This window comes from Anolis sagrei, chromosome 4 (genome assembly GCF_037176765.1).
Source record: "Anolis sagrei isolate rAnoSag1 chromosome 4, rAnoSag1.mat, whole genome shotgun sequence".
In the NCBI taxonomy this organism is placed as follows: domain Eukaryota; kingdom Metazoa; phylum Chordata; class Lepidosauria; order Squamata; family Dactyloidae; genus Anolis; species Anolis sagrei.
Window position 1 is genome coordinate 43,522,392 of NC_090024.1, and position 144,179 is coordinate 43,666,570.

At 39.0% G+C, this 144,179-nt stretch overlaps 1 protein-coding gene across 15 annotated transcripts; it reads left to right on the plus strand.

Moving 5' to 3' along the window:
* Positions 1 to 6,909: 6,909 nt before the first annotated feature.
* Positions 6,910 to 115,096, plus strand: EYA1 (EYA transcriptional coactivator and phosphatase 1). Of its 15 annotated transcripts, none has more exons than XM_060775460.2 (19): positions 6,910 to 6,928; positions 14,444 to 14,493; positions 16,117 to 16,244; positions 17,839 to 17,901; positions 34,130 to 34,207; positions 35,517 to 35,586; positions 35,853 to 35,998; positions 39,192 to 39,329; positions 45,251 to 45,333; positions 45,737 to 45,923; positions 49,174 to 49,316; positions 50,679 to 50,762; positions 67,697 to 67,786; positions 99,156 to 99,214; positions 99,399 to 99,559; positions 99,738 to 99,852; positions 100,930 to 101,051; positions 102,064 to 102,164; positions 111,733 to 115,096. In XM_060775460.2, exons 3-19 carry the CDS (start codon positions 16,121 to 16,123, stop codon positions 111,811 to 111,813), a joined length of 1,845 nt encoding a protein of 614 aa, XP_060631443.2. In that variant the 5' UTR covers positions 6,910 to 6,928; positions 14,444 to 14,493; positions 16,117 to 16,120; the 3' UTR covers positions 111,814 to 115,096. The 15 variants fall into 15 exon arrangements, with proteins under 15 accessions (XP_060631443.2, XP_060631447.2, XP_060631445.2 ...); XM_060775464.2 differs by lacking the exon at positions 6,910 to 6,928 and adding an exon at positions 7,681 to 9,090 and having other exon boundaries at positions 35,856 to 35,998; positions 49,177 to 49,316; XM_060775462.2 differs by lacking the exon at positions 6,910 to 6,928 and adding an exon at positions 7,682 to 9,090 and having other exon boundaries at positions 49,177 to 49,316.
* The last annotated feature ends 29,083 nt before the right edge of the window (positions 115,097 to 144,179 follow it).

Genomic DNA, 144,179 nt, shown 5'->3' on the forward strand with positions numbered 1-144,179 from the left:
TCTGAATAAATAGCTTCTTGAAAATTTGATCCATAACTTGTCCTGCCTACAATTAAACCTATTTAAATCATTGGGACTTGTGTCAATTTTAAGTCCCACTGATTTTGATGGATCCACACTAAATATAGGTCTGGGCTAAGCTCAGTGGCCTGTAGTTTAAGCAGCACTATTGGGGAATAGTATAAAGAAAAACTATTAACAGATAAAGAGAACTTTTAACTATTTTGTAGATAAATGTGCTCAATTTTTTTATTTATCATATTAGAAGTGAATTAGAAGTACAGCTGTACCCTCCATTCACTTCTGATATGATAAATATCAGAATGTATTTAAAAAACACAAAGTTTAAAAAACTTGGCATTATACTAAATGCACTTTGACCAGTAGCTGGCCACTCAGAGTATATCTGGTGTTGCTATAAGAAGATTCTCCATTGTCCAAGTGGCAGGGCTCAGACTATATTGTAATAGGTGATCTGTGGTTTGCTTTTCTCCACACTCACATCTCATGGATTCCACTTTGTAGTCCCATTTCTTAAGGTTGGCTCTGTATCTCGTAGTGCAAGAGCATAGTCTGTTTAGCGCCTTCCAAGTCACCTAGTCTTCTGTGTGCCCAGGGGTATGTCTCTCATTGGTATCAGCCATGACTTGATATCCCAGGTTTTAGGCTGCCACTTTTGGACTCTCGCTTGCTGAGGTGTCCTCTGTAGATCTTAGAAAACTATTTCTTGATTTAAGGCATTGGTGTGCTGGATGATATCTGATCAGGGGATGGGCCAGAGATGTCATTGCCTTCATCCTTTCATGATTGGCTGCTACTTCCCAGTGAATGTCAGGTGGTGCAATACCAGCTAAACAGTATAATTTCTCCAGTGGTGTCGGACATAGACATCCTGTGATAATGCTTTAAAATGAAAAATAGGGGATGTCTTAATGTATTAAATAAAGAAGTTTTAGATCATTTATAATTTTATGGCAAATTACTGATGGAGCAAACATAATCATAGGAAAATCAAGCACTTTTCTTTGTGAGCAAATATATTAGGATACTAAAAGCCATCCACCCAAAGTTAAGTGCTTTAAAACCCATTAGACTTTTAATTGCAGTTTCGCATCTGCTTCTCTCTCTTTTCACTTATATCAAGAACTGAGAACACCTGATCTTAAAAAAAAAACCTTAGATCTTAAAACTACTTGATTTTGGTTATGCTACATCCATTGCTAGTTCCGTTTTATTTTTGCTAATAATGAAGCCTGTTTTTATTTTTCATTTCAAAGTATTTTAAAAGTCTAGCCAATGTTTCATAATCACATGCATGCAAATCTTTTATTGTTTTTGTAGGGCCCAATGAAGCAATAAAATAGAAGACAAGATCTGATTATTTGAGTAATTATAATTCAATCTGTCATTTTTTTGCACAATTAAATGTATTTGGAAAAGTACACCTATAATAATTATGATCTAGCCACAAAGCACAGTTATTGCCTGTGCTGAGTGCTTTATTAAAACTAATAACCAAATTACTGTCAACTCATATGGAAAATGATTTTTATATTAAATCCCCCCCTCTTCATATTGAGAATACATTAACATGTTAATATAAATCATTATAAGAAGTGTTTTGTAGAAAGACTATAATGTTACTGGTCTGTTTTCATCTTGGTCTTTTAGACAGTTAAGTGGTATGCACAGCTTGGTTTGTGAGTGTTAGACCTCAGTGGAACTATGCATAGGAATAAAGTTACATAAATGAATCTGTGTGTCCTGAACTGGATTTTATTATTCAATATTAAGTGACTTGTAGGGTAACTCAAACATTGTGTTTGAGAAAACTCATATTATAGCCAATAAAAGTTGTTTTACTTGATGGAAATGTAATGGCATGACACTGACAATGTCTACAGGCATCAAAAGTAAGGCTTTGATATCAGATCCTGTTATAGTGGACATATAATGGTACAACAGAGGACTTTTCAGCCTCAGAGCTCTAGTGCAGGTAGCATAAAAGTATACTCAAGAGAAGAGCTTACACATGTTGTCTCCATGAACCTTCTTCAAGTATAAGCAGAGTATCCGCTGTTAAGACCTACTTTTGTTGCAACTATAGAGGACCATCAAGAAAGATGTAAAACCAAAAGAAACATGAGAGCTACTAGAACTCTAGTGTGTCTGAGGATTCAAAGGAAGCCACAAACAGTGGCCATATACACGGTGTATGTGAAGATTCACTGTTTCCTGTATGAACCCACCTATCTGAAACTCTTTTGAAATCCCACACTACTGGAGGTAAACCTGAAAATAACTCTTGCCTGTTCCAGTGCTCCAGTTACAGAATGTTTTTCACAAGTCTCATCAGGTAACAAGCCTTATAACTTTATGGTGCCAGGGAAGACTTCTTTATTTGCACAGGGACCTATTATATTGCTTAATGATCATGGCAATATCCTATGGAATCCTGGGGTTTGTAGTTTGGTGAGCCACTGGAGCTCTCAAGCTGAAAAATTTATATAGCTCTCCCTGAAATCCAAATCCCAGTATTCATAAATCTGTACCATGGCAGTTAATGTGGAATCACAGTACACAATATGGATTAGCCCCAGGTTTCAGAGTGCTGTGAGGTTATAAGGTCCATTTTGAGCACTATGGAGTTATAGGTCCATTTAAATCTATAGACCAATCTCATACTATCTAACATAACCCAGTGGTTTCACTGGGTCTACTCCAAGCACACTTGGAGTTGACCCAATTCTGGGGTTTGTAGTTTAGGGAGGAGCCTTTAACAGACTCACTAAACTACAAACCCCAGAATTCTGCAGGAGGCAGAAACTGGATTTTAAATTTATTTATTTTTTTGCTAGTGTGATGAAGTGTAAGTCTGGAACCAATTAATACATGTTTATGCTGTTGTGGGCCCTTAATAGTTTTTCCTGACTCTAACTGTAGTCCCCCCCCCCCAATGGGTGCAAATCACTCTGAAAAACTCTTGACTGAAGATCAAGCCAACAAAGGAGTATGATTGATCAATCAAGTCATTAAGTAATGCAAAACTACTATTCTTTTATTTCTAGAAATTAGAAACAATTGTGGTGGAACAAACACTTTGCTACATTAGTTTGGAAAGGCGTGGAAAGGAAGATAGGAACACATTCTGCCTTCTGGATCAGTCAAGACTTCTCAGTTCGTGCCTCTCAGAAGAATTGCTTAAGCATGTCCTAAATTTTGCTTCCGTACATTGATCTTGTAAGCTGGGTTCCTTCAGTTTCAGATAAAACCTTAGAAAATTAAAAAATATATTGATTTATTATTGCTTCCATATAAATGGTAAATATGCAATATGAGGTTAGATTTTTAAAATTGTGTCAGAAGTGACTTGAGAATATACTGCAAGTTGCTTCCATGCCGTCTGCAAGGATGTTGCCCAGGGGACACCTAGATGTCTTACCATCCTGTGGGAGACTTCTCTCATGCCCCCACATGGAAAGCTGAGGCTGACAGACAGGAGCTCACCCCGTCTGGCAGATTGGAACCACCAACCTTTAGGTCTTCAGGTTAGCAGTTCAGCCAGCACAAGGGTTTAACCCATTGCACCAACATGGCTCCTTATGAGGTTGGATGCATGTGAGACAGAGTGGTGTAGTGGTTTGAGAGTTAGACTACAACTCTGGAGACTATGGTTTAAATCCCTGCTCTGCCGTGGAAACCCACTGGACAACCTTGGGCAAGTCATACTCTGTCAGCCTCACAGGAAAGAAAAGGCAAATTCCGTCTGAACAAATCTTGCCAAGGAAACCACATGAGCTGTCAGTCAGAAGCAATCTGAAAGCATACAACAACAATTCAATTACAACAACCACAACGTCGTGATTGTTACCCAACTGTGTCAAATAAGGACTATTTGTGGAGTGACCTACTACTTAAAGCACTACATTTGCCACAATACTTTTTAGGGTAGGACTACTGAAATAAAAAGCTTTTGATTTAATTTCCCCCTTTATACGGGCCCAATTTAGGTAAGTCATGCTGGCCACATGACCTTGGAGGTGTCTACGGACAACGCTGGCTCTTCAGCTTAGAAATGGAGATGAGCACCACACCCCAGAGTCAGACATGACTGGACTTAATGTCAGGGGACTACCTTTAGCTTTACCTAACTGATTTAATCCAAAAATATTAGTTATGAAGAATATTAAGTTTTGTAAAAGATTCAGGATGCAAAATAATGGACTTGTTCTCTTATTGCACAAGATCTGCTGGCAGTGCCCAGATCTATATTCCAGCTGTCTGGCAAGGATGTTAGACAGTGCCTTCTTTGTTGTGGTGCCTGTTGCGGCACTCCTTCCCTCCCTCCTAAAGAGCTGAGTTAGAAATCTTACTGAAGTTTTGTAGGAGTCAAGTAAAATCTTTAGTTTTAATTAGATCTGCATGAAAACTAAATATTTTATTGGGGTGTGTTTCACATAATGGTATCCTGGGAGGGGCACCCTTATTTATTTATTTATTTATTTATTTATTTATTTATTTAATATACTGTTCTTCTCAACCCCTAGGGGCACTAAAAGTGGTTCACAACAAATAGCAAAATTCAATGCCTCACAGTATAAAATGCATTACATAACTAAAATAGTTTATAGCAGTAGATTAAAACCAATCAACTATACAACCTTGGATGTAAACAAACATGACACAAGACTTACATTTTTATTTCAGATGTGGCATGGAGTGGCAATAAATGTGTGCTCACTAGGTATTGAAGTACTGCCAAATGCTCAGGAAAAGTTTGAATGCATTAATAATATTTTTTTAATTAATGAAAAAATGTGCTGTGAGGGATTTTACTGCAAGATTGTTGATTTAAAAATAAAACAACATAGAATAGTAACCCACTGGGATTTTAGTAGCCTTCTCTATAATTACATACCAAACTGAATGTATATGCATGGATATCAATTACATAAGTTTTAATGAGGAGAAAATTTGTTGAAGAAGATGCATTTTGGATCACAACCTAATAATACTGGGACTCACTGTCTGTCACCTTGATACAATGTGTGTATGTGTGTCTGAACTATGTCTCATTAATTTCAATGGAAGTTACTACCAAATAGTTATGAGCAGGAACTATGAATTGGGGTACATTGATTGACCATTCAGTGACAAAGAATGAAATGCATTAAGTATTGCTATTTTTAACACTCCTTCTGAAGAATGAACTGAACAATCAAATGAGATATAGTTTTGAGAAAGCTGAGCCACAGCTGAAGAAAGAAAGAGCAGATTCATAAGGATCCGATACCTGAAACTCCACCCACTCCCCAGTTAATAGTGAGTCTAATTCATCAATTGGAAATAACTGCATCAAAACAGTTATATTTGCACTGGAAAACATATTTCAGTAGCTACTGAAATTTTGCCAAATAATTACAAATAAATAGATCAGGAGTTTAACATTGCACAGATTATATTAATAACACATATCCTTTACGATTCTCATTGGTAAATCCTTTGATAAGAAAGGATTGTGAAAATATTCACATACGTATTTCTTGCAAATCTAAGGTACTCACGTTTTTCTGACTCATGCACATCTGTCTTGTGTACAAAAATAAACTACTTACCTGTTTGCTCACTATAATTATATACAAATATTTGTAAGTATTTGATTTTTTGTGTGTGCAGATTTATCCGATCGATCACAAACAAGTTGTGCACAGAATATCAAAATAAATGAATTTACTATACATATTAAGGACTTCGGTGTTTAATTAATAAAATGCTATTTTTCCTGGCAAAATTGTATTTTCATTGCAGAAATGCAGAATATTTAGTGTTGCCTTATTGTCTTGCCTTTCTATAAATTTTATTATCCACATGTATCTTTTGGGAGAAGAAACTAAGTTACATATACTATATAACTGTATAACTAAGTATATAGTATATAACTGTTATTAGGTTGTGATCCAAGTATATACATATACAGTAGAGTCTCGCTTATCCAACCTTTGCTCATCCAACATTCTGTATTATCCAACGCAGTCTGCCTCCCACCTGAATCCACAGCTGTTTCAATATATTGCAATGTTTTGGTGCTAAATTCATAAATACAATAATTACTACATAACTTTACAGTGTATTGAATTGCTTTTTCTGTCAATCTGTTTTAAAACATGATGTTTTGGTGCTTAATTTGTAAAATCATAACGTAATTTGACGTTTAATAGGCTTTCCCTTAATCTCTCCTTATGATCAACATTTTTGCTTATACAACATTCTGCCACTCCATTTATGTTGGATAAGCAAGACTCTACTGTACTATATAACTGTATAACTAAGTGTATACTTAGGTTGTGATCCAAGTATATACACATACTTATAACTGTATATCTGTCATTATAGAGTTTGTGAGGAAATTGTGTTGTTTTTAAAAACCTATCTTGATAAATATCTATGGCAGATTCTTTTAACAAATTTCATATATATATATATATATATATATGAAAAATCCACACCAAAGCAATTCCTCTTTTAGGCAGAATCAGTTTATTTTAGCACCATCTTGCCTAATATATCGTTAAGATATTGTAAATAATGTTATTTCTAGTGCTGTATAATGAAGCCTTATAAATGCACCTTGAGCGTGGTGTTTGAGAAACAGAAAGAAGGCAAATACCTCTGTTTATACTGGCTGGCTGGACAGATCCAATAGAAATATGTGGGTTTTGACCTTAACCTTCCATATATGGTATGTGTCAATCCCCTTCCATTCCCTTTCGCCTGCTAAGAAGAGTCCTAGGTGCATCCATTCAAGATTGAACAACTTCCTTCTAGGGTTTTATTTCTCACTATAATGTGCCAGTTGGATATTATTGAAGCTGCAAGATATTTTGCCTTTATACGAATGGCTTTGATTCACAATATCTATTGACTAAAGGTAAGACAACCCTTGATAAGTAGGAACAACATCGGAAAAATGTTTCAATGTGTGTACAAATGTTTGAGTTTAAACCCAGAGTGATCTAAGGTTTTGGGACTTGTCCTAGCAGTATTGGTGCTATTTTGCTTCCCTTGGGGATAGATACTCTTTGGTTTTTTGGGTCTGGGTTAATGTAGAAATGTCCCAGTGTGTGTTAAAATAGAATCACTGGTTTGGGATCTCAAGTCTCTCCTGACACCTAAAAAACTGATTTGGGTCTGCTGTGTTTGGCTGCTTTGAATTTCAGGACAACAATGATATGAAAATATGCCTGGGAAGGAATAATGAGCAAAGTATCCTTAAGATGTTGGTGTGTCTGTTTCCCAATCCCACTCAAGTCTGTGTCCACCAAGAGTAAATAAAGGAAAGCAGCCCAAAGAGAGGGCGCGCAATGAAAAGGCCATCAAGTGCGCGCCTGGAGGATGAATAAGGGCGAGATAGAATTACTTCCCCCCAAAGAGAAGGGAACCCAAGGCGAAGTGCGCTCCAATGATTCATTTTGCCCACCACCATTTGTATCTGTACATTATGAACTGTTGAAAGGTTTGTGGTTCTTGTGTCAGATTGCTTGATGCTGGCACAGGGCAGGGTTTAGGGCAGGTTAAATATTTCAGAGCTGGCGGGTTTTTCCCCCTCCGATTTGTATTTTTGTGTCTTTATTACACTGTCGAAGGAGTAGGGAGGGAGGGGTGGGGAATCCGTTACGCTTCCAATCAAGTCCAGACGCGATTCTTGCCCGGTTTTTGAAAGAGAGGAGGGTTTGGGCAATGGGCAGCAGCGGTGATTTCCCCCTCGAATAGGAGCCGACGCGCCTCCTCTCCTTTTTCCCTTCCCGAAGTCTTGCTCTCGGCCCGATCGGGTGGCGCAGGGAAGGCTTGCGCTTCCCCGTCTTCGGCTCTCCCGAAACGATCCCAAAAGTGTGCGGCAAAGGAGCGGCGCAAAGAGCAAAACACGAAAGCAAGCCCAGGGCAAAAGCCCGCCCGCTTGCCTCTCCGCCTCTTGACAGGCGGCATCCTTCCCCCGCAGCTGTTTGTCCGCATTCCGCGGGAGCTTTCCTTTGTAGCAAAGGTGGCCTCGCTTTCGAAAGGGCTGAGAGCGATGGTCAGGGAGAAGGAGGGAGGGAGGGAAGAGAGAGAGAGAAAGAGAGAGAGAAGAACCAAGAGACAGAAGAGAAGAGCGGTGGCTTGCGTTACAAATAAACAAAAGGGGGAAGAAGGCGGGAAGAGGGGGAGAGGGGGGAAGGAAAGAGAGAGAGGGAGAAAGCCTTGAGGCAAGATTGAGGCAAACCTACAAGACTGGGCAGAGAGAGAGAGAGAGAGAGAGAGAGAGAGAGAGAGAGAGAGAGAGAGAGAGAGAGAGAGAGAAGATTGGGCTCTTTCTTTATCTGCTCCGCCGGGTCTCCCGCGATAACCTCTCCGCCTGCCTTGGCTGAAGGGGGCAAAGGGGAGAGAGGGAGGAAGAGACCCCCAAAGTGAGCCTGGAGACCGGGGCGCAGGAGGGGGAGCCCCTTCCGAGTCCAAGGCTTCCAGAGGAAAGGTCCCCGGGAGGCAGGCGGGGGCAAGGTCTTCCTGAAGACCCCGTCCACCCGTGACTCCACTCCTCTCCTCTCTCCCTCGCCCTGGCTCCCCGCTTTTACGCGCTAAGGCACCTCTGGCAGGCTCCGAAGCCCCTCGGACTCCCCCTCCCTTCCTTCCTTCTCTCCCTTCTTCCCTCCCACATTTGGCCACAGAAGTCCCTCGGACTCCCTCCCTCTCTCTGTCCCTGAGGCCCCCACTGCCCTCCCCCGCCGCCACCCCCCCCCCCCCTTGGCGCACCCTTTGCTCCAAGCGGGGATTTTGCCCTCCAGCCTCAGCTCTGCGCATCTGGGCTCCTGCGAGCGCTGCTGGGAAAGGCAGGCAGTGAGAGCGTTGCCTGTGGTTTGTTTGGTTCTTTGCTTTTTCGCATTATTATTTTTAAAGCAGGCCACATTAGAGAGTTGTGTGCCCTCCCCCACGCCATCCCACGCAAACTCAGGAATTAAAAAAAAAACTATGTGAGCCACGTTGGTTGGTTGCTTGGTTGAAGCCAGAGAAAACGTGGAGTCCCTCACCACCCGGGTGGATGCCGCAAAGCCCTTCACTGTAAGTACCAAACCGGCTGCCTTAAACAAAAAAAGAAACTGCATGGATGTGACAACAGCTGGCCCGCCTTGCAAAACAGGGAGAGATTCAGCAATCCCTCCAGGCCTGTATTTGTATCTTTTCTTCCCTGTTTTGGCCTAACTGAAACATTTAAAGACGAAAGCACTGACATCAATGGCCTGTTTGCAAAACAAGTTTGTGTACTTTTCCAGGGAGCTGAGTAATATTCCACAGTGGTGTCTGAGGGAAAGGTTTCTCACCCCCAGAACTATTATTCTTATTATTTACTGTTAATTTGGGAGTTGTTTCGTTGTTCTCTATGGCTCCTTCCACACAGCTGAATACAATCCCACATTATCTGCTTTGACCTGGAATATGTGGCCGTGTGGACTCGGATAACCCAGTTCAAAGCAGATATTGTGGGATTTCCTGCCTTGATATTCTGGGTTATATGGCTGTGTGGAAGGGCCCAATGTTGCACTCTTCTACATCATTTCTTGAATTTAAACTGACTTCTTTGTGTTTGTTTTGATTTTCTGAAGCCTTGGTGGCTCACTGAAAACAAATAGCAATAAGTGTTTGTGTTTTTTTTCCCATGGATTTCTAAAGGCTTTGGCTGAGAGAAACCAGAATCAAAAAGAACATCTAATACCTTTAGAGGAAGGGGGTAAGGCAAAGATTTTGACAGGTCATTCTGAAACAGGAAATCCTGCTAAATATATTAAAATGCTAGGAAATCTCTGCTGAACCTTAAAGGAGGGCCTTATCAAAATGGCAAGATAAACAACTGCCTGACAATATTATGTAAGGTGAGGTTTGCTGGGAACTTAGCACTTGGAATTCTGGAACATGATGCCTTTTATTTACATCAGGTAAATAAATATATATATATTATTTCGTTACATTATGAATTTTAATTCTTATAAAAAGCATTAGGTTTTTTCATTTCTTGAAATTGTTCAGTAGATGTCCAATAAATGAAGACTCTGAAGTTAGTAAATACTGTTCAAAGCTTAGACTCAGAAGTTAGTAAATACTGTATTGTTACATTGTCCTCAAGCACACATTGATGCATATTTCGGAGAGAGAAAGTGCTCACTCAGGGTCACTTTTTAAACAGTATCATTTCTCTTGCAATGAAAGAAAAGCCAAAAGAGTAAATCTCAAGATAATTTTATAGATTGTAAGAATTGTCTAGTGGATAGGCATGCGTCTTTTCTTTTTGTTTGTTTCAAGCATACTTTTTTAAAATTCAAATTATAATATTCTTCAGTGATTTTTCCCTCCTAGAGGTGTCAAGAAAACCGAATTTCTAGGAACACAACGCTGACTTTGTGCAAAACAAAATTAATAAAATTGAGTGAGGTTGTTTTTTTCTTAATTGATTATTTTTCGCTTTAGGAAACTTCAATCCCCAGATTGTGACAGATTCGGAAAATAAGGCATTGTTTCACTTTAGTGATTGCAACCTCCTCCCAGGGCCCTTCCACACAGCCATATAACCCAGAATATCAAGGCGGAAAATCCCACAATTTCTGCTTTGAGCTGGAATATCTGAGTCCACATTGCCATGTATCCCAGTTCAAAGCAGATCATGTGGGATTTTATTCAGCTTGTGTGGAATGGGCCCCAGAGTGTCACTTGACTTTTATTTTACATTTCAGCTGCATGTCAAAATATTTCAAAACTGTTTCATAGGCAAATGATTCAACCTTGTGTTTGAAAGTGAGAGAGGGAGATCTGGCACTAATTAAATCCATTTTAATAACATTTGACACAATTTTAAATATTAATTTTGAAGTTCTTTTTAAATAGTTTTGTATTTAGACGTAGAACATATATTGGAGGCAACAGAATTTGGTAGTCCATAGAAATCATGAGTTTTGGTTTTCTCCAGTCTTTTCCTTCAAAATTTTTGAATTATATCAAAGAATCAAACTTTATTTATACTGAAACAGTCTGACTGTAAAAAAAAATGACAAATAAATTAAAAAATTGCCATTTCCTTTAAGGTTTTTGATTTTAGCAGAATTTCTGTGGCTAAAAAAATTTAACACACATATTAGATATATTTACTTTTAAATGTTTATTTCAACTAGAAGTATTTTGTTTTATTTGTAGCAATTTTAATGGGGGAAGTCTAGAAAACCAATAATGTAGATAGGTTCCTACAGATTGGTTCTTTGCTGTAGAGAATTCGAATCCTTTCCCATTTACAGTTTACTTTTCACAGAACATTATTAACTTCTTGACTTTATACATGGTTTTCTGTCAGATGCTTTTGATTTGTAATTTACCAAAGTATAATAAACACTCCAAATGGCCATGCGTTTTCGCCTCCATCTGAGCTCTGTGGTAGGCAAAATGTGATAAAATGTGTACCTTAAGTCTTGTTTGATGATCTCTCGAAGCGACTTTGCCTTCTGGAAATAATTTCTGGGGTTGAAGAGCATGGTATTAACAGATTTAATGTGGCTATTCAGTGGATTGGTGAAGTACTAGGTGAGGTTTAACAAAACGAGAGAGACAAATTGAATATCAACAAAGCCTTCATCTGTGAAAAATTATATATTTAATTAGGAAAAGGCAAACTTAATATTTGATGAATAATCAAAATTTTATATTCTTACTAATCCTCATTTTGGTGTTTCTTACCTAACATGGTAATAGTTTTTTTAATCCATTTTTTCATGACACTTAAGTGTTGAGGAGCTGTATATGTGATGTGTGTTCAAGTCCATCATTTGATTGTCCATTCAACAAGTGATTGTATGGTGGCAAAAAGGGGAAAGATCTTTAAAGGTTTCCCTTTGAAATATTTTGGTCTGATAGTCATCCAATTTCCCATTTTCAAATTTCCGTTTTTGGATCAATTCAAACTATTTCTGCAGCCTTCCACCATGTCAAATGGACCAAAGAGTCATAAAACTGTATTTTTAGTGCCATATACTTTTGAATAAGATTGTATTAGACTGAATGGATCAAAGTTGTAGATAATAAAGTAGTAACAAGTACAGTAGTTGTAGTAATGCTGAAGCACCACCCATTCATTTGTTGTTGTTGTTTGATAAACTAGGCATTGCAAATGCAGTTATGCACGGCGCTGCAATATTTTGCATCCTGGCTTAATCTGAAAGCATGAGTAGTGTAGCATTTTGCAAATTGTAACTAATTTCACCGACATCTGTGTCTAATTGTTGTCTGCATTTGCATTCTTGAGCATAGATTTATTTTTCCTGTACCACTCTGTGGATTCACTTGACCAGTCTGAGAAAGGATTAGTAGTTTTAAAGATATTTTGATTAAAGAATCATTTTTAAATGGCATAACACACAACACATGGTTTAAATAATCTTTAATAGGCAAAAGGCTGTAACTGAAGTATGACTAATGAAAGTGAGGGATTGGGATAGGAGCACCCACAGTTTATAGGATATTTTAAAAAGATATACAAGAAGCAGCAGCATGTGATCATATATATGTAAATATCTACTACTCTTTGGTTTTTTTAAAGATGAAGGTAGCGCTGTATTTTGTTATCCATTTACAAATCTGACTGATTCATGACATTAACAAATTACACTCTGTTACTTGCTATAAACTGGTAATAAAGGTGATGGTAAACATAAATACATCTTATTAGTAATTTAATTAAATGTTATTGTTTTTAAATTGCTCTCTAAAATGGAGCTCTTAAGTATGCTTTATTTCCACCTATAATTTACTCAAGGTGTAGCAGAGTAGCAGGAGAGAATATATCCTAAAGGCATTCTCCTGCAGTGTCTGAGGTTAAGAGTAAAAAGTTTCCATTTTACACTTGAGCCCTTTTTTCCCTCTTCCTTAAAAAAAATAAGGCCTAGGTTTTACAAACATGCATTTGATATTCCAGTTTGATTTGGCTTGTTATGGTCTATTAAAAAGAACACTCTGCAGCATTTTAAATACAGTTAGAGGGGGAGAAAGTTTCTGTTTTTCTATCTGTATTAGTGCATGCTTTTTGCCATTCTGTGTAACATTATATGTCATCTGGCTGCTTATAAGGAGTGGGCTACTCCTGCTAAAGTAGTAATTCTGTCTGTGATTAAAAATAACAAAAAACTACAGACACATAAGTGAGACTTGCCTGGGTGACTTTTATGGCACTTCGAATGCCTCATCTCGCTTGTCTTTGTTCTGTGATCATCTAAGAGAGGTCAGTTCTGGTTGGGTGGAATTCCAAATTCAGACATTTAGACAATGTGTGTCATAGCCGGGGAAGTTTTGTTTCTGCTTTCAAGCAAGCAGCCATCCTCACCTGGGCTTTATCACCTGCTGGCAGTTGTTAGTGGTTTTGGAGAGAACTCTAGTATCAAAGGCTATTCATTAAATAACAATCCAACTGAACATATTTTCTAGGAGAAAGCAGCAAAATCATGCAAGCATGGAAGGGCTTAGATGAAAAAAAAACTGACAGGAAATTCCCCTTGAAGTGTGCAGATACTGTGGTTATGAACAGTTATGCATTCTCAATAAATTTACCATTTATTGAGAATGTAAAAAAAGTTCCTCATGCTCATTTTGTGTATTTTTAAAGTATAAGCTTAGTATTTTGAAGATTCTTATAAAGTTGTTTTTCCATACCCAGTTGATATGAAGCATAAAAGTAGTGTGACTTACATTGAAGGGGGAAAGGAAAACTGGAGAAAGGCAGATATTTGGCCTAGTTAGATACACAGTAACATCTCTTATAGAATTATATCACAGCACTTAACTTTAAATCCTTCAGCAGTGGTTTGCTGTCTTTTAACATTGGCAGGAAGCTGAACTTACGTGACAGAATAGGGTGGGAGTAAGATGGAAACAAGCGTGATAAGGATAAGAGACTGTCAAGAGTTAAAGAGTGGGAGGGAGCTGTGTTTCAGCCAGTGATAAGAAAAGCTGAAAGATCTTTGGAGGATGCTGAGGAGTAATGTTAGAGCTTCTTTCCTTGGAGATGGTTGCTGCGCTCAGAACTGCCTTCCTCAGGCACCTCTTCCTAAACTACCGTACCTTTGCAAGGCTGCTTTGCATGTTGCCTGGAGGAGGGGTAATCCACTGTGCAGCTGTCATATAGGCGAGTGATGAATCACTATCCCGTCATTTGGCTGCCTTCCACATGACATGGGCAGGAGGGGGATAGACCTGCTGGAGGAAACAACAGTTGAGGCTTCAATTTAAAGACAATATGTCTTTCAGTGCAAGAGTACCCCCCTCCTTTTCTTTTGGTTAAAAGACAGCATTACCATCCTCAGGAAGATTTCTTTGTGTAGTTAGATTAAGACCTGACATGAATGTAGAATAACAGAAGGCTCCTATTTGTGTCCCTGCTTCGCAGGTGCAAAAACCCCAAACCAGTTCCGATGTTGCTGCTTCATCCATTTGCAGGTAAGGATAAGATCAAGCTGGCATTTCGGTTCAAAGAGTTTCTTAGAAACATGTTTTTATAAAAACTTGGTGTGGTGGGGCATAGGAGCAAGAGTTGTGTTTTTTTGTTGTTGCTAATTTTGATATAGAGAATAGTCTTGTTGTACTTTAAGAAGTAATTTCAATGTAAACTTTGAAAGGATTGACATATAGGTGGTTCTCTTAGGTACGAAAATCTTTAATGCTCCATTTATACACTTTCATGTATTCCCTCCTTTTAGGGATGATAGTAATATGATACATGTGGAATATAGATATTTCCAAGTAGAAATTTTAAGATCAAGCATTGATACCAAGTACATAGTTGATACAGGCAAGTAATATCACTGTGAAAATACATATTTAATTTTTCAAGATGTGCAGTGGAGCTTTCTCCATGTTTACTTTGTAACAATTTACACTGAAATTAGTGGAATTTACTCTGAATTAAACATGTACAACTTTGTTGACATAGTTCAGTTCCTACATCACTTTAAAACCCATAAAATCATCAAAATATATGGAAAGCAAGATTCATTAGCATTTTTAAAAAAGTTTTGCTTAGTTCAGCTCAAGTCTTCATTCCAAATGAATGAATCAAGTGCTATAAACTATTTATTTCTGTGAAAACCCCTCTCATTCTAGAGTAAGTGATTTGAGTTTTGCCTTTGGTTTTTTCTATGCATACATTCTGTTTATGACAAGCAAATCAAAGTGGAATATTATGAAATGATTATTATGAGGAAGAATCTTTATATTTGAGCTAAGCAGTGATAAAAGATAGAGCAGAGGGAGCTATGTGCCATCAAATATTGACAACTTTGCACTTATTCTCAGTTGTTCTTGTTTCATTTTCTTTAAGTGACAGTTCAAGTACTGCAAAGTGCTAAGGCAGACTAATGCCTGTATGGATTCATTGTATATTGGCCTTATCCCTTTTCAATTGGGCATACTTTATGTAATCCACAAAGCAAACATGAGAGCAGACATAATAATGTTTTAATGCTACAGAGGAACAATTAAGTAGTTTGCCAGAGTAAACACATACATCAGGAATATCTCATTCCTTGTCAGTAGACTGTAGGTTCAACTATTGCTTCAAGTGTTTTATTTGGTTTGGAGGCCCATTAAATTCTAATTGGGTGGTAAATTATGCAATCAAACAATGTTACTATATTGGCTTGGGATTTTTAAATGATTCTTTATTTTTTCTGAAACATACTTTATAAAATTTGTTAATGTACTAAGATTACCTGATGATAATCTTAATACATTAATAAATTTTATAAAATATTTCAGAAAAGGGGAAATGCAAAACTACTTCTGATTATTCCTTGTCTCAGAAAACTCTGTGAATTTCATGGAGTTGGCTTAGGTTGACAGGCAACTTGTAAGGCTCTCTCTCTCTCTCTCTCTCTCTCTCACACACACACACACACACATTACTAAAGTCTTTTAATATAGTTAAAGAAAAATGAGGCAGATGAGGAAAGTGATGATATATATGAAATAATAAAATCAATGCTATTGGGAAGTGGTGGAACAGCATGGCTTTTCATCCAGAGTCAGAATTGAATAAATAGATCAAATTTGCTTTTTTTAAAGGTCTATGGAAATGCAGGATCTAGCCAGCCCTCATAGCCGTCTAAGTGGTAGTAGTGAATCTCCTAATGGTCCGAAACTTGATAATTCTCATATAAATAATAATTCCATGACACCCAATGGCACAGAAGGTGAGTTCTTTTTCATTTTTATGTAGATTCATCCCATGGTTTCTCATAAAGCATTTTCATTGGTGTGGTAAAGATATGGGAGGCCCATACTATTTAAGACTGAAGAAAGATTTTCACATTGCGGAATGTATATCCATGCCAGAATCATTTTCTGGATGTAAACAAAGTAGGGTTGAAAAGTTAGGGTAGGCCCCTACTTTCTGTCAGTTACACTTCTTTTCTTGGAATTTTGAAATGCTACTATTCTGATACATGAGTGTCACCACAATAAACCAGGCTGTACTATCTGTTTAATATGAAATATTCTAGCTAAAATTTTGCTGGTGTCTAGATTTCTACATTTGTCATGCAATCCTATTTGTCTGCCTTGAAGTAAGTGCTACTTGCTTTGAAGTAACTACCGTATGGATAAGATTGCAACCTTAATGCAACATGGAACTGAAGTCCGATCACAATGATTTGTAGAAGCACAGAACTTTAATTTGCTCAGAAACATAGTCTTACTTATTTTATGCTGTGCTTCAGTAATAGAACTGTGATTTATGGAACTAAAATACAGACAACTGTATTGTTTTCTCCAAATACTGTATTTATATCTCTTAGAAAGGTAGTTTAATAGTGGGAGGTCTTGAAAGCTAAGTTTTGACAATGCAGGGGAAATATATATACACAATGTTGTGGTAAAATAAACTCTATAAAGGCACCTTCACTGAGCACTAGACTTTGAGCTGAAGAGTGTATACAGTCTATGTGACAGTGTACTGATAAATGTTAAAATGTAGAACAGATTAACACAATTTGATTTTAAAACTATTTTATATAATATCATTTAACCTTGGTTTTATCAGAAAATATTGCACACTAAACCTTGTAAGTGTGCAATGCTTTATAATATGTACATGTTTATGATATATGTTTATGTTTATGATAGATGTTTTCTTCTGAAACATCACTGCTGTTACCTTCAATTAACTGCTCAGGATATATTATGGGATCTCAAATGAGACTTTGTTGAAACTTTTAGCCATAATTTTTAAAAAAAACAATAGAGACAGATTTCTATATTTTGATACTTATGGTATTCTGTTCTAGTTTCTCTACATTTTCCTTTAGTTTCTCTAAGTTACCTATATTAAGCTAATATTTAATCAGAAACAATTATTGGGCACAAGTGTTGTTTAGACAAAGTTATCTGACTGTGGTTGCAGCCCTATGCATACTTACCTTACAGTAAGCCCCTCTAAAGGCAAAGAAACTTGTTTATGAGATTTCTTTTGGGTTTTTAAAAAGATGTAAACACACTTATGTAAACACATTTGGTCATGTGAATTAACTCAAGTTTTCTAAAAAAAAAAAATCCAAATGTACCAACTTGCCCAATTGAAATTCAGAAACTTATCTTTGCTCCTAAACAAACATACAAGGAAATTAAGTTGATTTTAGTGTAACAATTCAAAATAAGTTGGTTTAAGACCACTATCTGGGTATTGTAGTTTAATAATAATTTTTGAAGGAAATATAATTTGCCTGTTGTGTTCTTGAGCCTTCTGTGAGAAGCTACTAGCATTTTATTTTCTTTGCAATTCTCCTTTAGGTGACATGACTCTGCTCAGCACTGCAGACTGGTTGTTAAATACTAGTACACAGACCACTGCAGGTTTGTGTAGCTATTGTGATTGCACATCTGTTAGCATGCATTTTAAGATTTTGCAAAACATTAAAAGTATTTGACTCTAATTGTCTCTAATCAAAATGGTAAATTGGTGAGTCACAATCCTCTGCATGCTTCCTGGAAGTTAAACAGGAAGAACTTCCAGTTAAGCATTCATAGGGGCAAGCTATAAGGATAGTTTTCAAGAAAAATATTAGCAGATAATCCAATTATGAATCAAATGCAGGGCTTATGTGGGAATGGTACAAACTTTGCTGCAAAGCTGTATTTATAAAAACCACCAAAATACAGTGCAAGCTGTTTTATCTCATTAGGTAAAATTTATTTATTTAAGATATTGGCTTGGGATTTTTAACAACAGTTCTTATATTTTTGATGTATTTTTGTTTTCTCTAGTGTAGGATTTAAAAGGTATTTTAGAACCACAGCTATACAGAAGTAACATTTTAGAAAAAGAATAAAGTATAAGATGAAAGCTTACTTCTAGGATATTTCATGTTTGGGGAGATGCTGTCAGTATTTGGTTCCTATGTGCTTCACTTGAAATTATAACATAAAGAATGTGTAACTTGCTTGTTCACTGAATGTGAAGTAAAAATATGTAATAAAATAGTCCAGCGTCCAATACTTTATAAACATAGAGCAGTCTTATATGGCTTCATCACTCTGAAGTCTTAAATAAGTCTTTTAGTTTTATAGGGATATTTTTTGCATGTCAAGAAAGCAATTCTAAAGCAAAGTAGAATTTTGCTCCATTTTGCAGGCCAAACCTATATCATCACATTTTTTAAAGGGTACCAAAACTCAATAGCTATGTTCCAACCTCAAATTCTATAATTCCTTTCAAATGTACTGCAGGAAGATGTGGCTGATAGATACCTATCTGTTTGAGGCTAATATGGTTCACTTCACACTTAGTGGTTAACTTTTTATGGGAAGGAGAGTTTTAGATGACTGATGGAATGCTTTGGAATATTCTGTGCATACATAGCTTCCAGTAGTCTCAAACTAGCCAGGAAACCGTGCTTTCTCCTTTGCATTTCCATTTTCTGAGTTTGCTTTAAGAAGTTCCAGATTGCCCCCTTTTTTTCTCCACTTCAGCGGTCATGTTGCAGTTGACAATTCAATAGTTTTTACTCAGTTAACTCCCAGCTAAAAAGAGGAGGGGTGGAGATACATCTTGACAATGTAAGATGTGCTGTGCATCTGTTGGAACTTTCAAATGAGCCCTTGTGGCCCAGATTCCCTTTCTTTTCTTTTCTTTTCTACTTTCATTTTTTCATGATTTGGAGGGTGGGTGGGTGTAAAACAAATTACTTATAGGAATTTTTAAAAGGAATAATAGTTTGTCTGCCATTAGGTCATTCATTGACTACTTTGAAAGAGTTTATTTCTTTCTGTTTTGGACAACAATGTTCCATTTACATTAGCAATGCAATCATACACAGTCTTCTCAATGAGTTCATTGGGGTTTACTCCTTCATAAATATAGATAGGATTGTAGCCCAAGATACCTATAGAAAGGTTTGTTCTAAAGTTGAATTTGTATGTAAGTCGGAACAGGTATATTTGAAAAGTGTAAGTCTAGTCATCTATCTTTTTATCTCCCTATCTATCTATCTATCTATCTATCTATCTATCTCTGGATAGCATGGGGAAGGGTTAACACTGCTGTGGTGTTTGTTTGTTCAGAAGATTTCACCACACTTTCTCTCCCTATGAGAATTGGATTTTGAACATTTTGGCTTGTTGTGGATTGGGGATAAAGCTTCAGTGGAAGCACATTTTCCTCATGATAACTTTCAGGAGTGACTTTCCCTTCCTAGGAGCAGATGTCTCTATTGTCTGTTGTCTCAGGAACAGTCTGTATATAGCCCAAATATAATTTTATATTTTTTATTAAAATATATATTTATTATATTTTTGTGTGTGAAAAAAAGTTTGTGTGTACTAAAGTTCAGAAAGTAAAGGTGTCACAAGGACAACTTTGGAATAATATTGGGCAAGGAATGCTCAACCTGTAATATAAGATAGAGGGCCTTCCACGCAGCCCTATATCCCAGAATGTCAAGGCAGAAAATCCAACATTATCAGAGTGTGGACTCAGATAATCCAGTTCTTGATATTCTGGGATATAGGGCTGTGTAGAAGGACCCTGAGTGACATGACTAGCACAAGAAACTTTGACTATTTTGGCAGATATTGGACCTTTTAGCAAATGTTATATTACAGAATAAAGATTGCTCATGAGTCAAAGACTGGTAGTATGCTTTATATTAGGGCTGGGCGGTTTCGTTTCGTTAATTCGTAATTCGTTAATAATTCGTTAATTTTTTCAATTACAAAACAATAACGAACCATTCTGGAGCAATTATTTAAAAAAACGAATTTTCAAAAACGTTTTGTAAATGCTTCGTATTTTGATATTGTATTCGTTTCGTTATTGTTTTGAGGTCGTTTCGTTATTATTTCCGCATGTCTGGGCCAGTTTTATGGTTTAATTAGTGAAAAAAAATTATAATATCACACCAACAGTCAACAATAGAGGGAGAGGGAAGCTTCAGAAGGTTTTGGAGTTTTTTTAGCGTATTTCGCAGTCGCGTCCGCCATTAACGAATCAATTCGTTATTGTTTCGGAAATCGATTCGTTAATTTTTTTACCATTTATGAAATTTCGTAAATATCGAACTTTTTAAAAGGAAAATTTTGTAATTATTTTAAATATCGAAACAAAAAAAAAACCCCAAATACAAATCGATTTTAGAAACAAATTTTTCCGTTGTTACCCAGGCCTACTTTATATATAATGAGGATGCTAGGAGGTGTAAGAATACTAACCATTGAATCACAAATCTAGTGGCATGAAGTGAGAATTTGGAAAGTAATCACCAGTATAATCAAGGAGGAACCACACTTTGATTTCCTTAATCATTGTCCAATGTGTGAATGCATACTTCTAAACTGCATAATGACCACAGTTGAGTTACATAACTTTAAAGGAGATGATAAAGATATTGAATAATTCAAGATTTTCCAGACCTTGGCTCAGTCATTAATTGGAATGTAAACTGCAGTCAAGAAATCAAGATACAAGAAAACGGATAATGGTATGTGGGGGTTGTATATGCTGTTTTGGGAGATATTCATTATGTTATGATCTAGATTTTGTAAGTATTGTACACTATTCAGTTTTTTTTACTTAACAGAAAATGATTAATGGTATGTATAGTTGTGTAGGTAGCTATGAAGGGTATTCATTATGTTGTTGTATACTTTCAAGTCAATTGTGATATATGGCAACCTAATGATAAGTTCTATCACTGAATTTCTTAAGAAGATTTGTCCAGGCTGGGAGAGTGTGACCTCCCCAGTAGGTTTCCATGGTTGAGGAAGGATATGAACTTTGGTCACCCAAAGTTCTAATCCAGCACTCAAACCATTCTACTACACTGGCTTTCATTCATAGTGTAACAGTCTATATTTTATAGATATGCTTTATCCTTGTATTTCTTTCTTTTATTGGGAACCTGAGAAATAGTCTGTAATTCTTCTATTGGTAACAGATACTTTTTACAGGAAAGAATGTACTCACTCATCAAGTACATGTACTGCCATCAGCAACAGCTAACTGCAGCATATCCAAATAAACCCATTTTGTGAAGAGCAGGAAGCTGGAACTAGATGCATCTATGCTGTAAAAGTAATGCAGTTTGATACTTGGCTTGATGCTATGGAAGCATTCAAAATTGTAGTTTTAGCCTTCTCTATCAAATAATGCTGTTGCCTCACCAAACTACAGCCCTCATGATTCCATAGCATTGAGCCATGGCAACATAGTGTCAAGCTGCTTTAATTTTACAGTATACATGCAGCCCTACTGGACTTTAAAACTTAACACGAAGAAAATATTATCCCAGTATCAATGAAACTGAAGAATCATGTGGGAAAAGTCATGTCTGTGACAACTATGGGAGCACTCTTTTTGGATAGAAAGTGATTTGTGTAGAGAAATTGTAGTATTTTCTGAGCACTGACATTCTGATATTTAACATTTTGGATAAGATCCAAGTGCTGTGCAGGAAGCTTCTGTGCATGAAACATCAGGTTTTGAGGTCCCGTCTCCCATTGAACTATTCACTATTGTCTAAAACATCTTTTTGGTGAAAGGGATTATCTAGGGTTACTTCTACTAAAGAGTACAATTGGAACTAAACCTATGACAGTTCTTCCTTGTCTTGGTTGACAGTACATGTAGAAGGTATACCAAGCAAAGATTTTTTGGGGGGGTCTGAATTGAACATGGTTTAGTTTTCCGAAATGAGAATTTTTAAATGCAAACAGGATCCAGGTTATACCATTTTTTTATTAGGACATGTAATGTTAGATTATTTAGGAATGGTGAAGGCTAGCTTTGTTTTTCTTGCTCAAATTTTACTATTTTGTTTAATAACGATATGATTCTTTCTTAATAACTAATCAGACAGCCTGCTTGGCCTGTCATTTACCACTTGTTCTCCCCTTTCAGGATGGAGCCAATTACACAACTCACGTGTAGTTCTAGCTGGGCTCCATCCAGAAAGGGGAGAACAAGTGGAGTATGCCTTCTTGTGTTGCCTTCTTTTGTTGCCTTACCAGCAATGGAGGGAAGCTGTGTGGCGATGTTTCCCCCTGTGGGATGGAGGCAAAGGTAAGTTGTGTGATGTGACAGGTTCTCCATGTCTTCCACTGGGAGCCCATGGATTTCCCTCAATGCATGGTGAATCAATGGGCCTTTGTGATGAGGTCCTTAAATAGAAATCATACCTAAAATTCTGATTTTCTGCTTTTTAACTGTCCAGTGCAGAATGAATTTCTGAAATGAGTAGTGTAGTGTTTGGTAACATTTTTATGTCAGTACTAAATTCATATCACTATGATAGATAATTCCTGTTTTGATTGTTTTATACTGCTGTAAAGGAAATCATAAGTCTAAAGTTTTTGCTATATAATACCTACGAATAACTCACAAAACCGATAGTGTGGAAGTAGCATAAAAAAGACAAAAAAATGAAATTGTGTCCTAACAAATTTGAAGTATGTTTACAAAGAAAAAGATCAATATTTGGCAGAAATCTGAAGTATCCAGGAATGAGATGAAGACAAATTCCTGTCTATGTTGCTATCTATCTCTTCTCCTTTTGTTCAAGTTTCACCTTCAGGGTTACAAGTAAACTTTTGAAATCTTCCTTTGGATATTCGTTAGACCATCACTATATGAACCTTTACATCCTTCATTCATAAAACTCTCCAAGTTGTGAACTATGAGCATGTAAATGTTGCCAAGTGGGAATCATTACTCAAGCATCATGAACTTGGGCCCTGCTTTTAAACCTTTCTCTACCATTTTTGATGCCCATATTCTGTGCAAATCATCTTTGTGCAATATCGGTGCTGTCTTTAAAGAAGGTGCAAAACAAAACACTTCTGTCACCAACCTCTAGTAGTTGCATATTGACACATAAGAACTTATCTGATCTTTCTTTTCAAGTCACATTGGGCTTCTAAAGCAGAGATGGAGCAGTCACCCTACAACTGCAGTATTGGGTATGAGGATCCTCTACAAGGATCCATCATATCCATTGAAGTTGTAGGGTAAAACTGAAATATCTCATATCAAACTAGAGGCCTTTCCACACAGTTCTATAATGCAGAATATCAAGGCAGATAATCCACAATGCTTTGATCTGGGTTATCTGAGTCCACACTGCCATATAATCCAGACCTACAAGTCACTCTAAACAGCTTTGCAGAAGCATACAAAAAACTTGGCCTCTCACTGAACATTGAAAACCAAAGTGCTCTTTCAGCAGGCACCAGCCAGTCCCTCTGCATTTCCAGAAATACAGCTTAATGGTTCAATCTTAGTAAATTTTGACCATTTCCGCTACCTTGGCAGTCAGCTCTCCACAAAAGTCAACATTGACACTGAAATACAACACTGTTTGAGCTCTGCGAGTGAAGCATTTTTCCAAATGAAGCAGAAAGTGTTTGCGGATTGGGACACTCATAGGAAAACAAAGATGCTTGTTTATAAAGCCATTGTCCTCCCAACCCTGTTATATGACTGCAGAATATGGACCATTTACAGATGTCACACCCAACTTCGGGAATGATTCCATCAGCATTGCCTCCAAAACATTCTGCAAATCTCTTGGGAAGACAGGTGAAAAAATGTTAGTGTGCTGGAAGAAGCAAAGACCACCAGCACTGAAGTAATGATCCTCCACCACCAACTTTGCTGCACTGTCCATGTTGTCCGAATGCCCGATCACCATCTCTCAAACCAGCTACTATACTCCCAATTCAATAATAGAAAACAGAATATTGTGGGCAGAAAAAGAGATTTAAAGATGGGTTTAAAACCAAACTTAAAAACTGTGTCATAGACATCAAGAACTGGAAAGCTCAGGCCCTTGAGCATTCTAACTGAAGGTCAGCTGTTACCAAAAGTGCTGTGGAATTCAAAGAGGCACAAATTGAAGGCGAATGGGAGAAGTGTGTCAAGAGGAAGGCACAGCGTTCATCAGGATTGCCTTCCATCTGGAAATTGATGCCCTCACTGCGAAAGAATATACAGATCAAGAATAGGTCTCTACAGTCGCTTATGGACCCACCTCCAAGACACTACACTTGGAAGACAATCATATTCGGACACGAGTGATCATTGATGATGTATAATGATAATCCAGTTCAATGTTAATTGCATACAGCTGTGTGGAAGGGACCTAGAGCTTAAAGAGTAGGCAAAGAATATTCATCCCATCTGAAATCATGTGGCTGCCTCCTGCAGAATTCTGGGGCTTGTAATTTAGGGGAGGGCCCTTCAAAATGCTCAGCCAGCGAGGTCCTAGACCTCACTACAGCTACAAGCCTCAGAATTTTGCAGGAGGCAGCTATAGGATTTCAGATGAGATGCATAATCTTTGCCTACTCTTTAAGCTCTAGCATGATAACACTCCTCCTGCCAAGTGGGACATGAAACTAGGATGAGTCCTAAAAATGAGCAGGATGGCATTGAGTTCCCACCATGAAATAAAGAGACCAGATACAAGAAAATCAATCTATAGGGCTGTTTCCTGATTGTATACCTCAACCAATCTTAACTGGAAAGTGATCCTTAGAATGCCGCTCCTCAAATGTCAGAGTTTCTAAGATTGAGGACCCTCATTCCAGCCCCAAGGGGAGCCCCTTTGATAGACTGTTATGAAAGTCCACTCTTCACCCCAAGAGAAGGAATACTGTATATGCACTGAATACTCCACCTTGAATGGATAGCCCTTTTAAAAAATTCAGTGTTGCTTGTGGATATTTTCTAACTAGACCTACAATTTTAAAAACAACAGAGATGAAATTTGATGAGCTTTAGTGAAACAGGAAGTCTTTGCCTGCTCTGACATACAATCTGACATACAAGGGAAATGCAGTGAGTTACCTTGCTCACAGAAATGTTGTGTAGCATGAATAAAAAAGAATCCTCTCTTTAATGTTACAGAAAAAAATCAGAAAAAATCAGAAAAATATCAATAAGCTGTGCACACTTAAAGGTGATTATATTTTAGTGAAAAAATCTTAAAACAGCTAAGAAATTTATAGAGGCTTATGTGGAGAAAGATCATTTCATCACATCTGATGAAGTGGATTCTAATGAGCTCATAATACTTTGAATATGTCAGTCCTGGAGGTACCACAAGATTCCCCATCCCCCCCCCCCCCCCGCGCGCGATTATAATGCAGTGAATTAACATGGCTGCTACTACTTACTTTTTCACACTGAATTTATTTTAACTAAAAGTAATTTATAGGAAAAGTCTTGTAAGATAATTTAATACTGAATAATAAACATTGCATCTAGTTCTCTAGTAGGAATACATTTAACATTGGTTTATATGTCTGCATAAAGTGATCACATATGTAGAAGTACAATGTTTTTCAGCCAACAGCTATTGTTAGTACTTTGATCATGTATGGATCTACTTTAGTTAGAATTACTAGGAATACATGTACTGCTGTCTTCAATATTGTCTCAACTCAACTGTTGTCTCAACAATTCAATGTTGCTGCCAACATACTAATGACAGAACAATCCATATATTGTGTTATTTTTGAATTTTCAATGGCTTGTTTTAATTGGGGTTTTTTTACTGATGTTTATCTCCATTTTGTTTTTGTCTTTGTAAGTCGCTTTGAGTCCATTCAGGGAGAGAGGACAGGTTATAAATAAAGTTGTTGTTGTTGTTATCGAAGTAGTATAAAATAATTGTGCTAGTATAGCACACATTGAAATGAATGCAGTCTAATCAGGAAGTCCGGAGAAACTATGGGATCATCACATGGTTGTGTTATTGTAATTCACATGCCTTTTATGCTGAGTGGTCCTGTTGTGGTTATAGATAGTACTTCACAATAAGTGTTTAGGTAGATGCTGCATTTAGAAGTCTTAGCTCATTGATATTCAGTGGTCTTGTCATCTCATACTAATGGATGAGGCATCTAGCTCCTCGCCCCCCATCAGACACCATAGTAATGAGAGCTTTTCTTTTAAAAAATTTCTCAAATATGAGGAAGGGGATAGTTTTTAAGAATTTTAGCAAGAAATTAATTAAAAAGAAGAATAATTGTATTTTTCTCACATTGCATCTTTATCCAGATTGATCTATTTATTTAACTTAAAGTCTTGTCATAACTCCCCCTATTTTTGACAGGAGAAGGATTTAGCTATGTTAACCTGAGCATGTCACAAATGACTATGAAAGTATTTGTTGCTACATATATTCATACGTGTAATGCTCTATAAAAATTAAAGTAATGCATTAAAATAATTAACTTAGATCAGGCAACCCATTTTAGTAACTGACATGTTATATGAACAAAAGTGTGTGATAACACTGTCAAAACATTTTGTATGCAATTAAGTAGGATCTTTACATTGGCTAGGCATAATCCAAAATCTGACATCAAAACAAACTCACCTTCCTTTCCCTTCAACTTATCCATTCATCTACTTCTACATTTTTACATCCATTGGTTCCCTAAACAAATTGTGCAGTGGCAAAAAAATGGAGAAAGACGAAAGAGTGCTTGTTGCATTTCATTTGTAATTCATACTTCTAGACCAGGAAGATGTTAGATTGCTGATAAAACTGTTGAAAAACATTTTGGGATGCTACAATCATATCCACACTTACAGCTGGGGAAGAACATTCCTTGTGTGATGAAAAACAGAATAGGGTGGCTGTATCTTCAATTGTTGAGTAGAAGAATTCGTTTCAATACTTTTGCTTGTTATGCAAACTTCACTGCCTAAAAATTCCTCTTCTGCTCAACTGTTAAAGAAACAAGAATTCTCCAATGTTTTTGTTAACCTGGCAACTCTAGAAATGACTCATCATGGGATTGTGCTATAAGTGTCCAGAATGTTATAATCATAAGACTGTAAATGGAGGACACCATGGCATGGAAAGTAAATATCCACACTGATTATTTGATAGGGCTATAAATATTGATACTTTACCACAAAAATAAGTCAAAGTAAATGGCTTTTTAAAACAGTTATATGATTTCAGTCAATAATTTTCTGGTTTTGCTTTTTTTTTAATATGTCTAACTCAGTTTTCATTCCAAATCAATATTTTTTTAAAAAAATCAGTATCCATTTATTTTTAAAATGAAATTAAAATCACATATCTTTATCTATCTTTCTGTCCACATTTATTTTTGTGCTACTAATTTTGTGCTACTGTTGGATACATGACAGGTATTAAATATTCATGGCTTGTAACCAATCTTTGCTTTCCAAACCCTCACGGCCTCAAAAAAAATCTTGGAATTTAGAGTTGACTTTTAGTTTTTTATCTATCAGAAATGAATATTAACATGGCATCTGTTTTATCACCCGTAAACTAAAATTTTAAAAATCTTTTTGGTTTTCCTTCAGCTATTTCTTAGTGTTGTTTTTAAGAAAAATAATAATCACAGAATTAAGATTCAGTGGAAGAAAATACAAAATAATGAATATTGGGACTTTTTTCATATTCACATATTCAGTGATGGGGGTGTTTCTGTAACTTTGCAAGAGAGAATGATAGCTAGTTATTTGAAATACCAACTTGGTGCGCAGCTATTAGAGGAAAAGAAAAACAGAAGTAAGATGACTAGCATCCAAATGCTTTGATATTAATCTCTGATGTGGCTGCATTTGAAAAAATAGACTTCTGGTTCACCTTTTTTTTTTCAAAAATAAAGGTACAGATATTGGAATAACCCAAATATAATGATCCAGTTATTAAAATAGTTTTGCTGAAAGGGTTATATTGGGAGATTTTTTGTCTCACTGGGGAAAAAAGCCAAGGAACAGGGGAAAAGTATTAATGAACTAAATAAATTAATCCTATTCATGCCCTTCAGGAGAAAACCCTCTGATTTACCTCTTGTTATTTGTTAAGATCTATTGGTGAAAAACTCCTTTTGGGTGTTTTCCATATGCTAAAGCCAAGCCATATGCATGAATAGCGTGAAAGCATGTAAGCAGCTGGAGTAATATTAAATCTGCATAGAGCACAATGACAAGCATAAAATGTTTTCACAAAACAGCCAAGATAATTTACCCCAGCAATAAAGACATGAAGGAAACAAGAGTCCGCTTGGTCAGAGGCTTGCTTATGCAATACATTGTACAGTAATTGTGAGAATTTCATTAGCAGTATATCAATATCAACCAAACACTTTATAAGACAACAGCTGTAAGTTCATGTAATTTAACAGCAGCAAAAGTTAGTGAAAGTAAAGGGTTATCACTGAATAAACTACTACATATTCTTACGCACAGTAGCTGGCTTCATATTTCTGGTCTCCAAAATGTTCAGTGAAATACATTTACTCAAATCTAACGTTCACCTTTGCTGAGCCAAAGCAATAGGGAAAGCTGATTCAGGAGCAGCTGGAACTTCTATTTGAGGGATGTCATCTGTAATTTAATTGTCTTGGCTTAATGCTATGCAGTGCTGGGATTTGTAGTTTGATGAGGCATCAGCACTCTTTGGTACAGAAAGCTCGAGATCTTGCAAAATTGTAGCCCTCATGACTCCATAGTATTGAACAAAGGCAATTAAAGAGGATTTATCCTAAAGCATAGATGCACCCCAAGGTTTATTTTCCATTGCTTAAAGCTTTGGTGTTCCAACACAAAATTCTAACGCAATTCTAAGCAGGCAGCAATTGTAATGAACATATTACAAAGAGTGCATCTTTTCAGTTCTTGTGGGTTTTTTTTCGGGCTATATGGCCATGTTCTAGAGGCATTTCTCCTGACGTTTCACCTGCATCTATGGCAAGCATCCTCAGAGGTGAGGTCTGCTGGAGCTGGGGAAAAAAGGGGTTTATATATCTGTGGAATGACCAGGGTGAGACAAAGGGCTTTTGTGAGTTGGGCTAGGTGTGAATCTTTCAACTGAACCCCTTGATTAGCATACAATGGGCTGACTGTGCCTGGAGCAAACTCTTCTTGAAAGGTGATTAGATGTCCCTGCCTGTTTTTCTCTCTGCTGTTTTTGCTGTTGCAATTTTTTAATTTTTTAATACTGGTAGCCAGATTTTGTTCATTTTCATGGTTTCTTCCTTTCTGTTGAAATTGTCCACATATTTGTGGATTTCAGTGGCTTCTCTGTGTAGTCTGACATGGTGGTTGTGAGAGTGGTCCAGCATTTTTGTGTTCTCAAATAAAATGCTGTGTCCAGGTTGGTTCATCAGGTGCTCTGCTATGGCTGATTTCTCTGGTTGGAGTAGTCTGCAGTGCCTTTCATGTTCCTGGATTCTTGTTTGGGCAATGCTGCGTTTGGTGGTCCCTATGTAGACTTGTCCACAGCTGCATGGTATACGGTAGACTCCTGCAGAGGTGAGAGGATCCCTCTTGTCCTTTGCTGAACGTAGCATTTGTTGGATTTTCTTGGTGGGCTTGTAGATTGTTTGTATGTTGTGTTTCTCATCAGCTTTCCTATGCGGTCAGTGGTTCCCTTGATGTATGGCAGGAACACTTTTCCTCTGGGTGGATCTTCATCTTGACTCTCGTGGCTTGTTCTTGGCCTTGCAGCTCTTCTGATGTCTGAGGTGGAATATCCATTGGCCTGTAGAGCCCAGTGCATCTTTTGCTGCTGTGCATAACACTTTCCAGCAAATACATTTTTTGGTTTCAGGGTTTTGAAAATTGAGGTGCGTATTAGATTTGATGGTGCATCAGACTCGTGTAAATATGGGTAATCTTGTTATGCTGTTTGAGAAAGCAGATAATGTAGCTTTAACTGTGCATTTTCCGCTTAATTGTGGTATGAGTGTATGACGGATATCCATATGAATTATTTTTTTAGGAAATTAGAGTACTTTATTATGGAACAGTTTTCCCTTAGATATTAGTTCATTCTGTAGCTTCATATCATTAATATTTATTGCTATATTCAGAGAACAATATCTTGGATTTATCTTAAGTAAGGATGTATGGGCCTGAACTGGTTTGTGGCCAACACAAGTTGAAAGAGAACACTTCATCCTTCCATCCCAAGTCACTGTCCTGAAATTTGAACTGCTCCAATTAGCAGTTAGAGCCCTTGCCATTACTGTCCAGTGGAGCTGTCTCTTTAAATACAACATGTATGTGATTTCTGGAAAAAGGTATTTTACAACTTTCCTGTTTTGCATGTGTGCTGACTTTGGTGTGGATCATGGACTTATATTACATATATATCTCAGTTAACAACATAGATGTGTTCTGAAAGCATGACTTCTTTAACAAAAAAAATGGTATCAGAGTCCGAAATAACATGGAAAGAATATTATAGGTTCCTATGCTACAAATAAAAAGAGCAGTTTGACATGTTTCAGCAAATATTTAATTCAAAAGTAAAAATATGAACATGTGACATGAAAGGAATAGGTCAAGTAATGTTGTATATGCATACTGATGTATGAAGCAAGTCCTCTTTATTGATAAATCTGTGTTATGGTATATGTGTTAAATAACTAGAAGGTGGTTCCTTTATATTATGGTTGTTGCTATCTAGTGGGGAATTTCCCCCATTGGAGGATTAGGAAAACTTCAGTGTTTGCAGATGTTAGTCATAAAAGTATTATGCTGTGTGGCCTTATTTGAAGGAGTCCTTAAGTCAAAACTTGCAAACATTAATGTAGACAGTTAACCCTGTCCAGAACAGGGCTTCTTACATCTTTCCACTCTGGATTCCATTTGGTTTGAGAAAGTTTTACGTGTGTGTGTAGGTATATAAAATAGGTATAATAATTAAACATTTACTGATAATAAATCAGTATTTGCAAGGCTGACTTATGAAGAATTACAATCGAAGCAAATTCAGAAGAGTCCATTGTAAACACTGCACATTATTGACAACAGAGTTCTGTAAATGGGTGGCATTCAGAAACCTTTTACTGTTGCCAAGTTTTTCATGACCTCAACTTTGTACTAAGGGAATTCCATTTGGGGTCAGGACCCACAGTTTAAGAAGCAGTGCCCTGGAGTGTTGTGAGAGATATACTTGGCTGCATTCATATAGGTTTGGGCACAATTAGGAGGTAGCAAATCAGTTTTGGCTCTTTTGGAACTTAGTGGGCTGCAGCATAACGTATAGTAGTGAATGGAATTGATATTCTGAGTGGGCACTTGCAGTTGCATTAGCAGTATTTTTATAGTCATTTTTGGATGTTTCAGGATAGTCATCCTAAAATGTCTTTGGGGGGGGGACTCCCTCTCTTGAGATTCTTTTGGTTGAAAAATACATTTTTTTCAGTTAAAATATACTATCTGGGGCATTGTGGACCAAATATTTTCTATAAATTAGGAAATATAAATTAAGAAATATTTATTGATTGAGGATGAGTATTAGCTAATGATATGCTAAATAACATAATACTGAGATAATAGAAAGGGATTTCTAGATGGCTTTCAGATTATGTTTTTTTATTTATTTCGTGGGGCAATTGCTGTGAACTAATATGTGTGTGTGTGTCTTTTTAATGTAATGTCTATAAATTTCTGATCCCTTGATCAACCTTTTGTGTTCATGGTTGTGGTAAAAAAAAAAAACCTGAAGAGCATCAAGTTTAGGGAAAGTGGTCCAGAACATTTTTGTTTGTTTGTTTATATCCAAATAATTTCAAGTCTGAACTCTACCCTTCCCAGTCAAACCCTGCTTGCTCTTTCAAATTTTAGGAATCCATCTTCAGGGGATCACCTTTTACTGGTGTATGAATGTTTGTTATTCAAGATTTAGTTTTGAGGTTTATCCACCATTTTGAGGTTTACTAACCATTTAAATCTTTATTTTTTAATTTTTTTACTTATACTTTTATGATGCAAAATAACCAAGATGTTCTAAGAAATGTGCATATCATAGAAAGTTTTTAAAATCAGAATAAATTCACCCAGGGAATAAGTCCAGAATAAAGCCGACAGCACAGAGACGTGTGTGTGTGTGTGTGTGTGTGTGTGTGTGTGTGTATTCTATTATTGTATAACTCTTGTATCTACATGGAATACATTCCTAGACTTTGCATGGATAATAGTGAGCCCCATTGAACCGAAGGATTTTTGGCCCAAGCATATCATAGTGTTGTGCTGAAGGATCTAGAAAATACTTAGAGAGGACATGTTTTTCAGACATGGGTGAATGAAATCCCAGATATGGGGTTCAACTTCATACCTTATTTAAGATTTATAATCAGATGAAATAAGCACTCCTAATGTGGTGCTTAAAGCAGCACATCATATGCATCAAGTAAGCTTTTCTGGGACATTCTATATTCAAGTTTCCAAGTTACTTTCACCACTTTTTATTTGGAACTAGTATGTGGATAAGAGCCTTGGAAAATCATCTTTGATTCTGAGTAGCAAATGTGTGAGAATGGGATCTTTAAGCTATTCATTTTACAAGCTGTTAGAAACATTAAAGCCTTGGTGGCCTGTAATCAGGGGGAGGGAAGCCTTCTATCACTAAGTAATGGAGGTTGCTCTCCTGCTGTGATCATGGCCATTGATGCCTTTAAGTTAAGTATTTGCACTTTTTTTCCAGCATTGCACTGCAACTATTTTAAAGGCAGCACATATTTGAGCGTTAATTTCTTAATCAAAGATCCATGTTCCCCAGTTTTAAATCACACAAACAAACAACACTTGGGAGTTTTGTGGTAGAGCACCTGTTTGTGTGCAGAAAGGTCAGGATTATTTCTTAGTGTCTCAAGGTCAAGCTGTGAAAGTCTTTTATATGAACCCACAGAGAGGTGTTGCTAAGAAGTGCGTGCGGAAGTAGATGGATCAGTGATCAAATTGATCTGCTTAAGACATTAAGCTATATCAGCAAGAATGTACAAAAACTATAAAGTTAAAGATGCATCCAAAATGAATAGCTCAAAAGATGGAGAATAAGTGAGATTAATATCACATACATGTATGTGACAAATATGCTGTCATGCAAGTGATCTCTAGTTACAGGAATTGGAATCAGTTTGGTTTTATGCTCATTTTATATTGCACCTCCCAGCATTCTTCATTATTAGCTATGTTGCTTAAGACAGATGGGAACAGTAGTTTAATAGCATCCTGACAGACCCATAATTCCTACTTCTAAGTTACAGTATTTATAACATCCCCGATATTTTGTAGGTCAAACAGAAAAGGTTAGACAAGATGGGAAAAGTGTGCAAAATTGTAGAATTGGTTTACTTCATTGCCATTAGCCAGAGTTAATAGTATCTTCAAGGCATCTGTGAAATGGATACCAAAAAAGCCTGCTCCCAGTTCACTTTCACTCCTGTTTAGTTGAAAGCTGTGTTTAAATTCATTTGGGGGGGGGGGGAGTGGCATATAGCTTCTCAGAATCAGGAAGGGATCCCCTCAAAAGTTAAGGGCCATTGCTATAGATGTGGTTGACTAATATTTAACTATTGATACAAAGCTTTTATTATGCCTTTCATTCATTTTGGATAGATGCATCCATTGTGTATTTGCTGAAATATGTTGATAATTTGTCCAAAGCAAGTTTGTTTGCTGTTTGTGAAGTGTTGCCTTCACATATTATTTGAACAGGTAGTATCTACCTGTGTGTTGTGCAAGTACACACGAGTGTTTCTTCACATATATTAGTATATACAGAACATATTTTATTTATATTTTTAGTTAAAACAGAGCCAATGAGCAGCAGTGAGATTGCTACTACAACAGCAGACGGGTCTTTAGACAGTTTCTCAGGATCAGGTAAGGAAGATATCCAAGCATTTTCACTATGTCTTCATTGAATACCCAGTTGAAAACCATGTTATGTTTTCTTGGATTTTCTTCTGATGTTCCTGTTCTTGACATTCTTTGTCACTTGCTAAGTACAATACCTCAGCCACCTCCACATGTATATGATAAAATGTCAACTAAAAGAACATTTCACATCTGATTAAATCAGATGTTTCCCACTAAACCCAGGCCAAATGTGAAATTGTTTATTTGTGTTTGGGGTGCTACAAATTTTTGTCATTTCTTCTTGGAACAGGAAACAAACACCCTTCTCCCAAAAATTAAGAGTCTCTTTAAAATTCAGTTATTTCACTTTTAACACAAACCAATTATGTAAATTTAGTTTATTTTAGTAGGATATTTATATCCCACCTTATATCATGGGATCTCAGGAAGATCTCAAGTTACATTCGTATAAAAAAGTTAGAATTTTAAAAAAATAAACAGACTGAAAAATATTAAATGTTTACGAAAAGTAGAACAGCTTAGAATTATAATTACTGTATTTAAACATATACACTTTCTGTACATTCTACAATTCTTTCCTGAAATACGATCCTAAATTCTGAGTCTATATACGCATTCTTGGAATATATGATTCTTAAACTCTTTCTTTCTTTCTATCTTTTTTTTTCTTTTCTCAATGTTTGTATTTTTATTATACTTTGAAAACTATTAATAAACATTACTCTTAATAAAATTACATAAAAAATCTTACATTCTAGCTTGGTATAAAATTTTATTTTTGGGCCCTGCTGCAATGAGAACTCCAGTTCCCAGCTTTTCATAACATTGAGCCATGGCAGTTAAAGTTGTGACAAACTGCATTAATTCTGCTGTGTAGATGCATCTCATGATAGATACATAAGACACTTGAAGAAGAACCATTGACTCACATTCACAAGTTAGAAAATTATGGAATGTGAAATGATGTCTTTACATTAAAAAATTATATTTAAGACCATCAATAGCATAGCGGGGAGGGCAAATCTGTGGCAAAAGAAAATGTGGACATTAATTAAATAGAGTATGATGGGGATGTTTCAATGACTTAACATTTGGCTTATTTTGTGAATTACCCCTTAGGAGTAATTAGAGAAATCTAATTTGTAATATAACTACTGAAATTAATGTGCTGCCTTTGATCTAGTAAAATGTTACTTGGCACAGTTTTAATTTAATTACATTTTTAGAAATATGTAATGTATGATGTTTATGTTAAGTGTGCTATGTATGTGTGTTCATATTTCCATGTCCTTTCTTTTTTTCCTCTTTATAGCAATTGGAAGCAGTAGCTTTAGCCCAAGACAAACTCATCCATTTTCCCCGCCACAGATATACCCATCCAAGTAAGACGCCAGTATTTTTTTAAAAGGAAATAATAGTTAAATCTCATTTGAACTATAATTGGATCCATATTTTAAATTTTAATTGAAATTAGTTTACTGAGAAGAAATTTATTGAAGAAATTAGTTTTTCTTCAGACATAAAAAAACAATTAACTAATTACTTTGGCACAGTAGCCAAGAAATTTAGAATTTGCCATGTAGTTTGCATATTTGTATCTAATGTGAAGACTTCCTTGTCTTTTGTTTTTTCATTTCACAACAAATAGTAGATCATACCCACATATTCTTCCTACCCCTTCTTCACAAACCATGGCTGCATATGGGCAGACACAGTTTACTACAGGGATGCAACAAGCCACTGCTTATTCAACCTACCCACAGCCTGGGCAGCCCTATGGAATCTCATCATATGGTGAGTTAATTTTCTGGAGAGATGGTAAGAGATAGTTATGTAATGGAATTAAATTTGCTTTTTTGCAGTATTACATTTTTAAAGCATTCCTTTATCAATAAATCACATCTTAGCATTTATATTATGCAACGTATTTTGAAAGAGATAAGGAACTATTTTTAAACAAGCAATGCATGGAAGTGGAAGAAGACAACAGAATAGGAAGGACAAGAGACCTCTTCCAGAAAATTAGAAACATTGGAGGTAAATTTCAGGCAAAAATTGGCATGATAAGAAACAAAGATGGCAGGGACCTAACCAGAGCCGGCCCTAGGTAATTTTCAATGGTAAGCAAACAGTATTTTGGCGCGCCCCCCCCCCCCTTCCAACCAATCACGGATATATATTTTTTGTTCGTCGTGGGAGCTCTGTGTGCCATATTTGGTTCAATACCATCATTGGTGGAGTTCAGAATGCTCTTTGATTGTAGGTGAACTATACATCCCAGTAACAACAACTCGCATATGTCAAGGTCTATTTTCCCCCAGGAGCACCTCAAGAGCGCCCTAACAGAAGCTGAAGAGATCAAGAGAAGGTGGCGAGACTATACAGAAAATCTGTATAGGGAGGATAATAATATCAAGGATAGTTTTGACGGTGTGGTGATTGAATTAGAACCAGACATCCTTTATGACAACAAGAATGATTGACAACTGGGAAATTGAGGGACAAAACGTGGAGGCAGTGGCAGACTTGGCATTTCTAGGTGCAAAAATTACTGCAGACGCAGACTGCAGCCAGGAAATCAGGAGATGCTTACTTCTTGGGAGGAGAGCAATGACCAATCTCAATAAAATAGTGAAGAAGTAGAGACATCACACTGGCAATGTAGGTCCGCATAGTTAAAGCAATGGTATTCCTCATAGTCACCTATGGATGTGAGAGCTGGACCATAAGGAATACTGAGTGAAGGAAGATAGATGCTTTTGAACTGTGGTGTTGGAGAAAAGTACTGAGAGTGCCTTGGATCACCAGAAGATCCAACGAGTCCATATAGCCCGACTGCTCATTGGAGGGAAGGATAATAGAGGTAAAGATGAAGTACTCTGGCCACATCATGAGAAGAAAGGAAAGCTTAGAGAAGACAATTATGCTGGGGAAAATGGAAGGGAAAAGGAAGAGGGGCTGACCAAGGGCAAGATGGATAGATGGCATCCTTGAAGTGACTGGATTAACCTTGAAGGAGCTGAGGGTGGTGACAGCCGACAGAGAGCTCTGGCGTAGGCTGATCCATGAGGTCACGAAGAGTCGGAAATGACTGAATGAATTAACAACAACAACAACCTGACATCTAAAAAACAATAGAAGATAATTTGACATTGGTCTTTGGTTTTATATCTGGACTTCTTAGTTCTTAGAAGTGTTTCTTCTTTAAATTTGTACTTGATCATATTACATATACACTGTTTTTGGTTAGCAAAGTAGAGTTGATCCACATTTGAAATAACTGGAAATTAGGTAATACCTACTGTATATGCTTATGTATACGTTGATCTCATGTTTAAGTCAACAGATTTGGGGACATAATTATGGGTTTCAATATCACCGATGGATATGTCAGGGGTTATTCAGAGCGGGGAAATCATAAATGTCACCATGCTCAATGCCACCATTTTCCCCACAGAAATCTAGAAAGGCAATAGTAGGGATAGTAGATGGGGTTGATGCTTCTTTTAGGTTCCCCCAGAACCAACTAAGCTCTTGCCTTTTGTCACTCTACCCAGAGAAGAGCAGCGTTCTTTTTAAAATAAGATTTAAGGTACTCATATTATTGACTCATGGATAATTCAAGTGTTTTGGGTTGATTTTTGACTACAATATCTAAATGAACATATAGGATAAAATTTGTATGGCATAAGTTTGTTAATTGAATTGATATATCAATATCATTTTTAAATTATGCTTTTTATTAAGAATTATGCATAAAATAAAACTGCAATTTGAAGAAGGTACATCAAAATATAAATACCATTTTTGAATGGGTGTATCAATACCAATACTTCCTAATTTATGAAATAATCAAATATTTTATGGAGTAAATCCAATATTAGTCCCAGCTAATGCAGACTGAAGTTCCAACAGTGGAATGTATATAATTAACTTTCAATGGATATACTCTTAGGGCCTCATCCCATGAATGGCTAGCCATCCCATGTCCTTTCCATGCCTTTCCCACCCTTCTCTGCAATTTCTGCAGTTGGGGTTTGGGTAGACTTTTGAAAACAGAGTCTTCCCTCCATTTCCCTGCGGCCAAAGTGTCCCACCAAAAGTGTCCTTGTGTCATGTGATGGCCTTTGTGGGACTCTGTGGCAGCAGCGCAAGGAAACGGAGAGAAGATGTTCTCAGGCAAGCATGGGATGAAGTTGTATTTCGGATTCACAGTTGTATTTCGCTCTGTGTAAAAATGTATGTAATGATATTCAGATATATTTATCAGCAATAACTAATATTCTCAATTTATGTAAATGAAAAAAAACCCCAAGTCCTACATATGTTTACTTGGAAAGTTGAGTTCAATGGGATTGGGGAGGATTGTAGCCCATGGGCATGCAGATCTAACCTATTTTTGTAGCCTTTTCCCGTGCCTTCCAACTTTTTCTAATAAAAATAGTCCCATCCCAAATAACAAAAAATATCCTCTGTGTATCGGTAAATTAACTGCAACTCACAATCCTAATCTTCAATCCTCTAGATCAAAATCTACTAAATGAACTTAGAATTCTGATTTCAGCTGATTTATGGCTTGAAAATGAAGTTAGGTAGTGCAGCCTGCTATGGGGACAGAAATTGGCCCTTTCTTCAGCTCACCAACTCTGCTGTGGTCAATATGTTTAGAATTGCTTAAAACTGCAGTCGCATGCACACTTCATTTTCAACCCCCATTTGACATGATTGTAGTTTCTCATGAACAGGCATTGGTATGATTTCACTGTAAGGTTAATGGACAGCTTGATCTACATGTAGATGATGCTAAATATAAATATGATTTTTATAGAATGATTATGAAATTTTCGATTAAACAATCAATGTTTCAATTGGATTGTGTATTGGTGTGCCTCTGCATACTCAGTGCATGGATAATTATGTTATCTATTTAATATCCTGTAAGTGTTTGAATATGAACAAATAGCTCTGCTATCACTAACTGATTTAGGTGCATTGTGGGCAGGCATCAAGACAGAAGGTGGATTGTCTCAAACGCAGTCGCCTGGACAGACAGGCTTTCTGAGCTATGGGGCCGGGTTCAGCACTCCCCAACCAGGACAGGCTCCCTACAGTTACCAGATGCAAGGTCTGTATTACTGATCAGAGTCCACTGAGTTCATTTGGTTTTGGCATATGATTTTGGTTTATTTTATTTTATAAACTAATTAAATAAAAAGAATTGAGAAACTGTGAATTAATTCAATTAAGCAATTTAGGAAGACAGCAGTATAGTTTATGTGCAGAATTAGAGAATTTTATGTGCATTTAAATACTGTTGACAATGTATTAACATTTTCCATCCAAGCCACAGGTTTTAATAACCTTGCCAACTTTTTCAGCACAGCTATTTTATTTTATGATACAGTAATCAAGATCGCCTTTATTTAAAATTCACTGCCTTAAAAAAAACTTTCTGTGCTGTGATAGAAAACATAACAGTGTGAAAATTTGTATCAAAAATATAAATATAAGTTGACATGATTTCATCCCTTAGGTGTATTTTCTTTATCTGTAAATTTGAGATGACATTCCTTACAAGTTAACTTGTCAGAATGATTTAGTTAATGTTGGCAGTATACTTTGGAAGTTGTATAAGTATTAGATGTTATCAGTTGTGGGTTTTTTTCCCTCGCAATTTAAATGTTTTCTTGATATTATACATTATGCCTAATATTGTATATTTCTCTCTGTCACTACTTATGGAATCCAGTTTTCCTCAGGAACAGAGAAAAGGATTCAAAACTAACCAGAAATATGATCTCTAAATTTAGTCTGGGTCAGTGGGAGCTATGCATGTTGAGCCCCTTGGAAACCTTAGAACAGATGTTATGAAGCAGAGAAGACTTAATGTATTAACCGGATCAGACGTTGTTGATGCTGAATAGCTTTTAGGATGTATTGATCTAGTCCTTAGTCTGTAAGCAAGAGCAACATTTACCTTTCAAATTGACAGAAAACCTAGAATGGCAGAGGTTGTGTTCTGACATGAGGTCTGGATCAAGATACGTTGCCACAAAGTTTGCAGAGAGAGAATCCTATTTTTTGTTGTTGTTATTTAACTCAGGATTGGGTCAAATGTTTACCTATACTACTCAATGGGTACTTAATAAAAATGTTTTTAACTTAATGGTGATATCCTATATATATGTCTGTTCAGAATTAGGCCCTATTCAGTGCAGTGTGACTTACTTCCACACAATGAGCTTAACAATTGCATTGCAATTCTACAAGTCCATTGTAGAACTGTTATATGTGTTACAGAAGAGCTGTGTTGAGCAGTTTGAAACTGATATTTACTTATTGTCATAATTTGTACAGTTTGGTTTGTACAGTTGAGTTGGGTAAAAATGTCGTTTTTCATATTATTTTCAACACTACTTACTACATCATCCTTTTGAAATTCCACTCTGCATTAACATTTTTTAAAACAGCAAGGCTTGAAAAATCAATGCCATTTCTTTCAAGTAGTGTATTCAACATTAAGTAGGATTTTAAGCAGGATTTCTTTTAAATTTAGAGAGAATGAAGAAATTTAGAGAGAATGAACAAAATTACTTACAAAGTTAAATTATTTTTGTTCCAGGATTTTTCGTGAAGCAGCTATTTCAGTATATTTATAAAATGTATTTCTAAATTTTGAAGTTATTCATTTTGAAGTTGCAAAATGAATAATTTTGTTTTAAGACTTTCTGTTTTATGATCTTGCACTGAGCTCTTACTCATTAATGTTTTTACATAAGAGCAGCATGCTTTGGTGTCATGACATACTTTCTGAAAATGTAGCAAACTCTAAAGAATTTTTGACATATTTCTAAGCTGACCTTGGGTGGTCTATGTAGCACTTTTAAAAAACCTGTTCCACATTTGTTATGGTCTCTGAGACCTTGCCTGTTCTCCATGGGTGTCAGTAATGGCTATAAGATGAAAGAGATGCTTCTTATAATATTCTGGCCAAAGTGCAATAACATTTTTCATAGGTTCTTGTAAATTTGCAGAGTTATGAATATCACATAGATCACTGCATAGTTCAGGAAGAAACAGTAGCTATAAAGAAGTTTAGTGAATAGCTTTTTGCCAATTTTTCTCTTTTTTTGATACTTACTTTTAAAATGCATAGACAGATTTGTATATTTACTCATTTTACTTCTTCTTTTTTTTAAATGACGTGTCTATTTGTGCCAAATTACATAAATTCTCATAAGCAGTCTTATCCGGAATCTGTAAGAGTATATTCCTGCCACTGTCAAAGCATCTTCTTATTGGCTTTGAATAGTCAGTTGGCATCTCTTACCTCAAAGTAAAACCCAATCTCATTTATGGTCTACTTTTTAGTTTATACACTTCCAACAAGTCACTAAGGCCTAGAGAAAACATGTGATCAATCAAACCGAACAATCTTATTGGAACAGAAAACCCTGCCTGTAGTTTCAATTTATATTTAGCCTTTCTTATGTGTTTTTCGGATCTTGGTTTTAATATAATTCAGAATTTTTATAGCTAACACCATAAAGCATATCCATTAAAGCATGCTTTAAGGATGTGTGCTAAGAATATGTATGCTGAAGATACAGATTGTTTCATAAAGGAGAAGTTGGCTCCTAGGAAATGGAAAAGGATCTGTCTTGCTCTGTAGATAGAGACTTACTCATTGCTTCTTCCTATTTCCGTTTCATTTGTGCTGTATTACCTCTCCCAAAAAGTTACCCTGAGGCCTACAAAATAGGATGAGATGGACTGCAGAGTTCCTAAGGAAAGATGACATGGCCCAATTGAATGGAGACACCTTGCACAAACCAAATGTTGAGTTGGTTTTTGAAAGGTGTCTCCACCCAGTTGGGTCATTTCATCTTTCTACTGCAGCTCCCAACATCTCCTCCTGACCTATTCATGAGGGTCCTCCTCTCTGTCCTCCCATCTTTTCAGGCTTGTTGATGGGAACCAAGGAGTGAGTCTTCTCTGTGAGTGCTTCCATATTGCAACTCTCTCCTGGGGAGGCTAGAATGGCCTAACTCTCTTAGCAAGTTAAAATGTTTAAGAGAGAGGGAGGACAGAGCTTTTTAGGGCATAGCATTCAATAATTGATTCAAAAGTCCCCCTTTTTAAGCATACAGCTCTTTTACAAATTACCCCTTTTGCCAGTATAGAATATTTCAAAGGTACCCTCACCTAGACATTTTATTGGTTATGATTGAGTCATTCTGGTTCTTAGTGGTCTTCATGTGGTGCAATTTGAGTTACAGATGGTGCACATTTCCAGTGTTAGATAGTTCTGAACTGGTACAAATTATGATGGCATAAACTTGTGTGGAATTATTACATTTGTTAGTTAGATACCAGAAGACTTTTTTGGTTTTTGCTGTAATGGAATACAGCAGAATTCCAGCTACTCTTGGGGAGCGGCGGGGGGGGGGGGGGGTTGTGGAACATTCCTAATTTGTGTACTTTAGCAGCATAATCAGGATTAGCTTGACTGCATGGTTTATCTTTAAAAATAATGATGTGGTTATACAATTAGTGTGCTGAATTATCCTCACAAAATCTGAGCCAAAGATGTAATGAAAATCCCAACAGAGATATTTTGCCCATTAGAGGTTTCTCTTAAAAATGCTCATAAATAAGCATTTCTCCAGTACATTACTTTTATTTGGTGCATTTCTTGTCTGTCTCAACTCTCTTTAAGCCAAATATTTTTCCTCAACAATTCTGTAGCTTCCATTTCTTCCTCCCCTTGCTAAAGTTTTCTCCATTAATTATTTGCCCCTCATTTTAAAAAAGCCTGCACAAAACTGTGTTCATTATACATTCAGAATATTATGGGATTGCCAAGCCTTTTAAAACCTCATGATAAGTTAGATGTATTTCATCTCTCCTTTTCATCTTTATCTATTTGCTTCACTTCCTCATATATAGGTAAGCATGCATGCAAATATACGTACAGATGGTTGAAAATCAGTAAAATTAAAAAAATCAAAATAAGGAAAAGGTGCAAGGCAGAAATCAAGGTTTCCTTGTTCTCAATATTTTCTAGCTTTGGTTGTTTGAATCCATGAATGTAGACCAAATCTATATACGAGTAGAATGCGCCCCCTCCATATATATATGATTCAAAAATTATCAGCACTGTTTTTATATTAAAACTTCTGTTGACTGCACTGTTTTATGAGCACTGTTCATATGACATCACTGTTTCCCCAAAGCTGTCTAGTTTTGAAAGTGTTACATCTCTGTATTTGTGACTGAGGTGAAAGAAAAAAATGCCCCTCCCCCCCCCCAATGGTGATTTGCATGAAAGAAGAACAGCATACAGTGATTCATTTTTTTTGTGGTGTGAGGGTGGGTCTGGTATTGATATCTATCAAAGACTTTTTGTATTGTTGGAGAAAATTCAGACAAAACACAAAGGACTGCTGATCAAGGGTGTTGTCTTGTTGTGTGACAATACACGTCCACATACCACTGCCCTTACTAAAAGTACTTTTGGTTTATATGAAATATTTATAGTTTCCAATTTTCAGAGATAGGAAAGAAGTTACTTCCTACCCTGAACTATCAACACTTAATGAGTTTTCTCCTTATTTTCTTCTTCTGGTATTTCTCTTATTGGATTGGGTGCTCCATATAGCAATGGGAAATTATGAAGGCAAATTAAGGACATTTTTGCCAATTCATGACATCTTTATCATCCTGGCAACTGGTTGGATTTCTGAAGGTCCCTTCTCCCTCAGCCGTTCTCCACACACTTTGGCTCTTAAATGTCCATATGTTCAAATTTGCTTTGGGGCCTAGAAGGAGGTTACTGCCCTTTTAAAAGTACAGCTTTGTTGATAAAGGCATTAAAATCAGTTGGTCCATCTGTCTATTTTGGGTAGCTAAAGTTGAGAGAGGATTGGTGTGTCCAGGCACATTTAGGGCAATGGCCTTTCTACTTGAAATGTCATGTAATAATGCTCTCGGTGTCAGAGTAACAATAACTTCTCAAGGGAAGAGGGAAGTGCTGCCCAAGGCTGTACATTCAAGAGTGGTTTAATGAGCTTTAATTATATGTGTTATTGTTGGAGAAGGACAGAAGTGTCATAGAGCTTTGGGGAAACATTTTAATTTCTAAAACATGGGAAAATTGTAGCAATAATTCTAAAATGTTACATTTTCACAACTTTAAAATGTAAGTCTTACTGATTGGAGGTTTTTGGTTCCTCCCAGGGTTAAGAGGAAAAAGTTAGAGTAGACCCATTGAAACTAATAGGATTTGAAAATAAGAAAGCAAAGAAAAAGAATAAAGGAATTAATAGGATTTGAGTAATTTTACCTGCTGTAGAGTGTATAGGATTAAATCAGTATCTACTCTGCTGTAATTACATTTATTCATGAGCCTATTTTACTCAAAATGTGCAAAGAAGTATTAGTTGGATCACATTCTACTTCTACATTGATTTGAGAAGTGTTCTACATCCAAACGATGCAGTTAGAAATGGTACTGCTTTAGTAATTGATTTGGATTTCTAAAGTACGTAATGGGGAGAGCATATATTCAGTAACATAAACTTTATCTGCACATAGAAAATCTTCAAGCCAGTCTTCTCTTTTTTTACAAAATGTCTTTGAAATAATTCAAACATTTATTATTTATTATGTGAATATCTTACCTGCTGTTTGGAATGGAACAATGCAACATACTTATAACTCAGCTAATCAAGTAGCTTGATTCCTATGATGCCTAAAATAATAAAAGGAAGCCAAGTGATTCTGAATTTGCATTCTGCTTTTAATGCAATCCATTTGGGTAACTTTTTAAGCTTCATATATGATAATCTAGTGCTCCAAAAAAAATAATTTATCACTTCACAGTGTATTTTTTTCCAGTAGTGATGACAAAAGTAGATTAATTACTGCATCAACATATGGAAAATATTTTTGAAAAACTATCATGTTACCATTGATGCATTGTGATGGCATTTTCAAAGACATTATACTAGCCGTTCATATACACATTTTCTTTATTTGTTTTAGGAAGCAGTTTTACAACATCATCTGGAATATATGCGGGAAATAATTCACTTACAAATTCAACCGGATTTAATAGTTCACAACAGGTAAATGCATAAATATATAAAAATTAAATGACAAAGTATAAAATCTAGTATTGAAAAATACATGACAGAATATAAGATTACTTAGAATCTTAGTTATGACTTAGAGATTTGCTTGTGCAATTCACATTTTATTATTTGTTAATTTAATACTGAAATATTTATAGCTCATGCTTTGTCAAGAGCTAGATAAAAGAAAAAACAACAATTTAAAATCACATAATGTTTTTGATATATGCTGTTGTGATCTGTTTTTATCAGATTAATTTCTAACTCCACAGCAGCTCTTCTAGTCCTTGATTGTAGAGATGTTTTCTGCAAATATTTAGAGACACATACTTTTTTTAAAAATCTAGTGGCATATTGATGGAAAGTTAAAAAAGAGATTTCTTTCATATTCTGACAGGAATATCCATCTTACCCCAGTTTTGGCCAAGGTCAATATGCACAGTATTATAACAGTTCACCATATCCATCACATTATATGACAAGCAGCAACACCAGCCCAACAACACCTTCCTCCAATGCAACATACCAGCTACAAGAACCACCATCTGGCATCACAAGTCAAGCAGTTACAGATCCTACAGCGGGTAATTACTAATTTTATTGTTCCTATAGGACATGTTTTTTGTACTTGAAAGGTATTTGTAAAGGAATTCTGAATTTATGGTACTATTTACACAGTATTGAGAGAGGGGGGTTGATGGGGTGGGAGAAGGGATGAAGAGCCATGAGGCTTTTTTTAAAAAAAAATTCCTTATAATTGCCACTTAAAATGATCTATAAATGGCAGGACTAAAAGTAAGAATGCAAATTACAAGATGTACAACAGCATTTATAGTGCTTGCTCTCCTAGCTTAAGCTTTATTTTACATATTAATTGCAAGACTAATATTGCATTCACTTGCTTATTTACCAGAGAGTAAGCCAAGTAGGATATCATTGTAATGCATTAGTTCAACTTAGGTCTTTGTGCTTATCTTCCTGCAAATACTCTCCTTCTGATGCTTTAAAAGAGGATCGGGAATATTGCAAACTTTGAGCATATCCAGGGATGAGAAATGCTGAGAATTTCAGTCCAACATCTAATGAGTTAATGACAAAAAGATATAGGTTCTATTGAGTAATGCTGAATAAGATTCAGATTGCTGAATAAGATTAGATTGCTGAATAAGATTCAGCACTTAGATCCACAAACAAGGAAAATGTGAGCAGGTTTTGGCAGGCTTCATGCTCTCCAAAACGAACACCCTTCCATAAGATTGACTGCAATAATGTTTGGATTCCAACCTCAATCACAACTGTCTAGATCATATTTTCATGAGCACTCAGAGGCAGCCCTAGGTAATTTTCAACGATAAGCAAACAGTATTTTGCCCCCCCCCCCAACAAATCACTGATATATATTTTCTGTTTGTCGTGGTGTTCTGTGTGCCATATTTGGTTCAATTCCATCATTGGTGGAGTTCAGAATGCTCTTTGATTGTAGGGGAACTATACATCCCAGTAACTACAACTCGCATATGTCAAGGTCTATTTTCCCCCAAGAGCGCCTCAAGAGCACCCCTGGGCAAAATCAACCATACTGCAAATGCTTACTTTGTGTAATGGGTTGAGCCACCCCTGTGAGCACTCAACTAGTTCTAGATTAAATTCAATCCCACCTTTTGGCTGTCAGCAGAAGCAGACCCCTCAGCAGCCCACTTCCTTTTACAAGGCTTCTTCTGCCATTAAACTAAATCTAGTTCATTTAAGAAACTTAATCAAGATGCCGGTCGATGATATCTTTGATTTATTTCTTTGAACATGACCCTGTTCTCAACATTCACTCCATCATTATCAACGCCGTCTATGCCATGGTTCCATCCTTTGATGACAGGCTCATCAAGTTTCATCGCATCTGGGTCTCCAAAATCTCAGATTTGTGAAATATCATCAGAAGAGGCTATTTTATAGAATTATGGAAAAATCCACCTACAATTACTCGTTCATCCACACTCAGGATCTTATCACATTAGTGTTCTAAGTGGGGACTCCCATTTTCATATTGTGTGGTTGCCACCTGCAGAATTCTGGGAAATGTAGTTTAGGGAAGCTGAGGACCTCTCTGGCTGAGAATTCCAAAGGCCTTGCCCTAAACTACATTTACCAAAATTCTGCAGGAGGCAACCATACAATAAATAAACAGGACCCCACTTTACAATATGAATGTGATATTTTGATCAGAGAAGTGGTGAACAACTTGTTTCTCAAAGGAGCCATGGAGCCTCCTCCATTTTCACCTGCAACAGGCACTTTTCTCCCATTACTTCATCATGTCCAGAAAGGATGGCAGATTGTGTTCCATCCTAGATCTCAGAGGTGGCAACTTCTGTGTGACATCTATAGGTCTGCTATATTGTCCAAGTGTTCAACAGAACTGGCCACTAGATATCAGGCAAAAACTACACTTGAGATAGTGTTGCTTTACTCCTATATGGCACAACACCCTCTCTTCCCATGGTTAGTAGCTTGCTACTCTCCCATTTGCATGAGTCACAGAGCCTATGAAAAAGAAAAACAGGTTGCTTACCTGTAACTGTGTTTATTTGAGTGATTGTCTGTGAACTCAAAATCCTGCCCATCCTCCTCTCCCCTGCCTGTCCTTAGATCTTTTGCTGCTTTAGCATCCATAAAATTGAAGGTTTAAGCAGGAAACACACTGATATGACACACAGGATGGAATGCTTAAATAATAGTTTCAGGTAAACAACCTGTTTTTTCTCATTCCAGTGCACCATATTTGAAATACAGGCATGCCTCATTGCACAAAGCCTCTGACAAAAAACTCCTTTTCATATCCCATCCCTCCATTTCCTCTTTGTTGTCGATCTAGCTGCACATGCTTTTTTAAAGCAGCACTGACACTGGGGGGATGGTGAAGAAGGGCTGAAGAAGCACTTGCTTTTGGCATCAGATTGCAGCAGTGTATATGCAGTAAGCAATGCAATAAAAACTTCGATTAGTGAAGAGTTGATTTCTACTTTGCCTGATCCTACTGTTGCTATGTGTAACTGGCCACATCAGGCAAAGTAAAGAGCAGCTTCCTCCAGCATGTGTGAACTCTAAAAGAGAGAAAAGGTGAAATAAGATTATTTATATATTTGAAACATTTATATTCCACCCTTCTCACCCTACAGGGGTCTCAGGGTCGAGCATAAGACATCTACGGCAAATATTCAGTGCCGGGACATAAAACCATAAATATACACAAACATTAAAATCATTTATATCCACTTTAAAATCAGTTGCTTAAAATACCATCTCAGGACACCATTCTATTGCCTCATTGCACTGCCACAAAGGCTTGGTCCCACAGCCGGGTATTCACCATCCTTCTGAAGGACAGGAGGGAGGGGGCTGATCTAATATTGCTAGGAAGGGAGTTCCATAGCTGAGGGGGGGGGGGTGTCATCAACTATCCACCCCCACTGGCATGTTCAAAAAGGGAGATTTATAGTCTTTGCCACTAAAATAGAATCATAAGACTGGTGTCTAGTACAAAAAAAGGTTATTTGTTTTAGAAGAAGCCTTCTAGGAGTTTAAAAATGTTTTTGCTGATCTGGTTGTTTTATTTCACAAGTGTGTATTGTTAGTTGTGGATAGCATGTATGCTGAAAGAGTTGACTTGTTCTTGCTTTTTGTGGAGTAGGAATCTATCCTTATACACTCCACGTTATTTCTGCCTCTGGTGCCAAATTATCTTTTTAAAAAGTCATAGCCAGCAACAATCTACCTCATCAACTGTAGCATAACAGTAACAAAATTAAAATAAAACAGCAACAAATCTCTCTTTTGTAGCAGAATACAGCACAATTCACAGTCCAACCACACCTATTAAAGATTCAGAGGCAGACAGGTTGCGTCGCAGCTCAGATGGCAAATCACGTGGCCGAGGCAGAAGGAATAATAATCCTTCACCACCACCTGACTCTGACCTAGAGGTATGTATATGAAACAGCCATTTTGTTTATTTATTTTCTCACCCACTCCAGAAACATTAAAGAAAACTTCAGTTTACAAAGTTTCACAATGATAGAAGTAGATATTAACTCAAGAAAGCCAAAGAAAGAAAAAAAAAGAGGGGGGGGAGCTAAAGTAAAATCATAAAATCCAGGTGTACTCCTGTTTACTCAAACTTTGGCCTTTGTCACGAGGAATTTATTCTATGAAATTCTTCAACTCCAACTGGCTTCTCCCTTTATTAACTGACATCTCTGGCTTCTTTCCCAGGATATCTATGTGGCAATGGTTCCTCTTCTCTGAGAAGGGAATTTCTCTAAACCTTTTGCTTAGAGAAAGCCCCATACAAATAAAAGCTCTTACTCAACATCATTGAGTTCTCTTTTTCACTGACAATTAGGTTAGATCATTCTCTTATACACTAAGATGGGCAAATATATCCAATCATAATTGCTATCAAGCTCTGGCAAGATGAAAGTGTTTATTAACAACTGGGTAGTTATTAGGTATCTGTACTTACCCACAAAATGAAGAATGTGGAAGTGGTGTGGGAGGGTGGAAGAGATCTGCTAAAAGCAAAGAATGCATGTTGTTTCCCCAAAAATACCAGAGGATCAAGCTTACATCCACCTCCACTGCCATGTTGTGAAGAGGAGAATAACATATATACATGCCACCAGGAAATATCCCTGTGGGATATTATGTGGGAAGATAATATCTTGGTTAAGGGGTAATGAGTAGAACTTGCTGTCTCTCAATCAATTCATTAGCTGGCACTATATCCTAACTGTTTATTTAAGGTCCTATTATTCATTGTTTATTGTTCCTTCCATGAAAATGAACCCTCCCCCCCCCAAAAAAAATAATACTAGGACCTTTCCTTAAGAGTGGGGCATGGTGTGATTCAGTGTCTCTACTCTGCTAAATGGAAGTTCACAGTTGAGAAAGAAAATGTACTTTTTTGTATCCTGTCCTTTTCCTTTTTAAAACTTTCTATAGGTTCCTACTTGCCACTGTATAATATATATGAGTACCCCTGTAATAGAAGTAACATCAGAGAAATAATATGTCTAGTCTACACTCCTATATGTGTCTCTGAGTAAATTTCATTGAGCTCAATGAGATTTACTTACAAGTAAGCCCTAATAGGAGTGTTCTCTTCATTTTGTGATGCTGTGTTAATTGTTATGCATGTACATAGAATGCATGACTTCTTCCAAAATTGTAAGGAAATATTGTTTTAGTATAGTCCAGTGTTCAAACCTGTGTCATCACCCATATATCTAGTAATCAAGTTATCACTTTCATGGAGTGATTGGATTGATTTTATTATTCTTTTACAGAGGGTTTTCATTTGGGATTTGGATGAGACAATCATCGTTTTCCACTCATTGCTTACAGGATCCTATGCTAACAGATACGGAAGAGTAAGTACCATAATAGTAAATATCAGATAATTGTATGTTTATGCTGAATACATCTATAGAGTGCAGTTTATTGTAGCATTGAATGTAAGAGATTTCTACCAATGCTGATCAAAATGGTTTCTGTTACTTATAGCACAATAAGAAACAGCCAATTATAGATTATTCTTTGTAGATTCTAAAGTTCTTTGAACTGATCTTTGGAAACTTATGCTTGTTTATTCAGAATTAAGTCCTGGTGTTTCTGTGGTATTTAGGAATTGCAGCCCATTCCTAATAAAGTCCTATAAAGCTTTCTTTATGCTTTTGATTTTCTGTACAAGACATCACAGACACTGCAATACATGTTACATCTCTTCCTGCTGCATTTGCACCGATGTATAGTGTTAATTTCTTCGATATAGTCCAGAACATCTTACATTATCTGGTATATTGGAAGCTCCCCTTTCGCTGAACTTGACTGTCTCACCTCTCAGTGATCTAAACTTCATCCCTTTGATAATTACCACACTTTCCAGCATTCCCTTACTGTTACACTCTTGAAATTTTGATGGATTCAGAGTAGAAAGAAAACTGTTTCCACTCCACATCATTAATAATTCATTACTGAACAAATAAATATATGTACTGTCTCTTATAATAAGACCTAGGAGTGGACACTTTCCCCACTACTGCCTTCTAAAGCTTCTTATTAAGTGTTACATGTTCATAGTCATTTAGTATCAGTTGTCTTGGGAATGGCCTTTCATTTAAAATATATCAGGAACACACAAGGAAAGATGAACAAAATTATGAAAAAGTTATTACAGTAGAACTTCAAAAGCAACTGCTTACAATGTACATCTTGGGAGGGGAAAATATTCAGTTGCAAAAAGGGATGGCATGAGATTGTCTCTAGCATTAGAAAATACATTAGACAGTCTATAAGCAATTGAATAAATAACTTGTGATACACATGTGGCAAAATTATTATGTTATGAAATGAATAGATTTTGTACATGGTGATAGTGTGATAGGCAAATATAATGTGATAAAGCACTGGTTTCTGTGCCTTTAATATTTGCTAGTGTAATCTCAGTAGAATGATTTTTTTTCAAATGGTAAAGAAATGTGAAATATGTTAATAAGGCTTTTCAGTGTTTGGAAGAGCTGACTTGATTTTTGTATTCCCAAATAACAGAGATACTTTAGCCTTTTCAAGGCCGTCTGTGTCATAGATATATTTCAAACAGTACTGTCGTAGTAATGAATAAATGTTGGCTTGCTCTATTATAGTTTAGTCTGTCCACTCTGTAATAGTTCTTAGGGTGCTGATATTAAGAAAAGCAACAATGTCTTTAACTTGCTCTTACTGGTCAAAAATCTACTAAAGTTAGTAAAACACAATACAGGAAAAAGGCTTGTATCCAAGGATTTGTCTCTCTCTCATTGCAAACTGCTGCTGTGAATTGGGGTGTTATCCAGAGAAAATATGGCGTTAGGCACAGAAGGAAGTGATGAAGCCCAAGTGGACCCTGTTCACACAACATTGGATTTGGCCCAAGACTATAATAATAATAACTTTATTTTTATACCCCGTCTCCATCTCCCCGAAGGGACTCAGGGCGGCTTACACATGGGACAAAATGTCCACAGAACATCAAAACAAAACAATCCATTAAAACAAAAGACCACAATTAAAATAAAACATATCAAAGCATAACAATAAAATAAACCACAATTGAATAAAACACAAGGGTAGTAAAAATTAGTGTTAAAACTCACTCAAATAATGTACAACAAAAAGCAATAACCAGAATACTAAGATGGGCATGATCAGGGTACAAAGAGTACCGGACCTGGGATAGTGCTAAACAACGTAGTATAGGGCTGGGGGATTGAAAGAAGTGCAGAGAACAGAGTACTATTTGGCGAGCTAGGGGCTGGGCATTTATTAGTAAGGACTCATTCTCAAATGCTTGTTGGAACATCCAATTTTTCAGATCCTTATGGAAAGAGGATAGTGAAGGGGCTTGCTTACTCTCCCTGGGAAGAGTGTTCCAAAGTTGGGGGGCCATCACCAAGAAGGCCCTCTCCATCGTCCCCACCAGCCGTGGCTGTAACAATGACATCTAGACTACTATTGGTATCATAAACTCTAGCCAAGAGATGCCCGTGAATTTTACACAGTTAGATCTCTTACACCTGGCAGGATGGACATAGATATGCTCAAGCACAGCAACATTTTCTAAATGTTAGGAGTGCTGGGAAAAAGCAGTTCCCTGGAATATCAATGCTACCTTGAATAAAGATGTCTGGATCCCATGAAACAAATGACTAACAGCTGTGTAGATATTGTGCTAAAAAAGGAAAGTGTAGAAGTTGTACATGTTCTTTGAATCATACAGAGATTTTTTTTCTCCACATTTGTGGCTATGATTTCACCACATACAGTGTTAGCAGCTGGTGTATATTACAAGATGTCAACCAACATGACTGATTCTTTCATATGTTATTTTTGCAAAACATGAAACGGGTAGAGGAGAGTAGGTTTATAAAACCATGGTTTGGGGCCACATAAGGGGCTTTCTGTCTAAATTAGGGCTGGGGTTGTTCAACCATAACTCCCAGCATGCTTCACAATTGGTTGTGCTGGCTACTGGAAGGTGCAGTCCAGCCACAGCTGAAGGACCACACAATTTTTACCCTATGTTACATGAATGAGCACTTGGGGGACCTTGCACTGTATAGTGTTCCTTTCTTGGCCCCTTTCTGTCATCAAAAATTTGTTTTCAGACTTGTCATGATGGGCAAAAGAAAAATATGTTTTCACCATTTAGATGCAATAACAAAACATAGATTTTCTTAAATCAGAGAAGAAATTAGAGGAACGCCACAGTGAATGGCAGCAGTGGAGGTGGAATGAGTACTTAACCCAAAGCTCTTTTGTTCTGCCAAACTATGTGTCAGTATTGTTTTTGAATGCCCTAGTGACACCTGAAATTTTGCAATGCTGGGCTGAAAGGTTTTTCCCCCCCTTAGAGGTAAAAGTCCACCTGATTTAATTCTGTGAGATTTTTCTGTGTGTCTTAATATGGACTGTAAAGAGGAAAAGAAGAACAAAAAGCCTCTTTCACAGAATTCTTCAATTGTGGCTTTCCAGCTTAACTGGAAAATAAGCCAAGACTTGCCCAGTAAGTGAACTTTCCTGTTTTTCAACTACCTCTTCCTTGCAGAACAAAGGGGGCGAGCATTTCAAAATGACAAGCTGATTGGGTTTTTTTGTGTGTCTCCTGGCATCCATGCTCAAGACAAGGATATGTGGTTTAAGTACACTAGTAATTCTCCTTGTAATTTAACATTCATCTGAGATTTGCAGTTCATTTATGATATCTTCTTAGGCATTCATGCTGAACTGAAACTCTTAAAAATATACAGTGAATGGTACTTTCCTTAACTTTTCATATCCCAGCACAATGCTTTTGGTAGCAAAACACTGCTTTGATTATTGTATTTATTTACCTTCAACCTATCTTCATTAGACTTCTGGATCTGAAACATAATAAATTCACTAACCATCATATCCTGTAGAATGTTTGGGTCAATTTGGTTTGACTTAGGATAAAGGGATTCTAAAACTGCAATGTGAATTTACAATTGTAGAAGTTCAGTAACATGAGATGTGAAATTTATTATTTATTTATTTACCCTATTTATACCCCACCTTTCTCTACCCATACAATTCCACATACACTATACAAAACATATACAATTCCAGTAACATTCAAATTCCAATTAAATTACAGTTAATACATATTAGGCATTTAAAACATTTAAAAACATTGTATTAAATATAAATCATGCCATTCATAATCATAGTCCAAAAACATTCCGTAGTCATTGAACATATTCCAAATCTGTTATTGCACTGCACTATTCTCTGAAAGCCTGATTCCGGAGCCAAGTTTTTTACTTTCCCTCTGAAGGCTAAGAGGGAGGGAGCTGATCTAATATTGCTGGGGAGGGAGTTCCATAGACACAGGGCCACCACTGAGAAGGCCCTGTCCCTGCCAACCACACATGTGATGGAGGCTGGAAGAAGAGCAGGGCCTCGCCAGATGATCTTAATCTCTGAGGTGGTTCATGGGGTAGGTGTGTTAAAAGGCACTTCATATAAGGGAACTTGCTTTGATATATATTACAGTGCAAAATAATTAATGGTGGAAAACTGAGAATATAATAATGGTATTTGACTTCTTAGATAAAAATGAGATACACTAGTTAAGGTCAGTGTAAGTATCCTCAGTTAATGAAGTAGGTGTGTTCTTTGGAATTTCTTCTTTAATAGAACATTTAACCAGAGGCAGAAATTACTTGGACATAATGGAATTAGATCCCTCCACCACAAAAAAGAAGAGCAGTTCAGCATGGTGCTAAATAAATCAATAAATATTGTTGAAACAAATCCTGAAGAGAGATCTGTAAATTTTAGATGTCCAGATCTTGTTGAATTGCATCTATCCTTAATCTAAACTGTGGAGCCAATGGTGAAGGTTTATGGAAATTTCAGGCTAATAACCTCTAGAAGACGACTTCTACCCTAAAAGAAAAGAAAAGATGGTGAATTAAAATAATATGAATGAGATAAAAGAATGATAATGATTCTGGAAAACTAGAGCCAATGGATTCACAATGACAGGTATAGATATTATATTTAAACATCATGACCTCTTTCTGACTCTAAGAGCTGTTTGGAATAGTTTGTCATGAAGAATGGTGGACATTCCTTCTTTGGAGGTATTTAAACAAAAGTTGCAAGGACATCTTTCAGGAGTGTTTTAGCTGTCTATTTCTGTTTGATAGGCAGTCGGACTAGATGACCCTTGTAGTCCCTTCGTACATTGTGATTCTATAATCAGCCTTGTAAGCAGCCTTTTAATACAACACTTCAAGTGGTTTCTAGAATGCTTACCTGATTGGTTGTTGCATTCCACATGTGTACGTGGTTAGTTTTTCCAAAACGGTATCTAGGCATATTTCCTTTTGCTAGCATCTACTTTTTATGATTTCCATTTTGGTGAATCCATGTTTTTTTAACATATTCATGTGAGAATTATACCTCTTTTCTCCTTTTCTCTGTTTTGCTGTTCATGTATGTTCAGTAAAGGTTTTTGGATTTACCGTGTCTGTTGTAAGTAGGCACACATAGCTACAGGGTAACTGGCTGAAATAGAATTCCCTTCTTTCCCAGCTCAAGCTTTATTGTATTTTGTAATGCTGAAAGACTGTGTTTCTACAGCCCACCTTCATCCTTCTCCTCAATGCTTATGCTGCTGAAATTCTTCTAGCCAGACTGAGGATAAGGAGGAAAAGTGGAGCTGGGGGGCATAAAAAGATTTTATAACTAGGAGCCTATTTGTCAGGTATGTCAATAGAATAGTTTTATTGTCATTGTATTATTGCACAATGAAATTAAATGCCTTTCCCATTACACATCACAAAACAATACACTCATTCCTCCACACCCCAACCACCACTGCACATCCCCCAATGCCACGTCAATGTGAAACCATGGAGTTTAAACTAACCACAGCTCTAGGATAAAAGCTATCTCTCAGTGTATTTGTCCTTGTCTTTGTCACCTTGTACCATCTGCCAGATGATAATAATTCAAAAAAGTAATGCTTGGTGAGATGGATCCCCAAGAATGCTCTGGGGTTTCTTAAGGCTGCAGGATTTATACAGTTCTTCCAAAGAGGGTAGAGAGCAACCAATGATTTTTTGTGCAATAGTAGTGACCCTTTGGCACCTTCCTATCTGCCACTATGCAGTTGCCAAAACACCCACAGATGCTGTAGGTTAGAAAGTCAACAGCAGCTTTTCATTCAGTTGTTGTTTCTTTAGAAGTCTCAGGTAGAACAATCTCTGCTGGGCCCTCTTAAACCATATGGGTGCCCCAGGTCAGATCCTCCAGACATATATCTGTGGCTGTGCATTTCTGTTTCTGAGACGTACTTGAAATTATCCACCATCAGCTGTAAAACTGTACTATAGAGCACTCTCATTTGTTGTATATTAGGCATCTGGCTGAACAAAAAGAATGTGTAGTCCAGGACAGTACAAGTGTGTTAAGTGGAAGCTAACTCTGTGAGTTTGGTGCAATTTAAGCTCAGGAAAGTGTACAGAATATTGTAGCCTAATTTGTTGTTTGTTTTTTTTATTATGCTACTTCTCGCATTTAACTTCTAAAGTTGATAAGAATAGATAAATAGAAAAGAATACAAACATACATAGATAGACATCGGCTAAAGTGCTGCAAAAAGAAATCTCAGGATGAATTAGACAAGAAATAAGCTGCAGCCCATTTTAAGGCCTTTTAAGTAGTAAGGATGTTAGCAAGGAAGTTGTTGTTCTCTGACACCATTATATGAGAGAGTTGTCCCATAAAATGGTTTGATTTACATCTAAACGTTTGGGAAATGAAAGGAAAACAAAATACAACCAATTATGCAATTACTGCTATTTTTCCTCCAGCTCCAAAGCAGTGTTAGTGTTAGGTAAATGCACCTGCCAGAAAGGTGACACATTCACGGGGTGCGTTCTCCTCTTGTACACTCCCCAGAAGCAAATTCTCCTTAAACACAGCCTATGAACACCATTCCATAGTACATTAGACCTCCAATGCTGAAGCCAGCTAAGATGCAGAAATAAGATTATCAGCAGAATTCTATGTCTGTTTCCGAAGAAATATACTTGTAAAGTGCACTGGAACACATTGTTTCCAGACCAAAAGAGTGAGAAAAGCAAATGTAAAAAACCACATTTTCCTACTATTACATTCAAGGAAACAAACAAAACAAATTGTATCTGAGCAATCTGCTAACCAAAAAAATAGCCTCTGGCTTAACTGCGGTGGGTCACTCCATGCCTGACACTTGTGTTTAGGTTTACAAAATATTAATATATTTTTAGACAAATATATTAAAATTGAGCCCACAGGGGGAAAAAACAGGTTATGATATGAGAAAAGAGAGGATGTGTAGGTTAGATACAGAATTTGAGTGTGTGGACACAACATAGTGGAATCTGCAGCCTTCTGCCTCTTCCAGTTCTAATGTTGTCTGTTTCTGGTGGACTGAAAGAATGTTAGTTAGTTTGCAAAACTTGGTTTGCAGTTCTGGGTGCTACTGCCTACTACAGAGGCACGGGGTTTTGAGAGTGGATTTTGGAAAAAGATCCTCAACTTTCAAGGAGTTGCAATAGATGTTGTTTGTCAACTGGCCACATGACAACCAATACCTGATGAAAATCTCCCCCTCGATGGACTGTCACCTTGTCGTGGTGAGGGGGCTTGTGTGTTCCAATGAACCTGTAGGCACAACAACTTGAGTCGTGCACTCCCAGGAGTGGCCGCGGGGGAGGTTCCAGACCAAGCACAGTCCGAAGACCCAAAGACCTCAACGGCGGAGCAGGCGGAGGATAACATGGCACATGTTACAACGGCTGCGAAGGCGGAAGAAGGCTGCAACAGACTGAGAAGCCGCGGTCATTGTGTTAAACTACATCACCAGTGGAACCTCACTCTGTGAAGTCTGTGTGTTGATCAGTTGTGCACTGACCTCCACACATTAAAAAAGCCACGCACAGGCATCTTCCAAAGAAAATAAAAACCAAGCAACCAAAGTCCCATGGCGATCAGCGAGTGGCGACGGGGGCAGGACTGTGAAATCTGGAAGCCCCTAGTCACAGACTGGCACATGGGCGGTGGGTACGGACTCAGTCGTTCTACCTCAAGGTCCGAGGCAGTTGAGTAGTTCGGCAGCTGTATCCGCGACTGAGCAGCCCTATTGAGGACCCACTCTGCTCACCCCACATGGGGAGGGGGCTAGAAAAGGTGCCCTAAACATAGTCTGCCTCACTTATCCCTGACTGGACTGCCGCGTCCAGTGGGGTCACCACCCTGTGGCCAAAAAAGGAAAATGAACTTCGGTACGTGGAACGTACGGACTCTGATGGACAACAGTGGCAGTGAACGCCCCGAACGCAGAACTGCCATCATTGCAAGGGAGCTGGGACGCTTCAACATCGACATAGCAGCCCTTCAGGAGACCCGGAGAGCAGGAGAGGGACAGCTGAAGGAAGAAAAAGGAGGCTACACCTTCTTCTGGAAGGGACTGCCCGAAAAAGACCAAAGAATGCACGGAGTTGGCTTTGCCATCAGGAATGATCTGGTGAAACATCTGTCCGAAGCACCCACTGGCATCAACGAACGACTCTCAACCCTCCGAATCGATCTTGCCAAAAACCAACGGGCAACCATCATAAGTGCCTATGCACCAACACTAGATGCTGACAAAGACATCAAGGAGAAATTCTACTGTCAGCTGGACAACGTCCTATCGGGGATACCTAAGGAGGACAAAATCATCCTCCTGGGGGACTTCAATGCAAGAGTCGGGCGAGACTTCGACCTGTGGCCAGGAACCATCGGAAAAGACGGGGTTGGAAACAGCAACTCAAATGGCATCCTGCTTCTCACCAAATGTGCGGAACACAACCTTGTCATCACCAACACGCTCTTCCGCCAGAAAAACAAGTTCAAGACATCATGGAAGCACCCCCGGTCAAAGCATTGGCACCTCTTAGACTATGTAATCACACGCGCCAGAGACCGCCGCGATGTGCTCCTCACAAGAGCCATGACAGGTGCTGACGACTGCTGGACTGACCACAGGCTAATTCGATCCTCGATGGCTCTCAAGATCGCTCCCAAGCGCAGACTCCAAGGAAGGAAGACAAGGCACAAAATGAACACCCAAGCCCTTCAGGAGCCCTCCAGACGAGCCCATCTCCAAACAGCACTCAAGGACCATCTACCCACAGTACACCCCGAAAGTGTCGAGGAACATTGGAACAAACTGAAGACCTCCATCATCCAAGCCTGTGAAGAAACTATTGGATACCAAGCCAAGAAACATCAAGACTGGTTTGATGAAAATGACATCGAGATCCAACAGCTAATTGACAAGAAAAGGAAAGCCTTCCAAGCATGGCAGAGAGACATCAACTGTGCTGCTAAGAAAAAGATCTATGCCAGTGCAAAAACTGAGGTCCAAAGAAGGACAAGAGAACTCAAGAACATCTGGTGGACAAAGAAGGCTGAAGAAATCCAACACCTGGCAGATACCCATGATGCTCAGGGATTCTTCAAAGCCACAAAGGTCATCTATGGACCAAGAAACCATGGGATACAGCCTCTACGCTCATCAGATGGAACCAAACTCCTGAAGGACCAAAACTCAATTGCACTACGTTGGAAAGAACACTACCAAAGCCTCCTGAACCGCAGCTCCAATGTGGCCGAAGAGGTCCTCTCACAAATCCCGCAACAACAAACCAGGGACGAGCTTGCAGCACTGCCTAGTTTGGAAGAAGTCAGCAATGCCATCAGCCAACAGAAGAATAACAAAGCCAGTGGACCAGATGGGATCCCTGCTGAAATCTTTAAAGAGGGAGGACCTGAGCTGACACACCAACTCCACCAGCTCATAGAAAAAGTGTGGGTGACCGAGAAAATCCCAGCAGATTTCAAGGACGCCACCATCATCACCCTCTTCAAAAAAGGGGAAAGAACAGACTGCGGAAACTATCGAGGTATCTCCCTTCTAACCTCTGCTGGGAAAATCCTCGCAAGAATCCTTGCAAACCGCCTTCTGCCCCTCTCAGAAGACACCCTCCCAGAATCCCAGAATGGCTTCCGCCCCTCCAGAGGAACCGTGGACATGATCTTCACTGCACGACAGCTCCAAGAATAATGCAGGGAACAAAACCAACCTCTGTACATGGCATTCATCGACCTTGCAAAGGCATTCGACACAGTGAATCGCAGCGCTCTCTGGACCATCCTCCACAAAATCGGGTGCCCAAACAAATTTGTGAACATCCTGCGGCTCCTCCACGATGACATGATGGCAACAGTTTTGGACAGCAGTGGCTCCCAAAGTGACCCATTTAAGGTGGAATCGGGTGTCAAACAGGGATGTGTTATTGCCCCAACTCTATTCTCCATCTTCATCGCTATGATACTTCACCTTGTTGATGGGAAGCTTCCCACCGGAGTGGAAATAATCTATCGGACAGATGGCAAGCTATTCAACCTCAGCAGACTGAAAGCCAAAACCAAGGTTACAACAACAGCTGTTATAGAACTCCAGTATGCTGATGACAATGTCATCTGTGCGCATTCAGAAGAAGATCTACAAGCCACTCTAAACACCTTCGCAGAAGCATATGAGAAGCTCGGCCTGTCACTGAACATTGAGAAAACCAAGGTGCTGTTCCAGCAGTCGCCAGCCAATCCCTCTCCAATGCCAGTAATACAGCTTAATGGTGTCACATTAGAAAATGTGGACCATTTCCGCTACCTTGGCAGCCACCTCTCCACCAAAGTCAACATCGACGCCGAAATACAACACCGCCTGAGCTCTGCAAGTGCAGCATTTTCCAGAATGAAGCAGAGAGTGTTTGAGGACCGGGACATCCGTAGGGATACCAAGGTGCTTGTTTATAAAGCTATTGTCCTCCCAACCCTGCTCTATGCCTGTGAGACATGGACTGTCTACAGACGTCACATGCAGCTCCTGGAACGTTTCCATCAGCGCTGTCTCCGGAAAATCCTGCAAATCTCCTGGGAAGACAAGCGGACAAACGTCAGTGTGCTGGAAGAAGCAAAGACCACCAGCATTGAAGCGATGGTCCTCCAACATCAACTCCGCTGGGCCGGCCACATTGTCCGGATGCCTGACCACCGTCTCCCAAAGCAGGTGCTCTACTCCGAACTTAAGAACGGAAAACGGAACGTTGGTGGACAGGAAAAGAGATTTAAAGATGGGCTCAAAGCCAACCTTAAAAACTCTGGCATAGACACTGAGAACTGGGAAGCCCTGGCCCTTGAGCGCTCCAGCTGGAGGACAGCTGTGACCAGCAGTGCTGCAGAATTTGAGGAGACACGAGTGGAGGGTGAAAGAGAGAAACGTGCCAGGAGGAAGGCGCGTCAAGCCAACCCCGACGGCGACCGCCTTCCACCTGGAAACCAATGCCCTCACTGCGGAAGAAGATGCAGAGCAAGAATAGGGCTCCACAGCCACATACGGACCCACAAGGAAATCCATAATGGAAGACCATCTTACTCGTCCAACGAGGGATCGCCTAAGTAAGTAAGATGAAAATCTCACTTCTGTGCACTCATTAAGGATACTAGTGCCCTCTCCAGTTTTCAGTCTGGCAGTGAAACTTCTTCATCATCTTCTTATAGTTATGTATACATTGCTTTTTCTCTCCACAAGGAGACTCAAAGTGGTTAATTGTTTATTTAGATATCATTCCTAGGCTGTTTTCTAAGCTAGATATTCTGATGCTTCATCTTATCCATGGGCCAATCAGATTAGTCTGTTCTCTTTCATATCACAGATGTATGCCACATATAGATCAAGCTGTTTTAGAGATGTCTTATACAGTATTTCCTTTACTGGCTCCAAAGGATTCGTTTGCTTAGCATCAGAAAATCTACATCAATTGTGTATCACAGCAGTTAAGGGAAAATGCAATTTAAAAATGTTGACGTAAGTTAGAGTGATTGTTTCAAATACATTCAGGTTTGCTTTGTGAATTATATTGCTGTAGCACATTCATTTATTAGGTTAACATTTGACTGGATTAAAAAAATCTTTTGTTGGCTGCAATGAATATTCTTTCTTGTATAGTTATTCTATACATTTGGTAATATTAGAGAAGAAATAGGGAAAGAAAATTGTACTGCTGAATACTCTTAATGTAATTACCTGTATTTACTTGAATCCAATCCGCCATCGAATCTAATGCAAACCGCAATTTTCAAAACACTGAAACCTAAAAAAGTATTTACCATATTATGCAAATTTAATGTGTACCCTAATGTTGGGAAGGTAATTTATCAAAAAAGGAGATCATTAGATTCAAGTAAATATGGTAGTTTAGAACAAAACTAGTAAACTAACAGCTGGCACTAGTAACTACTATAGTGTTTTAAGAACGCAAAATGATGACTCATATCACTAATCCATCTATTCTGCCTTGTCTACACTTGTGGTGAAGACATTGGTAGTAAGGTTTATTTAAAAATGGGCATGGCTGAGTCCAAAAATATGTGGAACCAAAGTCACATCCCAACCAGACATGCAAACAAGCAAGCCATGTATTTATCAGTTTGTTGGCTTTTTCTGTTATTCAATCCATGCTCACATTCTAAATTGTTAGGCTTGAAGTAATTTCTTCCAGTGAAGAAATCTTTGCTCATACATTGTCCCAACTCATTTTCCCTTTCTCCAAATCACAACAACTTTCTAACGATTGGGTTTTCATTGCTGTGTGTTTTCAAATCATTTCCAACTTATGACAACCTTGGCAAGGTTTGTGCAGAGTGAAGTTGTTTTTGCAGTGTGAAGTTACTGTGTAGCTGAGAGTGTGTGTTTCCATGGCTGAGTGGAGATTTGTAGTGTGACCTCTGAAATCACTTAACCCTTACTGGGTTTATCTGTAGTGGAGTTAGGAGTGGACACATATCCAAGTTCACAAATAGCAATACTCTATTTGAAAGTGTTCCCCTTATTTGAAAACTGTTCTGACCAAATCCAATGGGGGAAAAAGGCCTTTAAGCTTTGGACAGCACATCTGTGGTGTTTGTTTTGCTGTCTGTGCCCCTGTTTAAAAGATTTCACCTCACTTTCTGTCCTTGTGATACTTAGATTTTGAAAAACGGTGACTTGTTGTGGAACCAAGGATTGGTGATAAGCCTCAGTAGAGTCACCTTTTCCCCATGATAATTCTTTCAGGAATGAATTTCCCTTCCTGGGGGTAGATTTCTCTCACTTCCTGTTGTCTCACTTTGAATCGTTTGTAAGTCATTCGGTGGTTTTTAATCAGTGTCTTTGAAAGTATGGATCTTATCATGAGAGGCGTCATAATTTAGCAGTAGAATATATGTGGAAAGGTTTTGTCCAATTCAAGTAGTTTTTGCAACTTCTTGACATAAGCTAGCAAGTCGAGGGAGCAACCTCTTCAGAGGATCTTGAAATCTCTTCATTTGTTTTCTTTACAAAACACTTCTATCCCATCATTTATGGAATGGTGGTGGACAGGAAAAGAGGTGTAAAGATGGGCTTAAAGCCAACCTCAAAAACTGTAGCATAGACACTGAGAACTAGGAAGCCCTGGCCTTTGAGCGCTCTAACTGCAGGTCAGCTGTGGCCAGAAGTGCTGCAGCTGTGGCCAGAAGTGCTGCAGAAGAGGCACAAATGGAGGGTGAAAGGGAGAAATGTGCCAAGAGGAAGGCATGTCAAGCCAACCCTGACCTGGACCGACTTCCGTCTGGAGGCCGATGTCCTCTCTGCGGGAGAACATGCAGATCAAGAGTGGGGCTCCACAGCCACCCACGGACGCACATCAGGATCACATCTGGAAGACAATCCTCCTCAAGCTATGAGGGATCGCCTAACATAACATCCCATCATTTATCATAGGACCTCAGGGCAGTGTACAATGCAAAGGATTTAAAATGCATCCAGATTAAATAATTTGAATAAGAAAATTGTATTAAACAAAACAAAAGTTAAAACAAACACTAAACCACATTTAAACCTACAACAATTTTAAACCATGTGCATGTACTTTGAAACAAATTAGTACCTGAAGGCTTTTATAAAAGGCCATGTGTTGGCTTATCACCAGGAAAAAAATTCAACATTGCTGCCAGCATACTTTCAAGGATTTTGAGGTCATTCCATAATTGAAGTGCCACAGCCATCTTTCATTTTGATGGCACATGTGGTCTCTTCCAACTTTATTTTTCTATGATTCTATTCTATTTGTAATGCAAAAAAACCCCTCAAAAGAACAATACAATATTAAAAATTAAGAATAATTCTAACCAACATAAATTTGCCAGTATTTCAATGGGAAGTGTGGGTCTGCTTTTGACTGATGAGACACTCAAGTGAATTAGGGTTGTTGTTGTTGTTGTTGTTGTTGTTGTTGTTGTTGTTGTTGTTGTTGTGTGCCTTCAAGTGGTTTCAGACTCAAGGTGATCCTAAATCTGAAGTTTAGGGTGGGAGTCGAGCAAATGACCTTTGAGGGCTGCCTGTGGCCCACAGGCCTTACTTTGTGGATCCTTGAGTTAGAGTGAGCAATGTAGGCCTATATGGAACTATGGTTTCATCCATGGGTTCTACATTCACAGTTTTGATCTCCATGGATTGTTCCAAAAACAAAAATCCAAAACACAAACTTAGATTTTGCCATTTTTATATAAAGTACATCACTTTATTATGCCACAGTACATAATCAAACTTGAGTATACACCAGTGTGTGTGTGTGTGTGTGTCCTGGAATCAATCCCCAGTGATACCGATGATCCACTTTATAAGGAAGCTTTTGGCTACTGTTAATCAGGAGCATTGACATAGAAGGCTGTTGTATCCTTATTCAGAATAAAAACAGAAACCTGAGAAGATGTATTGGTCCTAAGTAAATCATTTCATATAATTGTGCTTCATATATTCCAAACAATTCCACAATCCAACTGCCCAGTATCCATCTGATTAATTCAGTTGTAAATCAAATGCGGTCCGTTGTAATCATTCTATAACTATTGAAAGCTCAACGTGCTGGAAGTGAAATCCTCTGCACAGGATCCACAAACAGAATGTGTCAGTTTTATACTATATCTGGAGGTGAAGCTTCATTTTTGATAAGGGATGTGGCTAAAGCAAAGTTTTGTGACTCTGATGTGAAATCTACCATAAAACTTCCCTGTTCACTTATATCTAAGAAAAATGGCAAGGAGCTGGTTTTCCCTGTTGATTTTTCACTTGTTTCTGAAAAGAAAACTCAGAACAAAATATGCTAGTTCATTTCCTTGTCTTTCTAGTTAGCAGCCCTATTTCCAAACTAGGTTTTATGGTATTTAATATCTTCAATCCCAAAGCAACAATTCCTGTTTTTTCTGCTCCTCTTTCTAAGTTATCACTATAGAGAAAGCACCAGAGATACCAACTCCAAAAGTAAGCGAGATTATACAAACAGAATGTACTGTATTGAAACATATACAACATAGAGAACTACAATCTCCCTCCCTCTCTCTCTCCTTTCCTCTCTCTCTCTCTTTCTCTCTCTCTCTATATATATTAAAGCATATTCAACATAATAGAAATCAAAACATATACAAGATACAATGGATTTCTGGATAATATTACGTTTGGTCAAAAGAGTAATCTTCAGAGTATACAAAATATTTACAGCAAACAGTTCAGAGAGACACGTGTCTCAAGGACACACACATTTCCCCCACATGTTTAAGAGAAGCAATACTGTCACAAGGACAGCCATTACATAAGTAACATAAAGCTAGAAAAACAAAAAAAATACATATAAGGAACACAATAAAGCATCTGCAAAAAAAAGAAAGAAAGAAAAAAGGACTGAGTATTGGCAAAGATTATATTTTCTGTACTTGTATATTCTTTATGTTGTATATGCTTTGAATATGTTATTCTATTTATACCATCCCACTTGTTTGGGGGTTTGAACCTCCGGGGCATCTCTGTTCTGATTCCTCACTAATAACAGACTCCTGCTATAGCCATATTCCTGCAAGGGAAAAAAAGTTAAATATTATGAAAGGCCCATAGCTATAGGCAGGATGCAAGACTTAGGAAACACTTGGATCAAATTAGGATCATGCTTTGAGAGGTGCTTTCAAGGCGACTTTCCTGCTTCTTGGCAGGGATTTGGACTGGATGACCCACGAGATCTCTTGCAACTCAATGATTCTATGATTTGTGGATCATCTTCTAGTCATGTTTGGTTCACAAGACATTTCCATTAAGTTTTCAAAAATATTATCCTTGCCTATATTTCTGGTTCCATGGCCCTGTGTATCAGTATAATGCTTTCCTGGCCACATTGGAACTGAGTAAAATGTTTTTGATAGCTTCTATGAAGGTTTTAAGACATTGCAAATGCCATCCCCCACCAGCCTGGTGCTTCCAGATGTGTTGGGATATGTTCGGCCCATCTGTTCAGGATGGCCTTTTCTTGCCACTAATTCAAGTTATTCCTACCGTTGTTTAACAGTTTTGTTTTCTTGGTACAAGAAAATTTATTTTGGCACCTGACAACCTTCAATTAGAGTTCACAATATAGTTCAATTGAAATTTGTTCTTCTTATAGAAGAGATGGAAATTATGTAGCTTTCCAGATGTCGATGTGCTGCAGCTGTCCGCATTTTTTTCCATTGATTATACTGCTAGGTTTTCTGCAATTGGCTGTCTATTAATATACAAAAAGATGTATGATTCCCACTCCTATTTTATAGTCTTATGCTTAATAATTCAATTTTTTTCTAGAGCTTTTATTGTGATTTTTATTAAAAAGTCACCTTATGTAATTATTTCACCTTATGTAAAGCTTTCTCTACATTTATGGGATTTATTTTTCTGGATTTATTATTTTGGATTTGATTAAAATGTTCTCTTAGGAAACTCTAGGTTGTCCAGCACTATAGTGAACCTCCAACAGATATTGACCATAGAGTTGTAATGGAGGACCTAGATATTTCTATATAGAATACTTCTTTTAGGCATTCTTAGGCCCTTCAGATCGATTCATAAGAACATCTAGAGACTTCTAGAGAGGTGTTTTCTCAGGTAATAAACCAGTGTTCTTTATTCATAGTTTTTCCACTTTTGTCGGGGTCCTGTACCCCTAACATAGCAAGTGTGAAGGACTGGCTATATAAAAATTACATAAACTAGCTCCAATATAGAGCATATTTTACTTAGAGGCAGAATGTTTCAAATACAGAAATCATACCTTCCTCTATCTTACTGACTATAATTTCTGTTTCCATTTCCCCCCCTTTGGAGGATCCACCTACTTCTGTTTCACTGGGGCTGAGAATGGAGGAGATGATTTTCAACTTGGCAGACACACATCTATTCTTCAATGATTTAGAAGTAAGTAATTATTATTTTAACAAGGCTTAGAATTTATTCAGTATTAGTTGATATCAAGTTTTCAATTTTGAGGCTAACAGATGGCTTGCAGAAGGACTCTTGTGGACAGGGAAAAGCAGGCTGAGGGCCCACTGAATGTTGTAGAATTGTTGTTGCTATCATTAGAACATTAGTTCTGATCCTGCTCCATACCATCACCAACAAACCTGTAGATAGATTCATGGATGTGTAGTAAAGATTGCCACTCTTCCTTTAACTCACAAACCTCTTCCCAATACATTACAGTCTCACTTATCCAACATAAATTAGGCGGCAAGAACGTTGTATAAGCGAAAATGTTGGATAATAAAGAGGGATTAAGGAAAAGCCTATTAAACATCAAATTACATTATAATTTTGCAAATTAAGCACCAGAACATCATGTTTTACAACAAATCGTCAGAAAAATCAGTTCAATACATGATAATGTTATGTAGTAATTACTGAATTCAGCACCAAAGCATCGCAATGTATTGAAACAGCTGTGTATCCGGGTGGGAGGCAGACTGCAATGGATAATACAGAACATTGGATGAACAAGGTTGGATAAGCGAGACTCTACTGTACATCAAGTTAGAGTCCTTAGATTCCACTTTAGCTGCCATGGTTCCATCCTGTGGAATCTTGAGAGTTGCAGTTTAGGAGGAAATACTTAGAATTTCTCTGCCAGAGGCCTCTAATCCTTCTCCAGGCTGCAAATGCTAAAATTCCATAGGAAACCAATGTGCTACAATTGCAGTGTGAAAGACACATGTACGTTTCTCTCTCAAGTCACCTCTTGCACTGCTATATTCAGATCTCAGGCTTTGCCAAATCCTGTTACGGAGAGGGGCTTGGGATAAATGGAGCACGTGGTCTTTGGATGTTGGCCTTTATTGCAAGGTACTTCTTCTTTACCACATCCAAGGTGCCTTTGTTTCCCTTTCTCTTTAATGGCCCACAGTCTATGCTAAACAGGAATTCCCAGTTAATTGTAATATCAAAGTGAGGCAAAATTAGATTTATGTCTCATTTCATAATGATTTCACTAGCATAGAAAACCCTCCCATAGAAGACAGCTCCCAGCATTCCCTAGACCAGGCCCTTTAGGGGAGGAGGATGCTCCAAATGCACTGTTTCCAAGCTGCAAGCTTGCTTCTCCTTGGATTTCTTTGAGAGCATCCCAATTTTCAGGGCCGTAGCCAGAAATTTTTTTTGGGGAGGGTTGACAATTTTGGGGGTGGGTGGGGTTGAAACCTGCCTCCTAGCTCACACTGAAGCAAAGAGCACAGCAGGGGGCACAGCAACCTTCAATAGCCTGCAGCTCCACCCCTGTCAACCACCTCCACCAAGTCTGGCCCCCAACTTGGGGTTGCTTCACTACATCGGCTATTGTTGCAAGTAATGACAGTGTGAATAAACTGTCAATATTTGCTTGAGATAGTGCTTACAGTTCTGGAGGGACTTGATTTTTTTGCATCTCATAGACTTAGCATGGGGATTTGGTTAACCAGTTAAAATTCATGAGTAAACCAGGTTTTTTTAAAAAAATCTGAAACATTTCGGGGGGGAGGGGTTGAACCCCTAAAACCACCCTCTCGCTACAGGCCTGCCAATTTGTACATGTTTCCTATTTCCTATTTCCAGACTGAAACTCCCAGCAATCCTCCAGATAGATAAGATATACAGATTAGATAGAGAAAGTTAGTAGATAGATCAATCAATCAATCAGGAGGACTGCAGGGAGTTACAGTCCAAGAATAGGTAGAGAGGGAAGAAAGGAGAGAGAGGAAAAAGGGAGAGGAAGGAAGGAAAGAGGTAGAGGAGGAAGGAAGGGAGGACAGAAGGAAAGAAAAAAGGGAAGGAAGGAAGGAAGGAAGGAAGGAAGGAAGGAAGGAAGGAAGGAAGGAAGGAAGGAAGGAGAGAAAGAAGGAGAGAAAGGAGGAGAGAAAGGAGGAGAGAAAGGAGGAGAGAAAGGAGGAGGGCAGGTTGGCCACAGCAATGCATGGCAGGTAGAGCTAGTATTCATATATATTCAAAAGTGTGCGTCTCCCAATCACTATTTTAATCTTTAAAAAAGAACCTTGCAAAGCTGAGAAAGAAAAGAATAAGCAGTCAGTTGCAATATGAATCAACCATTCACAGACACACAGAAGCAAAAATCTTCTCAGTGTGTATATACTTTGGTGCTTATACATATGAGAATTCCTCTTCTAAACTGTCTCTGGCCTATGAAGAGCAGTTTCTAGCTGCCTCTTTCATCTTATAGCAGAGCAGGCAATTTCTGTTGATATTTTCATAAAAAGAAATATATATCAGCAGTCAAGTTATGCTCCCATCATAACAAAGACAGCTGTTTATTTAAAATTGAACCATTAAACAAGCTTGCGGCAGGACTGCCAACAGACATTAATCATCACGTTGTTGTTTTGTTAGAATTTATAAATGTATGTTATTCCAGACAGGCAAAAGAATCCAAAAGATTCAAATACAAGTTTTGCTGATCAAAGTTAATTGGCAGCAATTGGCCTTTAAATATTTCCTGATGTTTCCTTTTCTCAAAAATCAAGCAAAATACACCTTATTTAATAGATGAGCCAATATCATTTGAAAAATGCTGGTGTGTGACAAACCTTAAATGTGGTTTCTCAAACATCTGTCCTATATTTTGATTTCTTTTCATCTGCGAAGAAACTACTCACAGATGAATTGGCAACTTAAGAATGTAATAAAATTATTTAAATGTGCGTTATTTTTCCTCCTTTCCTTGGCGAAGTATTTATTATTTCACATTTAAAATACAAGATTTCATATATTTGCAAGTGTTTTCAATAAGGCAACCTAACGTTAAAGGCATTTATTGTTTTTATACAAGTAATGACTTTACTGGAGGACATGCTTTGGATTCTTATTCAGTCAAAAAACATCAAGGAGCTGTATTTTTAAGGCTGTTCTTGTTTTCTGTTACTATTTAATTTTATTCAAAGTATAAAACAATTATTTCACATCAATCCTATGTCCAATATTTATAGTATTTTCATTTGTTTTATCATAATTATACATATATACACAGGTAAGGTTTTCTAATGACATGAAATTGCAACTAATCCTAGTGGAAATTGATGGTGATTTAACAACCATTGCAATCAAGGCTGACCCAAGATATTTTGCTGGTATGTCCTTGCATAGCAGCAAATGGCACTCCTCAACTCAATCAAGTAAAACTGCATAATACCCGAAGGCAGGCAAGTTGTTTTGCCACAGAAGGGAGAACATTTCACAAGTGTCTCTCCTTTTCTGTGATAATAAAAATGGAGTAGTAATAACTGTTAACTATGTGTTGCCCTTTCATGAGACCTGAAATATGTTGACTGTGGTAGCCGCTCATTTTTACAAATGGTAGTACTGGCCCGGAATATAGTATGCGGGTAAGCTGACCAGAGAGTTATGCTGGAGGGCAAGATTTAATTAGATTTCTCTTAAAGGATTAAAAATCCTTTACCTCAAGCCAGGGGAATAGTCACCAATCTGGACTGCTTTAGAAAGGAATTAGACATATTCCTGGAGGAGATAACTTTTATGGAGACAGTATGCCTGTGTCTATGACATGATGGGCGCTCTATTGTGCTCAGGTCCGTATCCCAGCCTTCCCATAAACAATTGGCTGTCCACTGTAAGGACACAATCCTAGCCCAACATGGCATGTAATGCAGTAGCTGTTTGCTCTGCAGTATACAGATAAAAGAACTTTTTTTGCAGGGGAGACACATAAAGGAAATATTCGTGTTGAACTCTGTTGCCTTCCTACATAATAGATTTCTGGGAAACGTTGTTACTGCTGCTATCGTTATAAATTGCTGAACAGTGAAAGCGAAAGTTCTTGAGAAATGTTCAGCCCTGATGAAAAGCGAATGCAAATATTTTGAGTGTGAAAACATATTTTACTGCCTACAGGATTACCTGTGTTTCCTGCTTCTTAGTGAGTAATGATAACACCTTTTCAGAAGAGTATTTCAGCACATCTGGTCTAAGGCAGAACCAGGAAGTGCAGAGGCATGAAAAATATATAGAACAATGGTTGAGAAGTTATCTGAGCCATTCCAGCCTCTTAAGCAGGGTTTCTACCCCCACTCCCCCCCCCCCCCACACACACTGCATTGAGTTCTAAAGAAAGCTTTGATTTGATTTGATTTGATTTGATTTAATCACCACTAGGTGAGCCTCCCTTGATTGAGCATAGTGATGAATTTGACTCTGTGCCCTCCCTGCACTTTGCCATCTGCCGTTCTGCTCTGGAAGACAGACTGGTGGTAAGGTCATACAGTAGAGTCTCCCTTATCCACCATAAATGGGCCGGCAGAACGTTGGATAAGCAAAAATGTTGGATAATAAGGAGGGATTAAGGAAAAGCCTATTAAACATCAAATTATGTTATGATTTTACAAATTAAGCACCAAAACATCATGTTTAAGAAGAAATAGACAGAAAAAAGCAGTTCAATACACGATAGTAGTAATTACTGTATTTACAAATTTAGCACCAAAACATCACAATTTATTGAAACAGCTGTGGATCCGGGCAGGAGCAGTCTGCATTGGATAATACAGAATGTTGGATGAGTGAAGGTTGGATAAGAGAGACTCTACTGTATTAGTTTCTTTCTTTATAGATCATAATGGACACAGAGAAGCTATGAATAAAATACTGTGGCTGCTCTGGTGTTTTCAGCATCAACTTATTAGGCTGACTGGAAGCACTGAATTATGTATGGACTGGCAATACAATATATTTGACCTTTTGGTTTTTTTAGCTGTGTAGCTACAGTATAAATCCATATACATCACAGTTAGCTTTGGCTGGAACTTCTCTGTCTGTATCGGGCAATTTTGGTCTTGGAATGACCTGACCTGAAATGTTGTCTTGCTTACTGAATCTTCACCGCTACCAGTGCTTTCATCCTTTCCTTCACATACCATATTGTAAACCTTGTTTTCATCCTAAGGAAACTTCACAGGTCTGCTATGTCATCTGAGCGTTTGTGAAAATAGCATTTAGGATTTTAAAAAGCCAATTGGGTATTGATACCTATGCTCTCACACAGTAACAGTATATGGCTACAAACAGCTGTTTTGTTAATTTTAAATTTTCTCTTTCACAATAATGTACCTCTGGAATAAATAGTGGGATCATGGTGCATTAACAATACGCAGTATTCAATTGTTTCACAGAAAGGGCGTGTTACCTAGATCCTAGGCTTTCGATATTACATCTGATAGAGCAGATGTGCAGAATCGCTTGGCAGCAGCTGGACATGTTCTGAGTGCAGCTGTTGAGTAGAACAGATCATGTCCACAAAGCACAAATACCTACCCAGGTCTGCATAGTATCACCATATCCTATCCCTTTATTCCAGTGCTTTTTGTCATTTTTTGAAATTCCTTTCTTCCAAATGCTTGACTGTTTGGTGACATATATCAGTGTAATCCTGTACTCCACTTCATCTGAACTTCTGATTATCTAACTGCCATCAAAAATTAATTTTCATATTTAGTTTTATGTAAGCCCAATTGTTTTCACTGAAATTTATTTTCAGTAAAACATGGTTAGAATTGCAACCTAACCAACCTTAGTTAGAGTAAATTATACTGTAGTGCTGTCATTTGTTTATGCTACAACTTTGCAAGTAGTCCATTGCAGATACTATTTTACACAAGTAGATTGTGGAGAAGATCCATCTGCAGAATACATATTTATATATAAATACATTAGTAAGGACTTTTGACCATTGAACAACTGATGACGAATCATAGAATCATAGAGTTGGAAAAGACCACATGGGATCTGCCATGCTGGGAAAGCACAATCAAAGCACCCCCAACAGATGACCATCCAGCCTTAGTTTAAAAGCCTCCAAAGAAGGAGCTTCCACCACACTTCTAAGCAGTGAGTTCCATTGTTAAATAGCTCTTATAGTTAGGAATATTTGCCTTCCCAAGCATGCAGTATGATTTACTCGTTGCGGTCAGAGCTTGTGGGATCCAGCCACTTTGATCATGAGCTAAGTTCCAAGTCTGACTCAGTAGATTTTTCAAGTCAGTTGCTCCAGAGTCCTGTCTCTGATTCTGCAGAACTTAAAGAACTGCCAGGCTTTCTTGGGAACTTTGAGCAATGAAATGGATTCTAGTGTCTAGAGCACTGTGGCTAGAGTATGAATGTGACCAAAACCATGACCAAAACCATGCAAGAGTACATCATTATGTCTACCATAAATAGTGGTGGCAGAAGTAAAATGACTTGTATTGTCGAAGGCTCCTGTGGGTTTTTTCGGGCTATAGGGCCATGTTCTAGAGGCATTTCTCCTGACGTCTTAACACCTCTCAACAGGGGATCTTAACACCTATCAACAGGGGATTTTCCCAGGCTCAGCCAGGCCTTCAAATGCTAATGAAGGTGGTCAGTTGAAACATTCACACCTAGCTCCAGCAGGGAAGAGCTCCTTGCCCCACCCCAGCCATTCCACAGATATATAAACCCATTGTCCTAATTCTAACGGACCTCACTACCTCTGAGGATGCTTGCCATAGATGCAGGCGAAACGTCAGGAGAAATGCCTCTAGAACATGGCCCTATAGCCCAAAAAAAACCCCACAAGAACCTAGAAAAATGACTTCTTTGCCACTATTGCATTCTCAATGAATTGCCTGACAGAGTTCTTCTTTCTTCTTTGTTATGATTGAACTGATGTGTTCTAATCCAACAGGACAGTATTGTCTGTATCCATATTGTGCATATTAGTCAATCAGTCAATCAATTCACATACATTGTGGGCCTAAAAAGATATTTAGAGCACTATCAGGTCTCTGTGGAAGCAGTTTCAAATATTGTAGCCTGAGGATGTGGATAGAGTGATTCTTGGCCATTTTTCACTGATCATTTCCCTCTTATTCTAGCAGATATAGGTTGACTGAAAGGGTGTAGGGAGTGGTGAATGTTTGTTACAGTTTTGTTGAAGACTGTAATAACACATCCTCTTTAGTCCTGGGTGAAGATTTTTGAATCATAGTGTTTTCAGATCTGACAAGAACAGCCTTGGTTGCTATGGCTTAGGATTTTTGCATTCAGAAAGATGAGGGGAGTGAAGGAGGAGAAGAACTTTATTTTTCTACCCTGCCTCCATCTCCCTGAGGGGACTCGGGGAGGCTTACATGGGGCCAAGCCCAAGGCAACATACAATTAAAAACATAACAATAACATATTAAAATAGCATAAAAACAGCAGCATCATAGATAATAATAAACAAGAATCATAAGCAACAACAGAGATACCTCTAGTCTCATTTTTTTTGGTGGAGGGGGCCAAAACAAGTAAAAGGATAGGCTGGTCAATAAGGTGTATAGAGTGTATAGTATCATAGGAATAGAGCAATTATAACAGGATCATTTCAGCTTAACTTAAAAGTGTAGTAATCAAATATAGGAACTTGATATCAGGTCATGGTTAGGGACCATCAGTCAAAGGAGTCATCAGTCAAATGCACAACGAAACATCCACATCTTTAGTTCCTTACAGAATGTGGATAGGGAGGGTGCCAGCCTAATCTCCTTGGGGAAGGAGTTCCAGAGACACGGGGCGACCACCGAGAATGCCCTTTCCCTCGTCCCCACCAACCATTCCTGAGATGGGGGTGGGAGCGAGATAAGAGCATCCCCGGAAGATCTTAAGGACCATGTTGGCTCATAGGGGAGGATGCAGTCATGAAAATAAGCAGGTCCTGAACCGTTTAGAGCTTTATAGGTGGTAACCTACAACTCAGAGTTCTACAATGTTTGTTTTCAATTATCCTCTGGAATCTTTTGGTATATTGAGCATAATATATTTCTGAAATACCTTGATGAATTGAATATAGGAGGCACTTTATTTCTAATGGTCCCATTCCTACCTTCAGGATTATTTATTTATTAATGCACTTGTATACCGCTAATATCTCAGCCTAAATCGGCGACTCATTGCGGTTTACAACATTTAAAAAACAATATTCAGTTAAAAGCATAAAACACATATACAGTACAAATTATTGGGCCACCAATAACAATCCTATGCATCTCATAACTGGAATCGTAATCCAAAATTCATCGTCCGTGTATAACCAATCCTTAGTCATCACAATTCGTTACAACGGATTAACCGAATGCTTGTTTAAACATCCATGTCTTCAATCTTTTCCGAAACACCATCAGCGAAGGGGCTGATCGTACCTCTATGGGGAGGGTGTTCCAAAGCCGGGGGGCCACCACAGAAAAGGCCCTATCTCTCGTCCCCGCCAGCCGAGCTTGAGAAGCAGGCGGGATCGAGAGCAGGGTCTCCCCGGAAGATCTCAAACTCCTGGTGGGTTCATAGGCAGAGATGCAGTCAGATAGGTAGCTTGGGCTGGAACCATTTAGGGCTTTAAAGGCCAACGCCAGCACTTTGAATTCAGCCCGGTAGCAGATCGGTAGCCAGTGGAGTTGGCGCAACAGGGGGGTTGTATGCTCCCTGCGCTCCGCTCCTGTTAAAATCATGGCTGCCGAGCGTTGGACTAGTTGGAGCTTCCGAGCTGTCTTCAAAGGCAACCCCACGTAGAGAGCGTTGCAGTAGTCTAAACGGGATGTAACCAGAGCGTGGACTACCGTGGCCAAGTCAGACTTCCCAAGGTATGGGCGCAGCTGGCGCACAAGCTTTAGCTGTGCAAATGCTCCCCTGGTCACCGCCGAAACCTGGGGTTCCAGGCTCAGCGATGAGTCCAGGATCACACCCAAGCTGCGAACCTGCATCTTCAGGGGGAGTGTGGCCCCATCCAACACAGGCTGTAACCCTATGCAAAACAGTACCTCCAAGACCCATCCCTGCGAGGCGTCCCAGAAGGATACCATGGTCGACGGTATCGAAGGCCGCTGAGAGGTCGAGCAGCACCAACAGGGACACACTCCCCCTGTCGAGCTCCCGGCGCAGATCATCCACTAAGGCGACCAAGGCTGTCTCGGTACCATGTCCCGGCCTAAAGCCAGACTGTGCCGGGTCTAGATAATCCGTGTCTACCAAGAATACCTAGAGTTGTGAGGCCACCACACGTTCCAAGACTTTGCCCAAGAAGGGGAGATTGGAAACTGGCCGATAGTTGTCGAATTTAGTGGGGTCCAGTGATGGTTTCTTCAACAGCGGTTTTATTATAGCTTGTTTTAAGCTCGCTGGAAACTTGCCTTCCCGAAGGGAAGCATTAACCACCACCTTAACCCACTCAGCCAATCCCCTTCTGGCCTCCTTTAGAAGCCAGGATGGGCAGGGGTCCAGGATGCATGTGGTTGGCCTCATTCCTCCAAGTATCTTGTCCACATCCTCGGGTTTCACCAATTGAAATGAATCCATCAAAACTGGACAAGCAGGTGCTCGTGTTACATCCTCAGAGACTGCCATTAACATGGTATCCAGACCAGAACGGATCAAAGCGACTTTGTCTGTAAAGAACTGAGCAAAAGCTTCACAGCGAGAAGTCGAATCGTCAGGGTTCCCACCTTGAGTGGTGGGATTTAAAAGGCCTCTGACAATTCGGAACAGCTCAGCCGGACGGTTCTTTGCAGACGCAATAGTGGCCGCAAAGAAAGCCTTCTTTGCGGCTTTTATTGCCGCGGCATATGCCCTTAAAAAGGACACAAACCGTGTTCGATTTGGCTCACTCGGATCTGAACGCCACACACTCTCTAGTTCCCTCTTCCTTCGCTTCATCACTGCCAGCTCCTCGGTGAACCAGGGAGCTGGTTTAGCTCGGCTACTTGAGAGGGGACGTTCCGGAGCAATCGTGTCAATTGCCCTAGTCATCTCCTCATTCCAGAGAGTGACCAGGGCCTCGACAGGATCACCTACCGAGGCGGCGGGAAACTTCCCAAGAGCCATCAGGAATCCATCCGGATCCATAAGCCTCCTGGGGCGGACCAACTTAATGGGTCCTCCACCTCTGCAGAGGTTAGGGGGCGCAGTGAGCCTAAATCTGACCAGGAAGTGGTCGGTCCATGGCAACGGAGAGATGGTCAGCTCCTCGACCCCACCACCTTCCTCCCATCCCTGGCAGAAAACCAAGTCCAATGTATGTCCTGCACTATGAGTGGGGCCAGATACTTGCTGGGACAGCCCCATGGTTGCCATGGCAGACATGAAGTCCTGAGCCGCTCCTGAAAGGGCCGCCTCGGCATGGACATTGAAGTCCCCCAGCACAAGGAGCCGCTGGGATTCCAGTGCCAGGCCTGAGACCACCCCCGCTAGCTCAGGTAAGGAGACTGTAGTGCAGCAAGGTGGGCGGTACACTAACAGAATCCCTATTCTGTCCCGGTCACCCAACCTCAAGTGGACACATTCAAAATTTGTTGACTGCGGGATGGGGCCCCTGGTCAGAGGGATGGAATCTCTATAGACAACTGCGACCCCGCCTCCCCGCCCTCCGGATCTCGGCTGGTGCTGCACGGAAAAACCTAGTGGGCAAAGCTGGGTCAAATTCACGCCTCCCGCTTCGTCCAACCAGGTCTCCGTGATGCACGCCAGATCTGCCCGCTCATCCAGGATTAAGTCTTGGATGAAAGTTGTTTTTCCATTGACAGATCTGGCGTTCAACAGCACCACCTTCAATCCAGAGGGACCGCCATCCTGGTTACACCATTTTACCATATCAGGAGACCAGTTTGGAATCACTAATGTTGTTACACGATCCCTAGGCCGAATTAATGGTCTCCTTTTCCCGCATCTCCCCTTCCCCACCACCACTTCTATGGGGGCCCCTCGGCTGGCGCAACACCCCCCCTCCTCCATGCCGCATTCCATATCCAGAATCTCAATATGTATTTCATTGTTGGCAATTTGCTTTGTTGAGATCTCAACTTGCCATGGTCTTCTGTTCCCTTTATCTCCCCCCACCCGTGTTCTATCATTTCCCAAGATCTCCAGCTCGCTTTGTCCCCTGCCCCTTTCACAATTAACTAACAATAAGAATAGTAAATTCTAAGACAAGATGGAAGTGCCTTCTGTTCCCTTATGTCTTTGCTCTGGCTAGAGCAGCCCTTGGAGCCAGAAGGGGGGAGGGGCCTCTCAAGTGATGATATAGGCAGAAGACAAGATGGAAGTCTCTTCTGTGCCCTTCTGTCTTTGCTCTGGCTAGAGCAGCCCTTGGAGCCAGAAGGGGGCGAGGCCTCTAGTGATGATACAGGCAGAAGACAAGATGGAGTCTCTTCTGTGCCCTTCTGTCTTTGCTCTGGCTAGGGCAGCCCTTGGAGCCAGAAGGGGGCGAGGCCTCTAGTGATGATACAGGCAGAAGACAAGATGGAGACTCTTCTGTGCCCTTCTGTCTTTGCTCTGGCTAGAGCAGCTCTTGGAGCCAGAAGGGGGCGAGGCCTCTAAGTGATGATACAGGCAGAAGACAAGATGGAGACTCTTCTGTGCCCTTCTGTCTTTGCTCTGGCTAGAGCAGCCCTTGGAGCCAGAAGGGGGCGAGGCCTCTAGTGATGATACAGGCAGAAGACAAGATGGAGTCTCTTCTGTGCCCTTCTGTCTTTGCTCTGGCTAGGGCAGCCCTTGGAGCCAGAAGGGGGCGAGGCCTCTAGTGATGATACAAGCAGAAGACAAGATGGAGACTCTTCTGTGCCCTTCTGTCTTTGCTCTGGCTAGGGCAGCCCTTGGAGCCAGAAGGGGGCAAGGCCTCTAAGTGATGATATAGGCAGAAGACAAGATGGAGTCTCTTCTGTGCCCTTCTGTCTTTGCTCTGGCTAGAGCAGCTCTTGGAGCCAGAAGGGGGCGAGGCCTCTAAGTGATGATATAGGCAGAAGACAAGATGGAGTCTCTTCTGTGCCCTTCTGTCTTTGCTCTGGCTAGAGCAGCTCTTGGAGCCAGAAGGGGGCGAGGCCTCTAAGCGATGATATAGGCAGAAGACAAGATGGAGTCTCTTCTGTGCCCTTCTGTCTTTGCTCTGGCTAGAGCAGCCCTTAGAGCCAGAAGGGGGCGAGGCCTCTAGTGATGATACAAGCAGAAGACAAGATGGAGTCTCTTCTGTGCCCTTCTGTCTTTGCTCTGGCTAGAGCAGCCCTTAGAGCCAGAAGGGGGCGAGGCCTCTAAGCGATGATATAGGCAGAAGACAAGATGGAGTCTCTTCTGTGCCCTTCTGTCTTTGCTCTGGCTAGAGCAGCCCTTGGAGCCAGAAGGGGGCGAGGCCTCTAGTGATGATACAAGCAGAAGACAAGATGGAGTCTCTTCTGTGCCCTTCTGTCTTTGCTCTGGCTAGAGCAGCCCTTGGAGCCAGAAGGGGGCGAGGCCTCTAGTGATGATACAGGCAGAAGACAAGATGGAGACTCTTCTGTGCCCTTCTGTCTTTGCTCTGGCTAGAGCAGCCCTTGGAGCCAGAAGGGGGCGAGGCCTCTAGTGATGATACAAGCAGAAGACAAGATGGAGTCTCTTCTGTGCCCTTCTGTCTTTGCTCTGGCTAGAGCAGCCCTTGGAGCCAGAAGGGGGCGAGGCCTCTAGTGATGATACAGGCAGAAGACAAGATGGAGACTCTTCTGTGCCCTTCTGTCTTTGCTCTGGCTAGAGCAGCCCTTGGAGCCAGAAGGGGGCGAGGCCTCTAGTGATGATACAGGCAGAAGACAAGATGGAGACTCTTCTGTGCCCTTCTGTCTTTGCTCTGGCTAGGGCAGCCCTTGGAGCCAGAAGGGGGCGAGGCCTCTAGTGATGATACAGGCAGAAGACAAGATGGAGACTCTTCTGTGCCCTTAGTATTGGAAAGTATTGCTGGGAAACCTCAACTACATAGCAATTACACTGCAGGGTTCTGCAAGGTTCAATTTTACCTCCCATGGTATTTATCATTAATGTGAAGCAACTGGGAGCTGTTATCTGGTGGTTCAGAGCATGGTGTTATTGAAATGCAAATATATTTCTCTATTTCATCGGAATCAGAAGAGTCTCTGAAAGTGCAGGGCTGGATGCTAGAGGTAGAGATAATAGTGATAGGGGGCAGTAAATTGAAGTTAAAACCTGTGAAAGCATAGAGTCTCTGAATAGGCATGAAATAGACAGTGTCTGAGGACAAGGCAAGAACAGAGCAAGAATGAAATTTGGGGACTGACATCTTGATTTAAAGCTGGCATTGGAAGGCCAGGTGCCTTGATGGCAGTTCCATTAGAATATTACAATAAACTAATATTTATAATCAATGGCTGTTATCAGTATAATCTAACCATAGCAGATGATATTCTCAGTAATATTCCAGATAGTCTATTAAAAAGTACCTTAAATGTACCTCAGTGGACAAGTACCAAATTCTGGGGGTTTAGTGGGTTTTATTTGGTCCCATTCTTAACTTCTGTGACATTCATATAACAAAAATACAATTTCTGCCTTAACATTTGTTCTACTATTCCTCATTCTCAGAATCCTTTTCCAGTTCATCAACAGTGTTTTTAAACTGTATTACCTGGCACTGACTTGAGTAATCTCATAAATTTTCCACCCTGGAAATAATGTTTTAACACACACAAAATAAGGCAATCAAAAGTGGTACACCATAATCATAGCAGCTTGTTCAGAAAAATAGAGGTTGGTCTGGATTTTGTTGTTGTCAAGGAAAACTGTTAGTATGGATAGTTCTTTTGGTTATGAAGATTACGTGTTGAAATCTCAGAGTGAATAATGGAGAATAACATCTTTTCACTGCCTGAAATATAGAATTGCCATAGAATCATCATTTCTCAAATTATCATTAAATAATTGAAATGTAAAGTATGTTATATTGAATTTTTACTGCGAATAAAACACTGTATTTCAAGGTCATCATTATGACCTCATCAAGTGGATTATTTGTAAACATTTCTTGGTTTGATTTCAGATGCAATAATCTCCAATTTTTTTTATCTTCCAACAATAAAAAGTCTGTTATTGTTGGAATATAGTTCTTCACTGTAAGGAGCCCCCGGTGGCACAGTGGGTTAAGTCCTTGTGCCAGCAGACCTGAAGATCGACAGGTTGGAGGTTCGAATCTGGGGAGAGCACAGATGAGCTCCCTCTGTCAGCTCCAGCTCCCCATGCGGGGACAGGAGAGAAGCTTCCCACAAGGATCGTAAAACATCTGGGCATTCCCTGGGCAATGTTCTTGCAGGTGGCCAATTCTCTCACACCAGAAGCTCCTGACACGATAAAACAACCTGTAAGATTACACTATGTATGAAAAATTGTTTACAACATTGCCTCAACAAGAACAGAAGATATGAGTGAACTATTGCAGAAGCTATAGCAACCACAATCTGTTGCTGCTGAGTAATCTGTATTTTTTTTTAAATAAAGAAAAATATCAAATATTTTTATTTTAAAAATTAAGAGAAAAAAATCAAAGTTCAAAACTGCAAAATTCAGGATTTTTTCCAAATATTTTTATTAAACATTTACTAAGAGAGTGGGGGAGGGGGAGACAAAGGAACGAAAAGAAAAAAATTGAGAGTAATAGATTAGTTATTGGATAGTTGCATCTTTACAAATGTGCAATATATCACAAGGAGAGAAAAAAAATCAAGACTTGATCAAAAGAATTTGTAATGAAGAAGCTTTAAAATGATAATAACACATAATATTCAACTTTTGAAAGGATTGTAGCCCTAGTAATATTAGACTTTGTCTAGGATACAAATATGTGAGACCACATAACAAACTAGGCTGGGATGGGAAAAGTGGATTCAGTCACTTAAAAATAGATATAAATTACCAGTTACTCAAAACTGTTCCAGGGCTTACATGGGCTTAAGCGGCTGAGGGGGAAAAGGAAAGGGCCTGAGGCTATTAGGAATGGTCCAAAACACCCGAAGGACCCAAGTTTGCCCATGCCTGATCTAGTGTATAATTCTTGAAATATGACATAAACAAACAAACTGCAATAACAAAAAACCCACCTTCAGATAATAAGTATCTATAGTAAAATATCTACACATTTTAGCTCTACGTGTTTTTGCATTTTGAGTCCCGGATGATGGTGGTGGTGGTGATGTCCCACACAGGATTACTTTTTTTTACAGAATGAGAGGCCAAGAGAGAAGAAGCCGGAATCTCTGAGTGTGAGGCTTGCAATAGCAGCCTGGGGTGAACAGTGCAAACTTGCAGAACCAGGTAGAAATTAGAAAGAGGAATGTCAAAGTGCACTGTGCTTTTGTTGGGATTGTTGCAACAAGATTAGTGAAGTCCTGAAAGTGCAACTTCCACCCCCTTGGGCATTACTGACAGCATCCTTACTGTTTTATTACACGGATTTCAAAAGACTGTCCAACCCTGGATTTTGTCCTTGTTATTCTCCTGAGCAAAAATCAGTTTAAAGGATGGGGTGCAAGACAAATATAGGGACGTGCTGAGAAATAATACGTATTCTGTGACTTGTAGCTATATTGGGTTGTATCCAACAATGTCATTTTGCTGGCCGAATAGACACTGAGGGAATAATTTTCCCTTCCCTGTGCAGCACTGCCTGCTCCTATCCCTGCTTTGCAACCTTTGAGTATATTTAATGATGGAGCAGTGGAAGAAAATCTCTATTGCATGCCAAAAGTCAAATTTTACTCCTTCACTGTTAGAACTGCATATAAAAAAAACTTACTCCTTCCAGATAATGACTTCTTTGTAGTTAAATTACATACAACTATGTTACTTATTGTTTGGCATCCTTTTGAACTTAATCTGAAGCTTCCTGTCAGAAATATATGAGATAATCATAATGATGATTAGTGTAATCCTACACAGGTTTACTTCAAAGTTGGTCCTTTTTTATTCAGTGGGGCTTGTTCCTAAGGTGCAATATGTTGGATTTTAGCCATTGTCTGTAAAGTACTGTTTAAAAATGTAATTTTGCTTCAGTGGGAATACTCTGTAAACATGCAATATTAATCCAGATTTTAAAGGTACCTGGAAATAGTTTTATCCAAAGGGGGTTATGATATCACTTTGGAATCCAAGGAATTTTACCATTCATAAGACTGAAGGTATCCATCCAAGAAATTTAGTAGTTTTATGGTAGTTCAACAATTTTATTGAATATTCCCTGCTGGCAAATACACCTTTGAGCATTCCTTGCCCTATGAAAATTAATAGGGTCACCATGTCAGAAGGTAACGTGAAGGCACACAAACCTTTGAAATCAGGCAACTATTTTTTTCCCCACTCTAGGATACTTTAGAAAACTGTGATCATGCAAGACTTAGAATAAGGAAGTAGTTTATGTTCTCAGCTAAATGAAATGACAGAATAAAAAGTTATATATTCTCCATACCTGAAATTGTTGCAAGGATAGCAACAATTTCAGCAATGGGAGAAAGGGCATTATATTACTACCAGCTGTAGTTTGGCATCTGCTGGGATAATAATACTACTAGTAGTCATAGTAGCAGTAGTAGTAATGTGTTACTGACTCTCTTTATCTGATGTTGTCCTCATTGTTAAGCCAGTTGTATATTGCTTTCTGCTTGAGCTTAGGATGCTCAGAAAATATGTGCAATGAAATGTATCATGTCATTGAAGTCACTAGACGTCTGGGCTGGAAACTCCACCCGGGCTATATCCCAGTTCCAGTAAGCATTATCCTGCCCCAGTTTGACTCCATCAAACCCACACTCCCCTGTTTTAATTCAAACTAAAATTGATATTGAGGACCACAGTCAGGGGCGGCTTGTCCATTACGCGAAGTAAGCGGTCGCAGAACACTTTTTTTGCCAGGGGCACAGAGGCGCCTCTGTAAATGCCCCTCGACCGCCACTTGAGGAGCGCCCCCTCAGCTCACAACAGCCCTAGCAGTCCGAGGGGAGCCTCGGCTTTCTTGCCTTGCTGCCGGGCGATCCTCTTCCCAAAGGGGCCGGGCCCTTGAGCCTCGCCTAGCCCCTCTCGTTCCTGCTCCGCCCAGCCACCGTTCTCCGCGTTCAATCCCTTCCCCATGACCGACTCCCTTTCCCGATCCCCCGGCGCTCCACCCGCCTCCTCTCCTCTCCCCAATCCGCGGGTGGGCCAAGGGGCGGAGCCACCACACCTGGCCCGCTTCGGGTTCGGAGGCATGTCTGAAGACCCCAGCATGCGCACCAAAAGTCGCCTCTTCTCCTGACTTTCTCTCCAGCCATTGGGACCAAGAGAGAGAGAGAGAGAGAGCGCCCCTCCGGCTGGAGGTATCTCCCACCTCCGCTCCCTCCTTTGTTTTTGCGCCTACCTTCAGGAAAGGTGGGCATCTCCACCTCTGTCTCTCTCTCTCTCTTGGTCCCAATGGCTGAGGAGAAAGTCAGGAGAAGAGGTTACTTTTGGTGCATCTGCTGGGGTCTTCAGGCACGCCTCCGGACCCAAAGCGGGCCAGGCAAGGGAGCAAGTGCGGCAAGTGTAGTTACTGGAATGTATACTTCACCTACAATAAAAGAGCATTCTGAACTCCACCAAGGATGGAATTGAACCTAATATGGCACACAGAACTCCCACGATGAACAGAAAATATATATCAATGATTGGTTGGGGGGGGGGGGGGCGCCAAAATACTGTTTGCTTACCATTGAAAATTACCTAGGGCTGCCTCTGACCACAGTCCCCCCTTTCCTGAAACCAACTTGATACAAAATAGTATTTCTGACACAGTATAATTCTGTGATACTATGTATTCACTGTATTGGATGATTTTTGATCGCATAGTCATAGCACTTGCATTTTTTCTTCCCAGTAGGTATAAACCTATCAGCCAGTGACCATTCTTGTTCTCCTGTCAATCTTACCACATTTCGATTGGATGGCTGCTCTGTCCAATTCCCTTGCCACCTGAGTGAGTGATTATTGAAACTAAATGCTGTGGCCAAAAATGATTAAGCAAGCTTTAATTCTCTGTGTGTGTGTGTGTGTGTGTCTCTCTCTCCCCCCCCCCTCTCTCACTCACTCACACACACACCACACAGGCAGGTAGACAGAAAATGGGTGGTGTGCCGGTCAAGAGTGTAAGGGTAGCAGGAAGGCACTTTGATGGCTCTTTTCTTATCCCCTCTTCACATTTTGCCCCTGAGACCCATGCATTGGTTTTTAAAAACTGTTTATCTCTACAATTTACATCTCACAAAGGGATTTCTTAGAATTTCTTTGAATCCCTTAGACATCTAAAAGAAGTGTTTTGATCTTGCAAATATAGAAATGCTTTGTTCCAACTATCCTGTATTTCTAGGATCACCCTTGGTCAAATTCCTGAAACATGGTTTTCCTATTCTAATTAATCTAAATTCTTGAATCATTAGAAATCATTGAGACACATATATATTACTAACTGAAAACAGATCTCCTCCTTCTCTTCCTCTTCCTCTTCTTCTTCTGTCTGTTATTGGGTTGTTGTGAGCTTTCTGGGCTTTATGGCTATGTTCCAGAAGCGTTCTCTCCTGACGTTTCACCTACATCTGTTGCAGGTATCCTCAGAGGTTGTGAGGTCTATTGGAAACTAGGAAAGTGCAGTTTATATATCTGTGAAATGGCCATACAGCCCGGAAAACACACAACCCAGTGATTCCATACATTAAAGCCTTCAACAATATATGTTTATTATGCTTCTTTGTGTATACTCCGCTTTTTCTCTCCACAAGGAGACTCAAAGCGGCTTACCTTAAAAGCATTTCAATACAATTTCAAATCTACAAGTATACAGCATTTAAAAAAATTAAATATAATTGGTATTTTTAAAATTCAGCAAAAATCCATAAAAACGTATTCAAAACTAAAAACCACAACACCTCCTGGCTTTATCTTTAAAACCTTCTTTGGCCTAAATATAAAGGTTTTAGCCTATTATACAAATAAATTACCTCTATGTGAGTGTGTGAAAATTGTTTTCATTCCTAAATAACTAGTCAAGACTTTCTGTATAATTTATTTCCCAGATTCTGGAATATATCACAGATATTTGTCTTTATCATTTTTCTATCAGATATACACTATAGTTGTAGTAATATTTTTTTTGTCTGAATGTAAATTGTGCAGGTTCATTCCACTGGTTTCAAATGGAATCTCTTCAAGGTCAGTTTTAATTCCTTTACTGTTAATCCACAAATTGTCAAATGGAATGAAATGGATTTCAAGAGCTCTTTGTTCTCTATATCTTGTAACTATCCCACAGGTAATCTGCACCTTTTTTTCCTACCCTTTGCACAGAATAATTATTGTGGGAAAGCAGAGAAAATGTCAGGTCACAAAGTACAGACCAGACAGGGATGACAGGTTCTGCCAATTGAATGCCAGTATTGAGGACCTGCGAACTATAGTCTCTCCTTTTTCACATGGATTTATCTTGTATGTTAACAGGAATTTTGTGATGATGGGTTAGGCAGTTCACAGAAGCACTTAAGCTTTTATTGTCCATGACCGAGAGACAGTTAATTTAGACCTCAAATGCAGATAAAGGAAGACCATTGAAAAAATAGAGCAATTTTGGAATTGTTGTTTGAACATAAAAAGACTTATTTTGGTCTTAATAGTGTTCATATGAATGTGATGTTTAAAGGCATTTTTAAAATACTTTTCTGATCATTTCCTTTATTCATTTATTTGTTGTGTTATTGAGTCCTATTCTTTATCCAAAGATGATTCTGTCCCATTCTTTAATTTTTCATTCTGCCAACACAGCAGCTAACACATTAGAAAACAAATGTTTAATTGTGACTTGGTCCAATCAACATTCATGTCACGATAATGGAGTTATTTATGATATTTAGTTTTTAGAAATAGTCCCCTTTGAGACCCCTTTAGGATATGAATTATTATTATTATTATTATTATTATTATTATTATTATTCCACATTCCTCAAATAAAAACTCTAGGGAAGGCTCATCAAAAATAAAAAACCCCATAAAAATAAAATCATACATTTTTTAAAAAAAATTCAAGTATATTATAAAAACAGTCACTTTTGCCTCTACATAGTAAGCCATTTTGTACATGGTGGCTGTTTGTCTTCTGATAGGATGAATCCAGCTAGAGCTGTAGATATGATCAAATGTTTATCTAAAGTACCACCATAGTTATTCTACTGCTTCACTTGTATACAATCAGAGAGATGTAGACTTCAGGATCTTCTTGGTTTCCCCTCCTAAATTACATTTGAGATCTGCCAACCTAATGCAAAAGCCTTGGACTTCAGAGCTCATTATCTTCAGTCTTTTTTTAAAATTAGGCCAAGCCATTTTCATTTCAGCATTATCATTTATGGTATGAAGGAAATTAGTTGTCAGTGAGAGTGATTTTGAAATAAGATTTGTTTTAATCTGCTGCAAATTGCAGATATTTATGGATGCAACCAGGAATGTATTCTTCTCACTGTCTATTTGACATAACTATGATTGACTTCAGCAATAGTTTTTGCGAAGGAAATGGGCACAGTGGACCCTTGTTATCTGTAAGAAATTGGTTCCAGCTCTCCGATGCCCAGATCCCAAAAAACACATGCTCAAGCCCCTATTAAAAATGATGGAGGCTATCAGGGGAGTCAGCAGCAATCCTTATGTGCCAGAGGTGGGGAGCCTGAAGAATGCATCATGGCTGGCAGCCAGGGCTTGCCTCCGCTTTTGCCCTACATCATTTTTAATAGGGGCTTACTGTATCAACTTTGCCTTGTGATGTATACCTTGTGAGACTTGCAGGGAGACTTGCACTTCCCCTATATCCCAAGATCTGATCCACAGTTTATTTGTTTTAAATTGGATTATATGAGTCTCCACTGCCAGATAATCTGGGACAATAAGATAATTAGATTTAGATCCTGAGATATAAGGGACATGTGGAAGGGGCCTGTGAAGCCTCATGTATAGTAAGCCTCTATTAAAAATGTTTTTGGCAACAGTGGAGGCAACAACAAGCCCCATCAGCCACCAGCTTCGTCTTTGTGAAGGAACCTGCTTTTAGTTTGGCCCATTTGAGTCCAATAATAAAGAAAGTCTTTTCAAAACACAGAAATGAGGGCAAAGACTCCGTATAACAGAGCACAGAGAAATGAGTGACTGATTGGCATGCTCCCCACTGTGAGTTCAGATGTACAGTATTGCATACATATAAATCAATGGTAGGTTGGCGATTCATGGATATGGTGAGCCCACTGTATATACGTAGGACTATGATCTTTTCCATTGCAATTGTACTAAGCAGTAGCATGCAAAACAGAAATATCTTAATATGCCAGAATCATATCATAGAACAATAGTGTATTTAAGATGTACTAGAGAAGTAATGCTAGGCCGTATGATTATGGAATTATGGGAGTGAATATTTCTGGGAAGTGAGTGACTACAGAACAAACAGGTTTCTCTTTATGTGTGCACTGGTTCTTGGTGTGCATTGTTTTTTCAAAGAAAAGGCTTACTAAATCAGAAAAGAAGTTACAGAAAAATATTTGAAAGCATGCTTTCTCACTTCATGTTTAACACATAGGCATTAACAAGTTGTCATTCAACTCATATTAAAATAGTAGTGGTGATAATGAAGTGTGTGCCACTGATAACTAAAGAAGAGCACACATCCATAAAAGAAGCATAACTTCAAATAAGGAATGTATGCTGTACAATATCTCTGTACAGTATAGTGTGCATGTCTTTACTGAAAAGTGATCATAGGAAAGCCAGCACCTTTTAATCTCTGAGGTGTGCAAAAAAAATATCCTGGGTTTCTTCTATAAAGGATATATTCTGCAGATGCAACAAACATTGTCATGTTGATATTTGCTTCTTTCCTTTGATACTCTTTTCTATAAAATGGTTTCTCCTTGACATTAAGTTTAGTCGTGTCCGACTCTGGGGGTGGTGCTCATCTCCATTTCTAAGCCGGAGAGCCACTGTTGTCCGTATAAGCCTCCAGGGTCTTGTGGCTGGCATGACAGCATGGTACACCATTACCATTCTGCCTGAGCGGTTCCTATTTATCTACTCACATTTGCATGTTTTCGAACTGCTAGGTTGGCAGAAGCTGGGGCTAACAGTCGGAGCTCACTCCTACTTCCCCAATTCAAACCACCAACTTTTGGTCAGCAAGTTTAACCCACTGTGCCACCATTGGTTTAGAGTAAAATGCTTTAATTGAAGAAAAATATTATTCTGTGGCATGCATCTAGTTCCAACAGCATCAAAGTCAAGCTGCCAGTACTCTGCCTCATAATGATTATTATTTCTAGTTGCTATCTCTGTTACATCACCTGAAGAATTTACCATCTATGCAGGGGGGGAAAAACAGAAAAAAGGAGAAGACAGAATGAGAGTAGAAGGGGTGAAAGTGTGATTAATGGTATATTTATACAATCACTTATATAGAGTAATTCCAGCTGATTCCGAAAGGACTTCATTTATTTATTGGAATATCTCCACTAACTAATACTTGAAGACAGATCTGAGCTACATGGGTATGCAAAAGTGGTACATACATTCTATGAGGTTTTTGTCAGAGTCCCAACACAGGAAATCAGTATGTCAATGGGCAAGTAATACAGGATGGCAATATGTCAATGGGCATATTGTAGACTAGGTCCTTGGTGTTCACAGGGGTTTGGTTCTAAGACTCACAGTGTATATCAGAATCCAAGGCTCCTAAAGTGCTTTTGTATATATGTAAAAGGTAAAGCTTTCCCCTTAACATTAAATCTAGTCATGTCTGACTCTCGGGAGGGGGGTGCTCATCTCCATTTCTAAGCCGAAGAGCCGGTGTTGTCCATAGACACCTCCAAAGTCATGTGGCCAGTATGACTGCATGGAGCACCATTACCTTTCCGCTGAAGCAGTACCTACTGATCTACTCACATTTGCATGTTTTCAGACTGTTAAGTTGGCAGAAGCTGGGCCTAACAGCAGGAGCTCATCCTGCTCCTTGGATTCAAATAGCTGACCTTCTGGTCAGAAAGTCCAGCAGCTCAGTGGTTTAACCCGTTGAGCCACCGGGGGTTCCGCCATGATCGTGTGGTGTATATAATGCTGTAGTAAAATGGTGTCCTTATAAAATGTCAAAATCAGTGTTTGCTTTTTGGATTTTTAAAAAATAATTCAAGTCATGAATGGTTGAATCTGTGAATGCAGAATCTATGCATACAGAGGTCCAGCTGTATACTTTTTCTGGAGCAGTTTATATAAATAAGTGTTTGGATTTGAGATGGGATGTTTGGGGATGTATATAAATATGTTCTGGTAGCTTTATCAGCTTGTTCTCACACATACTTGGGCCCAATTTCTCTACTGTTCACTCAGTAAGGGAAAATGAAGCAGTGGAGATAATTGCATAATGACAGATAGGAGGAGAACAGAGAATCCACTGATCATTTCCTGTGAGTTGGCTAATGTCCAGCAAATCTCAAAGGACACTCTGATGTAAAGGCTAAAGGAAAAGACCTCGTTCTGAAGGAGTGGTTTTTCCCCTCCCTCAGCTCATTTTACTTTGTAAAGCAAATCACTGAAACAATTAGTTGACAGCATGGTGTTAGTTTTCTCACGGTAAATGGTGGAAATTAAGCAAACATGGAAGTGCGTTTTAGCTATAATCAGCAGATTTGGAACTGTAGTCTGCACTGTTTTACCATTCTCAAAGGATATAAAGTTATACATATTATTCCTTTTCATTACGTGCAAATGTATCCAGAGCCTTTCCATGCACTATTTACTGAGCCTGCAGAAAGAATTGGTTTTACTTTTTCGATATAAATAAATTGAGGCATAGCCATTACATCATAGCAGCAGAGGTAAATTTAAGAGTTAAGAAGTGCTATGTTTCAGCTTTATTTCTTGATTTTCATGACATGTATAGAACATATTTTATATTCTTGTGACACTCATATGGCACAGAAAAATACCCCCAAACAAAATCATGCAACAAAATAACACCACACCATGCAGAGTTAGTTTTTTGTGGAATTATGTCCAGCAACCAGATAGCAATTTGCTACTTTGCTAAAGAAAATGTTAGACTTTAGTGGATACATCTGTTGATTTACTTTTATCTTAGGTAATAAAATATTTCTCTGATTGTAGCTGGGCACCTAATCAATTAATACGGACTTAGCTAATTTATTCCAATATATGTGTACTGAAATACTCTGATCTCCTTTACCTGAGTAAGTGATTATTGTGGTAGCTTTAAGGAGAAAGAAGAGTAAAGACCTAAGGCAAGGTCTTTTGAAGCAACAGGCATTACTGCTCTTTGGTGGACTGATAGTCCTATTTCATAAGGTTCAGTGAGCTGTCTATGCCAAAAGTGACACTTGATACTCTCCATTGTTCCTTCAACTTGCAGGCTCATACTCTCCAACTGTCCCAAGTTTGACAGGAACAGTCCCAGTTTAGTCTCATTTTCAACTGCTTTTAAATCTCCCAGTTTCTCTCTCCTTTTTCCGGTTTCTTCTTTTTTATAAACTTATTTCAACTGCTGCAAATCAAGTTCAAACTGCCAAAGTAGATCACATTCAGTTAACTCGGCAGCAGGAGAGGAGAGAGAGGAGGGGACGGAATTTTGCCTTTCCCAGTAGTTTTGGGTAAAAGGAAACTGCAGTAGCCTTTCCTAGTTTGTATATTTTCTTCATTCATAGTTGTTGCTATCAGTGGTTTTGGAATTTGTTATATCCATTGGTTTCTTTACCAGGTAAAATATATTACAAAACTGTGCAGATGAATTTATTTGTTTGTTTACTTACTGCATTTCTATGCCACCTTTCTCAGCCTGAAGGTGACTCAAGGCTGCTTACACTGGCACAATTCGATGCCACAATGAACATAAACAAAATAAAAACAAAAACAATTAACATGCATTATAAAAACCCTGTAAAAAGCATTAAAAGCATGAAATGCCAGCAATTTCCTATTAGCTCATTTTCCAAAGACATTGTCAAGCCGTTCCACATTCATTCTTTCCTGGGTTCCATATTTATCTATTACACTGCGTTTTCAAAGGCTTGTTCAAGAAACCAGGTTTTTATTTTTTTTCGGAATGTCAGTAGGGAGGGGGCCTACTGAGGGAGTTCATAGCTGAGGAGCCACCACTAAGAAGGCCCTGTCCCTCGTCCCTGCCAGGTGCACCTGCGATGAAAGCAGGATCAAGAGCAGGGCCTAGCTGGTTCATAGGGAGAGATATGTTTGGACAGGTAGGCTGAAGAAACCAATGGAGTTTTGAAAGCTTGCATGATGTATTTTGTGTATTTTGGTTGATCACTCCTTGTGGACTTGTATTTTTCTGCATGGTCAATATGGCCACGCTTGAATATATTTTGCTGTCTTGATCACACTCATTGCTTGGCCACATGTGTCCCTTTTGAGATTTGTGAAACTATGAAAGCTTCATATATGAAAGTTAGTATTAAGCAAATTAATTCATTTATTTCATAGAGTTCAGTCTGTGGTTCTAGTTCTGTAGTCTTTTAAGAAGGTGTCATACACACTGGGGGGGGGGGGGAGTGAATAATTTAAACATAGTTTTTAAGGGACCAACAAAGGCAGATGTAGCTATAAGAAGAAGGTGGAATTTCCAGATTTCTAAAAGCTCGTTCTGTCCCTCTTTCTTTGATTGTACTTTCCGCTTCTGAAATGTTATTTCTCTCGCCTTCTCTTTAACCCTGTCACTGTTTTTTTCTTTATTTCATCATTCTCATTGTCTCGTTTCTCTCATTATGCTTTTGCTTGCAAAAATAGCCAGGTGCTAAGTAGCCACTCAGAAGTATCTTGTGTATGGGTATGTGGTGGGGATTTGTATAATTGTTCTTCATCAGGCAACGTGGGAAGAGAGAATTAAGGCAGCTCACTGGATGGCAATTGTAGTGGTGAAGTTCTGCTGGATTTTGTTGGCAAACTCCATCATTTCTTTCTCTCACTACCAAATTTCTGTAGTGGCACCTTTTACACATAATCTCTGTTGCAAGACTTTGTGCTTCAGGGAGTACATATAGTGTCTGTTGACCCTTTTGCTACCAATTCTGCGATCTGCAGCCTTGTCACATTGGCCACCAGAATCACCATGGATTGTGGCAAATCCGGCGGGGACCAGGGTCACCCCACACCCCTTCACCCCATCCCACAGGGTGAAGTGCCTTTCACCTAGCTTCCCCCATTGTTGCTAGTACACCACGGGCAGCCTCCTATGTTGCTGCAGTGGCAGTATACTCCAGTTCCTCTCCATTTGCACAACAGAGCCACACAAGAAGTGAGTCTACATTGTGGGATGAAAATAGGTAGGTTCCATAGTGCAAATGCAGAAGAACCGGCATATGCCACTGAAATTAGCACATCTGGTTAAGTCAGTAGTTCCAGTTTCTTTTCTGAAGTATAATGAGCACTAAAGCTTCTTTATGTCATTCTTTCCCCAACCCCTCTCCAAGCTGCTGTAGCTACATGAAAATTAAATGATCAGTATAGATCATTGTTCTCAACCTTTGTCCTCCAAATGTTTTGGATCTTAGCTCCCATAATTTGTGGTAGAAATGATGCCAAGATGGTCTTGCTTTACAAGGGAAGACTGGTGTACACATTTTCTTGCATCCTTTCTCTAGATTTTATTTGCTCCCAAATTAAGTATTCCCTAATTTGAATTTTTGAAGCATGAAAAGAGGTAGTTTTATAATGCTGAAGGTATCTTTCTGTACTTAATGAAAATATTTTGCACATGGGCCAGAGCAATGCTACTCAAAGTGTGCACCAGTCTGTGGCATGTTTCTAGGAAACTGCAAGCATGGTAATAGTATAGCATAAATATGGTGCTGAACGCATACATATGAGGGTTTCCTTAATGAAACAGAGTAATCACAAGTCCATAGAGAGAGCAAGAAACACCAAGTTTTTTTTCTGAAATGGAACACAATCATACAGTAACTTTGTTCAATTGGACTTTTGCATAGTTTTGAAATGTGTATTATATGTGTGTTTTTCTTGAAAATATCTCAATTTTCATCAAAATATATAAATGAATGCATTAAGAAAACCGAACAAGAAATGCCTTGTCACACATCATATTGTGTTATGTGTAAAAACACATTTTATATCATCCAGCGGAGTTCTTTTGTATTTGCTTGTGTAGTTCAAAGTGTTCATTATTTTAAATGCTTCAGAATCTTCTGAGCCTTTGAAATTGCAAGTGTCAGATATTTTCAAAAGTGTAGTGATAGCAGTAAGATAACACTTAATTGAGGTTCATTTAAATCAAATCCCTAATTATCCCAGTTCAGCAAATAATAGTTTTCAAATCGTTAAAGCTTGTAAACCTGTGTAAATTATCCCTAACCTAGATTTTGAACAATGCTTCTAAAACCTCCTCCTAAGCACACGGGTCCTCAAAAGACAGAAAATAAACACAGGATGTTTACAGAAAAGGCACAATAGATTCATTTAGAATTAGGAGCTAATTGGATCTGTCAGCTGAAGTTTCTGTTTAATGATTTATTTTTTGCATTTGTCTCAGGAGTTAAAGACAATTAGTTTCTTTGCCAGCATGAAGTATTTATGTATGTATTTTCTATCCCTTTGTTGTTGCTATTAAACTAGAACCTGCTGAACTGTTTTCTTTTTGCTCCTTTATCTCCCCAATTCGTGGTATCTCTTTTCTCTCCCTCCCCCCAAACCCAGTTCTTTTTTACTTTGTAATCTTCCTTCTTTCCATCATTTTGTTTTGTTCACATATGTTTCTGTTTTGAATTGTTTCCCCCACTGTTCCTTCCCCTGACATCAAGATCTCTCTCTTGCCCCAACAGTGCTTTTCTAATCCATCCTGCTTGTCTTTTTCTCACTCAACACCTGAAATGCTATCTGGGGAAAATCTCACTGTCAAAAGGTAGAAAATGTTGGGATGGTTTATTGCCTAGATGGCTGCTGTTCTTAGCCACACTTCAGAGATTCCATTTATCTTTATGTGAAACCTTGTAATGGTTCAGAAGCCGTAATATTAGAACAGGACCTAAAACATAGTCTTTGTCACAAACTCCATAGGTGGTCATTAAGTCATCAATATATCTTATGATCCTTATGAAAAGAGGTTCATTATGGCTGCCTTTACTCATATTGTAGTCATAGTTAAAGGATTCCAATGTCATGTTAGAGTGGTAAGTGTACAATCAGTAATTTTTTTTAAAAAAAAATGAAACAATACTTCAAAGCAGATAATCTGGATTTTATATGGCAGTGTAAAAGAGGCCTCAAAGCTGACTGAACCATTATGTAGTGCAGGAAGCAGCTCATAGGGCCACGAAAAAGACGTCAGTAAAGTGTTCACTTGCTCCTAAGTCATTGCAGGCACCAACTAGGCTGCCTGCAATTGGCTGGGCTTTTTGCTTTGTATCAGAACAAGTAAAATTATATGGGTTTATAGGAAACAGAAACAGCAGTGGTCATTTGGAAGGTGGCACCCATCCTTGTTCTGCCCGTAGCTGCGATCTACAAATTGGTGCTCCTGATGAGTCAGGGAACACGTATCACAGAGAAGATTGGTTTGGATTTAGGCTTTTTTTTGGGGGGGGGGGGGAAGACATCAGGAAATTCTGTATAACTTTGAGACTGAGGGTGCATCTGAATTGTAGAATTAATGCAGTTTGACATCACTTTATTTATTTATTTATTTATTTATTTTTTTAAAACACTTATATTCCGCCCTTTTCACCCCGAAGGGGACTCAGAGCGGAGTACAACATATACACGGCAAACATTCAATGCCGGGACACAGATTCACATACAATACATAAACTTTTAAAAACATTTATCAAAATATTAAAATACACCATTTAAGACCGTCCTAGTCACCCGCGTCAAGTCTAATTGGCCTGGTCATCTTTCTTATTGCTGCTTTATTGCCCTGTCCCAAAAGCTTGGTCCCACATCCTTACCATCCTTCTAAAGGACAGGAGGGAGGGGGATGACCTGATCTCACCAGGAAGGGTGTTCCATAGCCAGGGAGCAATCACCGAGAAGGCCCTGTCTCTTGTTCCCACCAATCGTACCTGTGACAATGGCGGGACAGAAAGCAGGGCCTTCCTGGAGGATCTTAATCTCCGCGATGGTTCATAGGGGGAGATGCGTTCAGACAGGTAATTTGGGCCAGGGCTGTTTAGGGCTTTATGGGCCAAAGCCAGCACTTTGAATTGTGCCCGATAGCAAACTGGCAGCCAGTGGAGCTGGCGTAACTACCATGGCTCTATACTATGGAGTCCTGAGAGTTCTAACGTAGCCAAAGCCCAAAATTACAGCTCCCACAATTGCAATTTAAGTGATGCCAAACTACATTAATTCTTTAGTGTAGATGCACCCTGAGAAAAAGAAAAATTATCGCAGCCCATTTCATCAGATGTATCTGCAAACACTACACCTACTTTTGTGATTCAACTTTCACATTCTACACCTGAAAATCTTCCCGGGAGTGTTGTGGAACTGTTCAGAAAAGTGTTGGAAATCACAAAGGTGGGGCCAACTTCTATTCATGGAAGCTTGTCACATTTCAAGTCCCATCCATTCAGAACAGTGACACCTTTGGATTCAACCCACTACTTTTTTCTGTTCTGCAGTTCTCTCACCTTTTCATAGATAATACTGAGAATTGTGTTCTGTTGGTGCTGCTGAATCAGATGGGATGGGCACCACTCTAGTTTTGCAACTTTTTACTCTCACTCTCTCCATTATTTCCAGCCTTTCCAAAGCTAAAATTGTGTTAATGTTTTGCTTTAAGTCAAAAAGATTAAGAATGATTGAGTCACCAAAGTGTGCTTGGGCATGAAAGTGCTCTCTTAATTTATTCCCAATTGAGTGATTATTTTGATGCTCATTTTATTACAGCTCTAAAAGTAGGTATAGGCATAGGTTGTCTTGAGTGTTTACTGTACATTTTATTTCTGATTTCAAATTTCTTTGATTATAAAGTGAAGAGTTGTACAAATGGCTGACAAACAAAAAATGCTTTTCAATTAATATTTTATCAGTGATTATTTAGCTATGGCTTGATCTTAATTCTGTTAAGGTGCTAAATGTTGCTCAAACTTGCGCTAGATAATATTTTCTTTCTTAAACCTTTTTCTGACTTGTTCCATCCACAGCACTTTGGTGTCAATGTTGTGTTGAGCTCTTCTGCACTATATTCTCAAAAGGCAATCTGTGTTCAAAAGACTTATGCTCCCAGTCGTCATGTGAGGCCACATAGACTTTTTCCTTTTTTTCTTATCTAAGGTTGTTGACCTCAAGAGAGAAGAAGAAGGTTATGAGGTCAAAGTCTTTTCCTCCTTGGAGCTCACTTCTCGCTGGGAGAGGGTTGGCTGGAAAATAGACGTTTTAGAACAGGGGTTAAGGGTCATGATTTTAATTCTGTTAGGGAACAGCTGTTTTGAGTTTCTTTCCACTTCTATCTCCCCGCCTTCCATCACAAGTCCATAGAGAGAGCAAGAAATTTGTTCAGAGGGAATCAGTCACAGAAGTATGTGACTCCAATGTATTTAATGCTTTTTAAAATGGATCATCTTTGCTGTTGAGATTAAGAGCAAAAGGAAGGTTGTCTCTAAATAACTGAGATATATAACTCAAATGCAAATTAAACTGCCATTCTGAAAGGCATTTTATTTGCTCGCCAAATGTCGGATGCAAATAGTAATTGATGTTCCACAACTCAATGTTAAAACAAATGGCATGTTTTTCATTTAGCAATTTGGGGCAGATAAACCTCTTTAACAAATGTGCATGCCTAAAACTGTGTGTAATGATTTCAAGAGAGAAAAGGGGTGATTTTGCAGATATTTTTTGGTAAATGTTTAAAACTGCATTCTGGACTTACTGTTTTAATGGTTTAAACTGTAAGACATGGTGAGGCAAGAGAGAAAGAAAACTGAACTCTCAAGTGAATGAAGAAAAAGACATAGATTTTTTTTTAGAGTGTTTGATTTTATTTCTGTCTGCGTTCTTCTGAAACATTGGCCTCAGGCTGTGTTGGTGTGTGGCTCAACAGCAATCAGAGGTCATAATTTCATTGGTGGTTAGCATCTAGTTTAATTTTTCTAATATGTTAGATTTACAAAAATGTCTGGTTTTAGTTATGCATATGCAGCATTGCTTGAAACAGCTTTAAGTAGCTGGAAGTTTGAAACAACCTGAAAGCCTGCAGGAACATTTATGGGACTTACAGGATAATTATTTTAACTGCTATCATTTATAACCAACTATATCTTTCTCATTTCTACCTAACAGCATCATCAAATAATATGCATATATTCTGTTACAGCAAGATGAGAAATATATGTCTTTATTGGTTTACTAATCTTTTTAATCATCTAATGGCAATAGATATTAACCTACAATTATAGAATAAAAGTAATATAGTGGCACTTTCCTTTCATTATAGGAATGTGACCAAGTTCATATTGATGATGTTTCATCAGATGACAATGGCCAGGACTTAAGGTAAGTCAAAACCGATTCAATTCACAGCAGAGACTGAGAAATGATTTAAAATAATAATAATTCTAGTACAATTTTTTCACTTCCTTTTTACAATGGAACTAAATTATGAATAAAATATTCAGTTATAGTTTGTCTGGGGAAAAAATCTCATGATATTTGTTTTATTTCTTGCAACTAAAATCAGCACCTATAACTTTGGAACAGATGGCTTCCCCGCAGCAGCTACCAGTGCTAATTTATGCTTAGCAACGGGTGTGCGCGGAGGAGTGGATTGGATGAGAAAACTGGCCTTCCGATACAGACGAGTAAAAGAAATCTACAACACCTACAAAAATAACGTTGGAGGCAAGTACTCGTCATGCTCCCTCCTATATAATAATTGTCTCACTGCTTTCTCAACCTTTTCAACATGGCTATGTTTACTCAGCTACTTAGAACTGTGGACACTATAGAATTGTAAGATGTGTTAAGTGATCTTAGCTGAAATGCAAACACTACAGTGCTTGCACTTTTTCCTTTGCAGGTCTTCTGGGTCCAGCAAAGAGAGAAGCTTGGTTGCAGCTTAGAGCAGAAATTGAAGCCCTTACAGATTCTTGGTTAACACTTGCACTAAAAGCACTAACACTCATTCACTCTAGGTAAGTGGATTCAAGATAAGGCAAAATAATAATCCAAAACAATATGTATTAATAAAATGAGTAATTTTTTTAAAAAATTGACTCTACATCTCTTCATGTCTAATGTGTATTCTTTCCTCTAATGCACATTTTAATTTTTTACATTACACATTATTTTTTACATAGCAATCTACACATGCTGCTGTAGATTGCTATGTAATTTCAAATTATTGCCCTGAAATATGGCAATTAAAAAAGAATAAATAGATTTCTATCCCTGTTTGTTGTTCTTGTCCTAAAGCAATGGTTCTCAAACTTCCTCATGCCATTCCTCATACATTTCCTCATGCTATGGTGACTCCCAACCAAAACATTATTTTCGTTGCTATTTCATAACTGTAAGTTTGTTACTGTTATGAATCCTAATGTAAATATCTGATATGCAGGATGTATTTTCATTCACTCGATCAGATTTGGCACAAATATCTGATATGCCCAAATGTGAATACTGCTGATGTTGTGGGGGGATTGATTTTGTCATTTGGAAGTTGTAGTTGCTGGGATGTATAGTTAACCTACAATCAAAAGATGCTTTTCCCTCTGCCTTGAAGGGATACAAGCCTCCCTCAAGCCTCTCGTGCTCTCCCTCACCTGCACATGTGCATCACCCTGCCATGCACCAAACACACCTGCTCTCCCCTCACCACTTGGAGTCTTAGAAACAGCCCTCCCCTTGCCTGAGAAGCTGGCCAATCACAGCAGGAGGAGGGCTTTTGGGGGGGGGTTCACCATCTGTTTCCAAAAAGAAAAGAAGGACAGGTGAAGAGATCTTTAGCCTTTTCTGCCAAAAGGGATCCTAAGACCATCAGAAATATGTTTTCTGATGGTTTTTGGTGACCGCTCATGACCCCTAGATTGAGAAATGCTGTCCTAAAGCTTCCTTTTAACAGTTAGTTACCTTTTTGACCTGGAGCAGGGCTTGCATTTGGGTTCTCCAGGTGTTATTGGGCTGCATCTCAAAGCAGTCCTCACCATTCGCTATGCTAGCTAGCAGTATATTAGTATGCTTTTATTAAGAATGTTTTTACTTTCTTCTAGGACAAATTGTGTGAATATTCTAGTGACGACTACTCAGCTTATTCCAGCTCTTGCAAAAGTTTTGCTGTATGGCTTAGGTGTAGCATTTCCAATTGAAAATATTTACAGTGCAACTAAAATAGGTGAGTTACTCTACACAATGAGCAGAGCTCATTAATTGAAATTATAATTCTAAGTAAGATGGTACAAACATTTAGCTACTACCCTCTCTTTTTCCAATATAGAAATATAATTTCTAATTATTCTGTGTTTTCATACATTTCAAAATAATGCAACCTTCAGAATTTTCTGTGTCTGTTAATCTTCAGCTAAATTTTAATAATAGGAAACATTAAAGTTAATTTAGAAGATTGTTTCCTCTAGTCTGGCCCATTACTCCATCTGTCACTTGCTGCTTTTTGCTTCTCATTTCTTCCCACTGATGGCTTGGGTGTATAAGAACATTATGTATAACATTTTTCTATTTGATTTTTGTTCTTTTAATTTTACAGTATCCACTAAAGTCCTTCAAGTTAAAGGGAGGCTCTAGAGCTGCTTCCTCTGAGATATATTTATATATAGGCCAGGATCCAAAGATCTACTTTAGGTGTGTCCAAGAGCTTGTGTGAATCCGTTGAGATTGTTGTTTTTTCTTTCTTTCTTTGAATATGGATGTATTTATTGTTATTTAGTTTCGCTTAAATATGCATTTTTATGTGTCTCCACTAATATGATAGAGATAGAGAGTTGATGGTTTGTTTTCACTTCCAAGCCAAGCTGTATTACCAAGAGACAATGATAGGGCTGTATATATGCAAGTTCAGAAATACCACCTCCATTTTCCCAGATAATAAAAGTAGGGACAAATAATGATAAATTTACCAAGGCAGATTCTCTGGAAATAACAATATTTTTCCAATTTCAGCTTGGAATACCAGAATAGTGAAAACCTAATCAGGGAAAAGGAAAATGAGTATTTGTAGACTGTCCATGATCCTGATTTTATTTTCAATGATTGTATGGGGGGGAAAAACCTGTGAAGTATTTATAGGTTTATTATTAGTTATTAATACAGTGTTATATAATTTCTGAAAATTGGGGTTTGATAATATACTTCATTGCAAAACTTCAAGCAATTTGTGCTCTTTTTTTCAGGAAAAGAAAGCTGTTTCGAACGCATAATTCAAAGGTTTGGAAGAAAAGTAGTATATGTGGTTATAGGAGATGGTGTAGAAGAAGAACAAGGAGCAAAGAAGGTAATGAGGCAACATTTTCATTTTTGAGAGCAAAATTTTAAGTTACATTGATTTTTCATCAAGGATTCTTCAACTTGAGGTTAAAGCCCACAGAATGCCATGGAGCTTATTTTGATTATATAAGTACAGGATTTCATCATAAGTTTAATTCATGATTTCCCCTGAGGGTTAGCTATTGGGAAACCATCTATTGGGAAGTGCTCTAGCTGAGGGATGGGAAATATTATAAGAATTCTGAGTTTTAATGTTGCTCCTCCCAGTTATTGTCGGTTGAACAGAAATTCTGTTAGTGCTGGATGCAAATTTCGACATTGTCTATTCCATTGGTTTCTCCTGCGTGGAGATGTTTTCTGAGTGCATGTTCCAGCATTCTTCATCATTAGCTATGATGGTTAGGGCTGTTGGAACTTTTACTAATTCTAACTCTATAGTTTTGCATCAAGCAGATGTCTAACTTAGATGGCCTGAAGGCGCCTTTTGTGAAAGATTTGGAAGACATTACCCTGCCTTCCTTGTGATGACAAAGCTCATGTTTTCAGAAGGCCTGGGGCAGTAGTTTAAATGGAAGATACTCCTAGAATGTTTTCTTTTGAAACAGGAGAAGCATCTCCATACAAAAAAAGTTGCAAGATGCAGTTATAGTTGTCAGGAAGTTAATGATGTTTGGCTTTTTACAAATGCAACATGGTGGCATTGGAAGAATATGTCTATTTCGTGAAGGCATTCTTGTGCATATTCTTTGCATCATGCTTGACTGTTATGAAATGTCTATAGACGTACAAATCAATGCTATTTTGATATGAGGACAATTGGTTTAGATTTTTCTCCCTTGTCTCTTTTGATCTCCCCGTTGAAAAGAGGGAAGTTTGAATTGTGTGTTTTATGAGGTTAGTTGTGCTGCTATTACTATTTTTTTTAAAAATTGCTTTCACTTTTCCCTCTTTGGAAATGTTTATGGGGAAAATGTAAAAGATGCTGTATTTAGACAGGAGTGGTTCCCCTATTTTTTCAGAGTCCAAATGCTTCTCTGGGTTTGGCTAGGCTTTAGTTCTGATTGCTTTGGAGGGAAATCCCTTTGCCTCAAATAAGGTCAGAAAGGGTCTGACATTCCTTGGTTTGGTTCTTGTGTTGTCTGAATTAACGTTTCTGTGATAATGTTGGAAAGTTGGAAAGTTTCTTTGCCAAAGAAATTATTTGCCACTTGTATTAGTCTTTCGCTCTAGTTAAGCAGTATTTGGACTGGCCTTTCACAAAACACAGGAAAACTTCTACATTTCTGAAAACATCAGATAATACTGAAGGTCCTCTAAAGGAATTTCTTTAATGTTGCCGGTAGGACTTCTAGTCGAGAAGAGCTGGAATTTTTTTTCCTGTGGGCAAAACAACAGTAAATTCAATGGGATTATATCAACAAGGAATGTGGTAACTATGTGTATTCATGTCTAAGAAAAACATCTTCCTGAGTCTACAACCATTCAGATTCTTACCTCACCTCAAAAATACTACTTTTCAAGTTCTCTGTGACTATATTTATATGCCTTCAATGTAAAGGTCTCAATTGTGGCTTTGCCTCAAGGCCAGAATAATAAAGGACAACCTGTGGTTCTGTTGCTCCCAAAGCTGCCAGCAGGGAGATTTTCCTCCAAGTTTCCCTGTTCTTTTGGGGAAAGAACAAACTGTGCTGGCTTTTTGCCCACCACAGCAAATGCAATTTTTCTGTGCTCTTGACCCGAGCTGGCATAGAGTTGAATGCAGAGGCAAGCTGGAGCCCAGGCCGCACTCTTTGTAATACTATTTGCAGCACACTGTAGAAGTGCATACTTTTGTTTCTAATGCAGACCAAGCTTACCGTCTGAACAGTCAGATCCCAAAGATACATTTTAAAAAATGACTTTGAGGGTAAGCTACATTTACATGTTGTGCTAACTACTTTTACATAGTGCTGGTTGCTATAGGGCTCAAGTGGCCAAGTCAGCTTTCCATCATAGCCACCAGCTGACAGTCAAGAAACCAAACAGCTCTTTCAGTTGATAGCTGTTCCTCAACTGGATGCTTCTAGTCTAATCTTTCCCTCCTCTGAACTCCACCCAGTGGTGATGCCAGCTCAGAGAACACTGTGTGGAACCTTGAATACTGAGTAGTGAAGTGAAGTGGAATAGAAGAGTGGTGAGGGTGTTACATACAGTCATTCTCATGCACTCAAAACTGTATACAAAATGAACAAGTGGCCTCACACATTTTATTTATATGTTTCAAGAATTCAGTCTTCCACACCTTCACATTTTCCCACTCTGATTGTAGTGGTTTGCTTGTACAGTTGAATGAAATAGTATCAACAAACATACATACCGCATATACTCGAATATAAGCCAGGTGTTTCAGCCCTTTTAGGGTGTGTGTGTAAAAAACTTGCTTCAGCTTGTACTCGAGTGAAGGTATAAGCTGGGGGGGTTGACTGAGGGAAAAAGGCTGTGAGGGTGGCTGGAGTTCGGCTCCATGGAGTGGGCCAGAGGCGGGGGGGAGGAGGAGAAGGCTGCTGTTACCACCACTCCTACTCCTCCTCACCTCCAGGCTCCGTTGCCACCACTGCTGTTTACCTTCATCTCCACAGCCTTGTCCTCCAAAGCCACATTTCCGCATTCTCCGTCCCCAGCCACAGCCTTTGCCTGCCTTTGCCTGCAGTTGCAGCCGCAGCCTGGCCTCCACAACTGGCTGCGGAGGCCGCCTACAGCTGCATCCTCCACCCATAGCCATGGCCTCACCTCTGCAGCGCATCCTCCACAGTAATATGCGGCCTGGCCAACACAATCTGTCACAGAGGCGAGGCCGCAGCTTGAGTGGAGGACGTGGCTGCAAGCAAAGGACGCAACTGTGAGCAGCCTCTGCAACCAGCCATGGCCTCGCCTCTGCGACTGGCTGTGAAGGCAAGGATGCAGGCAGAGGACACGCTGCAGAGGCCAGGCCATGCCTGCAGATGGAGCATGTGGCTGCATGCAGCCTCTGTAGCCAGCCGCAGCCTCACCTCCACAGCCAGACATGTCCTCGCAGCCCCTGCCTCCTCTATGTGCCTGCCTGCCTCAATTGCCTGGGTTTTCCCCAAACCAGAGAACAGAAGGCTATATGAAGACAGAAGGGGGTTGGACTAGATGGCCCAAGGGGTCTCTTCCAACTCTATTATTATTATTATTATTATTATTATTATTATTATTATTATTGAGGCTGGACAGCCATTTGTCAGGGGTACGTTGATTGTGCTTTTGCTGCGTGAAGGCTGCATGAAGGCAGAAGGGGTTGGACTAGATGGCCCAAGGGGTATCTTCCAAGTCTGTTGTTGTTGTTGAGGCTGGATGGCCATCTTTTGGGGGTGCTTTGATTGCGCTTTTACTGTATGAAGGCATAAGGTCCTTGAACTAGATGTTCTTTACAGGTCCCTTCCAACTCTGTTAACATTAATTTATTGTACAATGTTTAGTGTTGTATTTTGTTTAATTTTTATGGTTTTTTGTTTTGTTTATATAGGCATTAAATGTTTGCCTGTTACTATGTTGGAAGGTGCCCAGAGCCCCCATGGGGAGATATGGTGGGGTACAAATAAATGGTTGTTGTTGTTGTTGTTGTTGTTGTTCGGTTATTGTTAATACCATATTGTTTTTGTTGACCCTCCTTTTCCACTTACAGAGCTAGCTTACTGTTTTTGTTTGGAATATGGTAAATATTCAAAAACATTTAACCTAAAGATGCCTCAATTAATGTGATTTTATTGTTATCTACTTATATTTTTGAAATTTACCAGTAGATGCTACATTTCCCACCCTTGGCTTACACTCAAGTCAATAAGTTTTTCCATTTTTTATGGTAAAATTAGGTGCCTCGGCTTATATTCGGGTCGGCTTATACTCGAATATACACAGTAGTGCTCTCAATTGTACAATGTGCTACAGATTCTGTAATATTTCAGGACCCTCTTTCTGCTTGAGAACCAAATTATAAAACAAAGCTATAAAATGTATTTATTTCATATCAAAAGCATTGCATACATAAGTATAAAACTGAGAAAAATAGAAGGAGCACAAGTGGGTAGATAATTTTTGACTGAAAAGGGGCAACAGCAACCACATTGTCTGTAGCTTTAAACAGTTCTTTCTCTGTACATGAGGCAGAGCATTGTGGACAAGCATACAGATGCCGAGTTGTTTGTTCTGCTCCACAGTCGCACAAGGTGGAGGATTCTTTTAGGTAGTTCCATTTTTCCAGGTTGTCTTTTGATCTGCCCACTCCACTTTTGTGTCTGTTTAGCAACTTCCAAGTTGCCCATTCTTGGTTTGCCCCTGGAGACAGAACCTCATGGGGGACCATCCAATCGGGATTTCCTGGTTTAGGTGCCCAGAGGGATGATCTTGCTGTTGCTGGGGAAACATTAAGAGGAGTGGTGGTTCTCATGAAGCTTTTCCTGGATTTGAGACTACTGGGATATGGAAAGAGCCTCCTCGAAGACTGAGTAAATACAGTTGGGCTTCCCTTGGGCAATGCTTCTCGTAGATGGCTAATCTTTCCGAATCCAAAAGCAGTGCTTTTAAACATTCTTAAGCTATAAAATAAATCAGCAGGTAAAGAACAGAAATATTTGGTTCTGGGGATCAGACACAGTGAAAAAAAGACATTTTAAAATAATTCTTTTTACAATACTTCTGAAAAACTGAGGGGCAAGATATAACAGATGGGATTCAGTGCTCTGACCTTGAAAAGTTCCTGTACTACAGACTTGCCAATTTCATGTCTGATAGAGATAGGATACATAATGGTGATTTTGGACTGGGCTGGGAAATAATAAGGTAGCCTTTCAAATTTTCATGTTCATGGTAGCTATGTTTATATTCACACACACACACACACACACACACACACATACATACACACACACACACACAAGTATACATACTTGCTTCTTACTTCTGGAAAATTGGAAAGAGACAGTAGTTTGAAATCAGCTACCATGTACTGAAACTAATCCTTAATCTCATAATAGAAACCTTATGCTCCTAAATTTTCAAATTCTTTTAAAGCTTTACATGTACATATTACAAAACTGGAAAAATTGTGTATCTGTATTTTTTTAAAAAGAATTTAAACATGTTCCAGCTTATCTAGCATTGGTACATTTTGCAAAACACAGAAAGAGCTGTTTTTTATGGACTTTTACTTGTAACTGAACTTGTAAGAAAAGGAATTTGCATATATTTTAATAGAATCACTTCACAATGAAAAGCATCCCCTTTGGTTGATTAAAATAAATATAATTCACACAGAATGCAACACTCTCTTATGTTTCACTCATCTTGACTAAATCGTGGCATTGTCACCTTTCCATAACCTATTATTTCCTATAAACCCATTTTATAAGATAGTTAAAATGTTCAAGCAAGCAGTAAAGGTAGAAAAACTATGTGAAGCCATTCACAGAACAGTTGATGCAGATGAGATGGTAAAAAGTCCAGGTCATTATGGGTAGTATTCACTGTCTTCATGCTTGACTCCCAAAAGACAAATGGTACTGGGAAGGAGCTTGTCAAACTGGGGAATTCACTTATCTAGCGACTATTGAAATTACATCTAGAAAGAGACAGCAGATGTTTGCCAGAATATTTGGTTATTGGCCTGCTATTCCTAAATTACAGTATTTCGATTTTTTAAAAATTTATGAACAGACTTAAAGACATTTGGGGTTGGAGTTTGTGGTAATGTAAAATCTGTAAATGCCACAGGAAATATGGGCAACTTGGAGGGTGTTTACATTTCAAGTTGCAAGTGAGTACTTATTAAATTGAGCCAAAAGGATTAGCTGCTGTTCTCTATAGAAACATAAGAAAGAATGGTCATAGCATAAACCATTAATGAGCAGTGAGTCTATGTGGGATGAACCATGGGCTGGAGTTTCTACCATAGTGACTGTCTGTTCTTACTTCATGGGTCTAATGCCAGAATGCTAAATGACAGTCTGAAGGGAAAGTCTACATTTGGTGGAACTTTTGCTTAGGGTGTGAAGAGCACAGATCCAGCATTACAATCCCCTTTTTTGCATGCTTTCATTGAATTATGTGTTGGAAAGGAACCACAAGGACCATCTATTCTACTACATCTCCCTGCCATGCAAAAATCCACAACTGAAAGATCCTAAAGAGATGCCAATTTAACCTCTTTTTGAAAGGGAGAGAGTTCATTACTTTGAGATAGTCTATTTCAGGTGTTCTCAAACTAAGGCCCGAGGACCGGATACGGCCCTCCAAGGTCATTTACCTGACCCTTGCTCAGGTTCAACCTAAGTCTAAAATGACTTGAAAGCACACAACAACAACATCAACAACAACAACAATCCTATCTCATCAGACAAAAGGCAAGCCCACACTTCCCATTGAAATACTAATAAGTTTATATTTGTTAAAAATGTCTTCATTTTAATTATTGAATTGTTTTTAAGTGTTATTTGCACTACGAATACAATATGTTCAGTGTGCATAGGAATTCATTCAATTTTTTTCCAAATTATAATCCGACCCTCCAACAGTTTGAGGGACTGTGACCTGGCCTTCTGTTTAAAAAGTTTGAGGACCCCTGTTCTATTCAATTGTCAAATTACTATTATCACCAGGAAGTTCTTCCTAAAGTTTTGATGAAACTTTTATAGTAATTTGAATCCATTTTAATGGCCTTGTCTCTGGAGCAACAGAAAACAAGCTTGCTCCGTTTCTACATGACATTGCTTCAGATATTTAAACATGACAATTGGAGTATTCTCCAAATTAAACATATGCAGATTCCTAAACCATTCCCTGTAGAGATTGATTTCCAGTTTTGGAAACATTTTTGTTTCCTTTCTCTGAACGTGTTCCAGTTTGTTGATATCCTTCTTAAACAGTGATGGCCAGATCTGGACACAATATTCCAGGTGAGGTCTGACCATAGCATGAACTATTACTTGCCTTTTTATGCATTCAATATCCTATTGCGTATATGGGTTATGTACTGACAAGCTTGAAATGACTGCACTACGGACTTGAAAGCATCAAGGGCATTGCTTTTCATAAGAAGTGGCAGATAGAAAGTTAGTCAAGCACACAAACTATTACCATTGCTTATGCCTGTTGAAAATCACTTCAGCTATAAGCTATTTTTTTTCCTGAAAGGTATGATCAATTCCATTAATTTTTGTTATATGCAATATAACAAAGTAATATTTTATAGATTGCTAAATTCACAACTTGTCCACTATAAGCTGTGATACCTAAATGGGACCTCTGCCCTGAAAGGTAGTAAATTTCTCATAAGCAGATTGTGAAACAAACCAAAATAAACATTAGAAAATCAGTTGTCTTCAGGCCTTCCTTACAAGCTGCTCAAAGCTTACTGATGACTAGTGTTCATATTATTGTGATGTGCACAAATCTCTTGTTTTAGTCTTTGCTTCTGAAGATGTTTCTGGCTGCAATGATCTATACCTTAATTAACTATTGACCAAGATCCTGCATTGTAGCCTTTCATCATAGATACAGTTGTTTATGCCCCCTTCCCCACAAAAAATGCATCCTAGTTGTGGCCAGACAGATATTTCTGGGGTGCTTATGATCAGGATGCTGGGTAATGATATCTGACCTAAGCTCTGACCTAATCATGTGGTGTCTTTGTCTTCTTTTCCAAGTGTGATAATGGCCACCAAATTATCATAGAATAGAATCATTGAGTTGGAAGTGACCTCATGGGTCTGCTTATACTGTAGAAAATTGTGGTGCCAAACAAGAGAGACTGGAATCATTAATAGATGTAGAGCGTTGTTTTCTATATTTTTTTAATCTCTGGGGATGTTTTTGGGTGAAGAATACATAGCCATTTAGATGCTGTCTGGCTCTAAATCCCAGCAAGAAAATTCAGGACTCAGGGATGATGGAGATTGCAAGCCAGTAACATCTGGAGCTCCTTAGATTCTCAACCTGATTCAAATGAAAGATATTTTGCTGACTTTGAAAAGTCTGTCTTATGGCTTAATGATAGAAAGTTTTTTAAAATCACATTTTTATACTTTATGATGATATAATCTGTATTTTTTTCCTGTTATTCAGTCTTTGGTTTATACAGGTGTCTTACAAACATACTTATGGTCTCGGTTCAGATTTTCTCTTTATTTAGCTAGCAGAATGAAAACTAAACATTCAGCTGTAAAATTTTCCGTATGGGAACATTGTTATAGGTCAATTTGAATAATGCCATTTTAATATGAGCCACTGGGATACGATTATCTTGAATATGGTCTGGGCAACACAGTGATATACTTTGAATATTTGCTTTAATAAGTGATTTAATCTGCAAACAAAACTTATAAAAATGTTTTTACAGTGAACAATATACTATTTTATAGTGACCAAATGTTAGATAACTTGTGTCTAACTGTATCTTTCTGCATTTTATGTAAAGTTGGAAAAATTTTCTTTCTTCGAAAGAAACCATCCTGTTTGCTTTCTAAGAAAAATACTGCTCAAAATGGTTTCTTCACTGAAAATTTAAAGAGATTTTTAAATTATGGAGTAGAGAAATTATGAATTACCTCATTTTAATTATTAATTTTAATAGAGCAAATGCATTAATTAGGACATAGGCAGAAATATATACTTTTTTTCATGTCAGGAGTGACTTGAGAAACTGCAAGTTGTTTCTGGTGTAAGAGAATTGGCCGGCTGCAAGGACGTTTCCCAGGGAATACCCGGATGTTTGGATGTTTTACCATCCTTGTGGGAGGCTTCTCTCATATCCCTGCATGGGGAGCTGAAGCTGACAGAGGGAGCCCATCCACGCTCTCTCTGGATTTCAACCTGCATATTGCAGTCTATTAATGTGCCCAGTCACCATAAGCTTCCTTGACTTAAACTAAACAGTGTATGTTCCTGATGCCTTCAGTAATAATAAGCTGTGAGGCCTGCGCACAGGATCACTGCCAAATCCCAATTCTATATATATTCTTATCCTGGGAGCAAGCTCCAGGGAACTCAGCAGGGTTTTAGGATTCCACTGCTGGTATGAATTATTTTACTTTACTTCCCACTACTACAGGGAAATGCATATAGAAGTTATTTTCTCTGTTGTCAAGAGACAAAGTGGATAGAAAGACACTATCCATTTGGAGGTGAACACGTTGACCCAATATCTTGTACCAAAGCTCATATCTTTCAACTGCATGACGGCCCAGATCCCAGTGTTGGGGTTAGCATTTTGTTAACCCAAAAAATTTCTTAATACTGAACAATATCACATCGCTTCCATTTGAAGTTCTGTTTGTAGTAATAGTTGCAAAAGCTCCCCACACGATCAGCCAAAATAGAAGAATAACTGTGATTTTACACTCAGTGTGGAAAATCAGTTTTAATATGTCATGTCTCTATCAACATTAACTTTTTGTGTTTAGTTGATACATTTATGTCGGTGTATTCTCAGCTGCCTGCTTTCCGAAATGCAATGGCTAGCGATATAGCAAGACTCTTATAAAACAATAGATTGCCTTATGTTGTGTTTCTATCGTTCACAGCATGCCATGCCATTCTGGAGGATCACAAGCCACTCTGACCTAATGGCCCTTCATCATGCCTTGGAACTGGAGTACTTATAATAGCACTTTGTAACCCCACAACGTCCCTCTTGCCCATGGACAGTGTGCCTGTGTTTTGTGTCAGCACTGGGCTACAGAACTTTTGTGATTTCATCATGTTGATGTACAGCTGCAACTGGTCTTAACCTTTGCCCTTCGAGTAAATGGAGGAGCATGTCGCTTTCTTCAGAAACAGCTGTTGATTCTAGTACTGTGAATCCGAAGAAAACAAGCCATGGTGAGAATGTTTTAACAATGTGTCCTTACCACATTGGCTACATTTTGAAAGGTTCATACCTGTGAAGGGACTAGGACATGCTTTATGGCTTCTAGAATCTTCAGTGTGGTGCACACACAACTTCGGAAGTACAACAAACTTGATTGCACAACAAAGACTGAGCGCTTTTTTTAAAAAAAAAAGAATCCCATGGATACATTTCATGAAAAGGTTTACTTTTTTAATTTCTCAGACCCAGGGTACTCTGTAAATCTTTACTTATTTATGAACAGACTCTGCTTTGACATCATCATCATCTAAATGTGGATAATGTATGATAAATGGATGGCTATGATGTGTCTTTTGCCTTCTGGTAACAAAATTATTTTGATTTTAGCACATTGCAAAGTAGTTTAAAGTATGTCTAATTTAAGCGAATAGGTACATCACTGAGACAATCGTGTACAGAAAGAATGTTTTTGTGTAAATTTGTAATGAATGGATGATGTTTTACATATTGTTTAGGCAAATACTATTGAAAGGTAGTAATGGCTTTTTGGTGAAGAATGAGGCAGTGTGTGCACGAACTATTGTGCTGTGCCTTATGAAAGTATTGTGTATAAATATGTAGATAATGGAAATTTTAGATCAATTTGTCAAGACCAAAAGCATGGATGTCAAGTGTCAATAAGGAATTGTTTTTTATTTCTTTTTTCCCTTCTATAATTTTTTTCCCAGCAAATCTGCTATCCAAAATACTAGTTATATCTCCCATCCTTGCAATCTTGCTCATCATGGGTTGGCTTCTGGTTTACATTTTGTACTTGAGTCAATAGGTCCAAGTGCAAAATATATGTCACTCACATCAAGTAATGGTGGTTTACATGTTTAAATGTCAAGTTTTCTTGGAGAAATCCGTGCAAATGAAGGGCTAGTTGATCTTTCAGTGTTTTAATTAATTTTGCTAAGAAAAGCAGAAATCTAAATATGCATGTGTATTTTCTGCTGATACAATGGATGTATCAGAACACTCCTGAAAACTAAGAGCACTGCTCTGCTCTTTCTTTTCATTAGATTGGATACAGAATTGTCTTCATTTTGGTGGGAGGACTCTATCCATTCAGGAAAGGTTTTTGACCCAATGAAATAACCCCACTGCTGGAATGGGAGATGTAATTGGAAAAAACTTCTAAACTGTGAGAGCTGTTCAGTAGTGGAACTCTCTACCCTGGAGTGTAGTGGAGTCTGCTTCTTTGGAGGCTTTTCAACAGAGACTGGATGGCCATTTGTCGGAGATGCTTTAAATGTGATTTTCCTACTTCTTGGCAGGGGGTTGGACTTGATGGCCCACGAGGACTCTTCCAGCTTTATGATGCTATGAGTCTAAGTGGCCCTCCATGACAGTGGAGAAGGACTATAGGTAAAGAGGAGAAATCTCCCTTCTATTTTCACCAGTGGGAAGTTCAGACCAGTTCTGACCACACAGAGCAAGAAAACTCAATCCAGCTTATTTTCTTTATTAATAAATCTAGAGTGTGGGAGGAAGGGAAAAATCATGTTGAATGTATTGTCGAAAAAGCCCGAAAAAACCCACAAGAACTGAGCAATTATGTTGACTTAATTTTAAAAAACCCAAAGTACTCACACACTCAGAAAGTACAAATAAAAGCATCCACTTAATTTTAGAGTCAAAAGAGAATAACTATTTTTAGAATTCAGGTATTATATATTAAGTACGAATCATTTGGAACTTGTTGCTCTCTTGCCCCCTCCCCTCAAAAACTGACTCAATTTATGTCTAAAATACTTTTTTTTTAAAAAATCACACTGAAGTCTGCCAAAGAATACAGTGGAATGAGAGTTACAGTTTTATGATGACCACCTCTAAAGCAAACCAATATGACCCTAAAAACATAGTAAAAAAGCAGAGCATGATGATGAATGGTGGTTTACAGTGACCGGCAAAGCAGACCATCTTCCCAATACTTCTCCTATATTTAGGATGACATTCAAATATAAATGGTTTACATGTGTAAAACATTCAATCTATGGTGTAGGTATTTTGAAATAATTTTCTTTTATTTATGATCCCTTAATTTTTGACAACATTCGTTTTCACCATCCCATATCAGTAATCCAGATTTTTCTATTAGTCCATTGCTGGCAGTGGGCTCACTAAAACCATTATTGCCAATTATGTTTAGACTGCTTGTAACTATTTTGTACCACATTTGAACCATACTCATCTTCTGCAAAAAATATGATTAACATGAACAATTTATCCTGTTTTACTTTGAGCTGGTTTAGATAATCAAATGGTGCTTACCCATGGTTAACCTATACATACTTTCTTCCTTCTCCTGCCATAATTGTGTCTGAAGCATAGTACCATCAGTGCATTACCCCATTTGATCAGCATTCTTAGCCAGGAGTGTTGGGAGAAATTATAATTGCATAAACTGACCCCAATGTTACAAAGATGGCTAAGAGAAGCACCCTTTTAGGTCTGTATTGCACCCATGGGTCTAAATTCTTAGCCTGAACTTTCGTGCCAGGCCAGTGAAGTATCAATTCTATACCTTGGTTCTTTTAGTTCTTTTTCCAACTTTTGGATTTTTGTTTTATGAAATAAACCAATGTTTAAACCAGCTGCTAGGAAAGCAAGAACAGTAGCTGTGAGGTAACTCCTCCTTTCATGGAGGATGCATATTGCTGCTACAGTGTATAATTATTTTATGGATTGTTTCAAACTGTTTGATAATAATATGACACCCCAAAGTCAACAACTTTATATACCAAGAGCAATCCAATTCAGAGACTACTCAAAGTATGTAAAGTTAAGCACATACACAACTCTTTTAATGACAGGGGCTGTAATTAGTGTTTTGTTTCCTTTTTTGCTTTAAGCAAAATAGAGATGGACATTTTTTTCCTTTATTTCAATTTTTGTAGTCAACATGCTGACTAAAAAAGGTTTTGTCTGGGCCTTATTGTACAAAAAGTTTGTTGTGTCCACAATTGTGTACAGATATTTTCCTCCATTCATTTTGTGCTTAAATTAATAAAATTGATTTGTGACATATTAAACACTTTTCTCCTGTGTTTGATTTCTAACATTCCTCGGGTCATTATATATCATATTTGTTTGTGTTAGATACTGTAGCCAGAAATTTGAGCTTAAAAATTCTAGTTCAAGTTCATCAAATATGACCTTCTGCATTTTGCTATTAATATAACCTACCTCAAAAGTGTACAAGCTCAGACTATTTTTTTATAATTGTTGCTTATAGACATTACTAGGCTTGTCTGATCAAAAAAATTGTTCAAAACTCGCTTCGGATGTAGGGGGTGCTGGTGGTTCGGTTTGGAATTGAATTCCAAAAAAAATTTGGAAAAAAAATGGAATTTTTCAAAATTTCTGAAACTTCAGAATACTTCGTTAATGGCAGAGGGCTTGTCACCTTCTCCTCCTCCTCCTCCTCCTCCTCCCACATTAACAGGCGAGGCAGGCCTGGAGTGGAAGAGCCACTCAGTCAGGCTGAAGCCCCTCCGGAGCTGCTTGGCTTGGCTCCCGCTGCTGAGCTTCAGCCTGACAAGGGGCTCTTCCACTCCAGGCCTGCCTTGGCTGTCAATGAAACCCACAAAATGACCCCACATGGGGACAGGCTTCTCCCCTTGTTATCCACCTTAAATCTGGCCCCATTCGACCCCCCCCCCCCCAAGAAGTCTTCTCCGTTGGGTTTTCTGGAGACATTTCCAGCCCTGAAATCATACATGGAGGAGTAACCAAAAGGCAGCCTGATCCTTTAATAAGGTGGGAGACAAACTTGACTGAAAAGGCGGAGAGAAAGTGGGGACTGACTGGGGCCAGGCTTTGGGCGCCTTTTCACCTATGTCTGGCAACTTTGGCTCAAGGTGACATTTCCCAAAACTAAGGAAGGAAGGGAGGAAAGGAAAGGAAAGGAAAGGAAAGGAAAGGAAAGGAAAGGAAGGGAGGGAAGGCGGGAGGTTAAAGAAAGGAAAGGAAGGAGTAAGGGAAAGAAGAAGGGAAGAAAGTGAAGGAAAGGAAGAAAGTGAATGAAGGAAATAAGGACAAGAAATGAGTTAGGGAAAGAAGGGAAGGGCAGGAAAGAAGGTGAAGGAAGGGAAGAAAGTAACGAAAGAAGGAAAAGAAAGGAAAGGAGAAAAGGATAGGAGTAAGGGAAGGGGGGAAAGGAAAGGAAGTGAAGGAAAGGAAGAAGATGAAAGAAGGAAAGAAGGAAAAGAAAGGGAAGGATAAGAAGAACTAGAAAGGGGAGAGGGAATAGAAGGGAAAGAAAGTCAAGGAAGGAAGGAAGGAAGGAAGGAAGGAAGGAAGGAAGGAAGGAAGGAAGGAAGGAAGGAAGGAAGGAAGGAAGGAAGGGCCAAGCTTCAGCCTTCTTCAACTCTCCTTCTCCTCCTGCTCCTTGGTTGTTAATATGGAGGAAGAGGAGGAGGAGAAGGAGAAGGAGGACGAGGTGATGCGGCCGTCTGGTGAATGTATCGCCTCCTCTGCATTAACAGCCGAGGCAAGCCTGGAGTGGAAGAGCCCCTCGGTCAGGTGGAAGCCTGGCCGTTCCTTCTGCTAATGTAAAGTGCCTTTAATAGATGCTTTTATCAGGTCTTCTTGAGGTAGCATAGCTCATAGTACGTTTGTTTTTCATAGGGCCCTTCCACACAGCCATATAACCCATAATATCAAGGCAGAAAATCCCACAACATCTGCTTTTAACTGGGTTATCTGAGTCCACATTGTGACATATTCCAGTTCAAAGCGGAAAATGTATTTTATATTTCCCCAAGGAAATTATTAGATTAGGAGATTTCTTGTTTCCAAAAGTACAACTTGAAACCCCAAGCAGAGAAAGGGTGCTCCAAAGAGGAGTTTTGTTTTTTCCCAAGGAAATGATTAGCAGATTATAAGAGATTTCTTGTTCCCAAAAGTACGTGTAACCCATACCGACAAAGGGGGCTCCTTAGTTGTATTTTGTGTGGTTCCCCAAGGAAATTATTTGTTCCCAACTCTGTCCTTCCCTTGCTAAGTAATGGCATGGCACCTTTCCCATCCAAGCAGTCTGTCCTAATCCCTTTCCCTTCGCATCCATGGCTGGCAATGAGCCCACGAGGTACGCGTGCCGTACCGAAACTCCGCCCCTCCCCACATGGTTTCCCCTCATTGGTTGGAGGCAAGCATCCCAGCATGCAAGCTGCTGCTTTCCTCCAAATGCTGGGTCTTTTCTGATTCACTTTCTGAGTCGGAACAAAGATGGCAACAGTGGCTTTGAAATGGCAAGGATACTTCTGGGTTCCCAAATCACTTTGAAATTGCTTCAAAAATTTAATCCGAATTACGAAGATTCCGATTGGACCTAACCATGCTTAGACGTCACCAAAGGATAAATGACACTTACCTTGCCCTCTGTCTTCTAGAAGGGGGTATAACTAGTGTTACTATCCATTAAAGCTGGAAAAATGCACCTTGGTACACAAATAGAAGGAATCCAAGACCAGTGTAGGTATGTTTTCATTATCATCAAGATATCATATTCAATGCATGTATATCAAGAATGTTGGCTTACTATTAATTATTGCTTGTAAGTTATTGTGCACAGGTTATATTTTTATTGAGCCTGTGAAGTAATCAGAGTGTCAGACTAAATCTTATAAGGTATCTTGACCTTGTAAACTTGCTGGGTATCCTTGGGCTTGACTTCTCTTACAGGAACTGTAATGAAGACAAGGTTGGAAAGGAGAAGGAAAATATGTAAGCTGCTTTCATCTCCTTGGAAGAAATTGATATGTAACTGTAATTTATAAAGAATACATCTTAATGACTGCCTTTGCACAGCGAATACATTAATTCATATACAAGTACATGTGAGTGTTTGTAGGTTTGTTCTACTACACAAAATATATATTTGTTGGGAAATTACCAGATACCAAAGTTAACTACCTTTGAGCTCAATGGATTTATTGTAAGCATAGATAATTGTGAGTCCCAAGAAGAAATCTGATCTCAAGCTGCTCAGAAGAGAGTTATTGCTCAGAAGACTAAGCTTTGGAAGGGGAACTCTGAAAAACTAGATAAGGTCCAGAGGTGTAAAGAGATATCACTGAATACTAAAATTAGGATGGTCTATGCCATCATATTTCCTATTTCTATGTGTGGTTGTAAAAATTGGACAGTGGCAAAAGCTGATAGGAAGAAAATTGACACATTTGAAATGGTGGTGGAGAAAACTTCTGAGGATCTCTGGATTGTGCCCTACCATTTGTAATGATTTTTTTGTATCTGAGAGAGTAATATGTAGAGGGGTCAACTCTTTGTCCTAACCTGTTATTAACTTCTGATAATTTCCATTTTTTAAGATTGATTTTACTAATTGAAAAAAATACAACATGAAACATACTTTGAGGTATGGAAAGACAAATTTTAAGGAGAAAGACTGAGAATTGGATAAGAGCAATTAAGGAAATTAAACACTCAAGGATTAAGGAAACACAACGTAAAATATTGACAAAATGATATCAAACCCCACACAAAGTGGCCTATATTATATTAAAAAATCAAAACTTTGTAGGCATAAATGCAGGGGAATGGGAGGGTTTATTCATATGTGGTGGGACTGCGGAAAACTACAAAATTTCTACAAAAAGAGTAAGAATGAGATGGAAGAATTATTAGGGAGAAAAAAAATGAACTAAGCAAAAAACACTAGGTTCTTGTGGGGTTTTTTTTCGGGCTATGGGGCCATGTTCTAGAGGCATTTCTCCTCTAAGCAAAAAAACATTTTTTTACCCAACAAATTGAAGGTAATGATAGGAATAAAGACCAGATTAAATTTACAAAATATATGATCGCAGCTATCCAAGTAATAGTTTCCTTAGGATGGAAAGATGAAGGGAAATGGGAATAAATAACAACAACAACAACAACAACAACTTTATATACCGCCCTATCTCACCAAAGGGATTCAGGACGGTGAACAGAATCAGCAAACATTCAATGCAGTAGAACAAAGACAAGTAAATACCGATCCCACCCAAATCCCAACAAATACACATTTATACCAAAAGTAAGAATCATTAAAACAGATAATAATAATAATAATAATAATAATAATAATAATAATAATTGAACTTTATTTGTACCCCGCTACTATCTCCCAAGGGACTCGGTGCAGCTTACATGAGGCCAAGCCCAAAATACATCAAACAAAACATCAATAAACAGAACATCAATAAAACAATCAATAAAATACAAATCATATAAATCACATGAACAGAAAATATACAATAAACAATCAACAGTGACATATAAACATTTTTAAAACGGCCGGGCCAAATGTAATAGATTAAAATTGATAATATGCTGACGTGAACAAGATAAAATATAACTGGGATAGGATTTTTCAGAGAGAAAAGAGGGAACGCAGTCAATCCTAAGTCAGTATTAAAGTACATTATGAGGGCATATTGCTGAGAGTTCTCCTTATTCTGGGAAGGCACACTGGAACAACCATGTTTTCAGGCTCCTCCTAAAGACTGCCAACGTTGGGGCAGTCTATGACCCTATGAGCACACACAAACTAAAACATGTAAGCCATTTTTACTAATCAAACAACTATCATGAAAGAAAAAAAACTCGAGACACATCTCCAGTTTCTTCTGTAGATTCTTCTACAATTTCTGCTTCTTTTAATTCTGAATCCAACCATCAAATGTAAACTTGTACAGCACTATTTTCTAGAGTGAAGGCAGGAGTTTCTTTGCCAAATAAGGAACCTGATAAGTGAGAGGCTGCCTTGGTTCACTTAAAAATAATAAAGAACACTTCTGTGTCCTTACTGTGATAACTCAGTAAGAATATATGAGCCAAGAACGAAATAATGCTTATAAAAACAAGCTGGATTGTATGGAACAGGAAGTTAGAGATGTAATATGTTTCTGAGCCCAATAATATGCTTTTAATACACAGAATTACCAGAAGTTTTTTGCTAACTCAATTATTATCTTTTGATGTGTGTATACACTAGCAAACAGAAGAATAGTCAAACTATTGTGCAAAAATAGATCATCTATGGACATTGTACATGAAATGAATATACTTCCATAACCTACCACATGTCTCTTTCTTTAACTACAACAAGAGGGTTGCTGCACCCAAACAAGTTAATGATAATCAATAGAAAGCAGATCCTTCCACCCATTATAGCCTGAAGCCAAGATCGTAGATAAGCTACTTAATTACATAATTAACTACCTTAGATAGCCATGTAGCATCTCATGGTCCAACTGCCCAATCCTGACTTACTGGGTAGAAGTCACTGCAAGTAATAAGGATTTGATCTCCAGTCAATCAGTATGAAGTAGACTGACATATCCATTCATTTCTGAGAGCAATATAATTGTAACAAGGATCCAGCTTCTCACTGTCACATCAGAGATCAGTAACAGGAGGAGGTGGAAACGTCACTACTGAATCCCAATAGACAGGAGAGGGGACCTCCATTGCTTACAGTAGTTGTTGTCCAGTAAGTCAGAACGGTTAGGTTTTCACCATTCCTATGTATTAACTATGCTATTAAATATGTATGTACCATAAATACAAATCAGTTATGAATACATAACTCTAGATGACTATGACTCTGTCTTTCAGCATTCATTTTCATGTCCGTTGTTGTTTACAAATCAAACATGGACATACTAAGCACCTCAGACTGGGCTCCAATGGTTAAACTGGGTTGGGGGCATACTTGGGTTGCTCAAGCACATCCTAATTCCCCTAACCAATGTAGGCCAAATAATGTCAGAGGAGATAGACATGCACATTGGTGTAATGGGCTCCCTGGCTGAGATGCTGAACTTACTGACTGAAAGTTTCAAATCCGGGAAGCAGGGTGAGCTCTCGCTGTTAGGCCCAGCTTCTGGCAACCTAGCAGTTCGAAAACATGCAAATGTGAGTAGATCAATAGGTACCACTTCTGTGGGAAGATAATGGCGCTCTATGCAGTCATGCTGGCCACATGGCCTTGAAGGTGTCTACAGACAACACCAGCTCTTTGGCTTAGAAAGAGAGATGAGCACCATCCCTCAGAGGCAGACACAACTAGACTTAATATCAGGGGAAACCTTATTATCTTTATGCCAAAGCATTCATGCTCTTAATAACTCTGCCGTCCTGGCCTTTACTTTATATATGATTCAATGGATCCAAAGTAATTTAAAAGTATTGTTACCATGATATTAAAACACAATTTCAGTTATAACATTTCTTTCTGTAAAGGTATCACTAATCAGTTTGTCACCCAGATTCACAAACCATGTGCTTAGGAGGATTATCACCAGGAAGCTAGAAGCTTACAAATTCCACCTCCTTGTACTATTTAGAAAGAATACCACAAGCATGCAATGGAAAGCCACAGTCTAAGAATTAATGCAGAGTGTCATGCTGAATTTCTCTGTTTGCCAGCATGTTTTGAGCATTACTTGTATGTTTTTTTAAAAGAAAACTGGCCAGAAGCAATTTTAGAACTTAAAAAACATGCCAGATATTCACACAAGGTTTAAAGCTTAGACTCCACAGTGAGACAGACGAAGGAATGTTTAAGCTGTTTTGGAAAACACTCTGCTTTTAAAAAATCTTTTACATTTCAGGTACTTTAATTCATCTGCATCTAGAATGGAACAAAGGGGCATTGTTATTGTAAAGTGTTTGAAATCTTGTATTCCCACTGTATCAAATACCAATGCTGAAAACATTACACCATTTAAATGAAGATGCTGAACTCTATAGAATCCTGAACCAGGATTTTGCATTTAAAACACTTTTATGCATTTAAAGCACTTTTATAAAGACTGTCCAACTCCGATTAAATAATTATTCTATCCTTCAGTGTAAATGTGCTTACACAGCCTTCTATAATCACCATAACTATACATTTTGGGGAAAATGCTGTGTGTATATGAATAAAGAAAAGTGGGGAAGACTGGAGCCGAGAGTAGAAGAGGAAGGTGTGTGCTGCTCCAAAAGAGGAGGAGAGGAAGGAGATCTGGGTTGCTGTATGGAGAGGTGAGGGTCCTGGCAGGAAGGCATCGGGCTGAAAGAAGCCCTTCTTTCAACCCCACGCCTTCCCGCCAGGACCCTCACTCAAGTATAAGAGGAGGGGGGCTTTTAAAGACTAAATAAAGGGCTAAAACACTATGCTTATACTTGAGTATATACAGTACGTTCATGTACTAGATCAAAAGCACTGTAAGGCCATGAGCAATCTGGTGGATTCCATATCCGTGAGGTGGTGAATCCATACCAGGTTTTAGTCTGAATTTTAAAGGAACTATCCAAGGTAGCTGCTGAACTCCATCCTCTCAAATAGATCCAGCCCTTTGATAATTCCTTTAAAGGCCTCTCAAACCTAAAGAGGATTAATCATTCTGCTAACATGGAACCACCTAAGACATAGCAATAGGAGCAGAACATTGGAATATTTGAAATGTTTTTGGTTTCAAGGAATGCTGCAATTAAAAATAGTGGATTGCACATTTTTCCTCATACATCTAAACAGTCTTCTCTCTAAGTCATGAGGTGGGATAGATCTGTCACAGGAAAAAAAATTGATTAATTGGCCAAGAACCCCATGACGAAACATACTTGCCTCTCTGGCTATTTTGCTCCCTTCTGAGAACTACTACTTCTGCACAATCTTTCATGACCTTACAAAGTTGGCTATTGCTCATTGCATGGCCAGAAAAAGAATTCTAATTTAAACAACAGAGTGAAAAAGTGAGTTGTGATGTGATAAGTCAGACTTACAAAAAGATGCCAGGAAATATGACAACTTCTCACCTGCTTCTCAGAAAGCATGGGAGCTGAACTTCTGAAAATGTAAAAACCCACTAAGTAGTCAAAGGAGGATTCTTGGGATTTAGCCAGCCAAAAGCCCAATTCACAGCCAACTAAATAACAAAGAATGGCTGTAATTTATTAACTGGCCAGTGATGGTATCATGAAACAAGAGAAAAAAGTAATAGGATTAAGGAGAAAGGAGTTTTTTTAAGGTACCCTTTCCCCACTTCCTCTTTGGCTACCTTCTGGATTTTCTTTTAGTTTATAGTTAGGATACATAAAACTTCTACCAAAAACATTGAAAAATAACGCAGTGCATGAATGTTAGTATGGAATATGTGCAATTTGTCTATGAATTGGCCTTTAGTCTATGACTCTAGATGATGTGATTCATTGAAATGTATTTTTATTATACTTATGTTTTAATGTTTAACATGTTTTAATTGATGTGGTATGTTTAAAAGCACCATGGAGGTGTGATTGTAAGCCACCTTGAGTCCCCCTTGGGATAGAACAGTGGTTCTCAACCTGGGATCCCCAGATGTTTTTGGACTTCAACTCCCAGAAATCCTAACAGCTGGTAAACTGGCTGGGACTCCTGGGAGTTGTAGGCCAAAACACCTGGGGACCCACAGGTTGAGAACCACTGGGATAGAGAAAGGTGGGATATAAATAAGGTAAATAAATAAATAATGTGAAGTCTATCATTTCATTATTGCCTGTACCACAAAGTCCAACATTTGCCTATTGCCTACATCACAAATGGTTTACACTTTCCCCAAAAAATTGCCTCTGGATAAGCTACTCTTTTCCTTCATACTGAAATTTTTCTATTTAGATTTACACGTATTTTAGGACTCCAAAACATTTTATAATTCTTTAGCATTTGCACTAGTATATGAATATAAAAGCAATTATGCTGCATCAGACTGAGGAACTATGTTCTTCAGTATTCCATACAGGCAGTGGCCAACCGGTTTTCTATGGAAAGGCCATGAGTAAAACCTGGATGCAACTGTACCTTCCATCTTTTCCTTTCTAAGTTGTCAACGATTATAACATCTTCACCTCTGCTCTGTGTAGTTCCTTTTATCTCCTACCCAGAGGTGGCCCTAGGTAATTTTCAATGGTAAGCAAACAGTATTTTGGCACCCACCCCTCCTTCCCATCCAATCATTGATATATATTTTCTGTTCGTCATGGGAGTTCTGTGTGCCATATTTGGTTCAATTCCATCATTGGTGGAGTTCAGAATGCTCTTTGATTTTAGGTGAACTATACATCCCAGTAACTACAACTCGCATATGTCAAGGTCTATTTTCTCCCAAGAGCACCTCAAGAGTGCCCCTGGGCAAAATCAAATATACTGCAAATGCTTACTTTGCATAATGGGTTGAGCCGCCCCTCCTCCTACCATTCAGTTCAGTGCATGACACTGTGATCCAGAATTATGACAGAGGCACTTTTTATACATCTCTTTCAAATCCCTCTTTCTGTCCAATCTATCCTTATAGGCAAACTGTCCTTTAGTGAATTCGGTTTTCCTCTTTTCAGCACATTTTCCATATCTATTACATCACTTTTTTGGTGCAATGAATACAGCCATACAGCTCCCTCCCCCATACTTTTTTTAAAGCACTATTTGTTTTTAACCTGGGAAAACACATCATTAGGAATCTCTAGGTCCTCCAACCTCCGGTGGAAGTTGACCATAGAGTTATGCTGGTGAACCTAGAGATTCCTAAAGAGAGCATATAAATCAAATTTGCAAATAATCAAATCTGCAGAAATCAAACCCGTAAATGTGGAGAACTAGACTTTGGGAAAGTTAATTATTTTTAACCCACCAGCATTAGCTCTGTTGTTGTGTGGTCCTGACTCCTATGTTTCCAGCCTAATTCACCATCTGTGAAATGGGGAATACTGGCATCCTACTTCACATGTTGCCAAGAGAGCAAACAATAAATCTTCTAAGGCATTTTTCTTATTACAAGTGCTATAGAAATTACTTTAAAGCACTGAGATCTGTTTGAAAGGCTGGGGTTTGTCTGGTATGTTTCACTTTTTTTGAAAAGCCTTGTCCCATTTCTGTTTTAAATCTGCCTTCCTCATTTAAAAATATGTATTTAAAATGATTTCAATGACTTTATTTCATTGCTAGCCCAGGGCATTGTGTTGCAGGAATGATTACCTTGATCTGTGTTATCATTCAAGTTCCCATCTGAAAACATCATTAATTTATATAAACAACAGAAACTGAAATAAAATTCCATTCATGCTTAACCCTCCAATCTAGTTTTGAAAAACCTTTCTTCTCTAGCCATCTTATGTTACATGTTAGATGGTCTTTGCTTTGACCACCTCATAAAAAAGACTCATAAATACTTTTCATGTGTTGCTTAAACTAGCGGTGCTCCCTAAGGCATTACAAAAGCTCGCATATTTTAAGGTATTTCTAAACCAGTAGCAGAGGTAAAGATGTGTTTTAATATAAGAAACCAATTCTCTGATACGAGAACCAGATCACAATCTTTGTTAAGAATAAAGGATTTTAAAAAAGAAAATCAGATTTACCTGGCTTCTTGTAAGATGCCACAAATTGCTCCTAATGTATTTTTTTTTCAAAACACACATACACTTGCCCCTACATAATATTTTGTTAATGTGCATCATGGCCAATCATAGGAGCCCCCAGTAGTGCAATGGGTTAAACCCTTGTGCCGGCAGGACTGCTGAGCAAAAGGTCGGCAATTCAGATTCGGGGAGTTGGGTGAGCTCCCAACTGTCAGCTCCAGCTTCTCATGCAGGGACATGAGAAAAGCTTCCCACAGGATAGTAAAACATCCAGGCATCTCCTGGGCAATGTCCTTGCAGATGGCCATTTCTCTCACACGAAAAAAAAATGCAGTTTCTCAAGTCACGCCTCTCACACACACACAAAATGGCCAATCATTCATTCTTACCATGTGAATGAAGTATATCACACCTAGGGCTTGTGCACTTTTCTTCAGGATCTCTCCGCACCCCCCCCCCTTCCATTTTAATAGCTCAGAATAGGAATCTAGGAGTATCTGTTTCTGACTTTAAACAATGTATAAACATTTATGTACAAACAATAAACACAGAGAACTGTGGTTTGATTAACCTGTGGTTTCAGAACAAGCCAGGATATGAAATTATCCTGGATTAGCCTCATAATGCTAGTTTAAACAAACTACAGTTCCCAGTGATACGAAGAAATGTGGATTCTTTAAAATAAAAAGTGAAACATGAATAGAATAGAGGAGAAGGAATAGTTGAGCCCACAATTCTGAGGGCGCTTCCACACAGCCCATTAACCCAGGATCATTCGCGTTCTAAAAACGTGAATGTTCCTGGGCCTATATTCACACACACCCCAGAACTTTCTGAGAGAACACCCGGACACTCTAACCCCCATCCCCCGGACACTCTAACTCCACCAAAAGACCCCAAAAGCAGTGTAAAAAAGCAAAAGAACTTACCCGGCCTCCAAATTTGTAAATTTCCTCCTCCCCCCCCCCCCATTTCTCCTGGTGGGTCATTTGTATGTGCCAGGAGAGCTCCAGCAGCCTTCTAATGGAGGCCATGTAAGTTCTTTTGTTTTGTTTTTTTACACTGCTTTGGGGGTCATTTGGTGAGAGAGTTGGTATTCTCACAGTTTTTCAGGCTAATTTCACTCAGAAAACTGTGGGACTGCTGTCTGGACTGCAGTCCAGGCACTGGAAACAGTGAGTTTATCCTGCACCTTCCAAGAAGGCATGGAATAAACCCACAAACAAATTACTTTGGGCTTGTCCACGATGTCATCTGGACAGCTCCCTTTTTTACTGCGGTAACTCCAGCTTTAAAGGGGCTGTCTACATGTGCCCTGAGGCTTACCATGTTAACTTTTCATGTCAGAATGCCATGTGAATGAGGCCAACATTTAGCAGAAGTATAAGGTCAATCCAACTGATTGGTATTCACATTTCAAGTGATAATGATAAAGCAAATACTTTCATAAACCCATGTGGCAAAGGAGCTAAAGAACTGATTCAATAGGTTTCACATATTATAAAATTTATATATTTATATATTATTAACAAATCCTATAATAGTCGGATTGGCATTGCAAGGAGGAAGGACAGCTGTAATCTTGTGACTCAATCCTTATATTTTTATCCTGCTTTTCAGCCTCATGGTTGGTCGCTAATGCAACTCACAGCAATTAGATTCTAATAAATATTACTGTTCAGTAACATAGGCTGAATTTGCACAGGCTGGAAGTCATATGCATACTATTAGCCTTTGCTCTTCTGATGTCATCATCAATCATGATACGAATGTAACCAAGGCTGGATCTACACTGCCCTATTTCCCAGTATTTGATTCCAGATTTTCTCCTTATCTCGGATTACCTAGCAGTGTAGACTCATATAATCCACTTTAGAGCTGATAATCTGGGATCAGATTCTGGGATAAAGGGCAGTGTAGATCCAGCCTTAGCTGTAGAAACATGCCAGAATGGAGGGGGAGCCTGGAAGAGTTGCTTAAGGAGCTAAAATTGCCTTATCAGTATGCTCATTATAGCCATGTATGTGTTTTTGTGTGTGCCTTCAAATCATATGTTGATTTATGATGAGGGCAAGTTTATTCCTTTGAAATACAGCCTACAGCACCTGGTATTCACTGGCAGCTTCCCATCCAAGTAACAACCAGGGATGATACTTCTCAATCCCCAAATTCAGACAGGTTCTAGTGCTGAAATCTCTTAAAAGAATCTGCAATTTGTTTGTGTTGTAATAGGCTGAAAAATGTTTTAAGGCTGTGTGTGTGTGTAAGAGAGAGAGCAAATTGATTTGTGAATCTATCTAATTGATATGCTTTCTTTGGCTATGCAATTTACTATGGACATGCACAAATTTTTGTACTCAGTTTCCCCACTGACCAAAGTATGTTTTTCAAAGATAAGTATTTTGTACATCATGCATTTATTGGCGCATAACTTGAAAAATTATGAAAATATGAAAATATGTGCTCTCTTTAGCCACTACATGCTTGCAGTGTCCCATGACTAATATCAATAAATATTTTGAATTTCATTGGTCACAGACCACAGACTGAATATTACTTTAGTGAATATTAAATCAGCTTGTTTTCTGCTGCTCCAGATTGTAGAACCCAAAACAATAGAATCAAATTTCAAAGGAGATTCTGACTAAACATTAGGAACAATATCATGAGGCATCCAGAAGTGCAACAGACTACCTTTGGAAGTGGTGGGCTCTCCTTCATTGTCAATTTCTAAACAGCTGTCAGCAAGGCTTTGGGGAATTGTTGTTGTTGTTGTTGTTGTTTGTTTCCGGCTTTTTTCTCTCTAAAAAAGAGACTCAGTGCAATTCATTGGAAAGAAGTTGAAATAGATTGGGAGCCAGTTCTGCAATTCTATGATTCTGTAATTTTGTAAATCAGTTTTCTGTATTTGTATTCCAATAACAAAATCATTTTTTTACACGTAAGTAAAAATTCACTGAGTTTCCTGGGATGTGCTCTCTAGTAAATGTATTAAAGGATTGCAAGGTAAATTATCTGATATTGGAAGCTACGTAGGGTCAGTACTTGAATGGGAGGACCAAATGCTTTTGAGTGTATTTTAGAAGAAGGAACTAAAACAACCATTGAATGCTCCTTTCCTAGGAAAACCCTATGAAATATATGAGGCCACCATAAGTTGACAGGCAATTAAATCCACTTATAGTGGCCTCATAAGTTGACAAGTCCATACACACAATCAAATTATAATGGTTAACTAGGATAAGAAAGGACATCCCTCTGTTTGAAGGGCTCCAATCCAAAACGCAGAGGCCCTGAATTTGTTCAACACCCATTGTTATGATTTGACCCCATTCCAGGCTAAACATGGAATTTTAGCATCATCAGTTTGAGGGGCCTAGACATTCCTACATAAAACATTTAATAAATGCATAATCAATATTGCAATAAGTGAAATCCTCAAATGTGGAGGGCCAACTGTAGTATTAAAAACAATAAGTTAATTGCCATAGAACCCAAGTTTGAGAGAGATCTTTTGAAAAATGTAAGCATTAAGCATTGGGGAGAAAGGAGACCACCCCAATATTGCAATACTTATTTGGGGGCAAATCCAGAGGAGTATGAAGGAGCTTGACATACCCATCCTTAATGTCACAATCCATGTCACAAACAAGATGACCAGAATGAAAAACAATTTGTCTCTTTCTAATTAACTAATAGACAATGTTCTCCTTCATCACATGGGGGGAAAGACTCCATGTACAGAAAACATGTACATCTGGGCTAAAGAACTTTGCTACTGGAATTCTGCACCCCATGGTGGCCATGAGCTCCCTTTTAGACAGAATGAAGATTTTAAATAGCTTTGGATGTTAAAATAGACCAGACTAAGAATGCATTTTTCCCTTCTTAACCAAGTACAAGGCAAATTTCCAATACTGTCTAAACAATCATACAAAGAATCTAGCTCTCTATTAATGGCAACTTTTATTAAGCTATTAAAACCCAGGAGAAAGGCTGCATAAGCTGATGTACCCCATAAAGAGACAAGTGATGTTTTATTTAATGTGATAATTAAAACTTTTACAAGAAGCTCCCCGGGCTTGTATTATAATAGCCAGGCTTCATTAGAATTCCCAAAGCAGCAGGTTTAGTAAGTGTCCAGGAGATGAATTTTTAATATATGCAATTAAAATTTTAAGCAGATCCAAGTGTGGAGTCTTTCTTCATAATCTGAATCAAAAGTTCTCATGAGAGATGGTCCTGTATCCATAGATTTCTAAATAGTTATAGAAACCTATAAAAGGTAGTACTTCTCTCCAAGTACTGACTGTGATTCTGCATAATTACAGAGAAAGAATTACAAAACACCACTTCATGTATCTGTATTCCAAGAAGCAATACAATTACAAACCAAAGACGATCTTGTTGACTTACTTCAAAGTATGCAGAATATATTAATGAACACAAGAGAGCAATAAAGCAGGTGTGTCCTGTCTTTCAGGGAAATATGACCATCAGTGAATAGTAGGTCACCAGGCTCTTGCAAGACTAAAAACTTGAAAGGTTTTTCAGAGAATACAGCTTGAAGAAAGAAGTCTTATGGGACAGAGTTATCCACTACAAATAGGACTGCTTAATCTCACCATTTGGTTCCAAACAGCTTTGGGGGTCTACCTACAGAGAGGAATGCACAATTGCGGAAGATCCAAAAGAAGCTTTGATGTTTTTATACATCTTAAAGATTTATATGTGGCATCATTTAATGCTGTTTCTCCACTAAGCAGTTATACTGGTAAACCACAGGTAAGTTCAACACTTACATTGACTGTAAATCTAGATTACATTGACTGTAAATTCAAATATCTATGGGAAAACTCGGGTATTTATCTGCATTTGCACGCATAGGGCAAAACAAGTTGACATACCCCTTTGCCATTATTTATTATTATTATTTACAGTATTTATACCCTGCCTTTCTCATCCTGAAAGGGACTCAGAGTGGCTTTACAGAACAGACATATGACAAACATTCAGTGTTGATTGTACAATTAACAAGTACACAAAACACAAAGAACACACAACAACCAGCCCTGCAATTATTGGCCCTAGATTAAGCATGGAAAAGTTATACTACCTAGCCATGATATGGCTCAAAACATTTTGCTTCCTTGAAATACAGGCAAAGTGGTCCTCTTCCAGGGCACAGAAACCAGATGCATTGTCAGCAAATCCTGCTTCGGTACTACTGATCAGAACCTGTTCTTCAATCTACCAGGCTATTTTGGGGTGATGAAGGGCCAAGTTGTATGATAAAACTGAACAGCTATGGAGTTCAGGAGGACAGGCCAAAAGCCTATCAGTTCTGTCCAACATATAACTACTCTGCCTAATAGCAGTGGTTTTAGCTGGGAGACATAGAGACTTTGGAGTGAGCTGGAGGGTGCACTTCTCTATATCCCTCTGGGTGTTATACACATGAACAAGTTTACGGAAGCGGAGAAGAATGAAAATTAACGGAGTCCTACCCTCTTTCTGTCTCTGTTCTGCTGTAAAGTAGTCCTACACCTAGAATCATAGAATCATAGGAAGAGATCCCTGCCAAGAAGCAGGAAAATCGCATTCAAAGGACCCCCGACAGATGGCCATTCAGCCTCTATTTAAAAGCCTCCAAAGAAGGAAGCTCTACCACACTCCATGGCAGAGAGTTCCACTGCTGAATAGCTCTCACAGTCAGGAAGTTCTTCCTAATGTCCAGATGGAATCTCCTTTCTTGTAGTTTGAAGCCATTGTTCGTGTCCTAGTCTCCAGGGCAGAAAACAAGTTTGCTCCCTCCTCCCTATGACTTCCTCTTACATATTTATACATGGCTTTCATGTCTCCTATATTATTAGCCCCAAAAGAGGGAATTTGATGAATTCTAACTGTACCAATACCACGTCTAACTGTACTACTACAACCTCTGTGGAGATGAATGTAAATGTTTGTTAACAACTCATTGAAAAACAAAGTGTGGCCTGAACTGAGTAATCTGAGTTGATTTTCAGTCATGGTTCTGAATGTTTTTCACAACCTCCCTATACATCCTATTGCTTGTAAATCAGAATCAGTAAAAGAGAGCTCTACATCATTCATCTTTTGTTAGACCTCATTACCCACCAGAAATATGTGTGCGGACACACACACACATTGTCAAAATAAAAGGGCCCTGAACCCTCTTCCTTGTGAATGGAGGTGACACACTAATTATTACTGGCATGCAATGCATTTTTGAAACCCAATCTCTTGACCAATAGTCTGACTCACTCCCTCTTTTTAATTTCCAAGATGATTAAATGGCTTTGTGTTTGTTTTTTAAATATGCTGCTTCCTTGCCAAAATTTGTTTAAGGATTAAGCAACCTAATAATTTAAATCAGTTTTTCCCAGCTCAGACTTGGCTTCCTCTAGCCATCTGCAACTGCATGGAAGAGCTGATCTTAATTTGAGCTGGGATTAAGCACGACTACTTCATGAGAGCCAGTATTCTGTGGGAAGGCTCAGCCCTGAGATCTGTGAAACACTGAGCCCCCCTGAGCATGCATTAGAATGCGTAACTAAACCCTGTCTAGAATTACCGCAAAGCTTGCCAAATCAGATTGTGTAACTTTCAGACAATCTCAAATGCTAGCAGTACTTACTTTAGAAAGTGTGGGGCTTAGAATAGCACCACACACACACATATGCACACTCACGTGTGACACAAACCAAATAAACACACCCAGAGGCAATCTCACAGGTGAAGCTATTCCTGGTGTGGAAAGATGTCTAAATAAAAGAAGTATCTTTTCATGCAATTGAACTTTTAAATTTATTTAACATAAAGTGTCATGATGTTTGTCAGGCTCCATAGCTTTAAAAGAAGATCGGATGTGCTAGTGGAGGACAGATATCAGATGACATACCCTCCAACTGTCTCAAGTGTGGCAGGAACGCTTCTGACTAATCCACTATTGTCCACTTTTCAGTGGTTTTTAAAATGTTTCAGCTTTGCTTTCTTCCTCCACTATTCCCCCATATCCTCAGCTTATTTCAGTTAATGTAGACTGAGCTCAAAGTACAGTATAATACAGTGTATACACAATTAGCTCAGTGGAAAGGAAGCAACCGAGAGTGCAAAATCTTGCCCTTCCCCATAGGTTCAGGCAAAAGGAAATTGCTGCAGCCTCTCCCAGGAAAGCAGGGTCTGGCCTAACAGGTGCTTCCCAAGGAGGGACAAAAAGGATATGGTAATAGCACAGAGAATGGTTGTGAGAAGCCATTGAAATCAACAAGCATGTGGACAATTTCAACAGAAAGGAGGAGACCATGAAAATGAACAAAATCTGGCTACCAGTATTAAAAAAAAACCTCTAAAATTACAACAGCAAAACAGCAGAGAGGAAACAACCAGGCACATCTTAACACCTCTCAACAAAAGATTCCCCCAGGCTCAGCCAGGCCTTCAAATGCTAATGAAGGTGGTCAGTTGAAACATTCACACCTAGCTCCAGCGGAGAAGAGCTCTTTGCCCCACCCCAGTCATTCCACATATATAAACCCATTTTCCTAATTCCAACAGACCTCACTACCTCTGAGGGTGCTTGCCATAGATGCAGGTGAAACGTCAGGAGAAAATGCCTCTAGAACATGGCCATATAGCCCAAAAAACCCCACAAGAACCTAGTGATTCCAGCCATGAAAGCCTTCGACAATACATTGGATATGGTAATATTTGGATGCATGAGGATGTGAATGGTGACTGAAAATGTAACTCTCCTCTTATTTGTTTGTTAGCCATGTAATTGTGAATCCAGTGCAGTTGCATAGAATCTGTATGTCCAATGTCATTCTTTGTGTCAGTGTAAAAGTTCTTGTGTACCCTCTCACACTGGAAATTGCAATAAAACGAACCTATGCTTTAAAGATATTGAAAAGTTATTCATAACAAATTGGTGATGAAGGTGGGATATTCTTTTCCAGTGTGGGAAAGTTATTCATAATGAAGCAGGCTTTTTCTTCCCCTGAGCAATTGCTCAAAGGCTCAGCCAAAATGCTCCGTTTCAGTTCAAATTGCGGACGCAGATGAGTCAGGAAAGACAGCCAACTGGGTTCAGCAAGAATATCAAAGTTTATTTATAGCAGCTGCTAGTGGCTTTCCGACACAACAGTGGCGTCTCTGGGGAAAGCCCACCAGCATCAATAGGTAGTGTTCTTTTATACATCAAAAGGGGTTCGGCTTTAAGAGCCGCCCCGAAGATTAAATCATTGGTTAAGAAAGCTGTCAATATTATAGTTATATTAAGCAATTAGCTCATATATTTTTAAGTTTCGCTTCGCAATAAGCAAGCCCCTTCTTGGAAACATCTCAAGATGCTGACATGCAAAATACAGCTGAAAACATCTGCTGATCTTGGCAAGTTCAACTTTAGCCTTGGCTACTTCCTTTCTGCAAAGTCGGCATGTCTCATGACCGATTTTTCACCCTTTCACAAAAAACTATATATGGTCAAGTCCATCCGTTCTCTTTTCTACATGCAAACCCCGGCAGCTTTAGTAATACTAAAGCTGTGCTTTTTGCTTTTTCTATAGCTGTACCTTTCTGCATACCTACAGCTGTACCTTTCTGCTTACCTTTCTGCCTTATTCCCACATGTTTTTGTTTTGCGAAGCGATTTACAAAAGCGAGAGCAAATCAGCAAGGGTTAGATATTACGGATCTCTCCAATTATGCCCTTTAATGAGAGCTATCTTTTCTACCGAAGCTGCCTGATGCATATATCTCTGGCAAACTTGAAGCAAAATTGGAAAACAGCACATTAGCAACAAAAGGACAAAACCGCATAGCATAATCACAAGTATTATTTCTCTAAGCCATGATGTTGAAGGAAGCAGAGACGTCAACCATGAAAAAGGTTGCCATCCATCTTCCTTTACGTTATGATTTATTAACTCTTGCAATTTTTCCAAATCATCTTCAATTGTTTGGTTTAGATTATGAAACTGGACCACGCACTGGCCCTTTATTATAGAACAGAATCCTCCTTTTGTTGCCAACAAATAATCTAGGGCTAGCTTGTGTTGCATTGCCATTTGGCTTAGTTCTTCAATTTCTGATTGTAATTGTCTAACTATTTTTCCTGTGGCATTTATGCTTTTCTCTAATCTACATGTGAGTCCCATGATACTCTTTCTGTTTTCTTGGGCCATTATTCCAGGATAGGACCCGAGGGTTAGGAGCCCTGTTATTAATCCTCCTCCTATCCTTGAGCCTCCAGTTTCGGACAGTTGTGAGTCTATGATCACTTCGTCTAAGCACTCAGGTCCTAGGGGTGCTATGGCTTTCAAAGATCTCTGAAGCCTCCTAGGGTGTTTAAGGACTCGTACAGGGAATGTCAGGTATCCTATCTCAACACACTGGCTTCTTCCTGGATGAAAATTGGTTGCCCATTTATCAAAGAAAAACCACATATTGGGATCTCTAATATGCCATCCTGAACAAATACTGCCTCCATTTCTCAGGGATGTGTAATTTGACTCAAACAGTGGGTACTCAGGGTACAGTTCTTTCCAGTCCGTGTCGGCCAGATTTTGTTTGTTAACATATGTAGAGTTATAGGTTCCATACAAATAAAACTTGTCCTGACAGTGAGTGTAATTTGTCAAACTCGTTAGGAAGGCTTTTCTGTGCTCCCAGCCTTTCCATTTTTGATTCCATGTACCCTTGTTTGCACAACAAAAACACATTCCCCTCGTGGTGACAGTATATCTTATTCGTCTAAATTTAATGTGTTTTAATCCATCGGGGACCTGAGAAAATATGGTGGGATTTTGAATAGTTCCTTGTAACCCCCCGAGCACCACCTGGGGGTCAGCTATTAGGGTAGGGAGGAAAGAGAAGTCACCCACTTTTTCTGGATGTTCATATAGGAGTGTCACATCTTTTCCATGCTGATCAAACATGAATCTAGCATGCTCTTTTAGCCAATTTCCCTGTATCATAGTGATCATGTTTATAAGCATCAGATATCCAAAAACCGTTCGAACCCCTATTGGTTTCTTAGGGTATCTTTCTCTCCTCCCCATTATAATCTCTATCCACCACTTCCAAGATAGGGCTTTCGTTGGGCCACACTGCGTCATATTTGACCTGCGACGATCTGTTGTTCCCGAAGAGGTCAGCTTCATGGCCTTGTCGACCCCTCAGGGAGTTGCCGGACGATCCTGAGTCTCAGGTCACTCTGATCTGCCTTTTTTATCTCCCACATGGGGGGTGCCAGCTTGGCACGGGTGTAATGTATCCAAGGTTTAACTTCCTTCACTTTAATGGCAGTAGGGGTTGATATCAGCACAGTATAGGGCCCTCTCCACTTAGGTCCTAGTGGGTCAATCTTCCACTCTTTCACAAGCACCTCGTCACCTGGCGAGAAACAATGCAAAGGTGTGGTAGGATAGGGTGGATTTAACTCTGAAGTATATTGTGCAATTTGTTTTATCTGTCCAGCCAGGGCTTGCACTTGTTGAATGGTTTGTTTATCTCCAATCACATGTTGGTCTCCCCCTTTGTCTAGTACCGACCTCAAATTTAATGGTGGTCTGCCATATAGTCTCTCATAGGGGGTCAGACCTGTTCTTTTGTGAGGGGTACACCTTACGCTCAATAGTACCATGGGCAGTATTACAGTCCAACCCAGCCCTGTCTCTTGACAGATTTTTGACATAGCAGTCTTTAGAGTCCGATTCATTCTCTCAACTTTAGCTGAGGACTGGGGCCTATAAGCGCAATGTAATTTCCATTTTGTGCCCAATATTTGACACAGTCCTTGAATCACCTTGTGTACATAAGCCGGACCGTTGTCAGACCCTATTTCTAATGGTATTCCAAATCTGGGGATTATGTCCTTCAAAAGTGCTCTTGAAACTTCTACTGCCTTTTCAGTTCGGGTTGGGTATGCCTCTACCCACCCGGTGTAGGTGTCCACAAAAACAAGCAAATATTTGTAGCCCTTTTGCGGGGGCATCTCAGTAAAATCAGTCAAAATTGCCTCGAATGGGACGTTGCCTATGTGTTGAATTCCTGGTGGCTTTAAGGGTCTTTCTCGAGGATTATTCTTGGCGCATGTCCAGCATCTGTGTGCTGCTGCTGCTGTCAGGCTATGGAGTCCATCAATGTATATTTGCCGTTCTAGCAGCTTAGCTAAGGCTGTCTTACCCAGGTGTGTGTTGGAGTGCATATGTCGGACTATGTGCCACGCCATATCCTTAGGGACATAAACGCGGTTATCTGGCATCACAATGACCTCTCCCTTCCATTCTCCTTTTTCCCCCAAAGCCCAATTCTCCTCTTCTTTTGTGTATGTAAACTTTTCTAATGGGGGATCTCCTATTACCGTCACAGCCAACAGGTGCTGCTTATTGTGGGGGTGCTTAGCTGCCTCTCTTGCGGCCAAATCAGCTAGTCTATTACCCTGTGTCACTGGGTCTTCTCCCCTTTGGTGTCCTTTGCAATGCATTACAGCCACTTTGTCCGGGTCCCAGACCGCCTCCAGGAGGGCCACAATCTCAGCTGCATTTTTAACGCCCTTTCCAGCCGACGTAAGGAGTCCCCGCTCCTTGTACAAAGCTCCATGGGCATGGAGCGTAGTAAAGGCGTACTTTGAGTCCGTGTAGACATTGACCCGTTTTCCCTTTGCCAACTGCAGTGCTCTGGTGAGGGCTATCAATTCAGCCCGTTGAGCGGAGGTTCCCGGAGGGAGCGACTCTGCTTCCAGAATCTCTCCCCCCCCCTGTACCACCGCATATCCTGCACGCCTCTCACCGTTCTCCATGAAGCTACTGCCATCTGTGAACAGGGTCATGTCTGCCTTGGACATTGGTACGTCCTTTAAGTCAGGTCGGCTGGAATATACCTGTTCCATCACCTGAATGCACTGGTGGACTGTTTCCTCTCCTGGGGCAGGCAACAAGGTGGCCGGATTTAAGGTGGCACAAGTTTCTAGGGTCACCATCGGGTTATCACACAACACCCCCTCATATTTTGTCAGTCTCTCATTTGTGAGCCAGCGCGGTCCCTTGGTGTCTAACAGCGCCTTTACATGGTGTGGTACTTTGACGGCCAGTGGCTGTCCTATGGTCAATTTATTTGCTTCTTTTATCAAATCTACTGCTGCTGCCACTGCACGAAGACAGGGCGGCATTCCCTGTGCTACCGTGTCTAACTGTTTTGACAGATAAGCCACTGGTCTCTGCCATGATCCTAATGCCTGGGTAAGCACCCCTATAGCCACTCCTTCCTTTTCAGACACGAACAAGTCGAACGGTTTCTCCAAGTCTGGGAGCCCGATCCTCCATTCCTCTTTCATGGGTATTGTCAATTCCATTTGGCCATTGTCTAAAAATTGGATTTGTGCTCTTAATTTTGACAAAATGTCTCTTCCTAATAATGACACTGGGCAATCAGGGTGATATAGTAATTTATGACTCACATTATGGCCTGCCAGATTACATGTCCGTTCCTGTAGAAAAGGGCATTTTTGAATTTTTCCTGACAGCCCCACCACTTTGGTGACTTCTGCGCTGGTAGGACCAATAAGTTTGTTTACCACTGATCGTTCTGCCCCAGTGTCTACTAAAAAGTCAACTTGCTGGTCCCCTACTTCTATAGTGACCATCGGCTCCCCGGGGTCCAGCAAAACGAGAGCCTGGTCGGTTCATTCTTCTTCTTCCGCATCCTCCCATTCTTCTTCTGCTATTGCAGCCACTACTGCTTCCCTCTTCTGGTGCGGAGTATAACCTCCACGGCCTCTTCCACGTCCTCTACCTCTTCCTCTGCCTCGTCCTTCGCCTCCTTCCTCTCCCTCTCGATCCTTCTGTCTCTCCATCCATCATGGTCAACAATACTTTATATCCTTCTTTATGATCTCTCTTCTTCTTCTCTTCCTTATCATCATACACTATACTTCTTTACACTTCCTGACCCAATCAGGATTTTTTTTGGGTCTCCACGTTGTCCCAGGCATCAATATAAATATATTGATCCGGATGATAGTTAGCACAAAATTTTTCTACCTGCCTAATCTTCTTTAGGTCCCACGACCCCTCTGCAGGCCACCCAAAAGGAAAGGTGGGCCATTCTCCTGTGCACAGATTCCTTAATCTGTAGTCCTTAAAATCTCCTGGATCTCCCTCACTCGATGCAGCTACAAACTTGTCAAAGTTGTCTAGCATACACTGAAGCGGAGTCACTGTCTTTGAGTTCCTCCCACCCATGGCCTCTAGTGGGGAGCAAACCTTGACCTAGACGCCCGGACACTCGACGGCACGTTTTAGGAACTGCAAGGTTTGCCCCGTCCTCCCACTACCCCACGGGATACTTAGTGGTCCCCCTTTCCCCCAGCGCTGGTGTGTGTTACCTAGTGTCTTTACTTGACCACTTATACTTGCCGGGTCTCTGTAGACGTTGGAACAACCTTCGTCCCCCGGACTTTCCTCCTCTTGGATCCTTTTTATCACTCCTCCACTCCCAGGTGATTTCTTGAGAACCCGAAGAGTTGCGATTTACCTTGATCAAGCAGCACCGACAGAAGAGGGGAGTGTCGCAGCCGGTAATTAGTCGGGGGCCCCCTTTTGTCTCGGCTCACGGCAATCGCCTCTTGCGCCCCCGATGCTGATCAAAAATCGTCTTGCCAACAAGATCCGTCTCCCCCGACTCTGGCCCGTCTGAATCAAATCTCGGTGGAACCTCCAAAAATGAAGCAGGCTTTTTCTTCCCCTGAGCAATTGCTCAAAGGCTCAGCCAAAATGCTCCGTTTCAGTTCAAATTGCGGACGCAGATGAGTCAGGAAAGACAGCCAACTGGGTTCAGCAAGAATATCAAAGTTTATTTATAGCAGCTGCTAGTGGCTTTCCGACACAACAGTGGCGTCTCTGGGGAAAGCCCACCAGCATCAATAGGTAGTGTTCTTTTATACATCAAAAGGGGTTCGGCTTTAAGAGCCGCCCCGAAGATTAAATCATTGGTTAAGAAAGCTGTCAATATTATAGTTATATTAAGCAATTAGCTCATATATTTTTAAGTTTCGCTTCGCAATAAGCAAGCCCCTTCTTGGAAACATCTCAAGATGCTGACATGCAAAATACAGCTGAAAACATCTGCTGATCTTGGCAAGTTCAACTTTAGCCTTGGCTACTTCCTTTCTGCAAAGTCGGCATGTCTCATGACCGATTTTTCACCCTTTCACAAAAAACTATATATGGTCAAGTCCATCCGTTCTCTTTTCTACATGCAAACCCCGGCAGCTTTAGTAATACTAAAGCTGTGCTTTTTGCTTTTTCTATAGCTGTACCTTTCTGCATACCTACAGCTGTACCTTTCTGCTTACCTTTCTTCCTTAATAACAGCATGTTCTTGCTCATTAATAACTTTTGTCATCTTGACTACACTCTTGAGATTGCATGTTCCAGTTTTCAACTGTGCCATGTGGAGTTTGTGTGATGGTTATTTATTACTTTTGCTATCAGAGGCAAAATGCCTGAAAGTGTTGGGAAATACGGACAAGAGGGTGTCATTGCTGTCCTGCTTGAGGGCTTACTGAAGGCAACTACATGGCCACTGCCAGCACTTAGATAGGTTACTGGCCTGAGCTGGTAAAGGTCTTCTTGCATTCTTACAAGTCAATAAAAGTGAGAAAACAGCAAATAAGAGATCAGTGAATTGTGACATGTGGAGTCTAATTTCAATAATAATATATATTTAAAAATAATCCTCCAATATCTGGATAATGGTAGGCCTCAGAATGCTGGCTGAGTTAAATTGCAACTTTCTGTTGCCTATTCTTTTTGCACCTTCTATCATTGTGAAAGCCAGCGTAGCAATTAAATCAAATTGCTGGACTGCACCTTGGAAGATCCAGGTTGTAGTCCCCACGGAACCATGAAACTCACAAAATGATCTTGGACAGTCATATTCTCTTTCTTTTTCTCAACTTGGCCTCCCTCACAAGGCTAAAATACTTTGGAATTGGCAAATACTGGATACAAACCTTGAGGGAATATAATTTTTTGTGGAAATAGAATTATGTAGGTAAAGGGAAGCAGGCATGACAAAAACCACATCTAGAAATATAACTATACAACTTTAAAAAATGAATTCACTGTAATTTTTGCTCATGTAAAAATAACTATAACACCACCACCAGTATTCCAGACATATGCTCCATGTGCTCCACAATCATCCCTTAATCCAGAGCTTTACTAGTTTGTAAAGGCAGTGACTTGAGGCATTGTTCCTGAACATGTTCTGGGAAGCTTGATAAATGGAAGCAATTAGTCCCTTCGATGTCAGATTCCTCATTCGCTGTGTAAATCACAAGATAGACTCTTGGTCTCAAGAACAGTAAATCACTGAGAAGAATCACACCTCCCTGTGAAGTTCAGCTTTATGGATGCTGTTCAAAGCAAACCTTATGTCAAGAGAAATGACTACAACTTGTTTGTATTGTCCTTCCTAGTCTCTGAGGAGTTAACCTTCTGGTAACCAAACTGCTTGTTTTCTTGATCAGGGGCCACCAATCCCAGGTGCTCTCTAACATTTATCACAGCACACCACTTTCAACATTAAACACATCTCGTTATTTAGTGGACTTTAAGCTAGTCATAAAAAAATGGTTCTCTACCATTTAACCAAGATGTTTGCTCAAATAAATTGAAATGTACACACAAAACTTAGCAGCTGATAGGCAGTTTCATTCCCTTTGTCCCTTGCAAGTAAATATGTGTGTATTGTGTGTAAAAGAGAGAGGGAGGGAGGGAGATGGAGACAAAAAAAAGAGAAGAGCTGGGAGAATGCTGTCATAAATTAAAGAAATATACATTTGACTGTTTCATCCCCATTCCCCATGATTTCAGGTTTTCTCCTTGCTGCCGAAAAACAAATACAACTCCGGTGGTTCCCAAGTTACATCCAACTTACAAATAGCTCATAGTTAAGAATGGAGGAACAACAGGAAGTGGGAAACATCTACTCCTAGGAAGGGAAATTCACTCCAGGAAGAGTTATCATGGAGGAAAGCTATCCCACTGAAGCTTTATCACATATCCTTGTTTTCACAACAAGCCACATTTTTCAAAATCGAATTCTCATAGGGGCCGAAAGTGACCCGAAATCTTCTGAACAAGGCCACAGACAGGAAAACAAACACCACAGAGGTGTTAACCCTTCCCTATGCTGTCAAAAGCCTGGAGTTACACTTTAAAATGTACCTGTTCTGACTTATGTACAAATTCAATTTAAGAACAAGCTTAGAGAACCTATCTTGTTCATAACTTGGGGACTGCCTGTATAGTGGGTCTGCTGTATTCTGTATTCTCAGAGGTTCAACTCCAGGACCTAATATGGATACCAAAACAAAAACAGACAATTGTGATCCATATTATTACTACTATTTACTAATTTGAGGCATGTTTGTTTGCGGCCACTGAAAATCACAGATACAGATCCCAAAGAACAAGAGAGCCTTCACCATTCTCATGCAATATTTGCACATTCCAAAGTGTTTCTGGACTTATTACTTTTCAGCCCTTTTACTATTTATTTATTTATTTATTTATTTATTTGCATTATTTCTACCCCGCTCATATCAGCCCGAAGGCAACTCAGAGCGGCGTACACAGTCAGCACAATTCGATGCCATTAAATACATACATTGATAAACAAAAAAACATTATAGTGCAATTAGACATAAAGACAGTACATAATAACAATTTTAAAACTAAAAACTATATCATCTCGTTCATTAAAATCAAGTATAATAGCTGTTCTGGTCAGGAAATTGTTTGCCATGTTTTTATGTGAGAGAAATCTATGATTCAGTCAGGAAAAAACTATGCCAAATATATTTTCTGTCTTTAATAAACTAGTTCTCAATGTGATGAAACAAATTTGGTTTTTCTGCAAGAGTTTTTAAAAAATCATATAATGGATTCTTCTGTAATGGAAGTTTTGCATGATTAGGCAAAGGGAATTTCAAAGCTTGGAGATGAAATAAACTTTAACTGTTAATTAAGCTGCCCCACTAGGAAATTAGCAGGATTATAGAGCCTGCAAATGTGACAAGACCAGGTAAGCCTGCAACTCCTTTTTCATAACCCGAACTACCGGTATTTGTGGTTAAAACTGGATTCAAATTCACACATCATTTGACTTTTTTACTTTCACTGGTGAGGATCCTAAAAAAGTTGTCAGTAGGGATTCAGTAGGGTATCTTGTGGTGCCATTGTGGCTTCAGTCAGCTAGAAAAATTCATAGCTGGACAAAAGTCAGCATGATTGTCCCTTTTGCACAGCCTACTTTCATTTGACTCCTTCACCTCGTCAGCTGCAAAGTCAAATATTCATGGACTGGGAGCTGTCAGCTGTAGGAGTTGAGTTAGGTAGGTGGTTGAATTGTAGATGGAATTTTAGCACCATGCAATCATATAGCTGTTGAAGGATATGGGGCACATCTGCTTCTCTCCATCTGTCAGGATCTATCCTGTGTGAGGAAGCGTTGGCAGTTAATTCATGAGTGTTTCAAAAAAGGTTCTCAAAGTTTTTAGGACTCCTAAGCACAAATAAGTGGAATATTTCCTCCTCCCCCCACCCCAAAAAAGTAGATGTTTTCAGTGTTTTTCCCTTGGAAATTAATGTTTTTTGACTGGGGGAATGACAGATTGATCAAGTTATTGGAAGGATTCTACATTAAATATATAGCTTGTTACAGAGTGACACCAGTACACATGCACAGAGAAAATTAAAAGCTCTCCTGCTAATTAGTTTTCTTATTTTTCTCCATCCCATACTGTCTAACATGCATACCTAGGGACTAAAGATCATTCAAGAAACTCTTAAGTGTTGCCAATGGAGGATTGCCATCCTTTCGTTGGTTCCCGTGCCTGCAGGGCAACCATCTTAAAAGGCACAAGGGGCTTATGGGGAGGGTTTAGATGGCAAGTATAATAAGGAAAGGGTTGGTTTTTATGCCATGTGGACTACTGAAAAAATAAAATTCAAACTCCAAAGCATTTTGATTTTCATAAATATGCATTCTTTTATGTTGTACACTGCAGATAAGCCTTGGAATTTATCTAAAAATAAAATAGTTGTGCCTGGAAGCTTCCAGGAGCATCAGCTTTGTTTTGGCGTGAAAAAGATCCATCTGGAGCAGTGGTTCTCAACCTGTGGGTCCCCAGATATTTTGGCCTTCAACTCCCAGAAATCCTAACAGCTGTTAAACTGGCTGGGATTTCTGGGAGTTGTAGGCCAAAACACCTGGGGACCCACAGGTTGAGAACCACTGATCTGGAGCTTCAGGATAGTCTGAAGTCCACAAAAGTATAAGGGAGGGGGGACAAGCATCCCTCAGAGCCACATTCTACAACCTTCCCAGTTTAACCCTTAAAGGATGGGGAACCTTGCAGTACCTGGGGTAGGATTAAAGGGATAAAAGAACATCTACCATCCTCTCAGATCTCTAGTAAGTCACTGGAGCTTCTCTACTAGAGGCAGAAAGAGAAGGTCATCCATGACCAGGGGGAGAACAACCTCATTTTTTTCCTCTGCACTGAGGATGATTCATAGTCCCTGCTGCATGGTTACCTGTGACGAGCTTAAGTCTTACCATATTTTCTTGAGGCATGTTATAATTGTATTTCTGTCAGTTTGTATACTCATTTAGTTACCTATGCATATGATGGGAAGG

Coding starts and splice junctions, on each gene's coding strand:
- EYA1 (XM_060775460.2), top strand. CDS start 16,121: ATGGAAATGCAGGATCTAGCCAGCCCTCATAGCCGTCTAAGTGGTAGT. Junction 35,999..39,191: donor CTATGGAATCTCATCATATG/GTGAGTTAATTT, acceptor TAACTGATTTAG/GTGCATTGTGGGCAGGCATC. Junction 102,165..111,732: donor AAGAACAAGGAGCAAAGAAG/GTAATGAGGCAA, acceptor TATCGTTCACAG/CATGCCATGCCATTCTGGAG.